We start from the raw sequence: 144179 nt of genomic DNA on the forward strand, positions 1-144179 counted from the left end.
TATTGTTGACCAGGCAGGTGAGTCTTAATAAAGTATTGGAAGGATCATTTTTGTGCAGAGCAGTTTCTTTAATTTTAGAGACACATTCTGATTGTAAATTAGAGGTTGTATGACTATTATTGCTGTGTTTGCTTTGTCTATAATGCTGTTGACGTGATCATTCCAGGCAAGTTTGCTGTTTATGATTAGTCCAAGGTAATTAGCTTTTTTAACTATTGGTATTTGGATATTAAGCATTTTTGGTTGGCATTGTGGAAATATATTTAATCTTCTCTTCAGTATAATTAGATTTTGTGATTTTCCAGCATTAACTGCTGTTTCCCACTTTACGCACCAGTCTTATATTTCATATATTTGTTCCTGTAATTTTTGAAGGCTAAGGTTTGGATATCTGAATTAAGATAATTGTATGAAAGCTGCTTTTCATGTCATGTTTTGAACTTTAGATATGTAGTGGTGGAAAAATTATTTAAAATTAAAATTACTAAACTAAAAATAACTTAAGTTACTTTACCACTAGAAAATAGTTAAGCAGAGCTAATATGAAATTTTTAGAGCTGTGACTACTACTTAATTTCAAGCTTATACAACTGAAATTCCCATCTGGTGTCGTCAAAATTATACAGGCCTACTTACATAATAGAACCTTTCAGGTTAATTTTAAAAACATGAAATCAACAAACAGAAAAATAACAGCAGGAGTGCCTCAAGGAAGCATCCCTGGGCCCATACTATTCATATTATTTACCTACGACTTTCCCATCGACAGACAAGACTTTAATAGCATCACAGCACTTTTCGCAGATGATACAGGAATTGTCGTGAAGTCCAAAAATCCCAACATTGCCCTACAGAAACTCCACGAAAAGATTACGGAAATAGAAATCTGGTGTCTAGACTGGAAGTTTAAAGTCAACGGCCAAAAATCGAAACTACTAATCATCCAACATAAAAGAAAAACTATCCTCCCCAAAAATCAAGTTGTTCTCTTCAACGAAATTATACCTATAGTCAAAAGCGCAAACTATCTTGGTCTGGTCATAAACAGCAAATTTAATTGGAAAGATCACGTCAAAACAGTTATCAACAAAGCATAAGCAGCCTGTCACAGATTACAAATCCTTCTTCAGAACTCCAAAATGGAACTCAGACTTAAACGCTTACTCTTCATCTCGATGATCCGTCCCATCCTAACTTATGCTCCTCCAGCTTGGTGCAACATCTCCACATCACTCCTTAAAAAACTCAAAATATGCCAGAATAAAATCCTCAGGAAAATAACAAAAGCAAGATGGTTTATCCGCAATAAAAACATACATCGCGACCTCAACATAGATTTTTTAGATCACCATATTGCAAAGTTAAATTTCAGCTTTTTCGAAAAGACCATAAATTGTGACACCGCAGGATTCAACGAAATTTTTACTTTTGAAAACTTAAGAGAAGACATACACCTCAGACCGATGGCAGCTCACTTTTGTAATGACGTAATTTTAACTAAAATACAAATATTTAATTTCCTTTAATTCCAATTACCAGAACGAACCACCTTAAAGACCACAATACAAGACGAATGGGAAAAAGGCCGCTACTATATTATAATGAGTGATTCAATAGAAATTACGATATTAAAAAGGTGACATTACATTATAAGACAAAGATGAGAAATAAGAGATATAAACATTATTTACGAAGAATTTCATTTAATTTTTTATTTATTTATTGAAATCGGTAGAATTAATAAGATTAATCTGCACTGTATTGATAATCAAAAAGAATAATTTCATCGCACACTTCAGGCATATTTAAAAAATCAATTAATTTTTCATACCAATTAGAGAAAAGACAGAATATTTAAATCCTATTTCAAAGGGAATAAATTATTAACGGAGACAAAATTGACAAAATCTTGAAAATATATTATTTGCCTCGTCCTAATAAGCTTCCATAACCTCATCTGTATTTCTTTAATTACTCCTTAAACGGAATATTATTAAAAAATACTAACTATTTTCTTAAATTAAAACATTGTATTGAAAGGGATACAGTAATGGGGTAGATAATAAAAATACTTTTACCTTTAAGCTAATTTAGATGCAAGAGTGTTTAGCTTTTAGTCTGAAAATTTATTATATTTCAATTGTAAGGGAAGCATAACTAATTACACGAACTATTCATCTTTAATTTATACAATTTGTGGCCTTCCAGTGCTGAATTTAATAATATTTATAGTAAAAGAAAACAGAGATTAAACTAAGAGATAGCATTATTTTGAGGAATTGTGAAAATATAAAAAGGATAAGGAGGAATAAAAGCTACTTTTCTAATAACCTTAATATATTTAGCAAAAAAATATAAATGTATATGCTTAACATTAAAAATTTAACAGGTACAGAAAATTTAACAGGGACAGAGATAACAGTGACATTTCATCTGTCACATTCAAAATGGGCTGTTGCCATCATATTTAAGAGTCATTATTTTGAAAATCAGACAAAAATCTTAAATTTTGATAGCTGTATTTTTTAATCGGCTTGATTTTTTTCTAATATTGAAGTCGGTTATGAGAAAGGAATAGTATGATTGTTTGAGCATCTAAAAAAAAGGGTTTCTTCCCCAGTAAAATATTTTACCCAAACAGTTTATTAATGTGTGTTTTATTTTTATTTTCTATATTAATTTTCATTTTATTTATTTATTTTGATATTATTATTCTATATTTCTGTCTATGATTGTTCAAACTTTCCATAACTCTCGTGAATCTTGGCAATTCTATGTAAGTTGTTAGTTAACATTAGTTGTCATTAGTTGTATTTTTTGATTGGCTAAATTTTTTTATGTGGCAGTTGTGGTTATGAAAAATGAACATTGCATAACTTTGAGCTTCTAAGAAAATTTTCCCACCCCTGGAGAAAATTTCAAAGTTCAAGGTCATTTCTTCAAAAGGGTATAATGTTTAAAAGAGTTAATAAGTATGTTTTAAAATTATTTAATGTTTAAAAGAGTTAATAAGTATGTTTTAAATGTTAAAGGGTTAATAAGTATGTTTTAAAGAGTTCATCTTAAGAAAGCGACACTCCAAAGTTTTGTTTTGCTACGATATTAGTTTATCGCTGCCTATTTATGGGCATGCACTCTTTTTTATGCGACGTAGTTGTTTTTGTGTCAAAGTTCGTGAATTTTTTTTTTTTTTTTTTTTTTTTGCGTTTTTCTGTCCTGAAAATTTTGTTTAAACAACAGCACTCCAATAATTTCTTTACTGAAGTTTGCAAATTGAGAAACAAAAAATAAACGATCTGAAATTCTACCACTTTTTTACTTTTCAGCGCGAGTTGCATTTCTGTTAGACTGAACATAAACATAATAAGTAATAAATATGAATTACATGTTTTTTGTGAGATAAAGGCTAAAATAAGTTCGATCCCGGCTATGGCTGGTCGATACATCCGGCTTGCACTGACCACAGTGCTGACGCGAAATATCCTCAGTGGTAGACGGATCACGGGTTAGAGCCCCTTTGCCATCAGGCTAACGTTGGGAGGTTCTCGAGGTCTTCCTCTCCATGTAACGCAAATGCGGGTCAGTTCCATCAAAAAGACTTCCACGAAGGCAAATTTTCTTCCACTGCTCGATCCAGGAGTTCCTTTGTCTTCTGGATTGGATTCATCATCACAAGGGTACGGAGTTGAACATTAGTTGTCGTAAACCTATAAAACTGGGTCTGCTGTTCAACAACGGTTATAAAATAAAATAAAATATTAAAATAAAATGATTCTTCCTCCGACTTCTATTTCTATGAAACAAAAAGGACACATATATCATTCAAAATGATATTCAAAACGACTTTACGTGAATAATAAAACTGAAATATTGAAAATTTAAATTTAACTCATCGTCTTCATAGAATACAATTTCTCCTTAAATAAAAACATTTTCCAATTTTTTCTAAGTAAAGTAAGAAAATATAAATATCTATTCCCTAGAACAATTTTACATTGATCCTAGTTGAGCTCAAAATTGGCTAACATACGTCCTACAAGAACATGCCAGGGAGGAGCGGTATTAGGATGTCTAAATTTTTTAGTATTGGACCACGATTTATTTTTTGTTTAGGACCAATGTTACAAAATGGAGACTCCCTAATATTGGTCCTACACTGAAAAATACACCTAATTGTGAGCGATCATTGAAAGCCGTTATAAGAGCAAAATCGCAAATACAGATACCCAAATGTTGGCCCTATATTATAAGTTCATAAGAAACCTAGATAGAAATAAATCGTGGGCCATAATTGAGAGCCGTTATAAGAGCAAAATAGCAAATACAGATACCCCAATATTGACCCTGTAGTATAAGCTCATAAGAAACCTAGATAGAAATAAATCGTGGGTCATAATTGAAAGCCGTTATAAGAGCAAAATAGCAAATACAGATACCCCAATATTGACCCTGTAGTATAAGCTCATAAGAAACCTAGATAGAAATAAATCGTGGGCCATAATTGAGAGCCGTTATAAGAGCAAAATAGCAAATACAGATACCCCAATATTGACCCTGTAGTATAAGCTCATAAGAAACCTAGATAGAAATAAATCGTGGGCCATAATTGAAAGCCGTTATTAGAGCAAAATAGCAAATACCATACCTGCCAACTTTTAATCCCTTCCATTATTATTTTTCCCAGTGGTATTAAAATGGAATTAAAACTTCAATTTTAAGCAAACAAATACGTTGTATTTGAGAAAACTTAAGTTTACAACCATGACAGTAACGTATATTAATATATGTGCTTAATTTTTGTAAGAATAGTGGTGATCAATATCATTTAAAAATTAAGGTTATAAAAGAAAAAAAATAGTATATAATTACTACCACTTTAAATATGAAAATAATATCTTCCGGAAAATCCGGAAGAATTGGCAGGTATGAAATACAGTTGCCCCAATATTGACCCTATATTATAAGCTCTTACATGGGTGAAAGCCTAGTACGTAAAACATTTCATTCCAGCATTTTTTTCGAAAAAAATGAAATATCTGTAACTATCAAGATTTCTTTTATAATTCTGGCATATATATAAAACTGCTTCTTTTCCAAAATAAGATAAAGTAGATATTGTTGAAAAATTTAAAAAAAGAATAAATAAACTCCTCCCCAAAACTAGCTATAACTGAAATGGTTTTACTACCAGCCTTTCCTCTTTTCCGTCTCGCTTTCACCCCTGAGCTCATAAGAAACATAGATAGAAATAGATTATAAGCTCATAAGAAACCTAGATAGAAATAAATCGTGGGCCACAATTGGAAGCCATTCTAGGACCAAAATAGAAAATCTAGACATCCCATTGTTTACCTAACATTGTAATGTTTTGTTTTAGAACTCCAATGTAAGATACTATCGCCAAAATAGGCGATAAAGAAGTTTCCCAGTAGGGTTGCTCACGATCGATGGCAACAAACAGGATTCTGGGAAAATCCTGATAAATTTCCAGGGAGAGAGACGGGATTTGAATGTCATATGAAGAAAATTCAATTTAAACTTATTGTAATAAATAAGAGTTAATATGGCATTTTTCTAAGCTATAAAAAAGACTGATCGGCTAGATTGGGTGTTATTGTCCGAAATATAGCCTGTTTTGCTTCGAGAAGAAAATTTGCTTTTTCGCAGCATTTTGTTGAGTGCTCGGAAAAAGCGAAATCAATATGCTTGGCAATGATCTCATAAATAACTTCACAGAGAATTAAAAGGATTTTTTTTTCTGCGAATTTATTTTCTAGGAAAATGAAGTCATGATTTCAATTTATTTGTTTATAAATACTTACAAATAAATAGTTTAGAAATTCGTCTATAAAATTACGAATTGCCCTGTCAGTAAATATCCTAAATCTTTTAACAGCAGTATTTATGTTTTAAAAAAATCGCATTTGCTAAAAATGTTGAATTTTTTTTTTAATGAAATTATTTTATATTTAGAAACCTTGCAGAATTCTTATTAATATTTATTAAGAAACGTCTTTTAGAGAATTAATGATTTTATTATTTCTTATTAGTTGAAATAAACAATCGAACCAGAAAAGAGGAAAAAATGGGAATAAAACTATTTTATTTTACCTTCTTATCAGTAGAAATAAATTATCCTTAACTATTATTTCTTTTTCGTAACTATAACGTCTTAGTGATACCACGAATTTAAAAAAAGTTAAAGTAAAAAATTTTCTGAAAAAAATAAAACGCTAAAAAAATATTTATCAGCAGATCTGAAAATTTTTTATTTATTTTTGTACTTGTATTTTCTAACAAACATTTCAATATGCAAGGTAAAAATACCACAAAAAGAGGAAACATCACTAACACAAAAAAAAAAAATACCACAAAAGGGTATGCAAATTATGTTTGAGAATATGTGAATTTCAAGGTGACATTCAGATTTATTAGTACTCTTAAAGCATCCATCTTTATAATAAGGTATATTTGATAAAATTAACACTGTTCTAATCAATATTCATGTGATCCATGAATCTTATTGATACACGTGGATTATGTGAAATAAGGAGCATGTGAATGGCAATTAAGATTTTTTGTACTCTAAACTAGCAATAAAGTAATGTATGCTTGATTTTTGGTAAAAATTTTGATTTGCAAGTATTATCATCGGTATAGTTAAATTTGCAGTACTTGATTAAAAACTCGGGAAAAATCAAATAAATTTCGGAAAAAATCAATTAAATGTAAATGCGGTGAAATTTGAATAAAATCATAAGAATTTACATAACCAAATGAATGTAATAAATTCGAAAAAGATTTATATATTACGTAAGTTTGGCCAACTATGATAGTAGTGTTGTACGAACCCAGATGTCCTTGCTCCCTACAATATTTAATTCCTTAAGACAGTGTTTCCCAAACTTATGACTTTTGTGTACCCTTTCTAAATGTTTCGTAACGCTGTGTACCAATAATAAAAAAATGAATGTATTTTTTACTGTAAAAAAAATTGCACGAAAGTTAAAAATCGCAACTGGCTGTTGACACCACTAATTATTAACTGTTTACTCTGCAAAAAATTGCCAATAGAAAAATATTTAATTGTAAATTTTCATGGCTAGCTTTGTTTTTAAATATAAGTTTTTGAAATTTTCGTTAGTTGTAAGATATTTCCCATAAAAACGTGTACCCTTGGGGCAGGGGTGAAAGCGAGACGGAAAAGAGGAAAGGCTGGTAGTAAAACCATTTCAGTTATAGCTAGTTTTGGGGAGGAGTTTACTTATTCTTTCTTTAAATTTTTCAACAATATCTACTTTATCTTGTTGTTGTTCATTTACGTCGCACTAGAGCTGCACAATGGGCTATTGGCGAAGGTCTGGGAAACATCCCTGAGGATGATCCGAAGACATGCCATCACAATTTTGATCCTATACAGAGGGGATGGCACCCCCACTTCGGTAGCCCGACGACCTGCACGTGAAGTCAAGCACTTTACGGTAGCACAGTTTAACGAGGACCAATACCGCACACCCTCGGTCCCTACGCAGACTGATCCAAGTGGTCACCCACCCGCACACTGACCGCAGCCAGTGAACCGTGTCTTAAGGATCAGTCCACTGCGGGACTACTACTTTATCTTGGAAAAGAAGCAGTTTTATATATATGCCAGAATTATAAAAGAAATCTTGATAGTTACAGATATTTCATTTTTTTCGAAAAAAATGCTGGAATGAAATGTTTTACGTACCAGGTTTTTCTCTTTTCCGTCTTGCTATATAAAGGCTTTCACCCATGCGTTTGGGGTACGCGTACCAAACTTTGGGAAACACTGCCTTAGCGGAACGGGCGATCCATGAAACCATTCAAATTAAGCAAGAATCAATAACGGTAACTTAAATGTGGACAGTGCTACTTTGACTGATTTATTTTGCATTCTTAACATCGTCAGATAAAAAATGTATTTATGTAATTTTTTTTTTTGGAACTAAATAGTGGTACATTAAATAAATCAAATTATTGTAACCCTGTCTGCAAATGAATTGCTAAGGAACTAATTACCAGCTTATGCATCATGTGATCTACTTGCCTTAAGTAATTAATTCCCTCAGGCAATTGAAATTTTTCCACAGGAGATAAGTACTTAGGTGCAGGAACTCTAAAACATCCATTCCAGTTACCAGTTTTTTAAAATTAGTTACCAAGTACCAATTTGTCTATCGGTTTTGACTTTTTATTCTGATTGATAATGTTTCATGTTGGCACATATTTGTGATATTCGACGTAAAAAGATCGAATTGGTAGGGAAATATCAAAAAAAGTTAAGCCCAAATTTTTGAAATTTTGCTCGCACTTAAAGTTTCATAACACGAGTATCAGATTTTAGAGATTTCTTTAAACTGCTTTTAAGTCGTGATGGTCAAACTCATTGCTAATCAAAGTCATTTAATGAAAACTTAACTGGTTAAATTATGTGTGTTAAATTGCAAATATAAATTATTAAACTTACTTTTATGCGTACAAACTGCAAAAAAAAAGAAAATAAATAATTATTTCTCTTATTCGGGTTTATCTTCGTTTTGAAACTATTTTTTTCCCAATGCCCACCAAGATAATGACCTACGTCATACAGGCATCGGAAGAGCAGATTTGATGGCCACTCTTCTTGGGGCACCATATTAGGTGGGACAACGTTGCTCCAACAGTAAGGAAAAATAGTGCAGAGAATGAAAGAACATCCATGCCTTGCCCAGTTTCGAACCCAGAACCTTTCTGATGCAAGGTCAGTTCCTTGACACCAGCACAGATCGGTCGGCACTTTGAAGCTATCAAATGTATCAAAACTACTTGATAGAAAGTTCAAATTGGATTTTGTATAATATATATATATATATATATATATATATATATATATATATATATATATATATATATATATATATATATATATATATATATATATATATATATATATATATATATATATATATATATATATATATATATATATATATATATATATATACATGTTTACACTGAAAATAATCAAATCGTTAACTAATTAGGAAATAATATTATTTTACCACACCATCTTTAAACTTTATGAGTGAGAAGTGATGGAGTACTTACAGGATTACAAACTGATATTTTTAGGGATTTTTCTATTATATTGAGAAGGTGAGTTAAATATTTAGATTAACATAATATGAGGTTGTGAGGCGAAAAGCTTGAGAATAGTTAATGAATTTGAGGTAGACAAAGTATTATATAAAGTTATTTTCGTTATCTTTCAATAAAAAAAGGGTTTATGTTTTATTCAGTTTGTGTGCTAAGTAAACAGGTAGCTTATTCTTTGGGGGGAAGTAGCACGCAAATGAATAGAAGTGTGCCACACCCTTCATGAGAACATTTTAAGCTAACGAATTCTTTCTAGGAATAATACCGAGTTACAATTACACCGAATTTTTGTTTTAAACAAAATGTACGTATTGTAACTAAATAAATAAGTATTAAGAAAAACAAAGGAATTTGTTCTTAAGAAAAGCAACTTGGGAATATGTCATGTATTTACCATATATCATCTGGGATTCAAAATTGAGGTGAATTTTGAAGGAAAAAAAAGAAAAACACTAGAAATATTAGCTTAGAAAAAAAGTAACTCAATAAAAAGAAAAAGAAATAGAAGTATTCGAATTTTCATTTTTATTACATATTTCATCCCACACAAGCGCAACTTAACACATTTTTTTTTCTTTTTTCCAACTTCATAAATCCAAAAACCAATTATTTTAAAATGAATTTTCAGTATACCAATTTTTTTTCTTCATCATTGTATTTTCGTTTAGTGTCATCGCCTCGAACTAGTGTTTAATTTTTTTCTTCCAGATTCGATTATTTTAATTCAAACTTTCATTATATAAACTTCATTTAGTTATTATCTAACTTTTAAGGCTTAAGATAATAAATAAAACAACATTTTTTTCAATTTAATATAATTTTGACTGTTCAATAAATAAAACGCATAAAATTTATCAGAAATAAAAATAAACACATATTTGCATTTAAAAGGGAGGAATTATCTTAGAGCAATGGTATAAGAGAGGACTGAGACAAATAAAACCAATAATGGAATAATTTTGCTACCACCTTTTTTCTTTTAAATCTGTTTGCACTGTTTACATCGCTTTAGTGTGGGAAATGTTGTCATCCATTCGAAGATTTTCTGTTCAAACAGCACTTAAAAATTACCAAGTGAATGTTAATTTTTTATGTATGAGCTTGATTTATTAACGTTCGAATTGCTAGAATGCTTCATTTGAAACTTTTCATCTGAAGAAAAAAAAATGCTAAATTATGACTTTCACTAAAAGTCAAGGTATGTTGATGGATTTCTGGCAGCTTTGTTATTTGAACCATGATTAGGCATTTTTGAAAATCATGCGACGAGAAAATTTATTCATTTTACTTTCTCATTCTAATTGTACACCTCATTGTGTCTTCAGTTCATCAACGAAAACTCAACAAGCTTAATTTTTCTTCCGACGAAACGTGTCAAAATGTTGAAGATGAAAACTTACAAACGACAATCGAACAACCACATATGTCACTCATTGTTGATGACAGAAGGCTTTCCTTAATATGCCCTAATTATAGAGAAAAAAAATTTTTAGAAGCAGGAGTGTTATAATGAGAATTCTATTAGTATTCGACTAGCGTTCAAAGATCGAGGTGCCAGTGAACCATAGAGAACTTCACTTCACTTCGTGTCGTTGGTCTTCAATTATCGTTTTTGCTATTATTTAGAGATTGAAAGCGAAATATTTCAGCTTTTAGCTCGAGTCGAGAACATCATGCATCATACGCAAATGAACCAAAATTGAACCCATTTACAAACGGACGAGTGTTAAAGGGCATGTTAAAGAGATTAATGTAGGAGATAAAAAGTTGATGGCGGGGACCAAATAATTACTAAAACGTGTTCTAGATCAATGATATCTTAAACGTGATCCAAAGATTAAAAGTTAGAATCCCGTCTCAGTCGACTGAGCTTGGTTACGTACTTCTTTATTTTTTCACTTTTTCTCATGATCTAACGATCTTAAATGAAGAAATTACTTTTCACTAACATTTTACGATCTTGTTCGGTTGTGTTACAACCAAATGGTGATGTTATGAAGCCAAATGTTATTGACACTTACTGTTTTTACGGCATACTCAGCCTATTGTGCGTATTTTCAGGGGTCCGAGCCCGAAAAGTCGTAACCCGTGTTCGAGATCCATAATAGTTCTTAATATCCATATCCTCCATCGTTTGAAGCCTGAATGAATAATTTTCACAGTGCGATTGAACGAAAGCAGAAAGTTTTAAAACAATTTTAATCCTGATAAAAAATTTTATTGCAATTTAAGAACATCAACTTTCTACGCTTCTAAGGAAACTTTCTTCTAGTGGTAGCTAAGTTTTTCTTTCGATGTTATTTTCCTTTACACTACAGGTAAAGGGTTAAAAAGATCACATAAAAAGTTCAATCCGGAATTCTTGTGGTGACCCGCTTTAAGTTTTTTTATAAACTCTTTACCACTGCGTGAAATATTTTGCAGAAAGCGTTCTAATTAGCAACCAGGTATCATAAAATTTTGCTAACAATTTAATCCTAAATTGCATATTTAAATTAATAATTAAATTAATTATCTGCAATATATAGTGGTGGAAAAATTCCTTTATAATTGAAATTTTAAAGAGATAATATTTAAGTACTTTAAAAACATAAATGGCATGTCTCAAATAAAGTCAATATTTATTTTATGAGGATTTTTATTTTATTCTTCAAAAAAATTGCAGGCCACACAAGTTAGTTCTTACAAAAAAAAATGTCAACAATGTGTCAAGGATCAGGTTCTTAAGAGATTCAAAAGAAAAGTTTTTGGGCTTATGAACATTGTTTAGACAAATATTTATAATAATGAAAGCAAAAATATTACTCATTGCTCGAATGACTATCATGAAAGAAAATGATTTAAATTATAACCTATTACAAACTCAAATTATCACATTAGAACGATGTTGTGCCTTCGTTTGACTGAACTACAGAGAAGAACACAAGACATCAGTGATATTATTAAAAAATCGACGGTAACAAATAAATTATTAATAAGCTATTTAAAATTTATTAATTTCAAAAACAAATTTATAGAATTATGTTGTTTAGTTTGCATGTGAATAAATTTAATGTATTATTTGTGATAGTTTTCTAGTTCGTGAATATTCACTATACAATTTTTTGTATTAAGAAGTTTATATATGTATAAGGTATTGATATCTAGCTCTTTTTTTATAATGGTTTTACACAGTTTGAATGTTCTGTATAGTTATATTTTTTAAAATTAAATTATTCAGCAGCTATGTTTTAATATAAAATTTTATTTAAAATAAATTACCTTTTATTTTAATTGTAGATAAAAAAAAATGAGATATGTGATTTGAAATTAAAATTTACCCAATAATAGTATTTCCTGGGTTTCGGTGAAATTTTAATGGAGTATAGTAATATTCGAAGTTGGAGTCGAACATTTTAACTACCAACTCCACAAATCTGAGCAGAACTTATACTACTCAAACGAAATTTCTTGTGTTTGTTCGAATTCAGCAGCTCTGTAATTATTATAATTTTATTCTTCGTTTAGTAAGTTAGATGTAAAAGAACTTGACTACAATTATCGATTAATAATTTACATAGAAATGTTCGATTAGTACTGCTTTTAAGTGGAAGCAATTTAAAAAAAAAATCTTATTTTAAAAATTTTTTTCTTTAGCCCTTTCCGGTGCTATGTAGCCAGTCTGGCAGCACTAAATCAACAAATACTACAAACTTCTTGAAATGTAAAACTTATTGCATTTAAACATTTAACAAACACTATTCTTAAAACAACAAAAAGCTTCACTCATAATGTATCAAGTTCGCTTTTGCTAATGCTCTGTTTGACTGAAATTTTCAAGCGAAATTTGCTCTACCGGAAAAGGTTAACTACTAATACAAAAAAAAAATCTCAAAGGTGTTGGTAATACGGTAATCGAACGTATTCCTTACAAGTAAAATTTCTAAACTGCTGTTTGTAGAAAATGCAACACCATGAAGGAATCATCAGAATCAAATGAAATTCGCAGCAAATGTCAATTATAGGATATTATGCAAATTAATAAAGTTTCAGAGCCATCGCGCGTGCGTGGCGCGCGCAGCGCCCTCTGAATTGATGCTGAAAGCGTATAAATAAAGTGCTGTAGCGGGACGTTGAAAATAGTCTATGATTATTTGTTAGTGGCAAACGTTTAGTGAGACCTGAGTATGCCTCCACGACGGAAGAATAAGAAATTCAAGCAACTTACGGAGTTTGAACGAGGGAGGATAATCGGCCTTCGAGAAGGAGGATTTTCCTATCGCGCAATAGCAGCTCGTATGCAGCGGAACAGTTCCACAGTGATGCGAGTTTGGAAGCAGTGGACCGACGAGCACCGAACAACTCGAAAAACAGGCACTGGACGACAGAAGGTGACGTCAGAGCGCGATGATCGACACCTGCTCCGCATGGCGGTGAATGATCGCACAGCTTCCTCCAGGCAGCTGGCAGCACATTGGTCTACTGCTACAGGTGTACAATTGTCGGCTTCGTCAATTCGTCGTCGTCTGCTGCGCCGTGGATTGCGTGCAAGGGTGCCATTATACAGGATTCCCCTCACGGCGGATCATCGACGGCTGCGTCGGCAGTGGGCTCTTGAGCACAGAGACTGGCGAGCTGATTGGCACCAAGTTGTCTTTTCAGATGAATCACGCTTCAATTTGTGGACCCATGATGGCCGTGTTCGTGTTAGACGTTATGCCGGTCAACGCTGCCTTCCTGAGTGTATTATTGAACGACATAGTGGTCGAACACCCGGAGTTATGGTCTGGGGTGCGATTTCGTATCATGGACGATCCAATTTGATACGAATTGAGGGTAATCTCAATAGCAACAGATACGTCCGTGAAGTGCTACAGCCCGAAGTCGTTCCTTTCCTTCAAGGCATCCCTGGAGCTATCTTTCAGCAGGATAATGCATGCCCACATGTTGCGCGGACTGTTAGAGACTTCTGTTCAGCACAACGCATGCAACTTCTTCCTTGGCCTGCTTATTCGCCGGATATGTCGCCTATTGAGCACGTGTGGGATATGGTTGGTCGGCGTCTCACTCGTGATCCGCGTCCTGCAGTTTCCAAAGACGAACTTTGGTTGCGCATACAAGCGATATGGAATTCTCTTCCTCAAGCAGATATTCAACATCTGTTTGACTCCATGCCACGTCGTATAGCAGCACTTATTGCAGCGCGTGGTGGCTGCACCAAATACTGATTTCGGACGCTTAATTTGTTTCTTTTGTTTTGAAAATTTCATCATTTATTTGTATCAGTACAAGTCGTTTCTGCATTAAATTTCATTTGATTCTGATGATTCTTTCATGGTGTTGCATTTTCTACAAACAGCAGTTTATATTTGCCAACTTGTAGGGTCGTTGAGAAAAATTTTACAGAGTGGTAGTGAAACGTCAATTATGTTTGGAAGAATTTTCCAATACTATTAAGATACCTATAAGCAAAATTAACCTTTAGAATTGACTTGATAGGCAGTAAACTTCAGTACCTGCGATTTAGATATGTGGTTGGGACTGTTCCTGTTTGATTAGATGTTATTAACATATTTATTTAAATTATTGATTCATCGTGGTAGTTTAAAATTTTTTTTAAACTTTAAACTTAAAGATTTAATACGCCAAAACACTAAAGTTGCTACCATTAAGAAAATTATTTCTAAAAGGCCATACAAGATGCAGCTATAATTATGCTAATGAGTTAAAACTAAAAACAAGTAAATAAAGTCTAAAATTTGCAGAAATTTTCCTTTTTATTTCTTTTAGCTTCTTATTAAAAATGAATGGCTTAAAGATTTTAATTTCAAACAGACACTATTCTGAGCTCTCTTTGCACTATAAAATATATATATATATATATATATATATATATATATATATATATATATATATATATATATATATATATATATATATATATATATATATATATATATTAGCATAAATGTGGGTAAAATTTTATAAAACTATAATTTACATCCCAAGTGATAAGTAGAAAACTTATATTTTAAATGATAAGTCAATACACATTTTATGTTAAAATTAATTCATTTTGAATGATCTAATAACGAAACTGATGTTCTAGCATCAGTATCTCAAACAAATTTTGGGTTAAACACTACAAATTTTTCTCATAGAGGTTAAATATGTAACATATATATTTTATAAAATGCAATTTCACAGTAGAGGACACAATAAATATAATGGTTATTGATAAATAACGAATGCATTGTTAAAGCATCAAAATCAGTTTCATTGCCGGAGGAAACAGAGAGGAGTAGAAAAGAGATTATTGCTAATACCTTATAATCAAACTGGTTTTGGCATTTTCGGTTTATCTAATTGTGATTTCTTAAATTTCGATTGCTTGTTTTTCTTTCTCATCTAAAAATCAATATGCAATCCCTTACGTGTATACTTTCTTAACTTCAGTTTTAAAAAGAATATAAATTTTAGGGGATAATTATGAGACATTCTGAATATTAATATAATGTAAGAAATTAAATGTATGTAAATCATGTTTATTAATATTGAATATGCACAGTGAATTCATGCATTATATTCATTATGCATGTATCTAACGTAAACAAAATTTAGTTTAAGTCTATTTTGAGCCTAACTCTCTAGTTTGAACGAAAATAAAACAAAGAACAGTTGTTAGATTTTCAGTAATTTCAGCAGCAGATACAGATTCACATTGGTAACTTTCAGTACACTTTGACTAAATTTCTCAGGAAGACAAAACGGTAGTTAATCCAACTCAATGCCCAATTCCTTTTAGCTGAATTTTTCAGAAACGTTGTATTAGAAAACAAACTTCCGATTCTCATACTCATATGTGGTGGTTATCTTAGCATCAGCCCCGCCAGGGGCTCTAACTAATTCATCTGAGTAGGAATAAATAATAAATCGCCGAAGCGCAAATGAATGGTGAAAATTGGGGTTCAGTAACATTTAGTGAGTGAAAAATAAAATTAAGTAGCGAGATTAAACAAACAAATTTAAGAGAGAGAAGTGGTTTTTGTGGCAGACTGCCTCGCCTCCCCTCGTATTCAAGTGTTCATCAAAAAAAAAATAAAAAAAAATACTAGGGATCAGTGTTTAAAAGGATATATTTTTAAAATTCACTTTGTAACGACAAAATTGACAGTAAGTTTCAAATTGATTATGACTTATTCAATTCAATGATCGCAGAAAAATTTATGCATTTTATACAACACATTCATCTCATTGTGTTTTTAGGAAATATTTTATATGCACGAGTTTATATTCTTGACATTTGCCTTGAAATGCATTTTATTCAAATATCACGTTCGTAAATAAAACTAAACATGCTTTTATTTACGAACGTGATTCAGTTTTATATTTACTTTTAACGATTTCACGGGTGTTGAACGATAATATCAAGTGATCAAGAAAAGTATAGCTTGCGATACAAATTTTTCACAATTTAAATGACGTGATTACGAAAAATTTATTAATATTAAGGAAATTTGCAGTTTCTATTTACAAAATTTCAATCCATCTGGGAAAATATTTTCTCATATCCCGAAAGATCAACTTTCATATTAATTATGTTTTGTGTGGAGAATCTATGAGCTTAAAAAATATATTCCGTTAATCTCTCAATCTGCCAGCAGTGAGTTGAGGGTTAAAAAGTAAAACCCTTAAAAATGTCTTAAAGGGACTATTACTGTAAAAATTTCCGCTCACCAGGGGATGGATTATATAATTTTACATATTCAAATAAGTTGCATTTCATATAAACGCCAAATGTCATTAGCCGCGCATGCTCATGGAATAAACTTTGATAAATTTTTAACTTAATTTTATTTAATTCCGGTACTCACACATTCAAAGAATAGATTTTTATTTCTATTTAAATCAAAAGCTTGCACATTTTCGTAGAAATGAAACTGAACATAAAGCGCAGAATGAGTTGACGGGTGAATAAAATAGAAATAAGACATAGATAAAATCTTTACAATTAAAAAAAATGAAAATATAAATGAGTGTTTGCAGATCTTGCCCAAATAGGAAATAGTATTTTCTAGATTCCATGGGCCCGATAACGTTGTCATTTTTTCATTTGATTTGCTTAAATTTTAATACCCTGCTTAGAGATGTAATTATTTAAAGAAATTTCCGGCCTAATATTATTTTAAATAAAGATCTGCTAACCGAGTCAAAATTACCGTGCATTCATGAGGAAATTTTGAAGAGAAGATAGGCTGAACATACAGTTAGTTTAAAACGGGATAGCCCTACTAACATCGCACTTACAAGACGGTAAACGTTAGAAAGGAAGACCAAGACTTAATTTGCAAAGAAACCAGCACCAAGATCAAGATTCTATGCATTACGGGGACATCGATCTGCAACAGAAAAGTGTGCTGGTGTGGATTGGAAATTTCGAAACTACTGGAGGAGTGTGTGCATGAAGTGGAGGTGGTAGACGGCCATTCTGCTTTCTCTTCGTGTTTCACACTCATTCAGCCGTTTCGGAACTACTCGGTTCATTCGTGCAAGTTTCTGCTGTGGAACAATATCCTCGTACTGTGTCGAAAGTTTAAAGTTAAATTCCAGTGGTTTCAGCATTTTTAGATCTTAGAATGTAAATTTATAAGCTTACTCATTAATACACACTGCGCGGTAATTTAGTATGACAAAAATGAAATTATGGCAACACATGTACCTGTAACTAAGCACAGATTTAGCGGAACTTCAACATTTGCGTTCGATTAACATAAAGTTTTAATAAGTAAAAGCTAATTTATAAAATCTATTTAATTTTAATTAAAAATGTAAAAATCAACGATTTTAAATAACTAAAATAAAGTAATATTTTGTTAATATTAGTGTGGGAAAAACTGCTTTGTATTCCAGAACTTACTCACACATTTGCTTAAAGGTAAAACTTGTAAATGAAAGTTTATTTAACTCGGATCTATTCTTTTGTAAAAAATTACATTCTGCTGGATATAGAAAATAATTTTTTCTTTTCAAATTAAAGCGTCGATTGTGTAAATTAAACATATATTAAAAACATTCTCTTTGAATGTTTAATTTAGTACAATTATTCGTACATCTTTTGAAATAAAGTTGTTGCAATTGTTTTTAAATAATATCTACGTAGTTGTACTAGAAACAAAACTTTTAATATTGAAGTTCTTAAGTGGCTCTGATACAAAATCTGTTAACGGCTATTAAGTTGAAACAATTAGAACAAACAAAGTAACAAAAAAGTTAGGGATAAAATTTTCGAGTAAAAATTTTCTAATAACATTTTCTTGGAAATAGAATGTTCATATTGAAGCTGTGAAAAAGCTTCATACAATCTATTTTACTAATTTCTTTTCGAAAACTTCAGTTGGCAATTTTGCGTCCTTTTCTTTATTGAAATAAGACTGAAGATGCTGTATAGTACTGTTGTATTTCGATGTTATAGCATTAAGTGTACTAATACATTTAGTTTAAACGAAAAAATTATTGTGTATATTATGAATAAATGTATATAATATATATGTATATTATATACATATATATTATGTATATTATATGTATATTATATACATATATATGTAATATGTATATAATTTAATAAAATTTATATTTTTAAAGCGTAAAGTTATTTTTAGTGCTTATTACTAAGAAATTTCTTTAAATATTGTTCCAACTTATTTTCTTTTGCCTAAGTCGTGATGACTATATGGTACCATGTAACTTTAATATTTTCAGAGATCGAACGTTACAATTTAGCACTTAGACTTACTTCAATAAATTTAAGTGCACTTCTCATAAGCCACGTTGATATTTTGACATTAGAGGAGAAATAAAAATATTTTTTATTTTGTAGACCTAGTCTAATAATTAACAGATGTAAGTTATCTAGGGCTAAGTTATCTTGTCTACGGTACTATTTTGAATGTTATTCAGCTATGCATTACCTAGACACGCAAAAGTTTAAATTTTTTTTTCTCATGAAGTTGATGATTCTATTTTTAATTTATTTTAAGAAGTAAACTTCTAAGTTTTAAAGTAAAATTTTCTTTGCTGAAAAACAATTCAGTGTTTTAGGAAGTGGTATGACTTATTCATTCTCTTAAGCATGGCATAAATGAGTTAATTTTTAAAAGCAAAGAAACTTCAATGAACAGTCAAATAAATATTCTTTTAATCAACTCTAAAAGATTTTGATTCAAAATTAGGAGGATATTTATGGTTTAAGGCAAAATTTTTAGGTGAAGAAATATTAAAAGAAAATACACTCATTTGAAAGGGAGTGTATTAATTCATAGTTAAACTAAGTTACATAACTTTCTAAATAAGGAAATTTAAAATTTGAGGTCAGATTATAAACTATATTATTGGGAATCGTGTGAGTAGCATCTTGAGGTCAGATTATAAACTATATTATTGGGAATCGTGTGAGTAGCATCTTGAGGTCAGATTATAAACTATATTACTGGGAATCGTGTGAGTAGCATCTTGAGGTCAGATTATAAACTATATTATTGGGAATCGTGTGAGCAGCATCTTGAAACTTAAAAATTTCAGAAGGTAAAACATCGGAAAACATGGTTAGTTAAAAACAGCTTTATTTACAAATTTATTGGTCCGGTGATAGTCTCGTGATTGATCTCATTTAGTTCACCGTGTAAGATTCCTCGGAGAATATATTTTGTTTATTAAGGTAGTTTCTTGACTGCAATGTAAATGGTATCCAGAAGTGCATGTCGGAAGTCGTACTTTTATACATAACTCTTGCATCTTTTGAACTATTAGGTCATTTGATGTTTGAGTCTCATTCAATACATCATAGGAAGTTGTACAGAAACAAAGCATCACTTGTTTAGGTAGCTATATCGGATGTATAGTTATAAGCTTTTTTATATACAAAAATGCACTATAACTTCTAAACTATTAATATGATAGTCTTGATATTGATTTCATTCTTTTCAGTGAGAAAAAAAATACAAAGAAAATTATGTCTCACTTGATTGTCCCAAAGAAACTCTTTCTCCCCCTCAAATCTCTCTCATTTTCTCTTTCTTTTTTCAAATAATAAGTTATTAGATTTCGTTCATAAAAACGTGAGGCTTTTCTTTTTAATTTTTTTCCAAATAATTTTTTATAATTTTAATTTTTTAAAAAATACAAAGAAAATTATGTATCATTTGATTGTCCCAAAGAAACTCTTTCTCCCCCTCAAATTTCTCTCATTTTCTCTTTCTTTTTTCAAATAATAAGTTATTAGATTTGGTTCATAAAAACGTGAGGCTTTTCTTTTAATTTTTTTCCAAATAATTTTTTATAATTTTAATTTTTTTAAAAATACAAAGAAAATTATGTATCATTTGATTGTCCCAAAGAAACTCTTTCTCCCCCTCAAATTTCTCTCATTTTCTCTTTCTTTTTTCAAATAATAAGTTATTAGATTTGGTTCATAAAAACGTGAGGCTTTTCTTTTAATTTTTTTCCAAATAATTTTTTATAATTTTAATTTTTTTAAAAATACAAAGAAAATTATGTATCATTTGATTGTCCCAAAGAAACTCTTTCTCCCCCTCAAATTTCTCTCATTTTCTCTTTCTTTTTTCAAATAATAAGTTATTAGATTTGGTTCATAAAAACGTGAGGCTTTTCTTTTAATTTTTTTCCAAATAATTTTTTATAATTTTAATTTTTTAAAAAATACAAAGAAAATTATGTATCATTTGATTGTCCCAAAGAAACTCTTTCTCCCCCTCAAATTTCTCTCATTTTCTCTTTCTTTTTTCAAATAATAAGTTATTAGATTTGGTTCATAAAAACGTGAGGCTTTTCTTTTAATTTTTTTCCAAATAATTTTTTATAATTTTAATTTTTTTAAAAATACAAAGAAAATTATGTATCATTTGATTGTCCCAAAGAAACTCTTTCTCCCCCTCAAATTTCTCTCATTTTCTCTTTCTTTTTTCAAATAATAAGTTATTAGATTTGGTTCATAAAAACGTGAGGCTTTTCTTTTAATTTTTTTCCAAATAATTTTTTATAATTTTAATTTTTTAAAAAATACAAAGAAAATTATGTATCATTTGATTGTCCCAAAGAAACTCTTTCTCCCCCTCAAATTTCTCTCATTTTCTCTTTCTTTTTTCAAATAATAAGTTATTAGATTTGGTTCATAAAAACGTGAGGCTTTTCTTTTAACTTTTTTCCAAATAATTTTTTATAATTTTAATTTTTTAAAAAATACAAAGAAAATTATGTATCATTTGATTGTCCCAAAGAAACTCTTTCTCCCCCTCAAATTTCTCTCATTTTCTCTTTCTTTTTTCAAATAATAAGTTATTAGATTTGGTTCATAAAAACGTGAGGCTTTTCTTTTAATTTTTTTCCAAATAATTTTTTATAATTTTAATTTTTTAAAAAATACAAAGAAAATTATGTATCATTTGATTGTCGCAAAGAAACTCTTTCTCCCCCTCAAATTTCTCTCATTTTCTCTTTCTTTTTTCAAATAATAAGTTATTAGATTTGGTTCATAAAAACGTGAGGCTTTTCTTTTAATTTTTTTCCAAATAATTTTTTATAATTTTAATTTTTTAAAAAATACAAAGAAAATTATGTATCATTTGATTGTCCCAAAGAAACTCTTTCTCCCCCTCAAATTTCTCTCATTTTCTCTTTCTTTTTTCAAATAATAAGTTATTAGATTTGGTTCATAAAAACGTGAGGCTTTTCTTTTAATTTTTTTCCAAATAATTTTTTATAATTTTAATTTTTTAAAAAATACAAAGAAAATTATGTATCATTTGATTGTCCCAAAGAAACTCTTTCTCCCCCTCAAATTTCTCTCATTTTCTCTTTCTTTTTTCAAATAATAAGTTATTAGATTTGGTTCATAAAAACGTGAGGCTTTTCTTTTAATTTTTTTCCAAATAATTTTTTATAATTTTAATTTTTTAAAAAATACAAAGAAAATTATGTATCATTTGATTGTCCCAAAGAAACTCTTTCTCCCCCTCAAATTTCTCTCATTTTCTCTTTCTTTTTTCAAATAATAAGTTATTAGATTTGGTTCATAAAAACGTGAGGCTTTTCTTTTAATTTTTTTCCAAATAATTTTTTATAATTTTAATTTTTTTAAAAATACAAAGAAAATTATGTATCATTTGATTGTCCCAAAGAAACTCTTTCTCCCCCTCAAATTTCTCTCATTTTCTCTTTCTTTTTTCAAATAATAAGTTATTAGATTTGGTTCATAAAAACGTGAGGCTTTTCTTTTAATTTTTTTCCAAATAATTTTTTATAATTTTAATTTTTTAAAAAATACAAAGAAAATTATGTATCATTTGATTGTCCCAAAGAAACTCTTTCTCCCCCTCAAATTTCTCTCATTTTCTCTTTCTTTTTTCAAATAATAAGTTATTAGATTTGGTTCATAAAAACGGGCTTTTCTTTTAATTTTTTTCCAAATAATTTTTTATAATTTTAATTTTTTTAAAAATACAAAGAAAATTATGTATCATTTGATTGTCCCAAAGAAACTCTTTCTCCCCCTCAAATTTCTCTCATTTTCTCTTTCTTTTTTCAAATAATAAGTTATTAGATTTGGTTCATAAAAACGTGAGGCTTTTCTTTTAATTTTTTCCAAATAATTTTTTATAATTTTAATTTTTTAAAAAATACAAAGAAAATTATGTATCATTTGATTGTCCCAAAGAAACTCTTTCTCCCCCTCAAATTTCTCTCATTTTCTCTTTCTTTTTTCAAATAATAAGTTATTAGATTTGGTTCATAAAAACGTGAGGCTTTTCTTTTAATTTTTTTCCAAATAATTTTTTATAATTTTAATTTTTTAAAAAATACAAAGAAAATTATGTATCATTTGATTGTCCCAAAGAAACTCTTTCTCCCCCTCAAATTTCTCTCATTTTCTCTTTCTTTTTTCAAATAATAAGTTATTAGATTTGGTTCATAAAAACGTGAGGCTTTTCTTTTAATTTTTTTCCAAATAATTTTTTATAATTTTAATTTTTTAAAAAATACAAAGAAAATTATGTATCATTTGATTGTCCCAAAGAAACTCTTTCTCCCCCTCAAATTTCTCTCATTTTCTCTTTATTTTTTCAAATAATAAGTTATTAGATTTGGTTCATAAAAACGTGAGGCTTTTCTTTTAATTTTTTTCCAAATAATTTTTCATAATTTTAATTTTTTAAAAAATACAAAGAAAATTATGTATCATTTGATTGTCCCAAAGAAACTCTTTCTCCCCCTCAAATTTCTCTCATTTTCTTTTTCTTTTTTCAAATAATAAGTTATTAGATTTGGTTCATAAAAACGTGAGGCTTTTCTTTTAATTTTTTTCCAAATAATTTTTTATAATTTTAATTTTTTAAAAAATACAAAGAAAATTATGTATCATTTGATTGTCCCAAAGAAACTCTTTCTCCCCCTCAAATTTCTCTCATTTTCTCTTTCTTTTTTCAAATAATAAGTTATTAGATTTGGTTCATAAAAACGTGAGGCTTTTCTTTTAATTTTTTTCCAAATAATTTTTTATAATTTTAATTTTTTTAAAAATACAAAGAAAATTATGTATCATTTGATTGTCCCAAAGAAACTCTTTCTCCCCCTCAAATTTCTCTCATTTTCTCTTTCTTTTTTCAAATAATAAGTTATTAGATTTGGTTCATAAAAACGTGAGGCTTTTCTTTTAATTTTTTTCCAAATAATTTTTTATAATTTTAATTTTTTAAAAAATACAAAGAAAATTATGTATCATTTGATTGTCCCAAAGAAACTCTTTCTTCCCCTCAAATTTCTCTCATTTTCTCTTTCTTTTTTCAAATAATAAGTTATTAGATTTGGTTCATAAAAACGTGAGGCTTTTCTTTTAATTTTTTTCCAAATAATTTTTTATAATTTTAATTTTTTTAAAAATACAAAGAAAATTATGTATCATTTGATTGTCCCAAAGAAACTCTTTCTCCCCCTCAAATTTCTCTCATTTTCTCTTTCTTTTTTCAAATAATAAGTTATTAGATTTGGTTCATAAAAACGTGAGGCTTTTCTTTTAATTTTTTTCCAAATAATTTTTTATAATTTTAATTTTTTAAAAAATACAAAGAAAATTATGTATCATTTGATTGTCCCAAAGAAACTCTTTCTCCCCCTCAAATTTCTCTCATTTTCTCTTTCTTTTTTCAAATAATAAGTTATTAGATTTGGTTCATAAAAACGTGAGGCTTTTCTTTTAATTTTTTTCCAAATAATTTTTTATAATTTTAATTTTTTTAAAAATACAAAGAAAATTATGTATCATTTGATTGTCCCAAAGAAACTCTTTCTCCCCCTCAAATCTCTCTCATTTTCTCTTTCTTTTTTCAAATAATAAGTTATTAGATTTCGTTCATAAAAACGTGAGGCTTTTCTTTTTAATTTTTTTCCGAATAATTTTTTATAATTTTAATTTTTTTAAAAATACAAAGAAAATTATGTATCATTTGATTGTCCTAAAGAAATTCTTTCTCCCCCTCAAATCACTCTCATTTTCTCTTTAAAAAAAAAAATAGGTTATTAGATTTCGTTCATAAAAACGTGAAGCTTTTCTTTTTAATTTTTTTCCAAATAATTTTGAATAATTTTAATTTTTTTAAGAAATACAAAGAAAATTATGTCTTACTTGATTGTCCCAAAGAAACTCTTTCTCCCCCTCAAATCTCTCTCATTTTCTCTTTCTTTTTTCAAATAATAAGTTATTAGATTTCGTTCATAAAAACGTGAGGCTTTTCTTTTTAATTTTTTTCCAAATAATTTTTAACAATTTTAATTTTTTGAAAAATACAAAGAAAATTATGTCTTACTTGATTGTCCTAAAGAGATTCTTTCTCCCCCTCAAATCACTCTCATTTTCTCTTTTTTTTTCTTTAAAACAAATAATAATTATTAGATTTCGTTCATAAAAACATGATGCTTTTCTTTTTAATTTTTTTCCAAGAAACAAATTTGTAACATTAAATTTTGAGTCTCAGATTTTGCGGACTGAATGACTGAAGGAAATACGTTATGTGCCAATGAATATTTCAAATGAATGAGTCGAAGTGGTATTTCAAATTCCTATGATAATTTCAATTGCATTTAGCATCATAAACTTCAACGAGTAACATTAGAAATACTTTTTTTTTTTCGACAAAAAATTCAAACTCCGAGACCGCTATGGCGTGAACAAGATACAAGAATATTTTGATGTTACCAATTCTGAATTTCGCTTGCGAATTGAAATTACACGCAAAGCCTAATCTATATTACCTCCTGTCAACTCATAAACTTTAAAGCTAATTTACTTAAATTCACTAAGAAGTCAATTAAGACATTCCTGTTTTTATCTCTTAAATTATGGAAAAAATTACGTCAAAACATTATTAAAAATAGCAGCAAGGCAAAATATTTTTTTATTATCAATTAACTGGAATATTCCTTCAAACCTTCATCCACTCACCGACTGGCCTGTGTAGGGGTCAGGGAACTAGCCCTGCATCGGTAAGGTTCTGAGTTCTAATTCAGGATAAGGTATGAATGTTCTTTCATTATCTGTACTGTCTGTCCTTACTGTGGGAGCAATGTTGGTCCACCTAATATGCTGCCCCTGAAAGAGTGGCCAACAAATCTGCCCTTCAGGTGCCTGTATGACAAAAGGTCATTCTCCAGGTGGGCATTGGAAAAAAAATCCACTCAGCTACTCAGTTATGGCAAAAATAAATAAAAAGAATAAGAAATAAAGGCAGAACAAAATTTTTACTTTCAATTGTCAAGTCACAAAAATATCACTTAAAATCTTCAGTCACTCCGATCTTCAATTATGAAAAAATTAAAGGCAAAATATAATAAGAAATCGAGTCAATACAAAATCTTGTTTTCAACTGTCAATTCACTACAAATTCTCTTTGAACTTTTATCCCCACAGCTCTTCAAAGACGTTCGAATGAAAACTAAATGTCAATTTTTTTTCTAATTAATAAAATAATTTTGAGCTAATCAACCAAATTGTAGTTTTACTATTGAAATAGGTTTATTCATTACTATCTGATTAACACCCTGCAATTACTAAAAAATTTCCAGTTTCAGAAAATATTTTTCCTAGTCCCAGCAAAGATAGTGTATTAAAAATTTTTTAGAAGCAGTCCACGACCATAATTTTGACAAATATATAAATGCTGATATTGGCAATTAGTCATGTTCATGGCAATTCGACAAGCTGCCTCAGCTGCCCATTTCAGGCTCAGGAATTAGTAATATTCTTGAACGCTCAGAAAACTGTTTCATAAAAATTCTTTTAGTTTCCAGAATTCTGTTCTAGACCACTAAAAATAAACATTTTATAGAAATTTCAAATGTTGGAGAATATTCAAATTGGTTTTTAATTATCAAAAAAGTAATGAATTTCATATTCCTTAACTTCCGCAAGAGGCAAAAAAAATTTGAATACATAAGCAGCTTCTGCAAGGTAAAACAATTTCGCTAATATATTCTGTCTAATTGGTTAAGGTGAAAGTTAACTTCCTTACTTCAGTATCGAAGTGTGAAATCTCGAAACGGGTGAATTGACGCATTTAAGCATAACGGGCATCTTAACACCCGCTATTAATAATGCCGTTAGCATTCTTTTAGAGACTAATTTTCTAAAGTGAGATTCGATTAGCACGTCATTATAAATAAGAAAAACCTAAATGAAGAAACATGAACTCGGTTTCACGTTCTTTAATAATTGTCACGTGCCACTGAATTTAAGATGAATTCGTCTGCAACTGCATTTCGTGAGCAACTTGCAAGTTTGCGTGTTCTTTTTAATAGTGATAATACAGGATTTGCACACATTGACATTTTAAATATATTTTCGAAAGTATTACAGATAATGCAATAAGTTATATACAAAATTAAATAAAAATGTAATTAAATTTATGTAATACTTTTGCAAGTATTTATGTATATAGTAAGTATTATATAATATAAGTATTAATATAATACATTATTAATATATATAGTGAATATTATATAATTAGTAATTATTAAAATAATATATTATTATTATAATATATTATTAATATATAGTTAATATTTAGTTTTAGTTTTGCTGGGCAAAAGTTGAATGTCATGAAGAAGTTACATTGAAAATTGGAGGACATTTTCTTTTATTCAAACTTAGTATCCTGTAGTGTAGGGTTTTTTTTACAAAAATTTTTTCCTTCAAGTTTTTAGCAATAATGTATTATATTAATAATATATTATATTAATAATATATTATATTAATAATATATTATTAATATAATATATTATTAATATGTAGTAAATATTTAGTTTTCATTTTGCAGTACAAAAGTTGAATGCCATGAAGAAGTGTCATTTAAAATAGGAGGACATTTTCTTTTATTCAAACTTAGTATCCTGTAATGTAGGGTTTTTTTCACGAAAAAAAAAATCTTCTGCAAGTTTTCAGCAATAATATATTATATTAATTATATATTATATTAATAATATATTATTAATATAATATATTAAAAATATTTTATTAATATAGAGTAAATATTTAGTTTTCATTTTGCAGTGCAAAAGTTGAATGTCATGAAGAAGAAGTGACATTGAAAATAGGAGGACATTTTCTTTTATTCAAACTTAGTATCCTGTAATGTAGGATTTTTGTTACGAAAGAAATTCTTGTGCAAGTTTTACTCGGGCAAAAGACAGTAATTCCATTGCACCTGGAGATTATGTATGGTTCTATAAATGGAGCACTATACATTTTCCAGGTAGACATTCATTTGCCCTTTTTTCAACTTAGGCACACAAAAATAGCCATTCAAAAAAGTTTTTTTTGTACTTTATACCAGTTGAAATCAAAGTAATGTGTCTTGAATGTCTTACAATAGATTGTCATCATTATTTACATGACAATAACTATTCCCCAAAAATTCTATATTGTCCAGGGTTACAACAAATATAATCAGCATGTACGTGGTTTCTATTAGAAGCAATAACAAAATTATAATTCGATAGGTACGAAGTAGCTTAGTAAACTAAGATACTTCGGTAATCGAATCTAAGATTCGATATACTTTCACGAAAACTGTCGTGAGTGACATTTCTTAGACTCCAATTTCTGTAATACAATTCATCACAAATACAAAAGCCAAAAGAGTCACAAAACATAAGAAATAAATGTTTTTCTTATAGGATCAAATGGACCCTTTTTGCCTGCTTTAGGTATTTTCATGTTGACAGTGATAACCTGGTTGGCAGGGCGCTAGACTCACGTTCGTGAGAACAGGGGTTCAAATCCAGCCGGCTAAAAACTCCGCGTGTAATAAATGGTGACTGGTGCACGTTAAATCTGTGGGATCAAAAAGTCCACCTTGTTCCCATAACAAGTTATACCGCTGGGGTACTGAATTAGAGATTGATCGTTCTCTGTTTCGGGTCAAAATTACTCTGTAGATGAATGAATGGGTGTATGAATGGGTCCGCTCAATAAATAATGAGTGTGACGTATGGATGTGGAAGAAGTCGAATTCTTGGCCATAGATGGCAGCACTGGAAAAAGAAACAATCGCACTTCCTGCCTACAATGGCCCACGACAACAGCAGGTATTTTCATAATTATTTATATTACTAACCAATAGAAAAGCATGAAATTGAGATGTAGTATACTTAGAAACAATTTAGGAAATGTCCAAACGTATGTGTTTTGAAACTAATGTGTCTTCAAACATAACATATGAAATTGCCGAAAATGATCAAAGTGACCCCAACAGCGCTTCTAGTCTTAAACTATTAGGCTGTTATTAAACAAAAAAAACATATTTGGAAATTGAGATACGAACCCAGAACCATTCTGATGCAAGGCCAGTTCACTGACTCCTACACAGTCTGATCGGCGTAACTAATAAAATTTAAATATTAAATTTTTAAGGAAAATATAGTTTGAAAGTGTTGTCAAAATTCACAACAGAGCTTTAAACTCTTAATTTTAACAAACTTGGAAGGAAAAAAATTTCATCAGTTTTAACAAAAACTTTTCTTTTTTCCCGTTTTACCACGTTGATGCTTCCGAAATTATCAATGATATGTAATGTGTTTTCATGTTTATAGTTCGGTGCTATGCAAGTTTTACGATTTGAACTGTATAACAATTGTAAAATAAAACATTATTTGTCATTTCTTAGTTCTGAGGTGTACATTAATCCTACACTAGAAAGTAGAAATTATTATAGGTAACGCTTTTCATTTTCTCCGTTTAACAACAAAACAAAAAACGCGTGTTCGAATTTTTTTTTTTTTTTGATTGCTAAGGAACTAATGTTTGCCGTTTTCAGGAGAAATTTATTTGAGAAAACAATAAACTTCATAATTTCTCTCGGTATAAACGTAAAAAATATGCAAATTCCAAATATTTACATTCGGTGAATGGTTTTATTTGCATATATTAATATTGAAACTTTGCTTCATCCTACAATTTAGTAGCTTTTTGTTTACACATTTATTCGAATCACACAAATTCCAGCCTTGTTTTGATTATTTTAAAAAAATAAGTAAAACCACTATCATTTAATGATGAAATAAAATATTATTTATAAAAATAACGGGAAAAAATCACAGAAAAACGCAAAAAAAATTGAGCAAAATGAAATAATAGAAATCAAAAGTTTCGATAAGAATACTGATATAGGCATAAGTTTTATGACTAGTAACGTAATAAAACGTATGAAATCCGAAAAATAATTACCGAATTTTTTTTTAAGTTTGAAAAATAAATAAATACATTTCCTTTTTTAAAGTGATAGGGTAGAAGAAGTGAGTGACTCACCCCGAAAGTGGATATGGAACTCAATTCTCCTTTACTTAAGTGGTAATAAAATTCATGCATTCTTATTAAATTTGTATTAAATAAAAATATTTACAGTTATTTTATTCACAACTGCTTTTAATCTAATTGTATTAGTCTAAGTGTCTTAGTTGTATTAATCTAAGCATTTATATAAATTATTTTAACATATTTAATATAGCACGGTGCATTAAAGTTTAGGCCAAACATAAGAAAAAAAGGTTGTAATTTCACAGTTTACACAGTCTAAAACACAGTCTAAAACTAGAAAGTTTTAGATCAAATTGTCTTTTTACTACCTCTAGAAATAATCTGTATCACAGTGTGTAAAAGCTGGTGGTATGCGATCCAAAACTAATTTAATAGAATTCGACGACTTAGCTTACAATTAAACAGTTGTCTAACAACAGTTATCTTGCAACTAAACAGTTTCCTTACAGCTAAACAGCTACCTTATGACTAAACTGTGAAATTACAACTAAACAGTGACCTTACAAATAAGCAGTCATCTTACAAGTAAAAAGTTATCTTAAAACTAAACAGTTATTTTACAACTAAACTGTTGTCTTATAACTAAACAGTAGCCTTATAACTAAACAACTCTCTTACTACGAATCAATTATCTCACAAAAGAGTGATCTTACAACTAAACAATTATCTTATAAATATGCATTGACCTTATGACTAAACAGGTATCTTACAACTAAACAATGACCTTATAAGTAAACATCTTACATCTAAACAGTTATCTTACAACTAAACAGTGATCTTACTATTGAACAGTTATCCAAGAACTGAACAATGACCTTGTAACTAAACAGCTATCTAACAGCTACACAGTTATCTTACAACTAAACAGTTATCTTTTAACTAAACCATTATCTTTTAAGTAAACAGTGACCCTACGAAACAGCAATAACTAAACTAAGATTTTACAACTACAGTGATCTTACAACTGAACAACTATCTTATAAATATACATTGACCTTATAACTAAACAGGTATCTTACAACTAAACAATGACCTTATAAGTAAACATCTTACAACTAAACAGTTATTTTACAACTAAACAGTGATCTTAGAATTAAACAGTTATCTTAGAACTGAGCAATGATCTTGTAACTAAACAGCTATCTTGCAACTAAACAGTTATCTTTTAACTAACCAATAATCTTTTAACTAAACAGTGACCTTACTAAACAGCAATAACTAAACTGTGATCTTACAACTAAACAGTTATATTACAAAGTTAAATTACAACTTTATAGTTATCACAACTTTATAGTTAAATTACAACTTTATAGTTTTTAGTTAAGGTTAATACTGCATTTGGCAAATGTTTCTTCACTGAAATACTGAAATATATGGTTTCTTTTTAAATAGTTTTCAATGCTCACTTTTCAAACCAGAAAACAACTAAGAACTTTTAATCTTGTATGAAACTCTATTTAGTTTTTTATTTCAACAAAATAAAGTCTTAGAAGTAATACAAAATCACAGAGGCACGCAAAAGCGTGAGGATGCCAAAGGCAAACTTCTTAATGGGAATTGAAAGAACTGCAATCACTGAAGGGAATAAAAAAAACTTATTTTATTAAGAAGAGAAATACTATAAATAAAATTTTAAATCCATACTTTAAATTCACTTTCTTATATTAATGTATGCAGAGATTATTCTATGATTAAAAAATATATATATTTTCAACAAAATATTCCTTTCTTTTGATTCTTCCTTTTTTTTTTTAGTAGTGTAGTTAATATTTTTAAAATTTTATAGGTTACCATTATTTTTAATATTTTAAAGCCTTAAAACTTCCTTAAAGTCGCAATTTTCTTCATAATTTATTTTTCTAAAGCCAAATCTGTTAAAAAATCTCTTAATTGACTCAATTATTAAAATTGCATAATCAATAAGTGAAAAAAATCTCTGGCGAAATATATTATTTATTAAAATATATATTCTTACTTTTAATTTATTTTTCACACGAAAGTGTCCGGATACTATTCTACGATAAAGAAATTAATTATTCTCAAAAAAATATTCCTAATTTTTAATGTAAATAAGTGTATTTAATTTTATTGGGGATCGTACTTTTTAGAAATATAGAGCTATAAATTTTACGAAAATCGTATCATTATTTTTCGTAAAATATTATCCAAAACCCTAATAATCTGTTAAGTAGTTTAATTTCATGATAAAAAAAATCATTTAAGTATTTTAATTCAAAAACGTCGGCGTGTTAAATCATTTATAAGAATCTAAATCAATACTTTAGTTTTTATGTAAATGCATGCGGTATAAAAATATTTTCAAGTAAAATATTCCTATTTTTTTATGCTAAATAACATTTTGAAATTTTATTAACCTTTCCTTTCAGAATTCTAAAAAAGCCATAAAACATTTCTAAAGAATCACATTATTTTTTTTTAAATATTTTCCACAAGCCTAATAGTTATCTGTTAAGAAGTTAAATTTCATAATAAAATAGCTGCAATCAATTTAGAGTTTTAATATCCTTAGTTACTCTGCTCCCTAAACTCCCTCTTTTTAGCCCACTGTGCACTTATTAAAGCATTACGAATGTCTTAAAAATGTTCTACATTTACTTGCATTTTAATATACTTATTAAATGGGAAAATACCCATTTAATCATAAGTATATTGAAATACAAGTAAATATTATTCAAATATTTACTTCTACTTGTGAAATTGCATAACTTATTTGCAATAAATTACAATTAAAATGAAAATCGTATCCTGCATTTAAGTCCACTCCAACTTCTGATCAACCCACGCACCAATTACGATGGGCCACCCTCAAGGAATTCCACTTCATTTGTTGTTCATGTTTCGCGAAACCTAGTAGAGCTTGACCCCCTTTTCTGAAAGTATTTATCTAAACGGTTTTTTCGGTTTGTTTCTTTGAAATTAAAAAGCTGCTTTTATTCTTTATGTTTCGAGAATAATCATAAATCAATGTCCAAACTTCTAAGTACCATTTAGTTTGAATTGAAATGAAATATTCTGCTTTTTCTTTTCTTTATTTTTTGAAAAATTTAGACAGAATTTAAAGTGGTTGTTCTGTTACAAGGAAATAATGTAGTTTATAGTGCTGAGTTGATGAAATCAAATAAAAATAATCAATTTGATTTTTTACGGAAGGAAAAAATATTTAAAAAGAAATATATGCAAGCTGAAAGCTAATGTACCAGGGTGAGTCTAACCCAGACGGCAAATTGTCTAGGGCAGATTGGGCAGATCATTTTTTTTCCCCAATGCCCACCTGGATAATGACCTAGGTCATACAGGCACCTGAAGGGCAGATTTGTTGGCCACTCTTTCAGGGGCACCATATTAGGTGGGCCAACGTTGCTCCCACAGTAAGGATAGATAGTACAGAGAAGAAAAGAACATCCATGTCTTGCCCGGGATTCGAATCCAGAACCTTTCTGATGAAAGGGCAGTTCCTTAACCCCTACACAGACCGGGCAAATCATAAGGTTTAAGAATTGAATAGGGGAGCGGTCCCCAATTTTTTTCGACCGCGGAACCCTAAATGAACGACCCACTTTCAGCGGAACCCCCCGACTTAGAAATTTCATTGTCCCCCAGTGGATTGATCGTTAAGACACGGTTCCCAGCAGATCACCGAAGTCAAGCATCACTGGCTGCAGTCAGTGTGCGGGTGGGTGATCACTCGGATCAGTCTGCGTATGGGCCGGGGTGTGCGGTATGGGTCCTCATTAAACTGTTCTACCGTAAAGTGCTCGACTTCGCGTGCAGGTTGTTGGGCTACCGAAGCGGGGGTGCCATCCCCTCTGCAGAGGCTCAAAATTGTGATGGCATGTCTTCGGATCATCCTCAGGGATGCTTCCCAGATAGTCGTCAATAGCCCATTGTGCAGCTCCAATGAGACGTAAATGAACTGCAAGAACTAAAAGAACTAGAAATTTCATTAGGAAATGTGAAAAGTATTAATTATTTATTTTAAAATATTTAATAAATTATAATTTTATCAATTATTTTAAAAATATTTAATGAATGATTGAAAAATGCCATTTATCATCTCGTAGTTTCAACAATATTAGTCTTAAAATTGGGTTTAATGTCAGACAGTTGATCTAATCTCATTCGTAATTTCATTTTATTATGCGCATCAACTGAATATAAATGATCTGAAATGCGGTTCTCGTTTAAATAATCATGAAAATGGACGAAAATTAACTTTAAGAATCAATATTAAATAATCAGATCAATATTAAACAACTAGTGGAAAATTAATTAGATATAAATTTCACCATAGTTTTTTTTTTCTTTTTTTCATAGCCGTCGTTGAACAGCCGGACTAATTTTTGGGATTTACTATTGTTCTACTCCATAGCTTTGTAATCTTGAACCCAATCCAGAAGACTCCTGAATCAAGTATTGGGAGAAATTTTAGAACTTTTTGATGGAACTAACCCGCATTTGCGTTACTTGGAGAGGAAAATCACGAAAACGTCAAACAGTTAATGCAACGGCAAGGAGACTCTTCGAAGGCGGTAAATGTTGGAGCCAGGTGCGAAATTCGTATCGACGAGCAATCGCTGGGATTCGAACCCGATTCACGTCATTGGGAATCACTGGTATAGGAACTCATGACTGGAAATGTTATCGTACTCCGCTATGTGCGCTTTCCTATTATAATTTTTTTTTTCTTGTGTCTTTGTACAGGTACTTTTATTTATATAAACTATCATAATTTCATATTTTTAATAATTAATGTCGAAAATGGCATTTAAATTAATTCAGTATTAGATTTTTAATCAATATTTAAAGATTTGGCAACTAATTTGGCAAGCTATATGAAATTCGAAACTTATCCCTTTGTACTCCAATGGCCTTTCTGAGGGAACGTCCAATGTCACGACTCTCAGAAATGCCACAGGAGACTAAAAATATAAAAAGTGGTGAATAATAGAAATCTATTTAGAGATATTGAAATTAGCAGCTTTTTGTAACATACTTTTTTCCGTTTACAATTGAAAGTGATGTCTAAGATTTTTTTTTTTTCCTTTGAAATACGAATAACTTACGATGCATGTCAAGGTGGTAATTACGATTGGATAGTTAAATTAATTCAATAAATAAAAAATGAATTGCGTTTTTATAACTTGTTAAATTTTTATTCGCCAGCACTCTGGAATTTAAATTTTTTAAACTTAATATTTAAAACTAAACTCACCGGCACGACAGCCCATAGAGGGCCAAGACCTACTGCGCCCATCTCAGTTTTCTTGACCTTAATATTTACTGATCACAATATTTTATAGATGTTATTTATAATATGTCGTTGTTGTCATCTGCCATTAAGGCATGGGGTGTTATATATGGCCAAGATTTTGACTTCTGCTACACTAATACGTCACACCCGTTTATTGGGCGGATCCATTCATTCATGCACAGATCGTAATTTTGACTTGAACCTGTGAACGATCAATCTCCAATTCACTACCCCCAGAGGTATTGATTTGTTATGAGAACATGGAGAACTTGTGACCCGACAGATTAAACGTGCACCAGTCACCATTTACTACACAGGGAGACTTTGGTCGGCTAGATTCGAACTCCCGTTCTCACAGACGTGAGTCCAGCACCCTACCAACCAGGCTATCCCGAGAGGCTGGCTCAGGGGATGGAGAGTTCGCCCTCCAATGATCCGGGGTTCGATCACGGCGATAGCTGGTCGATACGAATTCCGCATCCAGCTTGCACTGACCGCAGTGCTGACGTGAAATATCCTTAGTGGTAGACAGATCATAGGTTAGAGTCCCCTTGCCGTCAGGCTTATCATGGGAGGTCCTCGTGGTCTTCCTCTCCATGTGACGCAAATGCAGGTTAGTTCCATCAAGAAGTCCTCCACGAAGGTAAATTTCTCCCAATACTTGATCCAGGAGTTCCCTTGTCTTCTGGATTGGGTTCAAAATTACAAAGCTACGGAGTTGAACATTAGTAGTCGTAAACCCAAAAATTGGGTCGGCTGTTCAACGACGGTTGTAATATAAAATATTTAAAAAAAACAGGCTATCCCGGCCAGTTATAATATGAAAATATTAAGTGAATTTTAAGTTATTTTGTGCTTAAAATAGTTCATATAGCATTTTCATGGCTGCCAACTCTTCCGATTTTGTAGGAAGATTTTCATATTTAAAGCAGTGGCGAAACTCATGTTATACCATTCAACTTTTTGAATTATAATAATTTTATATGAGTTTGACCACCCCTACATGTAAATAATTACAACAAATGTATAAAAGCATACTAGTATATACGATAGCGAATTTCAACTTGGTCAAAATTTAAATATATTTTTGAGTTGGTTTTTGGTAACTGTTTTACTACCATTTAGAAAATCCAATATCGGAAAAAGTGTTAAAGTTCTCGGAGTCACAGATGGTACAAAATTATTTCATTACAGTGAAATTCATCTAAAAATAGCTAAAGATATATGATACTGATTATTTAAAATTCTATATGCATAATTATAAACTAGTATTTTTTAACCTATTGCTGAGTTTTCATCCTCTTAATAAATAACCTTTATTAGGAATTTTATAGCTGTCAACTTGCACGGCGATTAAGAAAAAATTTCTTAGTGGTAGCAACATTATAGCGTTTTGACGTATTAAATCTTCAATTTAAAGTTTTAAAAATATTTTTAAATTTTTAACGAAAAATCAATAGTTAAAAAATATGTGGACATTATATATTTGATCGATTAATTAGCTCTTACATGTTTCGGTAGTTTACTTTTTATAAAATATTTCTAACTTTAATTGTTGTTTTACTACCACATCGTAAAATCTTTTTCAGCTACTATACAAGTTGGCAGGTATGGAATTTGTTCGACGTTACGCAAGAATAACTTAAATATTTACATAACTGGCTAATAATCATTTTCTTAGGTTTTAATAATAAAAGTATAAAAAAATTATTTTGTTTTATTTAAGCATCAGTTCATTACATTCTCAAACATTTTTTCGACGCTACGGAATAATGACTTAAATATTTATATAATTGGCTAATAATCATTTTCTTAGGTTTTAATAATAAAAGTATTAAAAAATTATTTTGTTTTATTTAAGCATCAGTTCATTACATTCTCAAACATTTTTTCGACGCTACGGAATAATGACTTAAATATTTATATAATTGGCTAATAATCATTTTCTTAGGTTTTAATAATAAAAGTATTAAAAAATTATTTTGTTTTATTTAAGCATCAGTTCATTACATTCTCAAACATTTTTTCGACGCTACGGAATAATGACTTAAATATTTATATAATTGGCTAATAGTCATTTTCTTAGGTTTTAATAATAAAAGTATAAAAAAATTATTTTGTTTTATTTATGCATCAGTTCATTACATTCTCAAACATTTTTTCGATGCTACGGAATAATGACTTAAATATTTACATAACTGGCTAATAATCATTTTCTTAGGTTTTATAATAAAAGTATTAAAAAATTATTTTGTTTTATTTAAGCATCAGTTTATTACATTCTCAAACATTTTTTCGACGCTACGGAATAATGACTTAAATATTTATATAATTGGCTAATAGTCATTTTCTTAGGTTTTAATAATAAAAGTATAAAAAAATTATTTTGTTTTATTTAAGCATCAGTTCATTACATTCTCAAACATTTTTTCGACGCTACGGAATAATGACTTAAATATTTACATAACTGGCTAATAATCATTTTCTTAGGTTTTAATAATAAAAGTATAAAAAAATTATTTTGTTTTATTTAAGCATCAGTTCATTACATTCTCAAACATTTTTTCGATGCTACGGAATAATGACTTAAATATTTATATAATTGGCTAATAATCATTTTCTTAGGTTTTAATAATAAAAGAATAAAAAAATTATTTTGTTTTATTTAAGCATCAGTTCATTACATTCTCAAACATTTTTTCGACGTTACGGAATAATGACTTAAATATTTATATAATTGGCTGATAATCATTTTCTTAGGTTTTATAATAAAAGAATAAAAAAATTATTTTGTTTTATTTAAGCATTAGTTCATTACATTCTCAAACATTTTTTCGACGTTACGCAAGAATAACTTAAATATTTACATAACTGGCTGATAATCATTTTCTTAGGTTTTAATAATAAAAGTATAAAAAAATTACTTTGTTTTATTTAAGCATCAGTTCATTACATTCTCAAACACCTCAAATGGAGGAAAATATGTCTGCTGGGTTTTTTTTAGAATCTAATCAATCGTTTTTATTAATTTATTTGTGGATCAGTAATTTTTATTAGATTTTATTGTCACACAATAACCTTTAGTTTTAATATACTTGATTTAGTTTAAATATACTAGAAAAAAAGAAAAGCGATTCTATAAATTTTTACTTTTGTATGAATCGCTAGAATGACCACATATTTTACATGGGTTAAAAAGTTTTCACTTATGTTAACACCTGAAGATGATTAAATTCTAATTCGGTATGGATTACACGCTCCATCATTAATAAACTGCTTTCGATTTTAATCCTACTGATCTTTTTTATGATATAATCCCAGCACGAGCGCATTATTTTACTATCCATCATCACAAAACCGGTTTATTCATCACTTGTTGACGAGATTCTGGCTCGGATGATTCCTAGATTAACCGAGCTGAAAGTTTTTCTCGTCTGCTGAAATTTGCATTTGAAATCGGAACTCGCTTGGCTACAGTTGGTCGAAAAATCAGCTGGTTGGCAAAGAGGAGAAGGGAAGAAAAACACGCGCCCACTTTTGAAGTGACACCGATTTATTTGGAAGAGTTTTCTTTTTCTCATCTTTGCATTTCACATCATTGTTTGCGTTAGAACAATGTGGTTCTCATCTTCATTTGTTTCATTCAAAAATTGTGCATTTTGTCTTTGTGTCGGAATGTAAAAGTGTCATCATCCGATTTGCGCTACTTTTTTGAACAAAAGATGAAATCGTCTGCTTTTTATTTAGATTTTAGAGGAAAAGTTCTATTTTTGGAAGTTCGGCCTGAAACTGATATTACTTATTAAGAAAGGAATATTCGATATGCTATTCTATAGTTTTATTCTCAAGAAGGCGTAAGTGTTAAATAGTTTCTTTTTTTGATTTACACTTTGAAATTGGAATCGTCTGCTTTTTATTTCAGTTTTAGAGAAAAAGTTTTACTTTTGGATTCTTTGGTCAGAAACTGATATTTTTTATTCCTTAAATGTGTGTAGAGTCAATTAGTTGAAAATCAAATAAAATTTATAAACTATAAAGAAAACGGACTACTCCAGACGATATTTTACTTTTTCAAACGATAAGTTATGTCCATATTAATTTTAAGAAGAATAACAAATATACTTAATGAGTACATTTTCTAATTATTTGTGACTATATTTTTTCACGAGCATAAAACCTAAAGAACAGTAATCAGATGCTGATGATTTTTAAATCAGTATAAAGTAAGGAAAGTTGAAAAATTAAAAAGAAAATTGTAAACATGTTTCCAGCATATTTTCCTATGGACACGACAAAGAGATGCCTTGTGTGCATCGTGTTTCTTGTTAACTGTGCCACATTTGCTCTAATATGTAGTGCAATGCTGTCTCAAGAGTGGGTTGTAGTGAAACCCGTGCGAACTGGGCTTAACATCAGCATAAGGAATGTTGAGTACTTAGATTCAGAAACCAATAGGTTTCAAGGTGTGATTTATTTTGGACTTTTTGAAGGCAAGAAAATATTGAACTATGGATTTGGAAATCGAGCATTCGATCTGAAAAGTAAGTGTTCTTTTTTTTAAATCTTTGTTCTCCCGATTTTATTTTATTTCATAAACATCGTTTAACAGCCGACCCGATTTTGGGTTTATGACTACTAATGTTCAACTCCGTAGCCTTGTAATTTTGAACCCAATCCAGAAGACAAAGGAACTCCTGGATCAAGTATTAGAAGGTAATTTTACCTTCGTGGAGAACTTTTTGGCGAAACTAACCCGCATTTGTGTTCCATGGAGAGGAAAGCACCGAAACCTCCCGCGGTTAGCCTGACGGCAAGGGGACTCTAACATCACCTCCTACATGAGAAAGCCTCAACACGGTTTCTTATAAGTAGTCTGCGCAGATTATTTAAAAAGCGAACCACTTGTGCGCATGAACCCAAATTCTATTTTTAAAGTACTTGAAAGAAATTTATCATATATATTTGAGAATTGAATCTGTAGTGGTTGACAAGTAAGTAAAACAAACCAATTATATTCATAAATTGAACCAATTTTTAAACATATATTTGCTACCATTTTCTAATTTTTAATAGATTTCATATTAAATGGTTCTTTTACTAATTGGTTTATCTTCATAGTGGTCTGATCAGACTACCAACAAAAAACCGTGTGGAGGCTTTCAGTTAAAGGAGACGTTGACTCTAGCCCATGATCTGTCTACCACTGAGACCACTTTTACGTTTGCACGGTGGTCAGTTCGAGCCATCGCTGGGATTCGAACCCGATTCACCTCATTAAAAGGCTATCACTCTATCCCCTTAGCCACCACGCCACTTCTTCCCCTGCTTGTAAGAAAAAATTCAGTTTTTGAAAATGTTTATTCAACATCAATGGATTTGGTTTTTAAAATAATATTTTAGGAAATTTAAAACACTAAGCTTAGATATTTATACATAAGGAAATTTATACATAAGGAATATTAAGGAATATTATACGTAAGGAGTATTATACATAATATGAGAAATAAATTCTTTAATCCTTAAAACTATAGTTTTAAAAACAACTATGATTTCAATGCTATTAATATTTTGTCAATCTGATGTGGATATCGAATTTTCCACAAAAATAAGACAATAACATACCTGCCAACTTTTACCCTTTCCGATAATGATTTTTCTTGCAGTAGTTAAATGAATAATGAATGTAGACAGAAAATATTTTCTTGGACACCAATATATGATATGCATAAGCTCTATAAAACTAAGAGAAAATAAAAATAAAAATTTTTACCACTTTAAATATAAAAGTAAAATATACACTATTAACTTTAAAATCTATCTCATTTGATAATTGCTAAAATTCAATTTTAAAAGTTCATGAAAGCATTCATGAAACTATACGAATATAAATGGAAAGATTTATAAGGTCAAGCTACTGCTTTATTTTCTGTAATTAAAATAAGTGCGGAATTAAAAAAATTTTCCTAGTCGTATCTGATTAACAATTTCATTGATGATTGTGAATAGATTTTTTAAATACCATCACAAGGCTCCCGGTGGCTTACTAAAATAATTTAAATGGTAGCAAATCTGCATCATGAAATATGTTTCTTCGCCCATTTGTGCTTAACGTTCATTTTAAAGGGTGCTTCCTTCTTTCAGAAATTAAAGAATGGTAGCACAAGTGTTTCATTATTAGCATTTGTTTTGCAAAAAAAGAGATACAGGGGATGGACAAAATAAATGGAGACACTTCTGTTCTAACTCAACTTAAACTTTCTTTTAGCAGCAAATGTGTTGGTAGATTTTGGATGGCAAAATTGTTGGCACAATTTGAAAGATCATGCTTGAGGCTTTTAGAAATGGTCTGGTATAGTGCCTTGACTTCAAATCCAAATTGAAACATTTGTATTTATTATAAACTTTCTATGGTTGACAGAAATGTGTTAGTTTTGCATAAGTTTTAGTCCAAACAATTAAACATTTATGCTACTGTATTTTTATTTCGTCTTTTTAAAGGGACATGAAGCATAAATGGGATAAAATGTTTATGATAATAAAGCATTACATGCATTTAAAATATGATTGCATTTTTCAAAATGGGAAATAGTTAATCAGATTCTTTTTGTTATTAGCATTTCTATAAGAAAAAATACATTTGCCTCTCACACTTATTTTAACACGTTGAATACCACACTGTAAATAACTACAAACTAACAGTGTTTTCATCATAGAAAAAAAATGGGTGAGAATTTCTCACCCTTTCTCAAAAACAGGGTGAGATTTCTAAAAACTAAAAAAAACACAAACACTCTTGAAAAAAAATCATTTCTTTAATTATAATACATTTTTAACGTCTTCTATTTTTAAAAGCATTGAATATTTTTGGTGCATCATCATAGAAGATTTTGCCTTTGCAAGGTATTTGTCCATCTTACATTAGCACATAAAAAATTTGAATGTCTTATATGAAGAAACCTTACCTACGGTAAACACGTGGTTACAGAGAAATGCGTTCTGAAAGGGGTTCCGTGGTTGTGTTCTGTTGTTCGAAAAGGTTCTGAACAATACTGGTAAATAGGGAAGCTAGAAAACGGGGCAGATGTTGAAAATAATGAAAGATCCAGGAAGAAAAGTGAAACGGATTTTATTCTAAATGGCGTAATTCGAAGCTTTTTCCAAAGTGTGAGAAATTCGCGAATTTTGACATTTATTTATAGAATGCGCGAATTTCTCGCGGTAATCATTTTTTAATGTGAGAAAAGAAAAAAATATGCGAGATTCTCGCGTTCTCGCGCTGTAGTGAAAACACTGAATTACTAAATTTGCAAATAATAGACAGATTTTGCTGGTTTTATTGAAAAAGTGGTGATTTATATAAACCTACGAATTGTTTAGAAATAGTGGTGGATAAAAATTTACTAAATTGAATTTATTAAACCAAGAATCACAATTAATAAGCTACCACTTGAAAATATTTATTCACAGTTCGGAGCAAGTTGGCATCTCTGTGTATATAAATAAAACAATTTTTGTGTGTTCTATATTGCGTTAATTTCTTTAACACGTTCACGCCGGGGTGACCCACCGGTGGGTCACGCTAGAGTGTCTCATCTTGGCAGCGCACCGGAGTAAAAACTGGTAACAAATAAATTTAATTTTTTAGTTTTTTTCCGGGAACAATAAAAATCCATAACTACCAATTGTTTTTAACGGATGCAATTTTTATATTGAATTGCTTCTTCGCCGTGATAAATTTCCTTACAGTGAATTGTTATTGTTGAAAATAGATTAACTCCTCCCGAATATTATCTAATATTGTAATAGTTCTTCTACCAGTATTTTCTAGTCCTGCTTTCAGGCGCAACACCCGGCGTGAACGTGTTAAACCATTTTAGTAACGATAATAATATTAAAAAAAATTAAAAACTTACTCGAGTTATGTGTTTCTAATAATCTTGTTTTCGCCAGTCACCCCCATGTCATTCAACGTGTTATAATGTAAATAAATCATGAAGCACTGAAAAAAATGGCTTGGTAGATAACTGAAGAAATTATTCAGTTAATACCAGAGAATTAATACCACTATTTATACAAAAAAAATCTCTATTGATATTAGTATTATACAAAAATATTGGTGTAATCTAAATTAGTAATCTAAGGAATACAAGTGCTTTAACCCCTTGGGGACGGGTGATTCAGAAAAGCATCCGTACAAAATCAGAATCAAGTTGCAATTAAATAAAAAACGGTAACTTAAATGTAGTCGTTACTAATTTGACAGACTTACTTTGCTTTTATTTTAATTATTGTAAGTTTAATCATATATGTAATCAATGTTAATTCAAAGTATAACTAAATAGTTTTATTTTGAACAAAGTAATGGTGAATTAAATAAATCAAAAAATTATAACTCCGCCTACAAATAAACTGCTAAAGAAATACTTTGATTACCAGTTTTATTTTCTTACCCTGATTGATACGGTTTTTTGCTGTCACGTATTTGTGACAGTCGGCGCTAAAGGGTTAATTGTTAACCAAATTTGTACATTTATCTGCATACATTACATATTCTTTTCGATTTAACCTAAGATTTCTATTGAATATTTAAAGTAGTAGTTAATTTTATATTTTAACATCATTTTATTTGATTTACAACGCCACAATATGCAAGCAAATTTAGCACAATAATACGACTTGTTATTCGTGCAGAGAAGTTATTGAATGTTAGCAAGTTATGTTTATCTTAATAGTTATGTCGTTGTCTTTTTAAATAGATGCGAATTTTGGTTTTCCGGTAGGTATATAAGATATTGTTTTTTATAGTATAATATTATGTTTTTTCGTTAAATGGGAAATAAACAACATTTAGTGGATAATTTTTTGTAATTGAAATATCTGAAAGAATTTAAAATTCGATGTTTACATAAGAAATATACAAAATTTAATTAGAAAATAACTATATTTTGGAATAACTATAGTTAAAAAATGACAATTAAATTTATAAAAAAAAAAATTTAGTGTCTAGAATTATTATTATTATGTTTATCACAAAATTAGCTTGTAGAATTTAAAATCCATACAATACCACGTCGAACCAAAAATTTTACTATAGAAACCCGATCTTGGAGAGTTCTTTTATTTTTCTAGTGAAATTCAAAAACAAAAAGAAATATTATATAAATATAACGGTCAGCAATCTTTTCCGGGTCTGCAAAAGGCTATTAGTGGTAATAAAACGAATAACATTGTAAGATAATATAAATCTCGTTACAATTGTTTTAAAATCTTCAACCTTTTCCGTGTTTACAAGCAAGCTACAACATTCGATAACGATGAAAAGTGTGTCATTTACCATGCAAAAATCGTCTGCAAATGTCTGATGACTTCTGGTTAGGTTACTCGAATTGCGTGACTTTGTTCTAAGCGCAAAAGGCTAAATAAAAACTATTTTATTATAAGGAGTACACACTTAAAATAAGCTTGGCCTTCAAGAAAAATAGCCAGCAAAATGTTTCGGATCACGGATTATTAGAAAGAAAAAAAGATTTGTAGGGACCTTCTTTCTCTTTTAAGAAACTCTCAGTGATTATGTCCTTTATTTGGTTGAGTTGTTTAGAATTGTTCTGAAACAAAACGGAATCGTTGAGGCGCTGCCTCAGAACTGAATGTGCACAGACATTCTAAAAATTAAACTTTTTTCTTTAACCAATTATGCAATTCATTTTATGCTTGTTAAAACAATTACTTACGGACACGCCATAATAATTAAAAAAACGGTAAATAACTAACAAGTAAATTTTGCTTGCTTTTTAAAAGGTATAGCATTACATAAGTATTATAAAGTGTAGAATTATATAAGCCTAAGAATTATTTAGAAATAGTGATGGATAAAAATCTACTTAATTGAATTTATTAAACCATGAATCACAATTGATAAACTACCATTTTAAGATATATATTTGCTGTCCGGAGCAAGTTGGCATCGCTTACTTTTACGGTCGCTGAAGGAAATTTTTCTATGTAATACGGGGCTTTGGAATTGGAGACGGAAAATATTTACAGGAGTGTGAGTTGAAATATGGTTTTTATTGAAATAAAAACGAAAAATATTGAATATTATTAATAAATATTTTAAACATTGGAATCCGGGTATTCATAAGATGCAGGGTTTATTTCGGTCCATCGAAAATTTTAAAAAAAAAATTTTGGTTGAGATTATAAATCCATTGGTGACAAGCGGAGGTCGACTCATTTTTCGTATAGAAAAATAAAGAGAAAAAAAAAAAGAAGGAGGGAAAAATTAAAAAAGAAAGCTATAGCACAATGTGTTTTATTATTAAGATTTATTCAGCCAATACAAAATCATTGATTAAAAACATCATTCGCTTCAAAAGTATACAAATTGAAAATGAAAGTCGACATGTTTCAAGTGCTCAAAAACAGGTGCCCATTTTCAAAACTTGCCCGATTTGCCCCTCTCGGTCACTTTGGTTTTTCTTGTTCTGTTTTTCACATTTTTTGCTTTCTCGGCTACTGTGGTTTTTCTAGCTTTGTTTCTCTCCTTTATTTCCAAATTATTTGTTGGCAACTTAACGTTTTATATTTCAAATCACTTTTGTTTTTTCTCTTTCCCGTATGCCAAAGTCGTGAAAACGGGTGCCTAATTTTGAGCGCTTGAAATATGTTGAGTGTTGCTTCCAATTTTTGATGCGAATGAAGTTTTTATTCAAGTATTATCTTACCGTTTCAGTTTCTTGGGATTATTTATTTAATGTTCTCTCTATTGTAACAGACAAATATATATTTGAATCAGAAGTTAATCAATGTGTACAATTTACTATTACTAAAGTAGTATGTAATAGTAAAAATATCCATTCTATATAAGCCAATATGAACTGCCAGTTTCATATAATAGGCCAATTTTTTGTGATTGGACATTAATATGTTAATAATAAATTCTTTTGGAGCGTAACTACTAACGTAAAGTTTTACTCTTTTCGATAGTGGTTTTCCAAGCAATGAAATGATGCTTGCAATAACCACTGATATGCCGACTTGCTCCGGACAGCGAATAAATATTTTCGGCTTGGTAGTCTTTTAATGTATGATTCTTAGTTTCGAGTATTTAATTTTTAAGATTTTTACTCACCACTGCTATTCAAATAATTCAAAGGCTTGTGTGATACTCCCCTTTGTTGCAGTTAAATCATGTTGAGCATTTTAAAAAATTGGCAAAATTAATCGAAGATCTGCATATTTTAATTTGTTGTTCTCTACCAATTAATTATTTTGTCGAATTCGTATCTGTTGGCATATTTGTTACAATATCCTCTTCTAACTACTTCGGAATCTCCGTAGTTTCAGAAAATATTTTTCCGATTGGTAGCCAAGGTCATGTATTCATATTTTGAGAAATTAGAATTAAAAGAATTTTGTCCTCCACTTCTTATAAATAGTTTAGTTTGATAGATTAAAGTCAACAACATCCTATGAAAAAAAAAAGTCCATCGAACATCCTATGGTCATTTTGGTCCAGGCAAATTTTGCAAGCGGAAAAAAATAATAATTTCTTAAAACTTTCAAACTGTACCCACAGTTTTTCCATGCAAAATCTTCTAAAACATTTGCTTTGCTTAAAAAAATATTGCTTTCTTAGAGTTTGCATAAAAGTGCTTCCTTAATTTTGTCCTGCTCATGTAAATCAACTGCCTCCTTATAACGTCAATTTCATTTGCATTTCTATACCACTATAAAAAAAAAACATAATTGAAAACGATAAAAATTAGTAAGAATATTGTTATCAAAATATCAATCATTTAGATTTCCAAAAAAGAGTTTTGCTTGTGGTAGTCTCATTGACATATAGTCGAAAAATTCATCCTATACTTTCTAGAGATAAGACGGGCTCAGATTCATGATAATATTATCATAAACTTTTTTTATTATTCTTAAACGTACATTTATTTTAGTTATTCAGTTTTAGAAAATTTATAACGTATAAAAATTTACAGCGATATGCTACTTCTGTTCTGTGCCTTTACTTTGTGAGACTAGCTCTAATTGTCAAATGACTTTAATTTAGCTTAAGATTTTGATTTTCTATTGTAATTTTTGTTTTAGTCATCTTGGAGTTTCAATTGGGTTCAGCTCTTCTCTTCGTTCTTTCTTTCACAGGTGTCAGCAGAAAAGGTTTTAATTTGCTAATTCCTTTGTTTAGACATCAAAGGCCAATTAACCAGACTGCAAAGTTTGGCCTTTATCTGACGTATAGCTCGGACTCTAAGTAATCCTATGTATTTCGGACCTTTAAAAACGAGCCCAAGCTTATCCAACGCCTCCTATAACTGAAAGCCTCCACACGGTTTTTTATAGGTAGTCCGATCAGACCACTGTGAAGGATATCCATTTACCGAACGAGTCACTAAATACGAAATCTAGTTAAAATAAGAAAATGGTAACAAACATATGACTAAAAATTTGTTTTATTCATGAATATTATTGGTTTGCCTTATTCACTTGTCAACCACTACAGATTCAATTCTCAAATATATATGATGAATTTCTCGCAGTTACTTTTACAAAAATACCGGAGGGAGGCGAGAGAGTGCACAGGGAGTCTGCCCCCTTTTGTAAATAGTGTAAATATTCTTTCTTTATCTTCAATTTGTTCTCGTTATTATGTATCAACTTGCGATTTATTTTTATGTATGACTCAGACTTGATTTTATCAATTATTATTCATTCTGAGATTTAACTTAATGTTAACGCAGTACCTCCCTTCCCTTCCACCACATATTCTTCAATTTAGATGAAAGAGCAGATATCCATACATGGATAAGTACTCTGAAAAACTTGATTAGTTAGTTAGTTACTTTTACAAAAGGTTTGGGGTTCATGCGCACAACTGGTTCACTTTTTAAATAGTCTGCGCGGACTACTTATAAGAGACCATGTGGAGGCTTATCTCTAATACTGGCATCGTGGAGACTTTACCTATCTCCATCTCCTGGACTACAAAATGCTGTCTTGGGAATGCTTTTTCTTTTTTCTTAAAGGAAAAATTAAATATTTTTACCTGCCGCAATTTCTTAGAAACACAAGTATTTATCATTATACCTTAAACTTTTGAAAATAAAATAAAATCTAAGAAATGAAAACATCCACTTAGTTTAAATGTAAACACAATACTACTTTTCACAAAAGGCATCTTTCAAATCACTCCAATATTAAAAAGTTAGGATAAAACGATAAATGAGTCTATTTTTATACTTTGTTCTAAACTTCCTTGATAAAACATCTATGAATTTAAAATATTGATAAGGTAAAATTTTATACTAATGCTACAATCCTACATAATTGGGTATTATATTCAGAATACAGCCCCGTATCAAATTAACTCAACCACCCCAGTTAAATGTGTTGGAACCTAGAAATGATGGGTGTTCCGCACATCCGCTTTTACCTGATTAAAAAGAACGGAAGTGTGGTTGACATCTTTTAACGGTGACACCTACGCGACGTGGGAGTATGTTATCTGTGCCATACCCTGTAATTTGTATTCTTTACTTTGAATAAAAAGATAATTACGATTTTAATTCATGTTGCATTAGGTTTTTGTATGATTATTAGAATAAATACATTTTAATCCATTTTTTAGAAGAAAAAAAAAAAAGCTATGTTTATTGTTTTTTTCTTGTGTACTTATTGAATATTATTTTAAAAGGGAATTGAAGATTTAGAATAATTGCATGAATTTGAATAATCGCATTTAATTTAATTAAGTTTTATATAACAAAGCTTTGTTGTGGATGACGCTAGAAAAAAATAATCGATGAATATAGTTGCAAGCTTATATATAAGCTAAATATAATAAATGAATGCGATTGCAAGCTTGGAAAATTGCTAGAAAAATAATAAATGAATTGGGTTGCAAGCTTGATGGTAAACTGAAAAAATAATAAATAAATGTGGTTGTAAGCTTTAAAATAAGCTAAAAAAATAATAAATGGATGTGGTTGCTAGCTTGTGAGTTATGTAGTAAATTGTAACGTTCCTCACTTTATTTAACACTTTAATTTGAAAAAGAAAAATTAACTTCAGAAATCGAACAGATATTTTTTAGAGAATGATTGACTACATAATAGAACATAATTTTTCCCTTATTGAAGCCTAGTGTGTTTACATCTGTAGAAAGAATCCTTTAAGGGAAAATTTTACTATTATTATTTTTATGAACATAAAACTATACTCTAAAATCATTCTAAGATTGTTTCACTTCAGAAAATGGAATTTTGCTGATCATTCGGCCAATATAGAGTAAAAGACTAATAAACAAATACTGTAAATGTATATACATTATTAGAAGAGCTAGGTAGAAGAAGCAGGTAAGTAAAATTTTCAGGGGTGTTTATGAATCAGGGAAAATAACATAAAGTAGTCGTTTAATGTAGAAAAATTGTTTTTGCTTTCAATTTAATTTTAAGATAACTAATCCACATTAATTTCGAGTATGCTTGCGTGATTTTTCAATTACTTTACATTCAAATTCTATAACACTATTGAATTCATGAATTATTATGTCAATAACTCAGACTTTCTCAGGGATTAAGAATCTTACGTTAATCACTCTTATAAGAGATATCAATATAATACCTCTTACTAGGAATAATAATATGAGATTCATTATCAAACTTTGCATTGTCAAACTTCATATCATTATCATCTAAACACTGCCATCCTTCAATTTTAACAAACCGTGTTCAAAAAATTATGTTATCATCTAAAAATTTCCCAATTCTAGAAAATTCCTTTCAAATGCTAACTAGCTTTAAAAAATTAACAGTGAAGACGAACTATCTCGTCTTCCAGGAATTATTTTCGTGCATTAATTTTTACGTAATATTTGTACCCATTTTTGCAGTAGATAGCTCCCAGTATGTTTTAGAGCTTCATATTATTGCAAAAATAATTAAAATCCTCCGATACTCTTCTTAGCACTTAACAAGTAATTACGAATCTCTTAAATACACCTGTAAGGAGAGCCTAACCCTATCTTCAAATTCTATAACACTATTGAATTCGTGAATTATTTATTTAATAACTGAGACTTTCTCAGGTGTTAAAAATCTTACGTTAATCACTCTTATAAGAGATATCAATAAAATATCTCTTACTGGAAATAATAATATGAGATTCATTATCAAACTTTGCATTGTCGAACTTCATATCATTTTCATCTAAACACTGCCATCCTTCAATTTTAACAAACCGTGTTCAACAAATTATCTTATCTTCTAAAAATATCCCAATTCTAAAAAATTCCTTTCAAATGTTAACTAGCTTTAAAAAATTAACAGTGAAGACGAACTATCTCGTCTTCCAGGAATTATTTTCGTGCATTAATTTATATGTAATATTTTAACCCATTTTTGCAGTAGATAGCTCCCAGTATGTTTTAGAGCTTCATATTATTGCAAAAATAATTAAAATCCTCCGATACTCTTCTTAGCACTTAACAAGTAATTACGAATCTCTTAAATACACCTGTAAGGAGAGCCTAACCCTATCTTCAAATTCTATAACACTATTGAATTCGTGAATTATTTATTTAATAACTGAGACTTTCTCAGGTGTTAAAAATCTTACGTTAATCACTCTTATGAGAGATATCAATAAAATATCTCTTACTAGGAATAATAATATGAGATTCATTATCAAACTTTGCATTGTCGAACTTCATATCATTTTCATCTAAACACAGCCATCCTTCAATATTAACAAACCGTGTTCAACAAATTATCTTATCTTCTAAAAATTTCCCAATTCTAGAAAATTCCTTTCAAATGTTAACTAGCTTTAAAACATTAACAGTGAAGACGAACTATCTCGTCTTCCAGGAATTAATTTTGTGCATTAATTTTTACGTAATATTTTTACCCATTTTTTGCAACTCCTTGTATGTTTTAGAGCTTCATATCAAAGCAAAAATAATTAAAATCCTCCGATACTCTTCTCAGCACTTAACAAATAATTACAACTCGAATCTCTTAAATACACCTGTAAAGAGAGCATTACCCTATCTTCAAATTTTATGACACTATTGAATTCATGAATTATTTATTCAATAACTCAGACTTCCTCACGGATTAAGAACCTTATGTTAATCACTCTTACAAGAAGAAGAAGGGAAAAAAAAATCCTTCGAAATAATAATTGCTTATTATCATCAAATCGAAAGGGTATTTGACACGACTTTTTCCAGAGATCCATTCATATCTGCATCCCCCAAATTACTATCTTTTCTTAAAAGCCTTTTATAGTTTTCTCCAAAATTACTTATAATTGTATAACCAGTAATAAAAAACGATAAGCATTAATTGAAATATCTCCACGTGGAAACGGTTGCTTTGGGATGGCCGCCGGTTATGTGTGAGCTAATAGCATCGCCCTTTAAATTCATTGTCATTCATGACCCCTGCATTATAGTACAAACCCGCTGAACCAGTTTCTAAATCATTTTATTTAGAGACATCTGGTCTCTTGGAAGAAAAAAAGATAATTATCCTGATTTCAATTAGGTCTTTGACTTTCCTTTGATTCCTATTTTTAATGGTAGAGAAAGTAGTTAAAAATGACCTAAGAAATGTATTATGTTTTTTTTTTATTATATTTTCCACGAATAGAATTTTTTAATTAAATATGTTATTTTATAAGTAATGAAAAGTAGAGTTATTAAAATGAAAGTTCAAAGATATTTTTAAAAGGAAAATAAAATATGAAATTATGTCTTGATTTTTCAATTTCAATCATTTTCTGATAGAAGATGTACGTTGTTATGGTTAGATGTTTTAATTGAAATACCCTTTCTTTCCTTATTATTTTATTATTTATTTATTATTTTATTATTTATTTATTATTTTATTATTTATTTATTATTTTATTATTTATTTATTATTTTATTATTTATTTATTATTCTTTTATTTCCTAAATAGTTCGAAATTATAAGTTAAAAATGATCAAAAAAAATTTTTTTTTTATTGTATTTTCCACGAATAGAATTTTTTAATTAAATATGTTATTTTATAAGTAATGAAAAGTAGAGTTATTAAAATGAAAGTTCAAAGATATTTTTAAAAGGAAAATAAAATATGAAATTATGTCTTGATTTTTCAATTTCAATCATTTTCTGATAGAAGATGTACGTTGTTATGGTTAGATGTTTTCATTGAAATACCCTTTCTTTCCTTATTATTTTATTTTTTCTTTATTATTTTATTATTGATTTATTATTTTATTATTTATTTATTATTTATTTATTATTTATTTATTATTTATTTATTATTTTATTATTTATTTATTATTTTATTATTTATTTATTATTTTATTATTTATTTATTATTTTATTATTTATTTATTATTCTTTTATTTCCTAAATAGTTCGAAATTATAAGTTAAAATGATCAAAAAAATGTTTTTTTTTATTGTATTTTCCACGAATAGAATTTTTTAATTAAATATGTTATTTTATAAGTAATGAAAAGTAGAGTTATTAAAATGAAAGTTCAAAGATATTTTTAAAAGGAAAATAAAATATGAAATTATGTCTTGATTTTTCAATTTCAATCATTTTCTGATAGAAGATGTACGTTGTTATGGTTAGATGTTTTAATTGAAATACCCTTTCTTTCCTTATTATTTTATTTTTTCTTTATTATTTTATTATTGATTTATTATTTTATTATTTATTTATTATTTATTTATTATTTATTTATTATTTTATTATTTATTTATTATTTTATTATTTATTTATTATTTTATTATTTTATTATTTATTTATTATTTTATTATTTATTTATTGTTCTTTTATTTCCTAAATAGTTCGAAATTATAAGTTAAAAATGATCAAAAAAATGTTTTTTTTTATTGTATTTTCCACGAATAGAATTTTTTTAATTAAATATGTTATTTTATACGAAATGAAAAGTAGAGTTATTATAAAGAAAGTTCAAGGATAATTTTGAAAATATAATAAAGTATGAAATTATGCCTTGAATTTTCAATTTCAGTCATTTTCTGATAGATGTACGTTGTTATAGTTTGATGTTTTCATTGAAATACCCTTTCTTACTTTTAAATTCCTAAATAGTTTGAAATTATAAGTTAAAAATGATCAAAGAAATGTATTATTTTTTTATTGTATTTTCCACGAATAGAATTTTATAATTAAATATGTTATTTTATAAGAAATGAAAAGTAGAGTTATTAAAATGAAAGTTCAAAGATATTTTTAAAAGGAAAATAAAATATGAAATTATGCCTTGATTTTTCAATTTCAATCATTTTCTGATAGAAGATGTACGTTGTTATTATTGGATGTTTTCATTGAAATGCCCTTTCTTTCTTTTAATTTCCTAAATAGTCTGAAACTATAATAATATAATCAGGCATTAAAGTATTTAAAAAATTTCCAGAGTTAATTACTCTATCTGTAATAAATTGTCAAAAATAATTATAATTATTTGGTTGTTCTTACTTTAAAGTTACAGAAATAAATTAAAAAAAGATGCCGCGAATCTACGAATAAATTTATGTTTTTTTTTCTTATATTTTACACGAGGATTTTTCAATTAGATGTGTTGCTTTAATGTTCATTTCTTATATAATAAATAATTTATTATGTTATATTAAATTTGAAAAATAAAAGAAACTAAAATTTTAAATAGTTTGATTTTTCTATCTAAATAAATTTTAGAAAAGAACCGCATTTCATAAAGAAGTGAAATTTTAATTATAAAATAGTGTCAGTTTTTTTTTTTTAGTTCTTAAGCTAGTTCTCAATTTAAGTCCTATTAAAACGATATAAAACACGAAAAATAGTTAGTTAAATTTATGAGTTCAATTATCTTCTTGAAATAATTATTAAAAATATAATGTTCGAACATTTTCAGTGATTAAAGTAGAATACCATTTTTTTAATCAACAAAGCGATAATAATATTTTACCGATTATTTAACGATATAATTTTACCCTAACTAGTTTTGATATAAAACTAAATATTTTTAATGTTTTTTTTAAAAGAATGAATATTTTTATTTTCTACAACAGTGAAAGTAAATAGAAGGTGCATTAATAATATGAACTGTTTTCACATATTATTTAGCATATTTTTTATTGCTCAAAAATGGCATTCATAATGAAAAACATTTTCTCAAGTTGTTCAGCATATGTTTATTGTGTAATAAATGACACTGGAGAACGAATCTTCTTGTTTTTTGTTACATGAGATTTTTAAACAGAACTTAGATATTTTCGCGTCGATTATTTTAAATCTGCAATCTGTTACTCTATTTAATATGAAGCTATAAGTTACAGTTCTTATGCAATTTAATAATATAATCCAAACCAGATTATTTTTAAGATTCACTCGAGTAAACACTTAGTACCCCAACTTCTCTGCTACGTAGTGAGTGGTGGAAAGAAGGCAATAATTCATTTCAGCTTATGGTGCGATACGTGAAGGTCATATTTTTTTTTTGTCTTCAGAGTTATTTTCAAAGGAAAAGACAAGTTTATATGTAGGTTTATAAACCTATTAAAACCTTATACTATTTAAAAATTAAATAGCATAAGTCATCAAAATATTGTTTTATCTAAAATAGCATAACTTATCAAAAGTGCATTTTTTATATTGGATAGCATAACTTGCAAGAAATATTTTTCTCATATTTATTTTTCATATATATGATATTGAATAGCATATCTAATCTGAAATATTTCTCGCTAATTATGTAGTGTAACATATTAAAATATTTTCATATTAAATAGCATAACTTGTCAAAAAATTTTTTTTTATATTGAATAGCAAAATTTACAAAAGTATTTTCTCATTTTTATTTCTAATATATGATGATGAATAACATAACTAATCAAAAATATTTCTCGCAAATTATATAGAATAACTTGTCAAAATATTGTTTTCATATTGTAAAGCATAATTTTACCGAAATATTTTATATCAAAATCTTTATTTTTCTTCATTTTGAACACTTCATCTTATCAGAAATATTTTTCTCATATTAAATAACTTAACTTATCAAAAATATTTTTTTGATACATTAAAGAATATATCAAAATCTTTATTTTTCTTCATTTTAAACACCAAATCTTATCAGAAATATTTTTCTCAAATTAAATAATAGTATAACTTAGCAAACTAATATTTTTCCTCATTTTAATTAATAAATTTCATCGAAAATTAATATTTTTTAAAAAACAGAAATTAGGTCTATCAATAAATTTCATAAATTGTAAATAATACGTCTATAAATTAAAATGTTTTATTGAACAAATGATAAGCTTTTAAACGGGAAACCAATCATTTTTATTCTTTCCTTCGGCAATTTTCAAAAATATTGTCATGTCCCAACACAACATTTGAACAGCAAAAAGAACTCTTTTTTTATTTATTTCTGAACTATTGAACTCTAGCAAAGGCTGTAATCCAATTCCTGTTCGCTCTATTTGATAAAATAATATTCAATCCGAAAATCACTCGATTATTTCCAGTTAAAATCGTTCACAATACATTATGTCCACTATTTGTTTTATTTTTTTATTCTTCTGTTCGTGAAACGATTCATTTAATCTCTGCTTGTATCTGCCCAATGTAATCGCCTTTCAAATTTCTGCTTTAAACAGTTTTATTCAACAATGGTTAGTAAAACGTATCATTATAAATAATGGTTTCAATTAACAACCTCAAATGAAAATAATTAGAGTTTTTAATTTATTTTAACGAATGTTAAACGATGTGTATTATTGTGTAAAAACATTTATACTTTGGACAGCCTTCCTTCATTATTTTTTTTTAAAAAAAACGTGTGTTTTTATATGCCATAATAAGAAATCGAAATAAGTTTAGCAGATTGTTTATACAATCCTTCGCGGCAGTTATTTCAAAAATGTTAACACGTTGCTGACCGGTCACGAGTTAACTCGTGTTCTCGTGGCCAAGCGTTGGTGACTGGTCACGAGTTAACTAGTGCTTTCGTTAGCAGTGATCTCGTGGTGACTATTTTAAAAAGTGGGCGTAATTTTCCGTACTTTTCAAGTTTTTACTATTAAATTCTCTACCAGTTTATTATAACTTTACAAAATGTGATATACTTGCAAAACTTTTAGTTTCAGTCGCCCTAGGGCATAACACAGATCAAAGGTTAATAATTATAAATATAACTTTTTTAAAGGGGTAATAACTTTCATTACTTTAAATTGCATTAGGACTATTGAAAAGTTCTATCCGTGACCATACAATGCTGAAGTTATCATTATAAAAAGAAAGAAGTGGTAGGAAATTTACTTTTAAATGTCAAAGATTTACCGGTTAGATATGTCTGAAACTTTTGTTGAAAGTTTGAATATGTAGTACGTACTTGCTCTTTTGCGCTGTATTTACTAAGTCTCCTTAATCTAGAGCAGGGGTTTACCACTTACACGAGGCCTGGGGCCGCAATTAAAAACACCAGTCAAATGGCGGGCCGCAACTTTATCAAAATTTTATACAGGACTCTTTTATGTTTGAAGGAACATTAACAAATACTGTCAGATTTCTATCAAGTTGTACAAAACAAAAGTATTGAATTACAAATTAAAATAAGAAGTAGATATTTATCTGAGAAATAAATTTTTTTTGCACCGTTGGTATGTTGAATTGCACCGTGGAAGAATTGAAGGGGTTCTGAGAGTTACGATTTTTTTAGCAGTTTTTTTTTTTAACAATTTCTATTTATATATTTAGAATTAGAACAAATCAGTAATTACTTACTTATTATTTAGAAGTTCCTTATGAAATTATATTTACAGTAAAATGCCAAAGCGGGTGAAATAAAACTTTTTATTAAAAAAAGTAATAATAATAATTTTTAACAACATTTATGAAAAATACATGACTTTATAAGGAATTGCTATAGTATCTCGTTTTTCATTTTTTAAATCAAAATAAAATAACTGAATTCTTTAATAAAGAAGTATGTTTCCCTACTAGCCATTTTCAAGGTTCTTTTTTTATAGCAATATAAAAACAACTTTTTAGCTAGACTAAATTCATCTGCTGTGAATTCTGTTGTATGTAAAACCTGACTTAATATTATTAATGATAAGACTATGAAAAGCTTCCTACATCATCTTATCAAATATAAAAAAAAGTCCGAAAGACAAAATAAAGCAGTCTTTCAATGGTTAATACCAACACAATTGTCTTCATTTACTTTAATTAGGAAGTTGGGATTCCGCCAGAGGAGGCTTGATTGCTAAAAGATTCCGTAGTCGAAAAACATTTAAAACCACTGATCTAGATCACTACCAGTGAGTTAAAGGACCCTAGAAAGACCCATAAAGGTTAGTTATAAAAGAAAATGTTGCATTGCTGTAAAATGAGGCGTGTACTTTCGTAGACAAAACTTTCCAGTAGATCTAATATTTTCTTTAATTAACCTCATTTTCGATAATTTTGACCATCAAATATAAACAAATCTATAAGTCGTGTGAATCGGGTTGTAAAGTTTTTTGAGTTCGGGTAGAACAAAACTAATTCAAATTAATCTTTTTTTCACTACCTCATTAAACATTTTGGACTATTAAGCTTACACGCAAACATCCTTTCTATATACTACTGAAATTCTAATATTTTTATATCCTAAGTAACGAGGCTTTAAAGGGCCTCCATGGTGGTAAGGTTGCGCTGGTCCACCCAGCTCTCTGAGGCGTGAAGACAGCGGGTTGGAATCTTGTCCAGGATGTATCTCTGTGATGTCATTCTCTAATGCCTTAATATACACTAAGTTGTGCTAGCTGTTCCTCAATTTGACAAGCTGTTTTATAAGCCATATATTTATATGAGCCTACAAGCTTGCATATGATGAACAGGGGTAGGACAAAATTAGGGAAAAACTTTTATGTTAACTTTATGCAAACAATCTTTATTTTAGCAGCAAAAGTTTTGAAAGGCACATTGCACATTTGTTACCCTTGTGCCAAAGGGTAACAACTTACCCAATGCGCCGTGGTTACCCTTTGGCACAGTTTGAAAAATCATGCGTGCACCTTTCAAAAATAAAGTCAATTTTACCCATAAGAAATTTGGATCGCCCAAAACGGGAAGAGGAAGTTTTATTTTTAGCTTTAATATAAGCAATTTTGAAATATTTTGTATAAAAAGTTGCAGTACTTATATTAAAATATTTTTTTTCTTCTAATGCCCACTTGGGTTGACATTCGTCAATTCAGGCGTATTAGGGCAGATTTGTCGGCCACTCTTTCAAGGGCACCATATTAGGTGGACCAAAGTTGCTCCCACAGTAGGGACAGCAGATAGTACAGAGAATGAAAGAACATCCATGCCTTGTCCGGGATTTGAACCCAGAACCATTATATAAGGATATTGATGCAAGGTCGGTTCCCTGACCCCTACACAATCCGGTCTGTGTCTTCTTTGATTATAGTGATATTGGAAAAGGACTAAAGCTTTTAACTTTATACGCTTATATTGTTTAGTGCAAATTTTGATGGTTAAAAAGGACATCATTTTTAAAAGCTTCAAGCATGGTCTTTCAAGTTGTGCCTAAAACCCCAAATACGTAGGTATATGGGTCCTAGGTATCCAAGGCTTTAGAAGTGCCAACGGTTTTGCCATGAAAAATCTTTCAAAAAATTTGACGTTTAAAGAATATTGTTTACATAGAGTTATTTAATATAAAAGTGTTTTTTTTTATTGTTTTTTCCAACTCCTGCATGAGAAATAAAATCAGCCGCTCTCTATGCAAACATGTGTCTTCTTTTCAGCAGCAAATGTTTTGTAAGATTTCTCGTAGAACAACTGTTGGCACAGTTTGAAAGATCGTGCTTGCAGCTTTTAGAAATGGGGTCTTAAGAAATTCTTTATATAATTCATTAACTTGCATAGGTCGGTCCAAACTTTGACTCACGCAAAATTTGTATCGACCAAAATAAGCCTATGACGTTAAAAGCTCTTTATACCACAAAAATTTACAAAGCATCCTGATATAAATATTGCGTTCCTCTTGTAATAAATCAAAATTCAACTTCAAATGTAGGCGTGGCTTTGGGCGCTGCAGTCGCGCACATCTAATATTAAACTAATATTACATTAGTTTCCTTCTTTTCTCTCTCTCTCTCCTTCTCTTTTATCACAGATACAACCAAGTCAGATCTCACTAGTACCAGATGGAAAGGTAAAAGGCCCCTACCGGGCCTAAAGCATCACCTCCTATATCAAAAAGCCTCCACACGATCTTTTATAAGTAGTCCGCGCAGAACTGTTTAGAAAGTGAACCAGTTGTGCGCATGAACCCAAAACCTTTTAAAAAATTAATTGAGAGAAATTTATCTTATATATTTGAGAATTGGATCTGTAGTGGTTGACGAGTTAATAAGGCAAACCAATAATATTCATAAATAAAATTAATTTTTAGTCACATATTTGCTACCACTTTCTTATTTTAACTATATTCTGTATTAAATGACTCGTTCGGTAAATGGATATCCTTCACAGTGGTCTGATCGGACTACCTATAAAAAACCGTGTGGAGGCTTTCAGTTATAGGAGGCGTTGCCTAAAGGCCCTGAGCAATCCCAAATGATGATGATGATGAATAAATCAAAATTGCTTAACCCGTTTTGTCCCGACTTTAAATATTGAAATGATACAAGAAGTGGTTTTATGGAAAAGGTGGTATATTATATTATCGAAATTAATTGGTTTTTCTACTGTTAGGGCATTCTAAAAGTCTTTGATAGATCAAAAAGTACTTGCTCCTTTTAATTCCAGATCTAGTCGGAGATTTTTTATAAATTATGGTATCTGAGAATCTTTTAATTCACCCAGATAAATGAAAATTTTGAAAAAAGTTTCCCATCACAATGAATGTCTTTGAAAAAAGGAACTGTCCTAAATATATGACGCTGGGCGTTAACCGGTTAAAATAAAAAAAAAGAAAGTTAATATCTCCTCACAACATTTTGCTCAATCCGAATTTTGCATCAGTAAGATTGACATCATTTCTAAAAGCTTCAAGCATTATCTTTTAAATTTGGCCAGGTTAAAATTTTCCCAAAACATTTGTTGCTAGAAGAAAAGTTTTTCACATAGAATTTGAAAGAAGTATTTCGATAATTTTGTTCAGCTCTATATCTTGAATACTTAATATTTGTGGCTTACACTAAGCATTTTTAAACTGAAAAGCAATATGGTTCAAAGGTTTTTTATTTATTTCTAACGTATGAAGCATTTTAATGTGACACAAAACTAACCACTTAAAAGAAAAATTTTAAAAATACGTAAAAAAAAATTATGAATAAATGTATAGCTTGCTGCTTTATCATTTCCATTTTTAAAAAAAAAACATAAACATACCACTTAAGGTTTAAAATTTCGTTTGAAAAAAAAACAATTAAATTTGATAGAAATATACATAACATCAATTTTATATGATTAAAAATATTTTTTTATTAAAAGTCAAAGTTTCGAAAAGTTTCAGACATCTTGAAATACAACATTTAGAAGATTTTCCATTTTTGCACGTTAAAAATTTTGATAGTTTTTTGTGTTGAGGTCATTATTATAGATTTATTAGAGGCTTATTCATTATTATAGATTTTTTTTTATTCATTTCTTGTTTGCTTGTTTACCGACAACGCATATTTTCAAGCGCAATTCATAGCTTCATTGCAAAAATATTTCGCTTAAAAAACAAGAAGTGGCAGTAAATGTTAAGGTTTCGTAATGATTCTTAATGCAGTAAATTTGATTAAAAGCTATTTTGTCCACTACTCCATATAAATAATACAGAATTTCAAATAAAACGCCAATTTGTTGCTTATATCTCGAAGGAAACAGTTCTGAAACATTACCGAATTCTTCAAGTGTCAGTTTCAAATTTTCTACAGTTTTATAAACTAGTTTGCAAAAAGCACAGCAATTGGTTTCCCAACTTCAATGTTCCACATCACGTTTTTTCTACTAATAAAAAAAACTCTATAAAATAAAGTTGTTTTTTTTCAAACGAAAATCACGTCTAAGAGTTTCGGAAATGTGCTTTTAAATGCGGTAATTTTGAATCCAAACGATTTGTTACAAAAGCGTTAACCTCTACATCGTTAAGAATATTGCTTTCTGTTTCTGTACTTGAGAATAAAAACTGGGGATTTTTTTTTTTTACGCATCTTAACTTAAAATAAGAAAATTGAAAAAATCTCAAACTACTTTCAACTTTTTTTATTGTTATATATATTTTTAATGTGGATTTTTTACAAATTAAAATTAGTTCTTAATCACTTAATACAAACTTTTATTACTCTACTTTTCCTGATTGTGAAAAATTACTCTTAAAAATTCCTTTTTTTTTAAATTTTATTTTATAACAGTCCTTGAACAGCCGGCCCAATTTTTGGGGTTTACGACTACTAATATTCAACTTTGTAGTCTAGTAATTTTGAACCCAGTCCAGACGACAAAGGAACTTTTGGATCAGAAGAAATTTGTATTGAGAGAAATTTGCCTTCGTGGAGGACTTTTTGATGGCGTTATATGGAAAGGAAAGCCACTAAAACCTCACATGGTTAGCCCGAAGTCACGGGGACTCTTAACCCATGATCCGTCTACCACAGAGGATATTATGTAAGCAATAAAAATACTCGAATGGGAAAATAATACATTAAAATAATACTTTACATACTCGAGAAATGAAAATAATACCTTAAAATGCAAATGACCCGTTTTGTTCGATGATTTATCATCTAATGATCCATGAGTGTTCTAATTTTTAGGCATTTTTTGTTTCCAAAAACTAATTCACAGCATATTATCGCTTTTTAATGCAAAATTTAATTAATAAATACCAGTATGAGTTAATATTTCAGGAATTTTGATCCTGAAAATCGCTATGTTTCGAAAGGTTGTTGTTACGTGTTGGCCTGCTCTTGAAAAAGTAGAATCAATACATTGGCCATAAGTGTCCGGCCATTTTGAAAAAATTTTCTTGGTACGAATAACAATTATATTGTTAAGTGGGTTATCTTAGTTATTAAAGTTCCCAAAAAATTGTTTTACCTTTCCTAGCAAATTCATGCATCAAACATGGTATAAGACTAATATGTAGTTATGTTTTAAGTGTTGCTGAAGTTGATCATTCCTGAAAAATGAATAAATCCAATCCTGAATAATCCTCATTGCCCCTACTCATATAGTGGTCTGTATGTGAATACATCCATTGGAAGGAAGTGGTAATTGCTCGTGTCAAGTAGAGGGTTGCCAACTGCTCTGATTTCTGCAAAAGTTTTAACAAAATGGTATCGAATTAAATAGTTACACTTGTAGAATAAGAATAATTATCCCTACTCTTATAAGAGTAACTTCGAGATAAGAACTATAAAGATCATCGAAATTTATCTGGGAGCTAGAGGTCGTTAACGGCCCTTTTCCCATTCATCTTGAATTTTAAGGTGGCTCTTCCTGGTAACTGGAATGCAAGGTGGAGTACGTGACACTTTCTAGTCCAGTGGTGCAATTTATCTGGGCACCTAGGCTGAGAAGAGGCCCCTATCCCATTCCTCGTGAATTTAAGTTGAGTCTTTACGGTCAGCAGTATATAAACTTCAAGTACTTGCTTGAGTAACTAAGAACAAATAGTAATGATAACGGCAACTCGCTCTAAACTAGGTTTGCTTCAAAAATTTACGCGTAGCACTCTAGCTTTGTAGAACCAGATATAAATATTTATGTTCCAAATAAATTGTGGTAGAACGAAATACTTTGTTTCTACAAAATAAATCTTAAGAATAACATTCCTATACTACCACTTTTTTCTTCCTTGAAGAAGGGAACAGTGCTTTTAAGAGAACATTCACAAATGGGTTAAAAAGAAAATTAATCCTACTTGTATTGATATTTTACTACCATTTTATAGAATCTATATATATATATATATATATATATATATATATATATATATATATATATATATATATATATATATATATATATATATATATATATATATATATATATATATATATATATATATATATATATATATATATATATATATATATATATATATATATATATATATATATATATAACACGGCTACCCTCCATTCATTTGTGAAAATTCAGCAAGATTTCATTCGCACCAACCCCTCTATTTACGACTTTGCCTTTAAAGCCTTTAAAAATAATAAAAAAATAAGCATATTTTTTATGCCAATATGTCCTCCTAGCATATTGAACAGATGATTACAAAACAATTTCATACCTCTCGCCTGGTTAACTGACCGATATTTCTACGAAACCAGCTTCATGATACCGTGAAGTCAATGGTTATTTCTCGATTATCGAAAAAAGCTCTTCGGGCTATTGCAACCTGGAGTTTATTGACAGCTGCGAAAGGAAACCGCCAATCGCTTTTATTTTTCACACTTATTATTTTCCTGAACTTTTCCCAAGGCCATTTCTGGTCGGTAATAACATTCAAAATGCTTTTAAATTGTTGCCAGTGTGTCTTCATCCCATTCTGTAAAGGAAAACGATGGAGAAGAAAAAAACATCTCAGCACACCCCGAACTTTTCCTTTCCATCATTATAAAGATTTTTTTTTCTTACTGGCAACAGAGAGAAAGTGTCTGAAATCTACATCTGTTAAACGATTAAAGAAAACGATACTGAAAAAAAAAAAAGTTCCAAACATAGCCGAGTTCGAAGTTTGATGACCTGTAAAAAATGGCGGTTTATAATCGTTTTCAGGGTCATGGCAACAGAAATATGGTGCAGTGGTATTTCCACTCAGAAAAGAATGGAATTCATAAATGAAAAATTTATTCCACTGCTCTATACACTTTTTAACCCACTTAAATGTGTGTTTACTGCAATACTTAAAACGGAATATTTCTTGCAATGTTTTTAAAAGACGGTTAGCATTACTAAATTATTTTTGAATTCTAAAATTAATTTTTTTTTAACTTCAAAATTTTAAACATTTTTTTTTAAATTGAAATTGTCACTCATTAACATCTTGATTAAAGAATATAGTTCTGAAGAAGAAAAAAAACGGAAGTTTCAATCATAGCGAGTTTGAAGTTGGACGACCCGTAAAAAATGGCGGTCTATCGTCGTTTTCAGGGTCATGGCTGCAGAAATATGATGCAGTAGTATTTCCACACAGAGATAAAAATGGAATTACAAATGAAAGATATATTCCACTGCTCTATACACCTTTTAACCCACTTTAATGTGTGTTTACAGCAATGCTTAAAACGGTATATTTCCTTCAGTGTTTTTAATACACAGGAAGCACGACCAAATAAATTTAGAATTCAAAACATTGCTTTTTTCCGGAATTATTCAGTGTGTCCACTCTTCCATAAAATCCGGTTAATATATAAAATTATGTCAGTAGTTAATCCTTTTTACAACAAAAGACCTTTAAAAGTCTCACTCTTCAATAATATATATAAATCAGAGTTTCGGAATCAGAAATAATCCGATAATAATCCTTTTGTGATATTTCTAAAATGCATCCCTTATCTAATCATTTTAAACTCTATTTCCGATAAAGGAGTTTTTGTAGCAATTTTCAATCTACCTAAATAATTTAACTTAAATATTGTAATAACGTATTTTCACATGAACTTATGATGAATGTTATTACTAGAGCCCGGATTTTGATGACCTAAAAAATCCCAATTAATGTCCTTAAAAAGTGCAAAAAATGCCCTTAAAAAGTGCTAAAAATGCCCTTAAAAATGCGGAAATTGCGCTAAAAATGCCCTATGACATGACTTAAATAAAGTAAAAATATATAACTAAGGCAATGTTTTACTCTTTAAAATTATTATGAGTCATTTCAAAAAATATAAAGAAATACAATACTTGTTCTACATTCATTAAAGTTTGAAAAATATGTTTTATATCCTTAAATAACAAAAAAAAAAGGAAAATATATTGACTCCAAAACATTTTCATTTTGTATAGAAACTTTAATGAATATAACAACTTCCATCTCATAATATTACTAAATATCAGAATTACATAGGATTATTAAATTTTTTTGATATTTTGAAATGTAAACGAGCGTCTCTTGTCTGAAAGTAAATTTTTATACCTGGAGAAGCTTCTTTCAACGTTTACTGATGTTACTGGTGCGTACTTGAAAAAGACGGTCTCACTTACTGACAATTTTTCTTCAATTTGAAAAGATGTTACTTCACCTGTTAATATCCTAGAGATTTTCTTCACTGTTTGGAAGCCAGTGTAATAATAAAAAATGATAAAAAAATAAAAAAAATTAACAAAAAATTTAAAAAAATATTTTAAAATGCAAAAAAAGCCAACAAATTTAATGAAAAATGCCCTATAACTCTAAAAAAATGCTCTAAAGAGCAAAAAATGTCCAAAAATGCATTAAAATCCGGGCCTTAGTTATTACTAACTTCTAAGTCAGTGATCCTCAACCTTTTTTTTGCGGCGGCACACTTTTAACGATTTTGAAATTTGACGGCACACAATGAAAAAAATTAGTTTTAAAATTGTTTACCTACCTATAATACATTGCGTTAAATAATTTGTGATAATAATTTTGAATGCGAAATAAAATAATATGTACTACAAGAGCACATTTATTAAGGGATTAATTATTTCTTTCGACTAATTTTTTATTAGTTAGTAACAGTTATTTATTTTTTTGCTAGTTATCAATTGTTAGCTTGTTTTCTATTGTTATTAACTGTTAGTTTTTTACATTAATTGTTATTTTTTTGTGATTTCTTGTTAATTAGTTTTATTGCTAATTATTAATTGTTAGCTTATTTTTTGTCATTTATCCTTTGTTAATTTGTGCTTTAGAATTATAAATTGCATAGCTTACTTTAATGATTAGCTTTTATTTCCGTTTGAAAGTTAATATTTAGCTTTCTTTCTTTTGTTAATTAATAATTTTAATAGTCATTAAGTTTTCTATTTATTTCAACATTTTTTGTCAAAGACAATTTAAACTCTTTCTTCTTGTTTTAAGATTGTCAGAGACAAGACAATTGCCGACAAAGATGTTCACGCGGTTAAAACGTGGAAAAATTATAAAAAGTATATTATATAATATTATATGTATATAATATTATGCATATGCGCTTTTCTTTAATTTAAACTTTACTCGTAATAAAAAAAAAGCATTATAATTTTTATTGTATCATTTCTAATATTTGGCGGCACATTTTAAGAATTTGGCGGCACACAAAAGTGCCGCGGCACAGTGGTTGAGAATCACTGTTCTAAGTCAATGAATCTAAAGGTTCTTTTGCAAAAAAGTTTTTATCCTATTAACAGCCTACATGCGGGCAACTTTTGAAATAATGTCTTATACAACATAAATTCCAACTTGTACGGCCATTGAGAATTTTTTTCTTAGTGTTAGTTATAAGTATAATTTAGCGTAAAAATTTAAGTTCTATAAATTAAATATTGAATTGTTTTATCAACTACGTCAAATTAATTATTCAAACAGATGTTTATAATATAGATTGTGCAAGCAATCATCCTTACGAGTGTTGGAAATATAGCCTGATTTTCAGAAAATCTTATTACCATAAATATTATAAAACAACCATTTTTTAAAATCTTTCTTAGTAACCATACAAATTGACAGCTATGTGTGCCCCATAATTCGGCAGTTTTAAATTGAAATTTAAAGAATTTAAAAACAAAATATCATTCAAAATATTATCGCAAACATGCGTCGCTATAGCTACAACTTCAATTAATTTATTTATTATTATTATTACGTATCTTGAATAAGCATAAAGGCATTCATTTAATATATGTGCACATATTATTTTTAAGGGGAAGCATAGCCTGTAACCTACCCATAAGACTATTAGGTCCTCTATATAAGACATAAAGTTTTTAAAAGACCTAGCCATGCACCTGGTATACGCCATACTTGCTTTATCGCCACATTATTCTCATTTTGTAATGAAGAGATAGATGTCCATTAAAAACAGGAATTTTCATGTCAATTTAACATAGGGATATACATAGGGAATATGTTCCGGTGTTATTTTCTCTTCTTTTGTTATTTTTTATTTGTGCATCGCTTAGCCTGTTACTTACTTTATTTGCGTTTACGCAACACTTAGTAATAGAGTAAAAAGTATTTCTGTAAAAGACAGTGATAAAAAAAGATCAGTTCCTAAATTAATCTAATAACTTTTAATGTGTCTACCACTTTAATTTTTAAAAAAAAATTATAATTGAATAATTTTAGTTGCATAATTATTTATTAATATTTCTAAAATATACTGATATTCATATTTTTAATATACAGAATTAAAGTTATAAAAATATAAGCTTAGAATTTTTTTATTATATTTATCTAAATACAGTAGAGAGTTTCAGGAGTCGCGTTGCACACTATAAAACAATTACTTTTTTCAGAAACATAAATTGTAGTAAGTAAATTTTTTCAGATTTGTCAAGAAGAATTAAAGGATTTTTTTTTACTGTAATCTGTAAATAATTTAAGTTTCCGTAATTAATTCTAGCATTATAAGGAGTAGAAATGTTTTTAAATGAAATGGTGGCTAACATTACAGAATAACCGCTTTTCTTTTAATATGTTTTGTAATACCACTTTTTTTCTTAAATCCATTTAATTTATTACTTTAATTTAAAAAGTAGAGGAAGTTCCGGATAAAGAGTTAATTATTACTAGATATTTAAAAAAGATAAAAACTGGTAATCAATTTTTTGATGCCAACTGAATACTCCGAAGTAATTTAAAATTGTTAATAAAAATGTGCATTGACTAAAATAATATTTAAAAAGTAGACTTAGGCCGATTAACTAAAGACAAATTTTATTTTCTACAGCGAAAGTTCATTGTTAGTTGCGCCTACACCCTTGAGTGACATTAATTTCTAACCTTTCTTTTTGTCGTAACATTTTAAGGTTAACGAACATCTTATTCAACAAAAAAACAATTAATCAAAGCCATCGTTCTGTTTTCAAAAAGAGTAAGACCTCAAAGCGAGATATTGCAAATCATATCACATATAGGTATTGCAATTTTGATTTTTATTGCCTTCAAAGAACGTATTTCTAATTTGCATTTAGAGAAAGGAGGTTTCGAGGTGCAGCCTTTGGGTCAAAGATCCGCTCACCAAGTGATAAACACTGATTCTTCATTGTCTAACCTCAGACCTACTTAACCCTCATAAACATCTCATCTTAACTCTTTCCTCCAATTTTCTTTACTAAGCAAGCTTCAAGCTAAACAAATGCACTTTTTCTGGAAGATATTTATCGCGATGATAAGAGATTTCCAAATAATTGCGACACTGAATGCTTTGACCCCGTCTGTGCAAGACAAAGAAATAATGTCACATCTTTTAAAATATAGAGCAGAAATCTAGTACTAATGTTATGTAATTTACTTCAAATACTTTGCTAAAAATTTATGACACCGTTTTAGTATTCTCCCCGTTGGCAACACATGAATAGTTCTTTTTATTGGCAAACAAACTAAAAGGCAGATGTTTGGATGTTTGAAAAGGTAGTGATTAAATCGGAAACTTATTGCCTAAAGCTTATTTATAAAACAATATTCTCTAAGTATATATTTACATCACTAACAGACTTGATATATAGAACTAATACTTTATAAAAACAGTCCAAATAAAAATGAAGAACATTGTAAATTCTGACTGACTACTATGAAAAGAATTTGTTGAAGGTTATTCCCATAAAAGTAGTCTGGGTAAATTATCATTATAAAAATTTGCGATCGACTTATATCGATTAAACTTTTGGATCCGGTTTATTTAAATTCCAAACTGAGGGGAAGCAACAAAATTAAAAACCTGGTAGTAGGTTTTCGATTAAAAAAGTTTTTTTGTTAAATAGTTACCAAATATAACCTGACACCTTCACTAAATACTTTGTAATTTATAAGATGTGGTAGTTATCAATGCATTATTTATTTCTGAAATAGACTGGCAGCAAAATATTTTGATACCACTTTTTATTTATTGGTAATAAATGATTGACGAGCTTCACTCGTCAAATGTACCCAAAGGGTTAAATGTATGTGTGTCTCTTTAATATATAATTTATCACTATTTAAGACATTTAGAGAATGTGCTACTTAATTATAAAAATAAGTTATCGCACAACAAAACATTTCATCTAAGAATGGATTGAATTACTGATTAGGGAGGCATTGTGAAATTTGTGATTGTCTCATAATCATCAAATATGCGTGTGTCTTGCAATTTACACGTTATCAATACCCAATTTATGATATACTGCAGCTTAATTTAGAAAATTGTCTATTTAGTAGTAACTTCAAGTTATCCAATAACAAAATATTTGATCGAAGAATGGTTTGAATTAATGATTATAGAAATTACAGAATTATTAAATCCAGAAAGCTGTGATTGTCTTATATGTGTGCCTTTGCAATTTAGAATTTATCATTATCTAATTTAAGACATTAAAAAAAAACACTTTAGACTTATTTATAATTATCTACTATCAATGTCGAACAAAGTAACATTTAATTGAAGAATAGATTGAAATACTGATCTGTAGAGCTGCCAACTTTCTTCACCTTTTGTAAAAATTTATTCTAGTGGTAGCTAATATTATGTATTAATGGGTTTTTTTTTTAAATTAATTTAAACTTACTTTCCACACCACTACATGTATTTAAAAGTTCACATGCAACACCACTTTGTTGCAGCTCGTGGTGAGGCATTTAAAATGTTGGCCAAGTGGAAGTACCAGAAATTCTGAAAGCTTTGTTTTGTAATGCCTACCATTCTATGAAATATTTGCTAAACGCGTAGTAGTTGACAGGCAAAGATTAGGAAGCAGTACGAAATTTGTGATCACGAGTTTATCAATACCTTTGGGTCGTGGGGGCTCAGAGGGTAGAGAGCTAGCTTCCCAATAAGGTGAGCTGGGTTCGAGTACCAATCGATTCGACAGGTCGGCAGGTCGATTCGAATTCCGCACCCGGCACACACTGACCACAGTGCTGACGTAAAATATCCTCAGTGGTACACGGATCATGGCTTAGAGTCCCCTAACCACCTGGCTAACCGTAGAAGGTTTTCGCGCTTTTCCTCTTCATGTTATGCAAATGCAGGTTAGTTGGATAAAAAGATGCTTGATCCTGAAGTCCTCTTGTCTTCTGGTTCGGATTCAAAATCACAAGGCTACGGAGTTGGTCATCGTTAGTCATAAACTCAGAATTGGGTCAGCTGTTCAACGCCGGTTATAAAATGTAAAATAAAGAATGGGCAACTGTCTGCTTGCAGTATGAGTTGACCATTTAATGAATTCAGTTCGGTTCAGGATTAATTAGACAAGTGTGTAAATATGGAGTTTACGACCTGTAAGTTTTAAATTGTTTTTTTTTCCCCTTTTTTTTTTAAATCATCGAAGTGAACTTTGAGACCTAAGTATAATTATTTCGATCGTCAACATACTACGAAGCACTTGACTATGCTGCTATTGCTAAAGAATGTCAATAAAGCAATTGCTTTACGGCTTTTTACTTTTTTGAAAAAGGAAACCGACCAATTAAAACCGCCGATGCGTTAAATGGGAAATTATTTTTGGCAGTCAGAACTGCGAATTTTTTTTTATTTGGCTAATAGTTTTGGAAGAGGGTGATTTTAAAGTTCATTAAGTACGATACCTCAGAAATGCAAAGTTAAAATTTTTTGAGCCTTTCTCTATCATTAAAGAGAATAACATTGTTCCTACAGTTCTCAGTAATCTGCAAAAAAAAAAAAAAAAAAAAAAATTTCAAACAGCCGATTAAATAATAATTGCGGCAAGAAGTCTAACACCCAGTGCATATTAAGTTATTTCAACAAAATAAAGCTTTGAAAACTCATCCGGTACTCATCCGGAAGTCTTTACACTGTGCAATTTCTAATGGGGCAGCGAAAGAACTATTACGTTTTTTACGTTTTTACTTTACCTTTTCGGAACGGGCGAGTAAAAATGTATTCATACGGAACCAGAATCAAATAAAAAGCGGTAGCTTAAGTTTGGTCAAGGCTTATTTTTCTATAATTTAACTGTCTTATTTTTGTTTTCACTTTAATTCTAACTTATCTAATTAATGTTAGTTCAAAGCGTTACTATATAATTTCGAATAAAGTAGTGATATATTAAGTGAATTAAACTATTATTACTCCAACCCCAATTAAACTGCAATAGAAATATTTTTCCTACCAGTTTTATTTATTTTTACCCTCATTGTCGCCAACCTGAGAATGTATATCATCGCCCACTCGTCCGTCTCGACGAGGTCAAAAACATCACCGCGCGACTATCAGCTCCGCTGCAAAAGTAGTTGGACATATTGCTGGGATGCCACAGGTGACTAAAAAGGTAAGAAATAGTGATTAATAAAAAACAAAAACATATTAAAAAATATTAAAATTAGCAAATTTTTCTGGCATAATTTTTTTTTTTATAATTACTATTGAAGGTTATTGTAATAAATCTTTTCGCTTAAGATATGAATAATTTACAATGTTTGTTATGGTATTAGTTACGACTGAATAATTAAATCAGGGATAAAACGGGAAATTAAAAATATAAGAAATAGTTGAAACTTAATTCATCTTTATTTATTTAATCTATTTCATTATTCAATTGTAACTACCACTATGAATTACATTGCAGATTATTCATATGGAAAATTAAAACTTTCGCTCATCATAAATGCCAACAGCTCCGGACACGCCAAAGTAATTTAAAAACGGTAAATAGTAACTACAAACTAAAATTTGAAAATATTTGAATAATTTTGCTAATTTTTTAAAAGGTTTAACATAACTTTTTTCTTTATTTAAAATAAATTGGGTGCCTGGGCCGGCCCCTAACCCATACATCATGAAATAATTTACAGTGTATTTTGTGTTATGCTACATTATGGTGGCATATAAATAACATCACTACAAATAAAGTGGTGAATGTATAAGCATACGATTTATTTAGAAATAGTAGTGGATAAAAATCTAATAAATTGAATTTATTAAACAAAGAATCACAATTAATAATTTACCACTTGAAAATATTTATTCGCTGTCCGGAACAAGTTGGCAACTCTGCATTCTATAACTATGTCATTAGTCACAGTTGCCCTAGGGCAAATTATAGATTTAAAGGTTTACAGAGATGCCAATTTGCTCTGGACAGCAAATAAGCATTTTAAAGTGGTAGTTTATCAATTGTGATTCCAGGTTTAATAAATTCAATTAAGTAGATTTTTATCCACCACTATTTCTAAATAATTCGTAGGCTTATAAAATGCACCACTTTGTAGTACTTATTTTGTGCAAAAAAAACAAGCAAAAATAGTCAAATATTTGAAAAATTTAGTTTGTAGTTAGTTACCGGTTTTTTTAAAAATTATTTTGGCATGTCCGGAGCAGTTGATATCTCTAGCATACCTGCCAACCTTTACGCATTTGGCGTAAAATTTAATTTTATATTTAAAGTGGTAGTAAATATATACTATTTTTAATTTTATAAACTTATTTTTTAAATGATTTTGATCACCACTATTCTTAAAAAAATTAAGCATGTATATTAATATGTGCTATCAACATTATTTTCAGCTGAAGCTTTTTCATATGCAACGTATTTTTTTTGCTTACAATTGAAATTTTAATTCTATTTTACTACCACTGGGAATAATCATAATGCAAGAGATCAAAAATTAGCAGGTAAGCAAGTGGGAGGTTTTCGTGATTTTCCACTCCATGTAACACAAATAAGGGTAAGTTCCATTAAAAAGTCTTCCACGAAGGCAAATTTCTTCTAATACTGGATCCAGGAGCTTCCTTGTCTTCTGGGATTGGGTTCGATATTATAAGGCTGCGGAATTGAATATTAGTAGTCGTGAATCCAAAATCGGGTTGGCTGTTTAACAACGGTTATAAAATAAAATGAAGCCTTTATATATAAAAAAATTCGATTGGATATTTACCCTTAAATGTAATACCACGTAGCCCTGTCGGATACCTTTATCACATGTTTGAATATGTAAGCACGTGCTCTTTTTCCTAGTATATTCTGTATTTCTTTAAGCTAGAACATTACCATTAAATTAAAGGGTAAATACTCGACCGCTTTCTTTTATACAAGAAACTTTTGCGTTACTGCGTAAAAGGGTAGTGAACAGACAGTGTACTTCCATGAACAGATTTTTCAGTTAGACCCACTATTTATAAAAACTTTTTTTTAATAATTGCGTAAACAGTTTTTATATATTTTTTATAATGACATGCTTTCGATATAGAAGATTTTTCAGTATAATGACTTGAATTTCTTTATCGCAACTACAAAATGGCGCAACTGTTTCGGTACATTAATTCGATTGTACACAAACTGCATCCGATAGTTCCTTCCTTTTTTTCCCCCAATAGATTTTCTCTTTTTCATTCACTTTTAAAACCAATTTAACCCAATAGCGCGTGAAAAGTGTTGGGTTCAAAATAATCTTAGGCGGAAAAGAAAAAAGAAAAAAAAAAACCGAGAAAGAAAATGTAAACAATTTTGTGAGAAATGCACTGACTTTCCACATTTCAGAGCTCATCTAAGTTTCACTCACTGAAAAAATTAAGCACTTTTTTTCTATTTTATTTAATTAATTGTCAATTACCTCTTCATTTTATGCGTACCTCAAATTGCTCGTTATTCCATGAATTCCCAGCCGTTAAAACGTGCACTTTATATGAAAAACACAAATAATTGGTTGTGTGTTTCTGCTATTAAAGCCCCGGATACGGAGATTTTCCTAGGGCTCTATTTGCCATAAGTGGTGAATTTACTGACATCATTAAAATTTTCTTAGTACCGTGAGAGTCCTAATATCATCTTCAGACCTGATATGGCATACCCCTAGCACGGGCTGGCATTTGTCTTAAAGTGGTAGCTAAATTTTAAATAGTATATACACTTTGCAGTAGGTATTCATATCTGCTAAAAAATAGTTTCATTTCGTTTATCGGGGTGTGAAAACTTCATAACTGATTTTATTAAAATATTCGGAAGTAAATTTTATAAATTTTTAATCACTCTTGAGAAAAGCACGATATCACTCTTTAATTTTTGCAGATTTGGGGGGGGGGCGTGCATTTGGCGAGGTATCCTTAACACGTTCACGCCGGGAAAAGTGAAAATACTGGTACGGGAAAAGAGAAAACTAAACTAAAAAATGAAATTTATTGTTACCAGTTTTTACTCCGGTGCGCTGCCAAGATGAGACAATCTAGCGTGACCCACCGGTGGGTCACCCCGGCGTGAACGTGTTAAGGATGCCTCGGGTCTGAAGAGGGCATTATTGACCTCGTACACACTAATGTGATCACTAAGTGTTCATTGTAGTCATTTGTTCATGTGAGCTCATTATTCGTTGATTAAATAATGATATATCAAAGTTGACTAATAAAATATGTAATAAGCATAGTAATCATTCATAGCACAGTATCACTTACTATTAAAAACGATTAACAAAAATAGCCCAAAATTAATATTAAAACAAAAATACAAAGTCACTTTTCCTATAGAAAAACCTGGGTTTTTTTTTATTTGCAATTTAACATTCTATTGTTTTGTGTTTTAACTATATGCCTGTTAACTTTTACGTTCTTCGGGAAAGATTTTTCCCACCGGTTGCTAAAAAAACTTATAGAAGGATATTGTATTCAATTACTGGGATGCCAACTGTTTCGTTTCCTACAGTAGTTTTAATAAATTGGTAGTGGATTAAATTGTAAAATAAGGATAATTACGCCTGCTCTTTAATAGAGTCGCCGCGAGGTAGCTGCAGGGATGCTGGGAATGGTTATTATCTCTGGATTTGGAGCAAAGTACCACTAGGCGATTCATCTTAACTTATTGGTCATAATTTGGTTAGGCATATAATATGATAAAGTGATGTATTGCGAGGTAGCTGCAATAAAGTTATATTTCATTTGATACTTTGAATTATTGATATGTAGTGGTGGAAAATTTATTTAACACGTTGAATGCCAAGAAAATTCTACATGGCTTGGCCGTCTAGCCAAACGGTAAAAAACTACAAACTAAATTTGCAAATATTAGACAGATTTTGCTGGTTTTTTAGAAGGATTAGCATAACGTATCTGTTCTGTTCTGTTTGGTTTAGCTGGGCTCCTGAGGCCAAATAATGCCCCTTTTCCCATTCATCATAAAATACCTATAATGGACATACATAGTACTGATGTACAACTGGTTCAGATGAACCTGAAAATTAAAAGAAAGCCTATCATGGTTGATATGTAAGGTTGATGGGTTGATACGGAGTAATAATTATTTGATTTATTTAATTCACCAATCCTTTGTTCAAAATAAAACTATTTAGTTATACTTTGAATTAACATTGATTATATATATGTTTAAACTAACAATAATTAAATTAAAAGCAAAGTAAGTCTGTCAAATTAGCAACGACTACATTTAAGTTACCGTTTTCTATTTAATTACAACTTGATTCTGATTTTGTACGAATGCTTTTCTGAATCACCCGTCCCCAAAGGGTTAAAAAAGAAGTGAATACAGCCATGATTAGGTCGATATACATGAGATACAAGCTTTATCTGTGATATTACATAAATTGCAGCTGAAATTTGAAATTGAGCATAAAAAATTGATGATAACATATATACACATGATCGGGAAAATTATGAAGATTATAAATAATAATTATGAAAATTATAATTTATGAAGATTCTACATAAATTTTTCTAAGCCGTAGTGACGCCATCTAGCGTGATAAGCATTCAAGAATATAAATATGCATAGTACTAGAGATATTATCAAAAGTTCGAAAAAGAGTTCAGGTTTAGTCAAAGTGGCTTTAATCTGGAGTGGACTCACGCATGATTGCTTGAAGTAGTTGTAGGACTTCTCTGTTTTTAATAGTTCTTTTAATTCTTTGATGATTGAGACAAGTCTATGGGTTTGACCTGCCGATGTTGGTGGAGTTATAGTTGGAGTTGCTCGAGAGCCCTTCCTGGGGGGACGGATGCTGCTGCTGCATCCCGTGAAGTTGGCGGTGTGTGCCTCACCACAGTTGCAGCATTTGGGTGGTGTAGTTTTGTCTTTATGGCACTGAAAGGAACGGTGGTCGGCGGCACATTTAAGACATCTTGGTTGAGATTTGCACGTTCGCTGAGTGTGGCCGAAATTCTGGCAGTTGTAACATTGGATTGGGCTATTCCCTCCACGGAATCTTTCAATTTTCACGGGAAGGTCACAAATGTTCGTAACTGAGTAGATTTGCTGATTTTGGTCTGTTTTGATCAATATTGTGGAAAAAAAAGTGGGAGGAGCCGATAGGCCTCGCCCACTTTTCTCTTAAACTATATGACTTTTTGTGTTATAATGTCTGTCTTGGCCAATTCAAGGGAGATATGTTCTGCATTGGTGCCAACTGGAAGTCCACGGACTAGAGCTTTAATGTGCATGATTGGTAGATCTATTTCTGGAGTTGTGGGTGGAGCTGCAGTTGCATGGTAATCCTCCTGGCTAAGTCAGGATCTACATTGGTCTCAGAAAGTTGCAAGGAAGTGGCGACATCTAGTAGTAATGGAGTGCTGCTATTTGTAGTCATGAAGGAATTTTCTTCAGATTTTTCAACGTTATTTTACTTTTTCTTTTTCCGCTTTTTTGGAGGGGGCTCTGCATTATTTTTAGCAGTATTTTCTGTATCGGTGGTCATTTCGCTTTTCTGTTCTAAATTTTGGCCTGCATCTTGAGTTTCCATAAGTTGAGTTTTGAGTTGCGAGCAATTCTGGAGCACTTTCGCTGTTGTTTCAATTGGTTCGTTGGTCATCCTTATCATTTCCATCCATTCTTCATATAACATTCGTTCACCTGGATTCATGCTTTCCACATTTACCGTTGGTTCTCGTGATGTCTTTTCGGTTTGCCGTTATCCGCCACGTGGATGATTTTGATATGTAGTCATATTGCGTGATTTGATTTTGTTGTCGAATTCTGTGGGTTCCTCATCCGTCGTAGAGTCACTGAGGTTTTGACGCCCGGTAGGCGTGCTTGTCTTTCCATCACGTCCGCAACGTCGAAGACTTATTTTGCAGTACTTTATTTTTAATTTTTGTACTTTACTTTTTGTACTTTACTTTAAACTACGAGCTTCAAACTTTGCCACACCAAAATTTTCGAAATATCAAATGACCACTGCATAACCGATTACGTGTCTGAAAAAAATGGTGAATTATATAAGTCTACGAATTGTTTAGAAATAGTGGTGGATAAAAGTCTACTAAACTGAATTTATTAAACCAAGAATCGCAATTAATAAACTACCACTTAAAAACATTTATTCGCTGACCGGAGCAAGTTGGCATTTCTGTGCATGTAAATAAAACTATTTTTGTGTGTTCTATATTGCATTAAATACTTTACCGTTTTAGTAACGATAATAATATAAAAAAATTAAAAAATTTACTCGAATTATGTGTTTCTAATAATCTTGGCTTCGTCGGTCACCGGTGACCCCCGTGGCGCTACGAACAAACTCTGTGCCGGTCACCGGTAACCCACATGCCATTCAACGTGTTAACTAAAACATACCTGCTAAAAAATAACTTATATATCTTTTTTTTTTAAATAAGTGGAGTTAGTTGGCGCTTCTGCAACTACTTGAATTAACTTATACCATCACTTACAACATAATAGCATACCTGCCAACTTTTAATCCCTTCTATTATAATTGTTCCCAGTGGTACTAAAATGAAATTAAAATTTCAATTTCAAGCAAAAAATGCGTTGTATTTGAAAGAGCTTAAGTTGACAACAATGATAGTAGTACATATTATTATATATTCTTAATTTTTTTTAAGAATAGTGGTGATCAAAAGCATTTAAAAATTAAATTTATAAAAGAAAAAAATAGCATATATTTACTACTACTTCAAATATAAAAATAAAATTTTACGCCAAATGCGTAAAAGTTGGCAGGTATGTAATAGGTTAAAACTAAGTGGTCCTCTTTACGTATGTTTAAACTTTCTAAATGTAGTGGTAGCTAAAAACAGATTAAATCAAATTTGTTAAAATAAAAATAAGTATTAATACAAAAATTTTGTTTCTACATTAAATATAAAAATAAAATCTTCCGTAAAAGTAAGATAAGTAACTATATATGAAAGTAAACCACAGTTTTTCTAATTTACCAAAATTTTTTGTGAGTTTTTAGGTGCAAAATAATCTAAATATTCCATTCGTCTGCCCAAGCCTCATGTTTACACCTAGCCTTCTCATTCTACATTAAATATTCGCATGCAGGTCGTCGGGCTAACGAAGCGGGGGTGCCATCCCCTCTGCAGAGGATCAAAATTGTGGTGGCAAATGGCATGTCTTCGGATCATCCTCAGGGATGTTTCCCAGACCGTCGCCAATAGCCCATTGTACAGTTCTAGTGCGACGTAAATGAACAACAACAACAACTACATTAAATAAATAAAGTGTAATATTTTTTTTAATTGAAAAAAGAATGGCAATGATTTTGACTATGACGATTTATAAGTAAATTAAATTTTGTATAAGTCTTAATGCTCAGTTTTTTTCTAAAATCCTGACGAAAGTAAGCAAATTCTGCTTATTTTATTCATTCATTTGCTTCTGCACATCATTTTTTTTTTCATATATTTTGTCATCTATGCCTCCAAAATTAATTCAGTTGACATTCTACTGTCAATTGACAAAATCAATTTCGGAAAGAGTACAAGCTAGTAGACATATAAAAAAATATATATCTCGTCATAATAAAAATTTTGCTACAACATTATTTGTTACTTGATTACTACCGCATTATTTTTAACATAGTATGAACCTACTACAGACAATACTCTAACACTAGGTTTACGGGACGCGTCATTTTGACGCATTTCGAATTTTATAAGGAAAATTACAAAACCCGTTTGCATTTTTATTTTATCTCTTGTAATGACTTTTATCTATTGATCGAGGTAAATATATATTGAAGTCAATTTTCTTCAAAAGCATTGAAATATTGAAATTCCCTTTCATTGAAATTCCCTTTCTGGTATACCTATTTCTACGGATGCGCGTCAATTTGACGCGATCGTAATTTAGACAAAATTTTGAGTAAACATGCAAGCATCAGATCAATAATAAATAGAAATGTACCGACAATACTTCCATCCGTTATCGTTATCTCAAATGATACAAGCGATAAACAACTGTTGCCGATAAGCAACAATAGAAAGGCCAAAGCAGAATGTCAATTGATGTCAGATTTTGAAGGTTTCAGTTGCTTAGTTCGAGTATTGAAAATAAAATACAAGAATATTTCATAAATATATATCTCATATTTTAATTTTTTTTTCTTATAGTATATAATTACATTGCTTTCTAAGTGCAGAGATGCCAACTGCTCCGGACAAGACAAAATAATTTTAATGAAACGGTAAATAACTACTAAGTAAATTTTGGAAACATAAAGTGGTGAATTATATAAGCCTAAGAATTATTTAGATATAGTGGTGGATAAAAATCTACTAAATTGAATTTATTAAACCAAGAATCACAATTGATAAACTACCACTTTAAAATATATATTTGCTGTCCGAAGCAAGTTGGCATCTCTGTAAGTGCTGTTACATGTATTCGTTCATGCGTCAAATTGACACGTGTTCTTAGAGATAGGTATGTAAGAAACGTCCGCAAACCTAGTGATAAGGAATGTTAAAGAATGTAACCTGATAAAGAATGCTAATTAAAAACACGATTTCATTAAAAAAAAAGGAAGAGAAATGCACCTCAAATGACTGCACTAATTAAATTTTTAAAGAACATAAATCGAATGATATCATTTACTATTTTGATACAATTTCACAACTAATTTAATCTTTTTTTTATTTTTCAAGTATTTGTGTAAGAATTATTATCTCTCTTCAACAACAATTACCTACTTGTAGAAAGAAGAAGTACGTGAAACGTAAATGACCGAATCTTTCTGAGATTAAAATGAATAATAATAATAATAAACTTAGTAATGAGGCCTTAATTATAGTCTAGAGTTGCTTCATTTACCTAAATAGCATGCAGCGTTACTAAAAAGTTAAATAAAAAAAGAGTTTAAAAAAAAGAACTTATGGAATTTATAAATTAAAACTACAAGTTAGTTGATAGTGTTAAGTTATTCATAAAATTTGATGATATTCTTTTTTATAAGTATATTTGCTCAACAAAATGTCTAAAAAGTAAATAGCACTATTATTATTTTTTGAGAATTGAATACAATAAGAAAATTTCAATTTGTTTTTTGTGTATGTATTTTGCATGCAAATTTTGTTTGTATATTGCTATGCATTTTTCGTATTAGGACTTATTTTTAATATGTAATAATTTTTAAAAGTACGCTAAATTAAAAATAAAGTGAATGCGGTTTAATCAAATCGTAATCACGCATTTTTCATTCATTCTTATTTTCAATCTATCCATTTAATCATTCATTTATTCTTCAGTCCGCCATTTGAAATATGAAATTCTAAATAGCCTAGAAGTAGAATATGTTGCAAAATTATTTTTGGTTTTTACTTATGGTCTAAAGATATTGGCAATGCGGTCGACATTGCGCACAAACCACCTTTACTTTTCAGGCAAGCTGGTACTAATTATTCGAAGTTCTTAGGATTTCAAGCCTCGATTGATGATTAACCCTTTAATAGGCCATTTATTTCTAGCAAAGGTAAATTAAAGTATTTTTGGAATTGAAATACTAGTTATGAGAATAGTAACTGATATAGAAAAAAAAACTCATTCTGTTTATAAAAATGCCATTTTTTTGGTGGTAAGTATATTTAACACGACTTATTAGGAACTTATTGACTTTTATTTGTTTATAAAATAAAATTTATAAATGCGACAATCTTCAAAAGGAATAATGCATTTCATAACTTTTATACGTTTTGTTAAACTAACAAATGGTTTTTATTTATTCAAACGCACTCCAAGAAAGCTGAAGTTATTGACAAATGGAAACCTAAATTTAAAGTGGTAAAAAAGTTCACCATAGACTTTAAAAATTGGTGGTAAGTATACTTACCACGGCTTTAGAAAGGGTTAACCATACCTGCCAACTTTTAATCCCTTCCATTATCATTTTTCCCAGTGGTATTAAAATGGAATTAAAACTTCAATTTTATGCAAACAAATACGTTGCATTTGAGAAAACTGAAAATGACAACCATGATAGTAACGCATATTTATATATGTGCTTAATTTTTGTAAGAATAGTGGTGATCAAAATCATTTAAAAATTAAGTTTATAAAAGAAAAAAATAGTATATTTTAACTACCACTTTAAATATGAAAATAAAATCTTCCGGAAAATCCGGAAGAGTTGGCAGGTATGGTCAACCCCTTGGGGACGGGTGATTCAGAAAAGCATTCGTACAAAATCAGAATCAAGTTGTAATTAAATAAAAAACGGTAACTTAAATGTAGTCGTTGCTGATTTGACAGACTTACTTTGCTTTTACTTTAATTATTGTTAGTTTAATCATATATATAATCACTGTTAATTCAAAGCATAACTAAATAGTTTTATTTTGAACAAAGTAATGGTGAGTTAAATAAATCAAAAAATTATAACTCCGCCTACAAATAAACTGCTAAAGAAATACTTTGATTACCAGTTTTATCTTTTTACCCTGATTGATACGGTTTTATGCTGGCACGTATTTGTGACAGTCGGTGCGAAAGGGTTAAACCCCAATCTTTCGAAGGGTCTCAGTCATCTAATCACTGAAACTTCGCGCTTAATTACTTTTGGTTTTTTACGACAACAGTATTTGAATGAAATATACATTTCAAGAATGAGACTAATAGTTATGGTTTGTGGTAAATAACATGAAAAGAAATAAATTAAGTAATCTATTTTATAAAAATTACGAGAAGATTGCAAACCAAATGAATATGAAAAATCCTTAAGTCGACTGTAACGTATAAACTTTTTTTAAAAATTAATTTACAAGTCGTGTTATTTAAATTTATTTAGCTCAAAACAGCACAAATCAAATCTATATTCGTTTTTAATGACGCAAATCCTGTATTCCATTTTATTTTAAGAATGAAACAAGAAAATTTCTTCCAATGGAAGAAAGCCTCAATTTCAATACAGACAATTAAGGCCAACAAAAGGTGATTTTTTTTTTCTACTGTTAATGTGAACATATTTTGAATTGGTAATCTCGTATCTTGTTTTCTATTTATCTGGCCTCTTTATGTCGCAGACAACAAATTGTGAACTTGCTTTTTCTCTTAAGTTCAATAACCGAACATTAAAAAAAAAAATCCTAAGAATCACGTTTTTCTAAAATAAATGGAAATAAATACATTAACCAATTTTTATTTATTTTTTTCAATGCAAAAATTAAAGTAATATTACAGTCTACTTCGTTAAGTATAAAAAGAAAAAGTTTCCAGCTCTAAAGAAATAAAACAATTTCGAGAAAATGAAATCTCACGATCGTTTTTATTTGTTTGTTATGTACATAAAGGAACACTTAAGAAAATGGACATAAAAAGAAATTTCCTTTGAAAAAACAGACAAGTCACATAAAGTGATAAAGGAAATGGACTATTCCAACGAAACATATTTTCCAGCGGTTAGAAGAAATTTTTGAAGCAAATACAATTTTTAAACCTTTTCCGGTGCTGTCTAGTCAGTCTGGCGACACTAATTCAACAAAACCTCTAAAAATGTAAAATTAATTTATTTTAAGCGTTCAACAACTACTATTCGTTAAACAAAGAGCTTAATTATGTCACTTAAGTTTAGTTGACACGTGTGCTGCCTGGCTAAAATTATTAATCGAAATTTGCTGCTCCAGAAAGTATTAATAATTAAAAACTTTATAAATTATCTATTTGACCTTTTACGTGCTTGCTTAGATGGATGATTGGTTTAAATTCGATTACATACCTGACAACGTTCACTCTTTCTGAGAATGTATTTTCCAAGTGTAAATTTGTTACCGATAGTAATATAATTACCAGAAAAACAATTTTACTAAAAAAAATATTTATTTAAGTTATGTTTGGGATGAAATTCGCTGTAATAGTGAATATTACGCTTTTATATATTTGTTGTAATTATATGTATATAGTGGTAGTCAAACTCATTTATAATTATTATTATAATTCAGAAAGTGTGATGGAATAACACGAATTGCGCTATTACTTTAAGAAAATGAAATCTTCCAGGAAAACCGGAAGAGTTGGCACCTATGCTATTTCTAATTAATAATGTATAAATGCAAATCGTTTGCTACCACTAAAAAATTATTTTTTGAAAGTACGAAATTTTTATTGTTGATTTCTCTCAAATTTAGTCCTTGCAAATAACTAATAGAAAAGTTTTTCTATTTACTTTATGTTGTACATACTTAATCGATTTCAAATTATCTTGACTTGTAGTGCTTTCGATTAATGTTTTGACTCTTAACCTTCGCTAAACAATTTAAATCCTGAGTTCTCTAACCTCTTTTACTACAACTTAAACTTTTGATCTCATAACTTACTATTTATATGTCTTCTTAGAATTTCTTTCGATGAATCACTAAGTGGCACTTTGCGACAAATGACGAGATCTATATCTAGCATCCAGAGATGGCACATGCTATTATATATGTAAAAAGTGGTAGAAACTCAATAATTTTTTTTTATTTATTATTTCTTTAATTAATCAATCGTAACTATCACTATGATTTACACTTCAAATTATTCTTATTTTAACACAATCATTTATTGCATGCACTTTTAATTATAAATTGAGAAAAAATGTGTTAGAAAAAATCGCTAATATCGCTATCTTTAACCCCTTGGGGACGGGTGATTCAGAAAAGCATTCGTACAAAATCAGAATCAAGTTGCAATTAAATAAAAAACGGTAACTTAAATGTAGTCGTTACTAATTTGACTGACCTACTTTGCTTTTATTTTAATTATTGTTAGTTTAATCATATATATAATCAATGTTAATTCAAAGTATAACTAAATAGTTTTATTTTGAATAAAGTAATGGTGAATTAAATAAATCAAAAAATTATAACTCCGCCCACAAATAAACTGCTAAAGAAATACTTTGATTACCAGTTTTATCTTCTTACCCTGATTGATACGGTTTTTTGCTGTCACGTATTTGTGACAGTCGGCGCGAAAGGGTTAATAAAAGTTTGAATTTTATTAGTCACCCCTTTTTGAGTTTTTTAGTCTCCCGTGGCAACCCTGTAATAAGATAACGAGGCTTAGATTATTTCTACTAGTCTAGACTAGGGGTGCAATGTATCTGGGCACCTGGGACGTATCCCATTCATCTTGAATCTAAGTTCAGTTTGTGTTGAATCTTTACGGTCAACAGGCAGTGAGGTTGCTGTATATTCGAGAGATAAATAACAGAAACGTTCCATTTGTCTACTCTAGCCCCCTCTTTCCATTCATACATGAAAATCAGATTATTAAATTAAAAGTCACTAACGAGTTCTCTGTCTTTTTTTTTTTTCTTCTTTTTTTGAGAACGTTCTTTTTTTCGTTCTTCTACTTCACGTGATATTATGACCATGAGTGAACAGGGTAAAAGCTGAATAGAAAATGTAGTAAAAGCTCGTTATAACGGCACTTATCTATAGCAGATGGAATTGTCGGTAGAGCAAGCTTATAGCTATACGCAATACTGATAAAGTTAAAGTAGCAGCAAGAAAAAATACTCAAATTTAGTAGTCCGCAATAGCTTAAGATGTCTATATTTACACTAAATATTGATTTCAGTAGTTAGCAGTCAGAAAGGGAAGTATGATATATAGATAAGTGACCAACAAAGGGAGCATTTGTAAGTGTATTGCAGGACTCCTTAAATAACTGAATACTTTTTCTTTAGTAAGGCGGAAAATTGCATGGCCGGTGGTCGCCTATAGTCCGGCTTTGAGAACTCCTCCAGGCGAAAAGTCAGGGACTGTCTGCTGCTATGGTAACAGGCGAGAGCACATTTCTAATGGAAAGAAATGGAGAAATGATGGTATTGATTGGTTTATTCACGCTGACCTATGCGAAGATCACGACAAAACTATTCATCCCACACCCCTATTCGAAGTGACTTTCCCTCGTAACCATGGTACCAGCCACGACGCGAGACTGGTGTCATGAGGAGTTCTCCTGAAAGCCGCACTATACACATGTTTGCTATAAGTTAGGATTGTAAGAAGGAAATAAAGTGAAATAATATTCTATTATCCTTTTTCTATATTTATACAAGAAATAGGTAAAAATGACTTTGCCTACTTTTGCATAATTTGGTTGGCTTAACGGTCTCTTTTCCTAAAAAAGGGGGGGGGAAGTGATAACACAAGTTGCTATATTAAAAGGTTTGTTTTGTAGAAACAATATAGTTAATACTAGTCTATCATAACAGTTGAATGAAGTCAAATTTCACTACTTTTTAAGGGTAAAGTGACAGATAACAGAAGAAAAAAAATTTATTAATTTAGCATTAGCAAATAAGTGTTTTCATTTTGGTGTTTTTGATACGTAGTTCCCTTTTGTTGTGGCTGGGCTTTAACGGGTTAAACTGAAAGCCTTCTTAAAACATATGCTTGAAAATTCTTAAACATGACAACCAAATTTCGGCATATTTAATCAGTTCTTGTGAGAAATACAGATATCGCAAGCTAATTGAAGAATGCAGCTCTTTGCTAATGGAATAAAACATACGTTGTTTTACGATGCTTCAGATTTATAGGAAAAGTTAAATGTTTCTCATAATAAAACTAAACTAAACTCAGTGACGCGACAGCCCATAGAGGGCCAAGGCCTACTGTGCCTATCTCAGTTTTCTTGACCTTGGGCTCTGGGGTGCAAGAGCAGATGTTCTGGTTAGGTGGTCAGCCGAACGCGGAAACCTCAGTGTTTATTTCCCAAGCATGCTTGATACTCATTTATCGACCCACTGATGGGATGAAAGGCTGAGTCAAATCTGAGTCTGAGGTCCGAATTTAGCGTGTGTAAATATGGCTCCATTTTTTTAAAAAGGTTCAAGCATGATTTTTCAATTGTGCGAGGAGTTTTGCCATGCAATGCCTTTCAAAACATTTGCTGCTGTAACAAAGATAGTTTACATAGTGTAGGTAAAGAAGTGCTTTTACATTTTTGTCCAATCCCTGCAGTAAGAGCCGGGGTGACTTGGGGGAAGGGGATAGAGCACCAAATAGATAGACAATAAAAAAGATAGACGAATTATGTACACGTCGGCTGGTTGTTTCAAATTCCGTCCGAGGTTTGCACCGACCACAGTGCTGACGTAAAATATCCTCAGTGGTAGGCGGATCATGGGTTAGAATCCCTTTGTCGTCAGGCTAACCGTGGGAGGTTCTCGTGGCCTTCTTCTCCATGTAACGCAAATGCGGGTTAATTCCACCAGAAAGACAAATTTCTCAAAATACTTGATCCAGGAGTCCCCTTGTTTTCTGGATTGGGTTCAAAATTACAAGGCTACGGTGTTAGGCACTAGAAGTCATAAACCCAAGAATTGGGTCGGCAGTTCAACGACCATTATAAAATAAAATAAAATCCTTCAGTAAATAGAGGGAATTAAACAATATAAAAATAAGACAAATAAACTAACCTAAAAATGTCTGTGCTCCCCAGAATATACAAAAAGAAAAATGGGCTATACTTTGTGCTGTTATGTAGACTAAAGAATTGATTATTTTATTTATCATTATAATTTACTAATTTTCATTTTTTACAATCTTTTCAGTTGTGTGTGTATCAAAATTGAAGACGTGTATGTATAGTTCCAAAGAAAACTCAACAGAACGAGTTAAAGATCTTCATGATAACTTTAACATCTATACTAAGCGAGGAGACAAAAATTTCACAGGTAAATATTTAATCAATCAAAAACTTTTAAGAACAGTATTGATTTCATGTGTTCGAGAAATTCAGGACTGCATTCTACACTTTGGAGGAAAATTTTCTTCTTTTGATAGTTAAGTTTAATGCAGGACTGCCAACTAGTACTCTTTTTTCAAAATATTTCATAGAGCAAATTGGCAATTAAAAACTGAAACTTCAGATATTTTGCCAACATTTTAAAAGCCACACCACGAGGGAGCTGGAACAAAGTGGCATTTCGTATGAACTTTTGAATCATTTGCAAGTGGGGTGAAAAATAACATTGAATCAAATTAACATAACAAAAAACATAGATTGAAACATAAACGTAGAAGACTTTTTTTTCATTTCTTAAAGCGTAGAGAGATGGCAGCCCTGTTTAATGTATGATTCTTTGTTTTCTGAATACGATTTAAAGTGATTCTCCACTACACTTCGATAAAATTATTCACGAGTTCATTTGAAACGCCATTTTATTCGAGCTCTCTCGTGGTCAAGTCAAAGAATAACTTGTATATTCTTTGGTCCAGCTTTCAAAAGGTTGACAAAGTTAGCAAAATTTTTGAAAGCTTTAGTTTTTAATTGTCTACTACTCTATAAAATATTTTGTAATAAGTGGTGTAGTTGGCAATTCTGCGTGTTTTTTTTTTCTTTTTTAATTTTTTTTTATTGTCTATCACTCTATAAAATATTTTGCAATAAGCGGTGTGGTTGGCAATTCTGCGTTTTTTTATTGTCTATCACTCGATAAAATATTTTGCAATAAGCTGTGTAGTTGGCAGTTCTGTGTTTTTTTTTATTGTCTATCACTCGATAAAATATTTTGCAATAAGCTGTGTAGTTGGCAGTTCTGTGTTTTTTTTATTGTCTATCACTCGATAAAATATTTTGCAATAAGCTGCGTAGTTGGCAGTTCTGTGTGTGTGTGTGTGTTTTTTCTTTTTTTTTTTCATTGTCTACCACTCTACAAAATATTTTGCAATAAGCTGTGTAGTTGGCAGTTCTGTGTTGTTGTTTTTTTTGTCTATCACTCGATAAAATATTCTGCAATAACCGGTGTAGTTAGCAGTTTTGCGTGTTTTTCTTATTATTATTAATATTATTGTCTACCACTCTATAAAATATTTTACAATAAGCTGGGTAGTTGACAGTTCTGTGTGTGTGTGTTTTTTTTTATTATTGTCTATCACTCGATAAAATATTCTGCAATAAGCTGCGTAGTTGGCAGTTCTGCGTTGTTGTTTTTTTTTATATTGTCTACCACTCTATAAAATATTCTGCAATAAGCGGTGTAGTTGGCAGTTCTGCGTTTTTGTTTGTTTTTTTACTGCCTACCACTCCATAAAATAATTTACAATAAGCGATGTAGTTGGCAGTTCTGTGTTTTTTTTTTTTTTTTTTTTTTGGACTTGTTTATGATAAGACCGTTCTGATAAAACGTGACACAGGCTCTTAACCCCTTAGGGACGGGTGATTCAGAAAAGCATTCGTACAAAATCAGAATCAGGACGCAATTAAATAAAAAACGGTAACTTAAATGTAGTCGTTTCTGATTTGATAGACTTACTTTGCTTTTACTTTAATTATTGTTAGTTTAATCATATATATATCTAACCAATGTTTATTCAAAGCATGACTAAATAGTTTTATTTTGAACAAAGTAATGGTGAATTAAATAAATCAAACAATTATAACTCCGCCCACAAATAAACTGCTAAAGAATCATTTTCATTACCAGTTTTATCTTTTTACCCTGGTTGATACGGTTTTATAGCTGGCACATATTTGCGACAGTCGGCGCGAAAGGGTTAAACTCGTACGCTTCATCGAGGACCAATAGTGTAAGATCTGTTTCTATATTTAAAAGGAAACATTATTTTCTAATGAAATGCTTTGATTTATTATCAATAAATTACGAGTGCAATCTGTTCTTCTGGAGAGAAGACATTGCAGTCATGGGCAGGAGCAATGCCTCCTATAACTGAAAGCCTCCACACGGTTTTTTATAGGTAGTCCGATCAGACCACTGGGAAGGAGATCCCCTTTTCGAACGAGTCAATTAATACAAAATCTAGTTAAAATAAGAAAATGGTAACAAATATATGACTAAAAATTTGTTTAATTTATGAATATAATCGGTTTGCCTTATTCACTTGTCAACCACTACAGATTCAATTCTCAAATATACATGATAAATTTCTCTCAATTACTTTTATAAAAGGTTTTGGGTTCATGCGCACAACTGGTTCACTTTTTAAATAGTCTGCGCGGACTACTTAGAAAAGACCGTGTGGAGGCTTTTTGATGCAGGAGGTTATTGCAGGAGCGATTTTTATCAGTAACAACTACAATCAAATCGTTAATAATTCTAGCGGCACTTAAATGAAATTCTTGCAAGATTCTTGCATTCTAATATCATAATAGAAATTAATATTATTAAAGAATATTATTATATATCTTTATTATTAAAGAACCAAAATATGAAAGAATTTAAATTATAGTAAAAAATTAAAGAATCAGAAAATTTTATTTATGTTAAAATGGTTTAAGGATGCTTGAAAAGCCTTACTTGCCAGTCTCTTTTCGGCCTCTCTGGACACAGCTTAACCCCTTAACTTGTGCGCTCGAGTTAAATCGAGTACGCTGAACGGGCTAAACTGTGCACACTAGGGATAATTCGAGCGGCGTTGTATTTCATGCTGCCATAATTTTTCACAGTCGAATATAATCGAGAGTTGAAAATAACAATGTGAAAGCTACGAAAAAAAATCGTTTTATTGATATTAATCATTTACATAGGATTGTAAGCTATAACACTTATTTATTCAAGAATAAAATATAGCCCTTTTCCAAGGAACAAAACGCTATATTTGCAGGCTATACAAGGTTATATTTCTATTCTTTCCAGGCTATATTTCTAGACTATATAAGGCTATATTTCTGGGCTATATTCCAGACTATAAAGGTTATATAAAAGGGTATATCAAAAATTTTCCACCAAAAGAAAAGTTGAACCAGAAGCGGCAACAAATGGAAACCTTGTTCTAAAGTGTGTTTTTTTACATTAAAAAAAAAAATTTTTCTTTTGGCCGGTTTTTTTCAAAAAATCTGTGCGTTAAGGGGTTAATTTTTCTTAGCCAATGTTTCATTTCTCTTTACATGGTTTTTCGATGAGTTGTCGCCAAGGCAAATAAAAAAAAAGCCATAGTTTATATGCCTTACACTTGAAGCAAAACAATGATTTTAAACAAAGTGCATCATCTTGCTGTGAAGAGTTATCTGGGATTTAGAACAGACGAATGAATTAAATATTTTAAAAATTATTAAACTTTATTTAAAAAATCGCCATTTTGGCGATTTTTTACACCTAGAAGACATTTTTCCACCTAGAAGAAAATTATTAAAACCACTGCCTTACTCTTAGTTTCTGCAAATTTTATAGAATTTTTATTTTATCATTTATTTTCCTGAAGTTATTCCTTTAAGTTCCCTTTAAGTTATTTATAAGAAGTGTTACACTTAGTTTAAAAAAATCTAAATCTAAGTCTAATTAAGTTATTTAAAAAAATTGATCCACTAGTTTTGCTACCTCTAGGAAAAGTATTTTCTGAAACTACGAAAATTCCGTAGTAGTTAGAGGTTGTACATATGAAACTAAAATTTTCTGACTTTGTTTTACAGACGATGAAGAAGCGTTTAAAGAGAGCCTACCTGATTTTAACAGCTGGGTTGTTACAATCTCCAGTCTTTCCTTAGCTGCTATGTTCGCTATAACAGGAGGTGTGTTTGCTATAGTCAACGCTATTCGTAATTCTGCAGAATTAGTATTCGGGTTCTTAGGCATCGGTATTTGGAACACGTTTGGAGGTAACATTACTTATTTGTTTTTTAACTAGATTTTTTCGCTTTTAAAATATGTAGCTTTAAAAGTTTGGTAACTCTTAAATGAAGGATCCAATCAATCTTTCATATATGTTCGTCCAAACAAAAGAAGTACCACGATCAACAAGAAAAAGTCATCTGTTTTATTCTGGGAAAAAAATTGACACTTGGAATCTAGTACAGTGCGGCTTTGAGGAGAACTCCTCCAGACTGAAAGTTTGGGGCTGTTTGCTGCTATGGTAACAAGCGAGAGCACATTTCTAATGGGGATGAAATGGAAGAAAAAAGGTGTCGATTGGTTTACTTACGACGACCTACGCTAAGATTAAGACAAAACTATTCACCTCACACCCCTATTCGAAGTGACCTTTCCTCGTAACCATGGTACCCGCCACGGCGCGAGACGGGTGTCTGGAGGAGTTCTCCTGAAATCCATACTATACAAAAATGAGACAATGAAAAAAATATGACAACCAAAGCTGACGTCTTCAGGGGGTACCAGCTGCGGAAGCAAAACCTTTTCTATCGAGAGAGCAAGACAAAAGTCTAAAATTGCTGCCCTCTCTGTACCCCAAATGTTTTGCCAGAGTCCAGGAAAAGAATAGAATCCATAATATACAATATAAAATACAGAAGAATACAATATAAAATACAGTAACAAATACGGAAGAATAAAAACAAGAAAAATACATAAGAGTGGTACGAACGAAAGCTTACTTGAAGTAAAAATTCAATAACTAGAGATAACAGCCAATAGATAACACAACTGACTGCGAGACACAACTAAAATAAAATAAACATAAAAACAACGCCCTTTAACCTGCGCAGTTTAAGGGAAAAAGTGAAAAAGGGACAAAGGGAAAAGGACAGAAGTTAAGGAAGTAGTGACCGTACTATACACTTTTCACTGATATTTTCAAAGACTATATCAAAGCTTAAATTGTTATCATATTAATTTTAAAAAAACTTTTGATTTATTATATTTTATTCCAAAATTATATAGACAGATAATTTAGTAGAGCACTATGGTCCATTCGCTGTATTTTTGAAATTCATCCTGATATTCATTCCTGGAGTAAAGCAATGCAGGACTGGGAGATTCGGTTTGAAAAGTACCCAGTTAGAAATTACTAGAACCCATTGGCCAATTAGAATTTAGTAGAATAAATTGAACAAAATTGCAAAATATAGATTGTTTAGGGGATAACAAGAAAATGATAAATAGGAACTTGAGAAAGAAATGTTCTGATCAAGTTAATGAGAAGCGAAAAATACAATACATTTACGTCGCACTAGAGCTGCACAATGGGCTATTGGCGACGGTCTAGGAAACATTCCTAAGGATGATCCGAAGACATGCCATCACAATTTTGATCCTCTACAGAGGGGATGGCACCCCCGCTTAGGTAGCCCAACGACCTGCACGCGAAGTCGAGCACTTTAAGGTAGAACAGTTTAACGAGGACCAGTACCGCACATCCTGGGGATAAACAAGGAAAGTCAATCTCTTGAGAAAATTATAATAACCTCAACTTCCATTTTTTGAAGGGAAATGGGAGTAATTTGTTGTTGTTGTTATTGTTGTTGTTAATTTACGTCGCACTAGAGCTGCACAATGGGCTATTGGCGACGGTCTGGGAAACATCCCGGAGGATGATCCGAAGACATGCCATCACAATTTTGATCCTCTGCGGAGGGGATGGCACCCCCGCTTCGGTAGCCCGACGACCTGCACGCGAAGTCGAGCACTTTACGGTAGCACAGTTTAACGAGGACCAATACCGCACACCCTCGGTTCCTACGCAGACTGATCCAAGTGGTCACCCACCCGCACACTGACCGTAGCCAGTGATGCTTGACTTCGGTGATCTGCTGGGAACCGTGTCTTAACGATCAGTCCACTGCGGGACGGAGTAATTTGAGAGGGAGAAGTGCATTCCTTCTAGACGGGAAAATGAGACATCGTTTTTGATGTATTTTTCATGAATAATAATCACATGACGATCGGAAAAATAGTTTAGAAGTTATATATATATACTCTGAATATATATATCTAATCTGAATATATATTCACCGAATATATATATCTAAACAGGCGAAATATTGTTTACTGTGTATTTTTTATGATGATGAGGAAACTATACATGAATATGTATAGTTTCATTCTCAGCATAAATTATACATGAAATGCATATTCATGTATAAAAAAGCATAAAAATGGATATCCATAAGACTATACTTGAATAGTATGAGAATGGAACTATACAAAAAACTGCAAAACTGCTCGCAACCTTTGAACGAAGAACTCAAAAGTTACGAGCAGTTCTGATATGAAAAAAATATTATATATATATAATATTAGTTCAAACGGCATATTAAAGGACTCCCCCCGGAGTGCAAAGGGTTAATTATTTCGATCTCTATTTTGTTTTTAACTTTGATATATTTAAATGAACAATGGTTCATAAAAATATCATTTGTTAGAAATATTGAAAGGGGCGTTTAAAGATTTCTAGTTATTGAGGAGGATATACATTCCCAGGCAACCACGCTTATGGTCATAATAAAGCTTTCCGTGAAAGAAATCTTGGATATCATTTTTTTTTTTTTTTTTACTATAATCACTGAACTAGTTGGCAATAAGATGTTTGTGTATTATGCTGTTTTGTTGTGAAATTCGGTAAATTTTAATACCTATCTAAGCAATATTTTGATGTAAAAATGTCACCTTTAGAAAAAGCGTGACTTATAACTTAATTGGGCCAAGCGCTTCAGTTATTAATAGAACTAAATTAAATTGCATTTAATGTGTTGCATTATCTTATTTTTCATTTAATATGCTTAGTAATGACTGACAAAAACATTTTTTTAAACATTTCAGCTATCTGCTCAATGGTATCTTTTTTGAGTTGGATTCTTTTATACCTACAAAAATTTCGAAAGAACGTAATGACCAGAGAAGAATTGGATCAACACTGGGTCTCTGAATACAGGGCTTGTGTTGGGTACAGCTTCTATCTTGTGGTTGTCTCCATGTTCCTGTTCTTGCTGAATGTTGCTCTTATATCTACCATCATAAAACAACCCTGGGTGGACAGAAAACTACGATCGGAACTGAGAAAAAAGTTATCATCTGGTAAATACGTGGCACATTCACCAGCGTCCAGTTTGGCGAAGAAATCGAAAGATATCATAGCAGTTTGAACAAATTGCCTCATTATGAATAATTTCAAAACAAGATACTATATAAAAGTCGCCAAATTAGAGGTTATTTTAAAGGAAACTTTGTGATTCTATGAAATATTCAGTGGCGAAACTCTCAATTGAACGTCAGTCTGATTGAGTAGAGTAAGAGGATGGAAAGTAGAATAAATTACATCATGGACTATGAGATGTATGAATACGATTTGTTCTTAAATGTAAATATTTGCGTTCGTTTTCTTTAAAAGACAAGAAAAATGATTTTACTCGTTTTAAATGAATATGCAACAACTAGAACCGGGTTCTATCCCTGATGGTGGCTTGAAGCCTACCCACTTTAAGATCTTCAGATACCAGCTTGTCTAAGAAATAAAGACAGCTGGCTCTTAATGCAGACCACCATCATGAAGTTGGTCATGAAATTAAGGATCCTCTTAGTTGTTGTGAGGGTACTTAACTTTAAATAAAGGAAATTTTTTTAATAAGGATGAGAAGTAAAGCGAAAGTCAATACAGATGGTTTCATGACAAACTGTCAGCTTCCAATAAAAAGTTTAACAAATTACTTCAATAAAAAAAACTCTATTCATCGAGTAGTTTATAAACTCCTATATGAAGGAGAATCCTATATAGGCCCTTAATGCACAAAGGAATACAATACTATAAAAAATTTAATATGTTTCAATATTTTCCTTCTTATAATAAAAACTATTTTCTAATTCAGTATCATTAAATAAGTTGCAAGGACTGATTTACAGAACTCAGAGATTTGGGTGGCCACTACATGGCACTCTACTGGTCAAGTTTCAGTTAACATGCATGAATTTCTATCACGATATCAAAAGATAATTTTTCAAACAGCAGCAAATTCTAAACAACCTAAATCCTTTAGAAATACATCATACAGAAATTCATAATTTAATTTAGTAATTATTTAATGGAGTAAAAGTTGTTGGTAAAATTGATTAGTTAGATTGATTAATAATTACTAGGAAACAAGATATTTGTATTAAGTACCTAGCAAAGCATCCCTAGCATTCTAATAAGTCATTTGTGTGGCTTATTTACTTCAAAAAGCACTATTTATTAAATTTTAGTTAACTCTTTCGAAGGCCGTGGGAAGTATACTTCCCACCACTATTAATTTAGGTTTCCATTTGTAATAACTTCAGCTTTCTTGAAGTGAGTTTGAATAAAATTGGTAACCATTTGTTAGTTTAAAAAAACATATAAAAGTTATAAAATACATCATTCTTTCTGAAGTTAGTAGCATTTATAAAATTTATTTTATAAATAAAGAAAAATGTAAGTCAATAAGTAATATATGGTCGTGTTAAATATATTTAAAACCAAAAAAATTGCCATTTTATAAACTAAATGGGTTTTTTCTTTCTTATATGAATCACTATTCTTAAAACAATTTCAATTCAAAAAATACTTTAATTTACCTTTCCTAGAAATAAATGGCCCATGAAAGGGTTAAGGTAATAATTTTATGAAATGTTAATTCACATGAAATATATTTCACAGTTTAAAATACTGGCATGAACGCTAATAGTTAAATTTAATACTTAATAGCATAATCATAAATCGATTAAATATTTTTAAAAATTGCTTTGTCAAAAAAATGCAATGTTAGTTGCGTTACTTTTCACTATGTATGATAAAAATATACATACCTATGTGTGACACTTTCACAACTTTAACATACATGACAACTCTAAATATCTTATGCCAAGTCTTTTGAAAAAATAGATTTTTACAGTTTTTTTTTCATCAAAAAACAACTTTGGGGCCCTTGCAAATCAAAGGCCAAATTAGTAAAAATAATAAAATTTATTTCTTTAACGAGTAATTCTGTGTGGGGTCACCTATTCCAAATACTTTCCTGTAAATTAGTCCTAATAAGTTATATACTGATTTTAGTTTTTACATTTACTATCTGATTATAAGAGTTTAAGTGACAATTAAACTACTTAGAGCGTTAAGGGATAGAATATACAAATTATATTATTAAATAGTTTAGATAATTCTCTGCTACGAGTTTATATCGTATTGGTTTACTTTCTTTAGAAATGGGTTTTGTGCAATGAGCAAAAGAAATGTGTTATCGGTATTAGAATCATGTCTTGGTAACAAGGGAATTTGGTGTTCAACCTGTGATCCTGATCTTATGTATTGAATCCTTCTATTTCCGACTGGCCATTATGTTTTGTAAATGATGAGGTTATGTAAGGGTATTTTGATTGTAGAATAAATTTGTCTTTTGTCCTCGATTGTATATTTCACTTTATCTCATCCATCATTCCAATATTTTACTAAATTAACTCAATTTGATTTAAAAAAATTAACTCCAATTACTTTATAGCTTAATGTGATTAAATTAACTTTGACTTCCATTGGCACTGTCATAGCTGCCAACATGAATAAGAAAAAATAAAAAGGAGATTTTGCAAAATAATATAAATTTCATGTTAATTGTTTCATAATGCACAAGGTAAATATTTTATGCATAGGGAATTTTAGAGTCATCAAAATAGAAAGACTGCAAACTTTTCCTGTTATGATTGACAATAAATGAACTTGAAATGTTATGCATTATGTTTACTCTTAATTTTAAATAGTAATCAGTATTTAATTCATCTAAGAAAGGGGTGCACAACCTGCGGCCCGCGGGCCAAATGCGGCCCTTCGACTACTGAAGTGCGGCCCGCGAAAGCTTCTAAACACAATAAAAAAAATTTAAAAAATGGCAATTTTTAATCATCCCTTTTAAGTCATCACGTTTTGACACAATCAATTTTAACAGATTCTTTAGTAAATGTACGTTTAACGCGCTTCATTTAAGCCGATTTTATAGTAAATATAAATTATTTTTTTTAAACAGTTATTTCCGCTTTCCTACGTGATTTCGAAAATCCCGAATTTTTATTACGACGCGAGTTTTAGATCGCAAATTTAAATAATCACTTTTCGTGTACTTTATTTGTGACGATTTCATCTTAAATATAAGTGATTTTTTATCGTTTTTTTTTTTTTTTTTTTTGCAATTCTTTCTTTTTTTCAAAAATTTTTTTCGGCAGTTATTGCTATGCATTCTCACGTATTATAAAAAATTCCAATTAATTTATTACGACATGCAAATTTTAAATCATGCATTTGACACGCTTTATTCGTGCTGAGTTCAGCATAAATATATTTTTTCCCAATTATTTCTATACTTTTCCACATGATTTTGACGATCCTGTTATTTAACTATGATGTTATTACGACACGTGATTGTTAATCGCGCAATTAAATAATCACTTTTTGATACGGTATTTCGGTACAGTTTTATCGTAAATCCTAGTTATTTTTCTTTCGTTTTTATTTCCGCAACGAATATGATTTGGTGGAATGTGGTAATGAATTGTGATTTGGTCAAAAACAAAATATTCGGCAAAAAAAAGTAAGAAAAATCGACTGAACGCCGTACACTTGGGGCCAAATAGCAAAATCTTTTAGCAGCATAGTAACACTGAAACTAAAATTTTAATGCTCAGAATAATATTTCCTGGAAAAACGTATTCATAAATTAACTCTAAAAAGAACGTTTTTGTCAATCAAGACGAACGTCAATCAAGAACGTTTTTGAAAATGTCGAAAAGCGAAACAGAGAACATAAAAATCAATCTTAATTTTTGAAAAAAAATTTTAAAGCTGAACATCTCAGTTTTTCAATTACCAGAAAAAGCCAAGAAAAAAGAATTAAGTCATCAGAAATGCTATTAAAAATTACTGCGTTATAATGAAAACGTCTTTAAAAAAAGTGCGTGGTTTCCCTCCGAGCGGAAGAAGTTAAACTTCGTAACCTGCGACGTTAATTGTAGAAGAATCAGCAGTCGTAGAATGATCACTAGTTCTATTCAACGACTCTTTTTCCTGCTCCCTATTAAATTTTATGTGTATCAAAACAAACTGAAAAAATATTTATAGAAAAACAATACTTTTATGAATTTTTTAATTTTTATGCTTGTGAGAACCAAACAATATGGAAATGAATGAGGGAAAAACTTGATCCTACCACTTGATTTCCCGGTCAATAAAAATGTAGCGTTAAACGTTTAACGCAACCTTGTTGGAAGTCGCATAAGAAGTATAATTTCAAAAGTTTTTTTTTTATTTAAAGAAAATAAAAAGATAGAAAAAACGTTCTTAACTTTTAAAATGAAAAACTTATGCCGAAAATCTCAATTTAAATTTTTCTCATTGCCATAATTTTAGAAGAAAAAAAATTGCTATAAAATAAACTTTATTAGTAACTTTATTTTTAAAAAAAATGCTGAGTCATAATAAAAATGCCTAAAAAAAGAAAAACAGAAAAAACAAATTTTTCTTAGTTCCTGAAACAAAACTTTAATACCGAAAATCACACTTTTCTATGTATGAGACGTTCTGTTAAAATGCTGGGTTATAATAAAAGTAACAAAAAATGGAAAAAATCCTTCTCAATTCTCAAAGTATCGAAAAAATGACAAAATTGACTTGTCTGATTATAATTTAAAAGAAAAAAAAGTAATATCTATAAAAATTCAAAAATAAAAAAAAACTTAGAAAAATACATTTCTAAAAAATATTCTGCCGAATTTGGACTGATCATTCAAGCAACTGAATTTTTCTCAGAATGGCCAAATACTCGTTACATCCCTCCCTAATTTAAATGCAATATTATTGCAACTTGAGAAATTCATAAAATGGCGGAAAACGTGAATTTTTAAAGTGCTCACTGTTTGTAATTTAGATTTCAATTTTTTATTGCTTAAGTGATCTTTTTCGATAAAAAAAAGGAAAATGTTTACGATATAAAAAAAATCTAATAATTAATAAAATAAAATAATAAAGTACATTACAAAATAAGCATTGAATTTTATTTTGAACTATCACAGTTTTTTTATTTTAGGCTTTTGTTTAAAACCTATAAATTTTCTTCAATTAAAATATTTAATTTGAATTTATAATACTTAAATATGACTAAACTTTTTCCTACTTTCATTCTGTGGGCATTGCAGTTTTTTTTTTATTTATTAGAATTTAATTCTAAAATGAATTTTCGTATTACATGATATGATAAAAAAAAAAACAATTCTTTTCTTCAATGTTTATTTATTTTGAAAAATCTATTGTTCATATGATAAAAATAGGAAGTTTTTTTTTTTTTTGTAAAAAAGAAGTATAAGTTTATTTTATTTTTGAATGAATTCTAATAATGGAACACTACTAAGTTATTGATATTACTAAGTTTATTGATAAAAAAAAAATGGAACGCTAATGTTTAAATAAACAATACTACATTTGTCATTAACATGTCTAAATACATGTGCGGCCCTTTGTGAGCCAACCTTCTGTATAAGTGGCCCTTCACTCAAAAAGGTTGTGCACCCCTAATCTAAGATAATTAAAAGATTTATTAATTAATTTAAAAAGTTTTGAATAAAAATAAACTGAACATTTTAGAACAAAATGAAAGGTTTTAAACTAATTTTTATAAATGAGGCTTGATTCATTATGTAATAGTATTTAAGTACTAATACTTATTTAATTATTCAAGTACTCTTATTAAGTATTATCAAGTATTCTTATTACTTATTTAAGTATTCAAGCAAGCAATAATAATCGGTCCAAAAAATCTATTTCAAAAGGGATTTTTTTCGGAAACTTACTCACAATTTTAAGGAATTTTCTAAAATTTACAAAAACCAGGAGAATTTTTATTAAACCAGTAGAAACTGGAAAATCCAGTAGAGTTGGCAGCTATGCACTGTGTTAGTGCAACACTCTGGTGAAATGTAACCTTTAGAGAAAAAAAAAAAGTAAGTAGAAACTGGTGCTTCGATTAAATTGATCATTTCGAATACGACTACAATATGACTTTAAAAAAAAATTGAAAATGGATAAATTCAAATCAAAATATAACTATTTGTAACATTAATTTTTCTTCGTGGGCAAGAAAGTCTGTTTTGCTAAGATAAATTTAAAATAATGAAATAATTGAATTTTTAACTTTTTGAAAAAGTTACACGAGTTTTTCATGAGTATGAGTCTTGGAGTCAATAGATTAACAAATAAGTTCAACAAAAGCAATCTAATTTCGGAATTTTAAATTCACAAGGTTCCAGATACTTATGATTATTATTATTTGACGTTAAATTTTTGAAAGATATTCAATTTTCATAATTCTGATAAAGTATGTTGTAAGACAATATAATCACAACTCTAACAATCTTAATATATTCATTATCAAATTTTCACAAGTTTTTGCTTTAGGGTGCGTAACCAAATCTTTCAACAAAAAATAAGCACCTTTTAAGTACTAAAAAAAAAACATTTTTAAGCACTATATACATTAACAAAAAGCAAAATAATTTTCAAAGACTTTATATGATCATGATAATATAACTAGTTTCTGACAAAGAACTCTCTTCTTGATTATATTAGCCATTATAAAATTATTAAGATTTTTTGGTTCAAAATCAGACAGTGGAAAATGAAGCCTGAAATTGAGAATATCTTGCAAAATGCAGCGGAGTTGCACATGCGAGTGCACACCGACCCTAACTCAGTAGACACACCACGCACCTGCAGAATCCAAAATATTTTATCAAATTATTAGCAATTTTACACTAAGGATCGATTGTAAGCCAAAATGGACTGTGGTCAAAGGAATTGTTAAAATGCTGAATAGAACAATGTGAAAAGCACGCTTTTGCATAATACGAGGCAAAAATCGACATAGTAAAGAAAAAATTCTCATTTTCAAAAATGGGAAAATTAAGCACTTTTTAAAAACTCCCAATAAAATAAAGCACCTTTAAGGGTTTTTAAAAAATGAAAATAAGTACCTTTAAGCACTTTATAAAAACACTACACACCATGTGCTTGGTTTTGGTAACCATTAAAATGTCATCGATTGTTAAGGTTCAATAAAGTTGAAATCAGTTTTATTTTCTCCTGAGCTAATAGAGACAAGTAAATCAGACTGCACAATCTATAATCAGTCAACCAAAGGTAAGTGCAAAATTTTATTTTCTTGGCCATGTCTAATACTATGTTATATTCTATATAACTCTTAGTTTTTAACTATATTTCAGAAGAACATGCAAGACTTATTTGCGGTAACACACTGGCATTTATTGTTACCTGAATTTCAAGATTCCGGGTTAGTGGCAGTTTTTTTTTAAATCAAATACAGTAGAAAACCGATTATCCGGAACGATCGGGACCATCGCGATTCCGGATAACTGATTTTTCCGGTTTTCTGAATCGCTACAAAATGCCGTTTTTTTAATGTTTATAAAACGAAACTAAAAAATTTTTTTGAAATAGTTTTAGAAATAATAAATAATAATACACTTAAGTTTAAATAAGGAAAGAAATTATGAAATGAAAATTATATACAGGCTTATATATGTTATTATTAACATTAATAACATATATAAGCTATTTGTGCTTATGTGAGATTCGTCTACAAACGGCTTCTGATCCATCCTCTAAATCAGTTTTTTCGTCAACTCGATACGCCGTATGCTCTAAATAACAAAATGGACTCAAAATCTTGCAAGAAAAAAACATTTTTTTTAATGGAAGAAAATTAATTTCCGGTTTCGAATTTCATTCCGGTTATCTGGTTTTCCGATTTCCGGATAAGAGGTTCTATAGGTATATAACATTAAAAATACAATATCCCTATACAATTCAATGACTTTTTAGCTAAATTCAAATTCAATGATCCCATCACAACTCTAATTATAATCATTACAAAATGAAGAATTTCTCAAAAATGACCTAGGGTGAATAAATATATTAAATAACCAATATTTGGTACAGAGCATTTTATGTACTTTTTTATCCATTCAAGATGTAAATTTGTACGAAAAATAAAAAATTAATGCTGCCTTACAATGTCTACAGTTTAGTAATAGCACTACTTTATGTTATGATAGTCTAACGCTAAAAAAGATACCCAAATCTGCTAACCTCAGAAATTCAAAAAGCCTGAGACTGTGACATGGCAAAACAGTAACAACACAGCACACTCAGACTACAAAATTGCTATCGGGAGGATAGTTCTGGCAGCTGCATGCAACGTGTACGAGGGTAAGCCGATTCAAACAGTTATAACAGGATTCCCGCTTAATTTCAGAAAGAAAGAAAAAATTCCCGGACTTTTCCAGGTATATTAGGAAAATTTCAGTGAAAATCCAGACCATATTTTATCTAAACCTTGCAAATTTTCATCAGTAATGTTTTTTTTTCTTTCATTTGTAGTGTAAAATATTAGACTTTGTGAGCAAAAAAATATATAATTCATGAATGACGATGGAAAAAGGCAAATTTGACTAAAAAGTGAAATTTAAAAAAAAAAATTTTTAATAGATGTCAGAATTATTTAAGTTCAATCCTAATAACTGATTACTGTTACTGAAAATTTTAAGACTTGATTTTCCAGGTATGATGAAGGGATTTTTTAGGTTTTTGAACAAAAAAAATATTGCAACTTTTCCTGACTTGTTCTTTAGGGTCAAAATAAAACTCCCTGACAATTCTAGGTTTTTTCTGTTCTTCCAGAGCTGTAGGAGTCCCGTTATAACGGGGGGGGGGGACCCTAGGAAAACAATTTGTTGGCCTCAAGTCCTGAAATCGTTCACTAAAGCCAGAGACAAAAACTTGAGAATTAGCTCATCCTGGGTACCTGATAAAGCTTTATCAGGTAATAGATTATAGATATAGCATTTCTAGAAATTATATATATGAGATACATATTGCATATACTAGGAAAAGGTAACTTATAACTAAAAAAAAGTACTTAGGTATATTACGAAAACAAAATTTTTATTATCAAAAAAACATAAATGGCAGTGTAAATTGATAACATGATTGACATGATGAAATGCAAAAATAACTTATGCAAAAATTCCTCACAATAAGATGATAATTTATATTCAAATTCATAAATAATTGCACAATCAGTGTGATTCTATTTACAATATATGAGACTATGTACAACAGATCAAAGTGACCAAACTACCTTCATTTGAAAAATTAAAACTGCCTTAGTCATGCACTACAAATTTAAATCCACCAAGTTATTAACAAGCGTTCATGTTTAAAATAAAATGAAATGTATAACAACTGATGTATATTTCAACAATATTTTCTATAACATTAAAAGATTAAAATTCATCATCCATCCCTAAAAGTCTTAACCTCTACAATTCATACATTCAAAAAATAATTTAAGTTTAAAACTCATAACAATTGGATGATGAGTGATTGATTTATTCAATAAAAACAATTTAATTGATATAAAACAGTTCCAAATGATATTTGGTAGAATTGTTCACGCTTCATGAAAGATGCTGGCAAACTATTGGCAATGGCATGTAAGCAAACACCTCTAAACATCAAGATATAAGCACTCTCACAATTCAGTAAAATGACTCATAAATACAATACATTCAATCCACCAAAGAATAATGACTACAATGAAATATATAAGTTTAAACAATGTGTTAAATGAGGATGAAATTGGCACAAACAGTTTTCCTCTTATGCATCCACAGTAGATGTCTTGGCTCTTCTACGCTTGTTCTTTGAGCTGTAATTCTTGCAATAGGTGCGATAATGAGACATCTGTTCCGAATAATCCTCATGCAACATTGGCTTGTAGCTTTGAGGCTCACAGAGATCCTAAAATTAAAGTATAAATACATTACAAAAAAATTAAAATAAAATAAATGAAAAACTGGTAAGTCATGGCAAATCTTTTTCAAAACAGAAATTAAATTTTAGTAGTTTTTTTAGAATGAGTTTTTTGGCGGTTTGGCCACTTAAGAAGGTTAACACGCCCTATATAAGTAACCTTCTCCCTGATTTTTATTACATATGACTTGGCTTATAATAGCATTTGATGGCTAACTTAAAGCATAAACTACAGGTTTTGTTTACAGGGTTTGAAAGAAGGAAAATTAAGCACTTTCAAAAAACACCCAATAAAAAAGCACCTTTAAGCACTTTTTAAAAACACTACCCCTGGTTTAGTATAGCATAGCAAATTCTTATTCTAGCGCCATCAAACCTTGATTACTTTTTGATTAAAATATTTTGACCCTTAATCTACTGTTAAACCTTTAATTGCTGTTAAAACAGAGATCCCACTCTTTTAACAAAACAAAAATTAAGCACTTTTAAGGACTTTTTTTTAAAAAAATTAAGGATTTTAAAAACAGTATGATTGTTTATCATCGAATATACACATATCACCAGGGACAGTGCCAATTATTTACCTTTCTAAAAAAATCAATAAATAAAATTTTATTGTAATGTAAGCACGGATATAATTGTATTAATAAACAGGGCTCGCCAAAGAAGTACCAGGCAATTTTTACAAATCTGGGTAGTTTTTTTTTTAAAAAAAAAAAACATTTTCAGATTGTTAAAGGTTAACATCATTTATAAAACTAATCCGTATTCCATTTTTAATGATTTCATTCAAATTGAATGGTAAAATTAAGATTTGCAATTTCTTTATGTATGTTTAAAAAAAAAAAAGATTAAATAAGGAAATTTGGCAAAAACATTGAAAAAATTATTACAAGTTTTTATATTTTGCTATTAGACCTGCATCACATATTCAGTTGCGAGCCAATCTTGCTAAATATTCAGTTACACCAAAAAAAATTCTTTCTTTTCTATTAATAAAATGTTTCATTTATAAGGGAATATATTAAAAGAACTAACACTAAAAAGTTGAAATAAGAGTCATGCATGAGAATAGTTTTCTGAACTATGTCATTGTTAAATTAGGTCCTATTTCAAAGAAAAACAGGCCACACTAATCACCTTAAATCATTCCACTTTTTTTTTCATTAGGCTTAATTAAGTATATTGTTTTAAATTCATTGCAATAAATATTTTCATGAAAGTTTTTATGGAATAAAAATACAATTATGTTTGAAAAGATTTATAATTTTCAAACCAATATGTTTTTTATTAGTTCTCGGTGAAACAAATAAATAAAAGGGTTTAAAACAATTTTTCAAAGGTATCAACACATTCCTATAGCCAGAAAATAAGGTTCTTAATTAACAAATACTAATAAAAAAAATTTTCATCGTTTATAGATATTTATTAGTATTATTTCTTTATCATCCTCTATCGTTCTTAATATTATTTTCTACTGTTATTTGCCAAAATATTAAGCAGTTTTTAAGGACCATGAGACTCTGTAATTCTTTAAAGCGACTGTTAAGATAAACAGTTTTAATCGACTGTTATGATAACAGTTTAACATGTTCCAATTTTCCCTATAGCTGGACACCCCTGCTATCAGTAATTACTACTGTTTTTGTAATATAATGCTTAAATTTTTCTATGATAAAACAATCCACACTAAACAACACTAAATACAAGCAAATTGCACAAATACAAGAATAATAAACATTACTGCAAGCTCAAAAGAGGACTTATAAAAAATTTTAAAAAAAGACTCGAAGCATATACTGCAGTTTTTGTTTGGTGTAGTATAGCAAATTTTTACTCTTGCCGTATTAAACCTTTAATTTTGATGAGATTTAAACATTTTTACCTTTAATCAGCTAAACCTTTAAATGCTATTTATATATTTAATAAGGTGTTATTAGTAGTTGCTATTGTTATAGTAATATAATGCTTAAATTTTTCTATGAAAAAACAATCCACACAAGACAACACTAAATACAAGCAAATTGCACAAATACAAGAACAAACATAACTGTAACCTCAAAAGAATTTATAAAAAAAATCATGGTATAAAATACACAATATTTTCCTTGTAAAGGATTCTGAGAAATTTTTAGAACCATTATAGGGAAAAAAATATAAGTAAATTACACTAATAACTACAAATTTAAATTGAACATAAATACTTAAATGGGCTAGAACATAAAAACATTCAGCTTATTATATTCCTAAGTTGACAACATATAAAAGATATTTAAGTCATTTTAGATAATTGTAACAAGAATAATTTTGTACAAGAACTGGAAACACCTAAACTGGCTTTGTAAAAGTTATGTTAGTCAAAAAGAAATCAGATTCATAATATCAAACTAGTGAATAAATACAAAAATCTATTTATGCAGAAATCATAATAATTAAAATAAATTATTTCTAACCTAGTGAATAGCACTGTTGAACTGCAAATATGGTTATTTTCAAAAATTGAAGAAATTGTTTAACAAAAAGTATTTCACAATTTTTTTTAATCTTAATAAATATATGAACATTTAACCATGTTGGCATGAAATTTTTATGATTGTGATTTTGATTTACTCTGAACCTTTATTGCCTATATATTGTTACCATGAGTTTAAAACTTTCCATTTCTTTTCCACAATCCCCCCCCCTAAAAAAAAACAATATTCCTGGATACAATTTTAGGCTTTAGATTTCCCTGAACTTGGGGAAGCAATAGTATTAATACTCCTATCAATTCTCAAATAAATAATAAGCCAAGTAAAAATATTGATAGGTGTTTCTCTATGTGCTTGATAAGGGTTTAAATTATTTTCTAAAATGCCTAATCGGGGTGCGTAGCCAAATCTTTCAATAAAAAATAAGCACCTCTTAAGTACTTTTTAAGCACTGAAAAAATATTTTTAGAAACTGCATGCAGTGACAAATTGCAAAATAATTTTTAAAGACTTTATATGATCATAATAAAATAACTAGTTTCTGACAAAGAACTCTTTTTCTTGATTATACTAGCCATTTCAAAATGATCAAGAGATTTTTCGGTTTGATATCAGAGTGTGGAAAATAAAAGCTTGAAATTGAGAATAACTTGCAAAATGCAGCAGAGTTGCACACGAGAGTGCAATAAACTCCCTGAACCTTGCTCAGTAGACGCACACGCGGGCTCGCAAGTATTTCATCAAACATGTAAAATGACAGGCTCTTTCATAAGTTACGGACCGATGGATTGTGGTTGAATAAATTGCGAAAACATTGAGTAGAACAGTCGGAAAAGCACGCTTTTGCTTAATATGAGGCGGAAATCGACAGGGTAAAGAAAAAAATATCATATTTAAAAAGGGAAAATTAAGCAATTTTTAAAATCACCCAATAAAAAAGGCACCTTTAAGGGCTTTTAAAAAACCAAAATCAAAAATCAGGGTTCATACAGAGATCAGAAGAAGAAATCCAAGGAGTCCAAAACTTTAAGGACTTATCAAAAATTTAAAAACTTTTTTTTAAATTAAAAAGTAGTTATTATAAAGAACTTTCAAAAATGTATCAATTTTGCATAAGATATTTTTTCCTAGCCCTCCTGAAATAATTTTTGACTTTGTTAAACTTCATCAAGAAAAATAAAGTTATCACTTTCACACATAAATACATTTTCCAGCTTCAAATATTTCAATAAATCTTGTTAAAGTGCATAGTACAGATGTTATTAAGATTAACATAAAAACCTACCAATCTTATATTTTGAAATTTGAATACATAAGAAAATCTAAGGCATTTCATACAAAAAAACAAAACAAAAAAAATCACAGTAAATTATTAAGTTTGCTTGTAACATTTAAAATTTAATTATTTGCTGTTATTCTTTTCTTCTAATTCTTGCAGTTCATTTTTTTTTTTTGAAGTTTTTCTGAAACTATTAGACTTTGACAGCTAACTCATATCATTTAGTTTCCCTGTTTGGACAGCAAATTCATCCGCAGACTTAGTAAATTAATATATGCAACCCAATAATCTAAGGAGTTTCTAAGGACTTATTTGGAAATCTAAGTAGTTCTAAGCACTCCTCGGAGACTTTTTTATTTCCAAGGAGTATAAGGAGTCTGCACGCACCCTGTCTAAAATAAGCACTGTTAAAAATGTTATGCACGGTGCTAATAATGAAAATTCTTAATTAAACAAAGATAAACTGGCAAAAGGTTGTCTATTTAAATGTCTTCTAGAGTTGGCAGTCATAAACATGCATGCATGACAACCCATAAAAATATAAAATTAGTTTCCAAATGTATAATGTTACCTCGAAGCTAGAATAGAAAGCCTTATAACCACCCTCCATGACATATAATTCAGGATAAAAAAGATGAGGATAATGATCTCTATTTAGATTCCTGTCTGTGCTTCTTAAGAATCGCATCCTGTAAAAATAAATACAATTTCAATTTTCACAAAATCCCACTATTTAAAATAGATATACATACAACCAAATTGTACATAAATATATTTATAAATACAAGTAATGCTGGCATGCATAATATATTTAAAATACATATATTATATATCGCTCAAATTCCATTACACTTGAAACTAACATTTACCTATAATAAGGTAAAAAGGAAAAACAATTTCTGAAAAAATCTTCTATATTCTTTGTTGTATTGCTAATTGCATCGTCAGCTGTTAAATGAAAGAAATTAATTTAACCACCCCGGTATTCTAATTTAAAAGTAAAGAAGCATGCTTCTCAAAAAATCCTTATTTAGATGCTTACAAAAAATACTCTATAAAATGCTTACAATGTATTTAATCAAAATGGTCCTCAAAGCTTATTTTTAAGAAACTAATTTCTCGATTTACCTATTAAAACTAAAATTATGCAAAATGACTTGCAAAAAGCACTGATCTCTAGACATTTTCTGTATTATTCACATCATAAAGTATAGAAATTATAAATGTTTTTTAAGTCCAATCTCCAATATCAAGAAATTTTCAACATCCCACCCCACACATTTACTATTTTAATTTATATAAAGGGAAAAATATTTAAATAATTTTCTGTTGGCCCTTGTTTTCTTAAAATACTCTTGATTACCAAACCCCCCACCTTTTTTTTAGTACTTAGAATGCTTTCTTGAACTCCAATTTTTAAAAATATCTTTAAAATAGAATGGCAACTGCAAGAACTGAGATTGTGAATGAAGAGTGTGTGCATGAAATAACTAAGTAGCATATAACCAGCTAATGTGTACACATCTGTTCCTTAAACAAACACTGAAGACATGTATGCACAAGTATGAAGATTCAATCTATAAAAATGAGAAGAATTTGCTAATAAGAAGAAACTAACACTTATAGGGAATTAGTTACTGTAGACAATAATATTGCCATTAATGATGAGTAGAAAGAATCTGAAATATTAAAAAACTGTACAGCAGATTCCATAAGATGTATGAAATGAAGCAACGATTATGGTAAAAATAAAAAAATTTTGAACTTAATCTGGCATAAATCTGGAAACATAACTAAACTCATAAATTTTAAAATGCCAGTGCAATTAATAGTTTGATTAAATTGTACAAATCTTCTGACTTTTGATATTATCAAAGAGTCTTTTTCTGTTCGGGACATAAGTAATAAAATGAATTTACTGTAATAGCAATAAAAAGAACAAAATGTCTGAATAAACTAATAATTTCTAAAACAGTAAGGATCTTCTTTTAATTAACTTATTATGTTTTTGTACCCTACTTAGCATTAACTAAACCAATATTGGACCTTATGACAAGATAAGCTTTGCATTCTCTTTAATGTTATTATTGTGACCCAGGGTCAGTCACTTTTTACATAAAATAACTGCAACCCTACAAAAAAAATTTTTTTAAAAACTTCTCAAAACAAAAATTTTTATTACCTAACCACAAAGGTGCCAATTAACTCCTATGAAATTACGGATAAATTGTAATAGCTAGCATCTTCGCACAAGCGAAGTTACCACATTGCATTAAAAAATAATGATGAAGTAACAATGTGTGACTGAAATGAACCATGACTTACATGCTAGGGGCACGTTCAGATGAAAACTCACAATAGAATATCAATATAGGGTAATCAGTCTTCTTTTTTTGTGAGAAAAACCGAGCTTCAGCATCTCCTTTGTAGTAAATGTTGAGTGCATTCTATCAAAACATATTTTAAAAAAATTTATAAATAAATTTAATAAAAGGAAAATTGCATAAGTTTTATCTTATCTATAACTAGAAAAAAAGAGCTTAATTTAATTAAACTAAATTAAATATACAGTTCACATCATTAAATATATCACAAAAAAGAAAAATTGTTCACCATTGGAGGAATTTTGTTTTGAATACAATTTCATTAAACAATACATCATTAGAATCAAATACAGGGTGCGTAGCCAAATCTTTGAATCAAAAATAAGCACTTTTTAAAAACTTTTCAAGCACTTTACAAAAATTTCCAAGCACTCAAAAATTTCATATTGAATCAATGATATTATTGAAAAACAAAACCTTTTTATGAACAGTTTTAGCATTAAAAAAAAACACAAAAAGAAACGGACGTAAATCGAAACAATCAGTACTTTCCCACATCACCGAGTGAATTCAACTTGACTCTGTACTCAGAACAAAAGTATCCTTACCCCCTACATCAAAAAAGTGTTAGAAGTAAAATAAAATAAAGAAGAATAAAATTATAAATTAAAAAGAATAAGGATCTGACTCTATCCGAATTGGAGCACTCGGGTTTCAGTTTCGAGTGTGCGCGCATGCGCAACTCATAACGTGGGTGCGACATGAAGTCCGTGTGAATGATTACGTAGCAAACACCCCATTTTTCGTGAAATGCAGGGAAGGAAAAAAAATTATTCGTGAAAACAAAGCACTTTTTAAAAACGCCAGCTGAAAAAAGGACCTTTAAAAGCTTTTAAAAACGAAATCTCCCAAAAAGCACCTTTAAGTACTTTTTACAAACGCTACGCACCCTGAAATAGCTTAATGCTTTAATTTACAAGTTCAGAAAATAATAGTTCTGGGAAAAAACAAGGTTCAGTTTTTAAATAATCTAGCAAATATATGTATATCACTATAATTTTGAAGCTGCTTTTTTATTCTCCAAAACAGTAAATAATGAAACAGAGATGAAGATATAAACTTACTTTAATATGACCACCAGCATATTCATATGGGTATCGACAGTCAATGATTGTAAACTCAAAAGAATCACTTCCTTGAAGCAGATTTGCAACCTAAAGAGAACAACAAATTAAACCTTTCTAATAAAACTGAAAAATGCAAACATAAAATAAATACTTTCTGAAAATTAATTATTGAGTTTAACTGTTGAGGAAATAAGTGTGAATTATTACAATAAGGTGGAAAATACTTTCAGAATGCAAACAGGTGATTGACTAATAAGTGCTGCCCAATAATAAATACATGAACTTATGCTTGGCAACATCTTTTACTTCATAATTAAAATATTGCTAGTCAATTCTCTGATATTTAAAACTGTGTTTAACATCTTCCTTCTCGTTCCTGTGAAAACGACGAGGTGAGGTTTCGCCCTCTATTTCTCGACCCCATGATATTGACGAGCTGGAGTGTGCAGTAGAATCGCACCAATAAGAATCAAACTAATTCATTTCTTTTGCCCGGAAAACATTTTATTTCTCATTTTATACACTAGGTGGCAGTACTAGGATATTTTTAAGGTGATTGTAGAAGAGATTAAAACAATAAGAGATGTAGGAAGGAAACTCGGAACTACAATCCAGATTGTGACGTTGGCCTCTGTATCTCATGCTTTGAAATTTATCACACAAGAAAAAATTACTAATCTTTATTTATATTATATATAAGTTTAAAAAATTCTTTTTTAATGTTTAAAAGGCATATTTTTTAAAATTTTCCTTGCTTGTTGGAAAACCACCATTAAGTCATAGTAACCCTGAATGTTGGCTCTTCCTAAGAATTTAATTTTTTAAAATTTCAAACTAAAAACAAGTCAAAAATTAAAATTGAATATATATATTGTTCATACATACATTGTTATATAATTTTCAGGGATAAAAAAATGGGCACTTTTATTACTCTTTTCTTGAAAATTAACTGATCGTTAAGGGGTTAACCCTCTAAGTACAAAAACTGCCAATAAAAATTTTAATATAATCTTTCTGAAAACTTTTTGACTATATAAGGAGAAAGAAAAAAATAATTATTATAAAGTTTACATTAATAAATCTTGCAAATAAATAACACCCAAAAAATTTCCTGCCATATCAATCATTTTAAATAAACAAATTTATTAATTTCTTCAGCAAATTTCTCAAACTAATTTATTAACTTAAATTTCTGTTGTTTTATAAAGTTTTCAGCAAAAAATAAGCATCTTCTAAAAATATTTTTAGCACTCTAAAACTATTTAAAAGAAATCTCTATATAAAAGAAATCATTGGGATATGCACAATAATAACTTTCCTCGCCACACCTTCCTCAGGGTGAGTTCCTTTATATACAGACATAAAAAACAAAATGCAAAACCATTTTCAGAAATTTTTTTTATAATCATGATTAAATAACTAGTTTTTGGCAAAGAACACTATTGATGGCTTATTTTAACTGCATTTAAATAATATTATGCACTTACAGGGGTCTGTTTAGAAGAAATTTGGGTCCGTTAACAGGACCCTTCACAAAATATCTTTTCATAAAAACGGACCCTTCACAAAACATTTTAACTTTAAAACGGACCCTTCACAAAATATTTTAACTTAAAAACGGACCCTTCACAAAATAATTTATCTTTTAATCGGACCCTTCACAAATTTGTTTATCTTCATTATTGTTTTGTTAATCGAATAAACCTTTCCCTGGTAGGGGTGAGGGAATAAAGGCAGATATAAACGAACTAAATTTTGTCCTCGGCATTCAGCAGTATAGGCTAAATACCAAATATTTGTATGTTGAATCGCTAATTTAATAGATGCATTTGCTGTTTATTTTTTAAAATTTAATTTTTTTAATTATAACTTTACAGTGTTGAGCATAATCTTGTATGTCTTTACAATTTAAAAACTCCTTGAAAAAGTTTTTTTGCGATAACGGACCCTATTTTCACTAATTCACAAAAGTGGACCCTGGTTGAAAGAATGTGACTTAACGTTTATTTTATATTCACAAATTACGAGTAATTTTTTCACAATTTTACCAAAAACGGACCTTTCACAAAATGTCTGGACAGACCCCTGACTTATAAACTTTAAATATATTCAATACAGCTCTTTTTTTCAAAATTAATAATTACTTTATTATGTATAATTGGTTCCCAAAAGATTATCGCCTCAATTTCAGAGGGTGAGATATAAAGCTTGAAATCAAAAAATTTTTGCAAAATTCATCAGAGTGAGTACGAGAATCCTTCTCACTGAATTCAGCTCAGTGTGCATACATGCGGTATAGCATATATGAACATTAAAGGCGAATGTCGTTCACAAAACTTTTTTCATTATTACTAAAAAAAAAATCACAATTCCTTCCTTAATGTTCATAGATCTTTAATGCTGTTCAATCTGGTAGAAATAGTTATGAGAATCTTTTTTTCTCTGCCCAGCACAACTGCACTTCTCCAACAATTACATATAATAAAAATTCAAAATAAAAATAAATAAAATAACGACAATTTCGTAGCGATCATGTAAAACTCTGACTTCTGATTCGCTGTCCATCATTCATCGTTATGAAACAAACATTGTCTATGTAGCAAAGCAAAATCAGCGTCATTTTCTCAGCTAGACAAAATCAAAATCGTTTTAGTCTGTTTGGTAACAGCATTAGCATAGCCAAGGATCCCTGCATGTCAAATCACTATATCCTGAGCATCTTCTTATGCAGGCAGCTTAAATAAAATTCTACTGCTTAGCCAGAAACAAAAGTCATTATACCGGCATGAGGATGCATGCATTAAATCGATAATTCACAACATATCACCTAGCCCTAATAGTTAGTAGAGTTGGAAGCTATGTATGATTTAAAATAAATACCACAAAAAGGGCAATATTTTCTATTATTATGGGCAAAATAAAATTAAAAATTAAAAGGAAACACGAATCTACACAGACAGTTAGTATTTAAATTTGTAGATAAATAAAAAGGTAAAGTAAAAGGGCAAAAAGCAAAATGTTGCAAAATTAAAAATTTCGTCTCCAAAAGAAATAATAATAGATAAATGATTCGATGAAATGAAAGATGTGCAAAATATAGACACATGAAAGATATGTAAAAACTTCCTGCGAGCACAAACCTCATTTAAAAATGCTCGTCTATTAATTTATAATCACTTGTAACGAGTTTCAGCCTTTTCGTTACCGTCCAACTTTGACTAAATTTGTTTGAAAAATCATAGATACTTCACAGAACTTCTGAAGCATTTTAATGTATATAAAACTCTATAAATACTTTATATACTACTCTATAAATACTTATAATACTTTATAAATACTTTACTTAAAAATAAGTGATTTAAAATTCTTTTAAGAGTTGAAGAAATAATTATAAAATCTCAGTTACTAGAAAAATTAAGTAATTTATACATTAAAAAACTTTGAAACTACTTTTTACTTCTGATAATAAAAAAAAAAAAGATGCAAAAAAATCTTACTGTGTCTGGAGAGATTGTCTTTAAATCTGGATGTTTTCCATCAATCACAGGTAAAACACAAGGCTATGAGGGAAAAGAAGTTATTAGCATTCTCATATTAAAAAATCCTGAATGGGAGAAATAATGTAACAAATAAAATAGGATGCTTTACCTTGGAAAAGTCTCCTATCAAATCAGGATTTTGAATAGCTGTAAGAGTACAGGTATAGTTAGAACAAACACATTGTCTTACATTGATAGACACATTTACAGTATATTGGTCAAAAAAGAAAGGAAACGAATTATGATCGATGCATTGCAAAACAATTCTCACAACAACATTTAAAATAATTCCTAGCTCTCCTCAATTGTTTTATATATAACTACTTGATCCTATAATAATTTAGGAACAAAGAAGGCCAAAAGCATTAATTCTCTCGAGAAAAAAAAAATCAGATTTTTTTATTTTACTTCTGTTGTATTTTAAAGTCAAAGTATCTCATAAAATGTGTCACTAATATTCAATATTATTTCAAAACAATAATATAGCTGAACTTCCAAATTAAAAATGTTGAACAATAAGAATAATAGATTGCCTTAAACTGATAGACACATTTATAGTACATTGGGGTTTTTTTAAAAAAAGGGGGGGGGGGCAGGAAACTAATTATGATCTATGCATTGAAAAAAAAATTTATAGAAATATTAAAAAAATTCCTTGCTCTCTCTCTCAAATTGTTTTACATATTCAACTACTTAAGAATTGCTCTTAAATTATTATTCTTTTAGGAAGAAAAAAAAAACAATATCATTTATTCTCTTGGAAAAAAAATCATATTTTTATTAATTTTTTCTTATTTAAAGACAAATTATATGTGGTTTTGTTAAGAGCAAAACAGAATTATAATTATGGGTATTTACAGTTAAAAAATGAAAGTTACAATTAAAATTACATTTAATAATTTTAATAAATAAAAACACTGATTAACCACTAATGAATTTTTGCTTTAATAATAATTGCATTTAATAACAAATCTTATTGAAAAAATGATTTAAGAATTACTCACATTTTTGCACAGCAAGCTTTATAGAATTTTCAGGACTCGCAGTTGTCAGTGAAGCAGTGTCTTCCTGTAAAATTAATCAAGCATGAATATTTAAAGAATTCTTCCTTCAAAACATTGAAAGCGAAAATAAATAATGCACCAAAGGAAATATATTAAATCACTCTGAAACTTAAATCAGTTAGAGCACTTAAAAGAAATTAAATTATCAATGAACTACATTACTTATCTAATATGTAACATAAATATAAAACCTAATTGTTTAATCATTAATGTAAAGTAAAATGAGAAATATAGTCTGAGTAATCATCTGTTGTTCACTAGGCACCTTACCAATATTCATTTTCAAGTTGGCAAGAATTTGAAAAAAAATTTTTCACTTTGAAATAGTGCCAATTTCGGAGAAAAATTTACAAATAAAAAAATGCCCAAGACTGAACAAATGAACTTTTTTTTAATAAAAAAATAATAAATACCAATAAATTTTTCAATAAAATCTAACAATTTTATAAAAGAAAAAAATTTTACATTTCTAGATAAAAAATTATTTAAGGTATTTATTTTTATTATAGTAAACAACACAAGCGAGTAAGCCAATAATCTTTTTTTTTTTTTTTTTTTTTTGATTTCTTCAGAATTTAGGTTGTCATTTCACAAATATTAAACCTAAAATCCTAACACTGTTCCAAGTCTTGTACAGTATTGCACATTTGGCCTCTTAGTATGATGTTGAGAAAAAATTTCTAGGAGTGTTTGTTGATTCTTAAAACAACCAGAGTACTTTTAATCAATTATTACCTTTATCTATTGAAATCGTCAAAATTAAAAAACTTAGTAAAATAAATATATGTTCTATTATCATTAACGAATGAGAGAGTTGGTCATGAAAGTTCCAAAATTACGAACTCTCAGAAACAATTCATTAAAAAAGAACCTTTGTTTTAATTACATGAATCATTTTTAAAACAGTACATCATAGCTTACATAAAAATGTTGCGGCACATCAACTATAGTATTAGGGTCTTAAAATTGAATTTAAATAAAAAATGCAACTTGGCCTTAAATGAAGCTTAGATTTTTTTTTCATTCTATGAAATTGAGAGTTGAATATCATTTAAGAATCTTATGTTGTCTAAAATTGTTGCCTCCAAAACTCTGTAAAGAAATTTTTTTTCAATTTTTTTTTCTCCCTATTTAATTCTACTTTCACATTTGAAATTTTCCACAAATTAAATTTCTTGTTATGATTTTTATTTTATTCTTTAAGAAAATTTAAGGGGGGAAAAGTGTTTTTAACGTCTAGCACAAGCATTACTAAAATTCCAATCTTAAAGAATTAAATTTGTGTATACAAAAACTATATGAACTAAGAGCAAATAAAAATACATACCACCAGGTTTCTTATTAAAATGGAGCTTCTCTTTAAGGGTGTTGTGCAACTATCCATTCTATTTGGCGTACTTCTGTTCCAGTCATTCTTGGCAGATACTTCCATGCGTCTTTTTCTTACATTGAACTGAGAAAATGGGCTATCATCACAAACCATAAAGTTTGGCGACGGGGTTTGTTTTGCAAATAGAGACATAGGTACAACAGGTGAACTATTATGCTCTGGGTTTGATTGTGGAGATTTGAATTCAGACTGAAAATATATAAAAGTAATGTTAAACTATTATTCATTGCATATTTATAGTTGGTATTATATACAGTGAACTCCCGATTATCCGGGTTAATCACCGGGACAGGTTGCATGGACAATCGAAAAACACGGATAATCCGAAAACTCCCTTTATTAAAGAAAAATTCAATATCAGTACAAAAAATATAAAAATTACTGACATTTGAATGCATAACATCAAACTAGGAATTTTTCTTATTAAAAAATGCGTAATGCGTCTTCGCCATATATACATATTTTACGAACAGCAGTAATGTCACTGTAATCAAATCCTCCCATATAATCTAATAAAGTTTCCACAAAGCAGCAGAATGAGAAATTGTATTTCCCTCATTTACTACATCTTCTGCATCAGTTACTATCATCACTATTTGATTTAACAACATAACGATGTCTTCATCAGTCAAATACTGGAAGCCAGGCTCACATGCATCACTTTGAAACCAATCTTCTAAATTTTCTTCATCAAGAATTTCGAAACCTTCGATTTCTTTTGCTAGTTCGAGAATACAGTTATCATATTTTTCTTGAACATCTGAAGAGGATTGTTCTTTCTCCAAGATCGTGATAACGTAGACGATTTTACCTTTGACCATGCTGCTGATATTCCATATACTGCAATCCAATAACGAATATTGCTTCCAAAAATTTGGTAGTGTTATAACTTCATGAATCAAATATTTTTAATATTGAAAATGCTTCTATTTATAATTTTTGTGTGACTACGGAATGAGCACGGATAATCCGCAAACCCGATAATCCGCGCACGGATAATCGAGAGTGTACTGTACATATATATATCATAAAAATTTTAATTCAATTCAAATTATGTTCTCCCAAACTGTGATAAGCAGGACCCGGGCTAAGGATTTTAAATTATTAGCTAGTAAATTAGCCAAATATTAAAAGTGTTGGCCAATTTTCAAAAGTCTTCGCCAAATGCAAATGTTAAAAAAATTTTTAAAAAATTCTGATATAGAAAACTATGTTATGGTAGTTGGTTTAAGGCTTATATTATTTGGACCTAATTCTTATTGGTTATGTGGCGAACCTACCAAAAGTTACTCTAATCAAATAAAAAAAATACTGATTTGTTTAGAAAAATTCATTTTGATGTAATTTTGAGGATCAAGTTAAATATATTTTTTTCTTTCCAGTCAAAAAAAAATCTTTCACCAAAACACAATTTTCTTCGCCAAAGCTTTGATTTATTGCATTTGGCGAAATGGCGAATGCTTGGTGCGGGCCTGCAAAAGTAGAGAAAACCATTTGCAGGGGTCTGTCTAGGTTTTTCTGAGAGGTACCTATTTTGTGAAAATTTAGACATAATTTGTGAAAAATTAAAAATTATACTAAAAAATCAACACAAAAATTTGGATTTATCGTTTCGTAAGGGATACAAAAATGAAAATTTAAGAGAAAGTATTTTGTGAAACTACCGTTTTTCCTAAAATTGAATTTGTGAAACTACCGTTTTTCCTAAAGTTGAATTTGTGAAGGTACCGCTAAACGGTAGTAAATTCGGCCTGGACAGACCCCTGATTTGTTAGTGAAAAAATTATCCTAAACACGCTATTTGATACCAAATTAAGAATAAATTCCTTTAAATCAGGAGACATAAAAAAATATATTCTCGGTTACTTTCAGTAGAAGTTTTTTCTAATTCTTAATTATTTTAAAAAGTGCTCCTAATTAAATAAACATAAAACTAAATGGGTTTAATTGAAATATGTTCATTAAACATTAAATTATTTAACATGCAATATTATTTAATTGAAATATGTTTATTAAATGTCAAACTATTTAACATGTAACTAATGAAAAATTTTACTTTGATTTTATCGACATTCAGTTTTTTGTCTTTATTGTTCACTAACTTTGAACATCGAATTATAATTTATTTACAATGCCCTCTCATTATTAGTCTGGATAAAACCTTCAATTAGACTTTTAAAAAAAACGAAGCAAAAAAATTCTTATAAATATATATTACACTTAATAACTGATATATATATATATATATATAGTAAATATAGTTATAAACCTATTTTTCAGATAAATCAAGTACAAAAATATGTGTAAACCTTTTCATTTGCTAAGATTGTAATTTAGGTTTAAAAAAATAAGGCATTACCTAATAAAACAAATAGAAGTGTAAATGCTGATTCTAAATGGCTGCAATAAGTGCTCTGTACTTTTAAAATCATGCTAAAAATTACCGTTCCTATGTTAGATTTGCTTTAACATCATGATAAATTTTAATTTTTAGTTCTATATAACAAATCTGAGCTCTATGTATAGATTTTTTTAAACTGAACATTACATTGAAGTGTCTTTTAACCAAATATCTACACTGTATTTCATGCCAAAAAAATAGTTATAATTGTTCTGTTACCATGTGACATTAAATAATCTAATATAAAAAAAAATTATTAAAAGAAACCAAGCTTAAATATCAAATAGCATAATAAAATTTAAAAATATCCATAAAAAGAAATTATAATCTTCTAAGTATAATAATATTACCCACATTCAATAGAACTTACAAGAAATCCTCTATTTCTACATCAAAAAGTAGCAATAAAATGTACAAAATAAAAGCTTAACCAAGTGCAGAGCAACTATTTCGTGCTTTAACCATGTGCAAGAGTAACAATTTCAGGCTAAAAACATTTTAATAAGAAAACGACAACAGTAATTTTTCGAAAATTACAGTGTTACACACAATTACACAATCAAAAATAGTATAATTTTGAAGATGTGGCCAAGCAGCTTGGTGAACCTTCAGCAGCTGCAGATTTTTATACTAAGTTAATAAATTCATAAGAAAAAATTTTAATATTTAATTACAAATTTTCACCTAACACATGTATAAGCTATAATGCCAAATGGCACATGTATAAGCCATAAATGATGGTTAAAAAGTATGTAAGGTATAGATATAATTGACTTTATCATGCTCTACAATAGGGAACATTTTGACATTCAATTCACCATGCAATAAGCAAAGCAGGTGATACAGCATCAGTTTGTACACTAATCATATTTCTAAACATAGTTCTAACTCTATACAAGAAAATAATAAGCAATCATTAAAAAACACTAACGCTTTTAAAACTTATGGCAAAACTAAAAAAAAAAAATATATTTAAGTAAACAGTAACTTACATTAGAATCAAACAAGCACTTCTTAACTTTAAATACTGATGTGATCTTCATATTTCTGCTACCAGCATTCCGATTTTCTTTATTCCCTCTTTTATCCTGATAAAATAAAAGCAACAGATTAAATTAGTGACTTTCACTATCTTTACTTACGCTGTAACATCGACACGCATGGTAGCTATGAGAACTAAATGCTGCCTTTCTAATGGTAATCATGAAATGAAATAAATAAAGGACTAGTTTTGATAGTCATTATTAATTCAATAGTTCTGTCGAAATCTTTATGAAATGAGAATCAAATGTATTACATGAATTACCTAGATTGAAGACACACAAATGTTTAGACAACAAAACATTCAGGTAATAGTAAAGATGTAAATACATACCATAATTGACGAAATCAGAAAGGATTAAAATCTTGTAAGTGAGCTAAAATCTTGTTAACTATTGTGAGCACGTGAGGAAAAGTAGACGGAAAATTTCTGGTAGCACAAATGAATAATTATAATAAAATCCAAAAGTTTTTCAAGACGCGGTCAAATATCCCGGCACCACACCATTCTAGTCTTTTGCCCCCAAGCTATTAACTAGCCAATCAAAGAGCAGAACAGATTTGGCCTATCACAGCGCCGCTATGTGGATTAAAAAAGGGAAATGAAACTCAGTTCGTAAATAGAGCATTTTTAAAACTAGGGATCATTTTTTTTATCATTGTTTTCATTTTCTTATTTCTTTTTTTATGTTTATTTTTTCTTCAATTGTTTTAAGATAATCATAACAACTTCCAATTTGTGCATACTTTTTTACAACGATTTCTAATTTTTGCAATAGAAATGAAAAGAATCTTAATTCGCTACCAATTAAAAAGATTATTATCAAATCACTGCGATTTTTATATTATTCGATCATTGAGTAAAATACAAACACGGTAAACCCCAATTATCCGGCGCTTTGTCATCCGACACCCCTTCCGAAGAGCATTAAAAGCATTTTGATACACCCCTAGCAACAATTTTACCTTGTCCTCAAAATTAGCTCAATTTGGGTCCTATTAGAACATGCACAGAAGAACCAATATTGGGATGTCTAGATTTTTTAATATTGGTTCTAGAATGGCCTATATAAAGCCTACATTGGCCAATATAGAACCTATATTGGCTAAATAATGGATATAAAACAACTGGTGAATCTGACAATCCATATAGAACTGATATTGGTTGTAAAGTGGCTGTAAAATAACGAGTGAATCGGAAAATTCTACAATGGGTCAATATCGGAAAAATGGTGTTCCTTTGAAATATTATTGAGCCAAAATTTATGAATATTGGCCCAATTAGGTCCCAAGTTATTTGGCTGCTAGGGATAATTTATTACAATTACAGCTGATGTTTCCTAATTACAGTCGTGGCGATAGTTTCAAAATTTGACTATTAGAAAATGATAAATAAAAGGAAAAATAAATCTAGCTATCTTTTTCTTTAACGCTATCTCATCGTTATTTATTATAAATAAAAATCACATTTATTACGATAAATTTTACTCAATTTTTTGTTAGCATCATTTTTTTAAAAATACACTTAAATCTTCTGATTGTCTGTTGATTTTGATTTTTCAAATATCTACAAAATAAGTAAAACAATTTTATAACAATTTTTTATTACAATATTTTTTTCCTTTTATGAGAATTGTTGTTTATCTTAATTTTGCTTACCTGGTATTTTTCGAATTCAATTGACTTGAAAATAATTCTTTAATCAATTAGATTCTAAAAAAGTTCTTTAAATCTCAGATTTTTAAATCGGTGTCTTAAAATTAAATGCATTGTTTAATCAAAAATGACAGTCTTCCAACCAGTTCTTAATCTTTCTCTATCCTTTTCAATTACTTTTTATTTTATATGCAACTTAGGATGCTATAATTTTTAATTTAAAACTTCTTTTAAAATTTAGTTAGGTAAACTAATGTAATTAATATATTTAAAAATAATATGACTAGATTTTACTACAACTGATTAAAAATTTTACGATAACAATTTTGTATCTAGGACCTGCAAAAACCAAAGTTCGTCGCCATTATTTTATTTTGATCGCTGAATTTTGTTCATAGTGTTATAAAGACAAATATTTATTTTTTTTCCACAGTTGCATAGTATTGAAATAATAGATTGTCTCACTTAATTTCAAAGTAACAGTGGCCGCTTCAAAGTAACAGCTTTTTTTTCTTGTCTCTTGGTCTTCTTAATATTTTGAAGTTCTCCTTAATTTTTTTCTCTTCTATATTGCGACTGTTTTCGATTTTTTTTCTTTGGCAGAAATGGCAAGCTTTAGCCATTTTGTAAGGGGATTCCAAAAACACATTAAAATGGAAATAGTAAAGCAATACAATATTGTTAGAATTTTTTGCTCATGAAAAATTGCTTACCATCATCAAGGCTCGAAATTAACGGTGGTCTTTTGATCAAAGATCACTAAAAATTAATTCGGACTATCATAAAATAAAAAGCAGTGTTCCCACGTAGCAGCAATCCATGTAAAACAATGAAATGCTGCTTTTTTTAAATTTTATTTAAGGATTTTTTTAATTTTATTTTCGGTTTCACGTTTCATTTGACATTCCCGTGTTGTAATTTTTCATATTAATTTAGCTTTAAAAAAATCTAATAGCAACGTGCAAATGTTTCTATAGAAATATGTACGGATTAGCATTTTCCTGTATTCCATCAGATTCAAAAAAAATTTTAAGTGTAATAAGAGTCCCACTTTTTTTTTATCTCTTATAATAACGGAACAAAAAAAAATTCACTTGCAAATAGTTGATAAACAATCCCTAGCAGCAAAATAACTCGGGCCCTCATTGGACCAATATTCACGAATCTTGACTCAATAAGGGTTCAAAGAGCCATTATTTTCCCGACATTTGCCCTCAATAGAATTGTCCAATTTACCCGATATTTTACAATCACTTTTCAGCCAATATCGCTCCATACAGAATTATCAGATTAATCCTATATTTAATATTCATTAACCAGCCAATATAGGCCATATATTGCCCCCATAAAAGCTGATATTGACCCAAGATAGAACCAAGCCCGAGGGTCCCTGTCCGGGGCCCTTGAGTGTCTCAGTTTTTATAAATTGTCTAAAAAAAACTGAGACTAAACAAAATTGCCTTATATATTTTTTAAAATAAATATATTATATTATATAAAGTGTGTATTTTGCTTTTGTTTCTACAAATAGTGATTGATTGTCTTGCAAACAACAATAATTTGAATAGTTTATCACCAGGGAAACTTATAAAGGCAACTGAAATCTATTTTTCGACGTTCCAATGAAATTTTTATGTGAATTCAGTTTTTTCGGGTCTACTAAAAACAAATTTAAATACATTTAATTCAAACTGTATTTAAATTTGTTCAAATTATTGCATATGTTAAAAATGCCTTATTTTGTGTATGTGAAGTTTTTTAGTTCGATTTTAAGCAGTATGACATGTTATAAGGGTCAAAAACATTTCTTTGATCATGGGCCCTGAATGCTATTAAGACGGCCCTGCCCAACTGTTGCAGCGATAAAATTGTTGCTAGGGACCTGGTGTTCATCAGTCAAATAAATGTTTAAATTTTTAAAGAAAAAGTAAGGATGATCAAACTTCCTGTATGGCCAGACCTCCCAGCATGTTTCAGGAACTTTGTCAAAGAATAGATCATGACTTTCCCTGCCTGAGTGACATTTTATTATTTGATCTCTTATCAACTCTCCATTCATTGCAGGTAGATAAGAAACTCTAGCAACCCTAGAACGAAACTACATGCATGAATTACACTTTGAATGATTGAAATGTTACAATAAAGGAAAGAAAAGGATTCTCTTCTTATTCAATGTCATAAATCAGTATTTCCCAAAGTGTGGTACGCGTACCCCCAGGGGTACGGGAATAGTTTAGCGGGGGTACGCGTTCTTATGCAAAAAATCTTGGAACAAACGCAAATTTCAAAAATTTTTATTTGAAAACCAAGCTTGCCATGAAAATTTACGATTATGTATTTTTCTAATAGCTATTTCTTGCAGACTTAACAGTTAATAATTAGTGGTGTCAACAACCAGTTGTGATTTTTAACTTTTGTGCAATTTTTTATGGTAAAAAATACATTCATTTTTTTTATTAGTGGTACACAGCGTTACTAAAAATTTAGAAAGGGTACACAAAAGTCATAAATTTGGGAAACACTGTAACAAATCATAGGACAGAGTCCTTCTATTTTGAACTTTCAGTTAGACATTTATCATAAAACAAAATAAATAATTGTTTAAGCTCTATCAAAATATGCTCTATAAATTTATTTGATCCATTATCTAAAGGATTCCAATTAATCAGCAAAATAATTTGTATTAATGGACAGCATTGACAAAATGCACATAACATATTCGATTACAAAAATTAATAGCCACTTTTTCTTTACAAGATGCAGGCTCACTTATGATTTTTTTTTTTTTTAAGTATGTTGTTTTATAGGTCATTTGGGTTTTGTTAATTTTATTTTTGAATCAGATTTTTAGTTTTTAATTTCTTAAAGAATCATTTTATATTTTTGAAATCAATAATAATAGTAATAAATAAATAAATATATGAATAAATAAATTAATTAATAAATAAAGTAAATGAAAAGTTTTAATGTTTCCTATTAGTTGATATATTTGTTAGCATTATAAAAAAATTATATACCTTGCAAATTATTCACAAAATGTAAACAAATTAATTCATTTCAAAATTTTAAACGAGAGGGAATGATGTTTCAATTTAATTTCTTGACGATAAATTATTGATGTTTTAATTGATAATATTTTTGATGAATTAAAATAATGATGATTTGAGTCTCACCCCTGAAAAAGTATGGGGTAGTTGGCCTTGCCATCCGCCTTGGGCATTACCACCCCCTCCCCAGTATTTTAATTTGAAGGTCAAGAATCCAAATTCGTCAAAAAAATTTATATGTATTAGGAGAAAGTCTAATTTCATAACTTAAGACGCCTGCTTTAAAAGCATTGATCTTGAATTCTAGTATGCGAAAATCCAATTGTTAGATCTAAATTTATTCACGGTGTTAGCTTTATTAACAGCTTTTGCATTTTATATATTTATTTTATTATGCTGTTTTTATTTCACATTTTTATATTTCATTTTATTAGTAATTTTCATTATGAACTAATTAACTACAATTTTTTAACATTTAAATACCGTAAACCGGGGCGATTCTACCCATCCAGGGGCGAGTCTACCCATTTTAGTTTTATTTAATTTTCACTATTTTAAATTGCAAATAAAAAAATTTTTACCGACGGAGGACTTAGTTCAGACTCTAAGGAAGATGGCGATGTAGTAGTTTGATCCGTTTTTATTTATTTGGTGTCTTTTTAACCGACCTGTTCAAACGTCTTTTGAGAGATTTGTATTGAAAATCAGCAAACTTTTAGTTGGTGCTCCGTAAGTATATTATTATTATTACTATTTTCACTTTGGTTAAGTGATAAACTTATCTAAGACTAAGATTACATTAATTTTATATGAAAAAAAAACAAAAAGAATGTAAGTTTTGGTGTTGTAAACAAAAAGCCAGAATTCGCGGGGCGAGTCTACCCATTCGTATTTAGTTTTAATAAAGCATAATAATATAATTTAGAACTTTGTTTGTATTAAAATTAAGTCATTTTAAATGAATTTGAGTATATTATTTCAATCCTGCATTCATAAATTTATCATTAATAAGAAAATGTATAGGTTAAATATAAATGTAAATATAAAATATGTTTATTTTACCTATTTTTTCAATTTTTATATTACAAAATTTACTTTTTTTATTTAATGCAAGTTAAATAAATTATTATTTATAAATTATTTTTACCTCCCAAAAGAATGGGAAAAGGATTTTTCATGATTCCCAATGTTTGAATTTCGATTTTTTTAACAATCTTTAATTATTATTATTTATTAATTATTTAATTGTAAATTTATATTAATTTTAATTTATTTTTATCAACAATAATCAGAAATGTTATTGATTATAATGTTAATGATTATAAAAACAAAACTGTGATCAAAATGTGATAATCGATCAAATACTCAATTTGTGTTATTTTATGAATAAAAAAATGGAATATATAATAAAGTTATGAATTTTACTTCATAAATATCCTATATAGTAACTAAAATAACAATTTAATAGTAAAATTTTATTATTTACAATGTTAATAATAATAAGAAGAAGTAATTTAGTAGAATGGGTAGACTCGCCCCATACGAGAGATTTGTCAGCAGTTCTATAAAAATATACAGTAACAGCGTAACTGTTAATATTTTCTAAAAATCGATTTCACAGCTTTAAAGAGGGATAAATAGCGATTCCGAAACACCTATTAAAAGCCTTTTTTCTTTAATATTTACAAAAGTTTGACCACTTGAAAGTTGACAAACTGAAAAAATGGGTAGACTCGCCCCGGTTTACGGTAATGTAAGAACTTTCGTTATTAATGAACAGTTTATAAACTAAACTTTGAATTACAAATTTTGGAATATAAAATTTGTTATGCATACTGATATAATTTTAGATTTAGTCAACTCTCAGTTTAAAGAAACGTTTGAAAAAAAATCTTGTTTTATTGCCGAGGATGGATAATTTGGGTCTTTTAAATTTATTACAACAGTAGTCGATTAGAGAATAGATGTCTTTCACCTGCATATTTGAAAAAGCCTCCATTTAGGGTTTTTATATTCAATGAATTCAGGTCCTAACCTTTAAGGGGTCCCTAAATTACAGTTAATTATTTTTAATTAAATAAAAAAAATTTAACAAATAAAATTTAATGCAATTTTTTAATAAAATATTCAAACAAGTAATTTAAATTTTTTTATTTAAATTTATATTTTTTGCCACGTGTGCAAAAAGGACCCCAAAGTAAGGCTTATGCTCTGGGCCTCCAGTTCTGCAAATAGGGCTCTCCATCTATTGTAGTCTTAAATTCGTTCTTAGTCACACACGAATATAAATTTAACTGAGTATATTAAGAATATTTCTGTTTACTTTCATTTTAATATTATTTTAAAAATAAATTGCAAAAAGAAAAGAAAAAAAATTTAGTTGAACCAAACCGAACTGACTTGATTAACTTTTGATCTAATGCTCGGATCTTCATGTACTGGGAATCAATCTTAATGATTTGTGGGGTACACTTCATATATGCTAATTGAATAGCACATACGATAATTTAAGTTACGCAATCAGACACAAAGACAGTATTTTCTCTAAAGATCCAAACTTTATTAAATAAATTTTTTGTATTTTTGACTTTTAAAATATAGAGAACATATCTCAGGATTTTTTTAAACGAATTCACATTCATCATTTTCTTTGCTGTCAGCATTCAGACAGTAGTATGTATGCTGTACAAAAATGTGCAACAATGAATCAGCCTTCACCTACACGTAAATAGTTAGATTGATTGAGAGATATTGTAATTAGACAACACTTTGAAAAATGGTTGAAGCCAGTTTTTGAAATGATGGCATATGAATTCCGAATTGTCATGCTATTATCTGTTTACTTTTGTTGCTTTTGTGAAACTCAGAAGATATACGTACCACCTACATTTCTATGGAAACATCAACGCTGATAAGCAGAGTTATATGGTTGAAGATCTTTTCAGAGTTGTCCCTCCTAAATCGTGGTTAGGATCTTTTTCATTATACTTTTTTTTTTGTAAAGACACATTATTAAATTTGTTTTGACATTTTATATTCTTTAGATTTTTTTTCCTTCAATTTTTGATAACTTTTTATGCATAGAAAATGTTTATTTTTACCTTTTATGTCACCGTTGTGCACAACTGCAATAAACACAAAAAGCATATGTCGGAATATGAAAGGATGCTTTTTTTGCAAATAATTTGCTATTTTTATAACTGCTGTGAGTTTGAAACTGTTACTCATAACTAAGGCCCGGATTTTGATGACATTTGCATTTTTTTGCATTTTTGGACATTTTTTGTCTTTTAAAGCATTTTTTTAGATTTATAGGGCATTTTTCCTTAAATTTTGGGGCGTATTTTGCATTTTAATGCATTTTTTAAAGTTTTTTGCTAATTTTTTCCAATTTTTACTATTTTTTATCAATTTTCATTATTACACTGGCTTCCAAACAATGAAGAAAATCTATAGAATATTAACAGGTGAAGCACAATTTTTTCAAATTGAAGAAGAATTGTAAGTAAGTGAGACCGTCTTTTTCAGGTACGCACCTATAGCATCAGTAGACGTTGAAAGAAGCTTCTGCAGGAATGAAAATTTACTTTCAGACAAGAGACGCTCGTTTACATTTAAAATTATCAAAAAACATTTAATAATCCAATGTAATTCTGATATTTAGTAATATTATGAGATGGAAGTTGTTATATCCATTAAAGTTTCTATACAAAATAAAAATATTTTGGTGTCAATATATTTAGGACATAAAACATATTTTTCAAACTTTAATGAACTTAGAACAAGTATTGCATTGCTTTATATTTTTTAAATGACTCATAATAATTTTAAAAACCAAAATATTTCTTTGATTCAATATTTTTACTTTATTTAAGGCATTTTTTGCGCAATTTTTGCATTTTTAAGGGCATTTTTGGCCCTTTTTAAGGGCATTTTTCGCACTTTTTAAGGGCATTAGTTTAGATTTTTTAGGTCATCAAAATCCGAGCTCTACTCATAACTGTTATTAGGTAAAGTTTAGTCTATCTAAGGCCAGTGCTGTCCACGCTTAATTTGAAAATGGCGCAAAACATCAATTTGGAGAAAAACCATAGTTTTGTGTATTTAAAAACTTACTCCAATGCTGCATTACCTGGGCTCATAAAAATTTGTAAAAACTAAAAATAAGGCAGTAATTTTGATAATTTTCACCGAGGTAAGAAAATGTCGCTAAATCAGCGAGTTTAAAAAAGTTTAGTAACTTTCAAAATTTTTAAGTTTTTTTTTTGTCAGCCTTAAAGCCTAGATAATTCTTCACTGCAAGATTATATACATAGTTCAAAATCATAGCATTGCTTCAAGTGTTAGTCACTTAAACTATGGCTTTTTTTAAAATTTTTTTTAATTTTCTTTGGTGACAGAGCTTCGAAAACGCTGTTTAAGGGCGATTTCGACAATTATTTTTCATTCCGAAACATTACTCTTAATACATATTGTTCAATTTATTATTTTTTTTCTATAATGTTGAGGTAATTTTTAGAATTGAATTTTAATTTGTTGGTTTCAAAGTTGCGCACCTTTGTCTCAGGAAGATTACTAAAATTTAAATTTTTGAATTGAATTGAATGAATTGTATTGAAATTTTTGAATATTTGAATCTTTATGTCATTTTTTACAATGTCGCATAAATTAATTTTCTTCTTTACAAATTAGCATAAGTTTTGCATTGAATCTTGTTAAATTAAGTATCCTCTAATAACAGGTATCGACACCGAACATAGTTATGTAAGATTAAAAGAATTTGCTTATGGACAAATAACAAATGTTAAAAATATATTAACAAAATATATACCAAATATATTACAGTAGCAATATTTGGGCAATGTAAAAAAAAAAAAAAAAAATTGATAATACAATGCAATTCTGATGTTCCTGATGATTGAAATAAAAACTGATAAATTCCAGTTAATCTTTATCCATTTACATTTTATAATATTTATAGATTATATAGTTATTTTAACTATTATCTTATTTTTTTGCCAAATTTATAAATACAAATTACGATTTATAATTTGCTAATACAAAAGGCGTAATTATGTCTCTATACTTCATTCATTTTAAAACAAATATCAGTCAGATTGAAACATAATAATAGCGAGTTATTCTTCAATCAGCTGATAATCGCAGCTATAATTAATTAAACGGAAGCATTTTTTTCTTCGTTTGAACAGGATGCACTGTATTTTTCAGGAAATTAAGCGGTTTCTATGCACAGCTAAAATAAAACAAACATTCTTTATCATTAAATTCGCTTTTATAATTCTGCTATGCGTCTAAAATATATATAACAAACATCAGTAAAGAGTATTTAATGGTCAAACGAGTTATCTACACTATTTAGCTGCAAAAATGTTGAGGCATAAGTTACCTTAGAGAATCCATTAATTTTGTATAAGAAATTTTGTTGACTTAATTAGATATTTGAGGAAATTCTACATTTGTATTTTCAATGATTTAAGAGCATGTGTTGAAATTATCTGACATATTATCCTTGTTTTATTATTTTACTTATTTATTTTTACATTGTCTTATTTACTGTCTTGACATTATAAGATACAAAAAAGTAACCACAAACTAGGTTTTCGATTGAAATTTTTAAAAAAAAAGCCTGAAATGGAATTTAAAAACAGTAAGAGTTTAGAAGAGACTTTCATCTTGCAAAGGAATGATAATGATGGAAGATGATATGCGTCGTTATTTTTAAAAGTAAAATAAATTTTAAAAAATGGGAGAAAAAAAAGAATGAATTGATAGCAATTTTAGCAAGATATAGCTACTTTTTTCTTAATATTTATAAGCAAACATTAAAAGGAATATCATTTGTGGTTAAAATAATCAAATGAATTTAAGCAAAAATATGTTATAGCAAAAACACATTTTTTTGAAAGTGCAATAATTTCTAATGACCAAAGATTAACTTTTTGACGCAAATGGGATACAGTTATCCTTTTATGTATATTTTTTTCTGCGGCTTTAATTAAAAGAAAAAATATATTTGGATTTTCTAATTTTATAAAACACTCTAATAATTGCGAAAAAACTATGTTAGATTATCGGAATCATATTTGTACTTAAATATAAAATCCAAAAAAAGTAGCTCGAAAAAAAAATTTTTTTTTCATTCATATATTCAAAATCTTTTTTAATTTATTTTGTAAATTAGAGAACATTCAGAGATGAATAACTCTTTCTCTTCCATCTACATAACTGTAAGTAAGTGCAAATTGGAAACATTTTTGTTTCGAAGCGAGCCGTGTTTGATCTTTGGAAGATTTTACCTTTAACGAAGAAAAAGAGATCGGTGTTTCAGGCTGTATTTCCTAACCATAAATTATTAAAATCTTATATTTCTTACTGATTCTGAAAATAAATTAATACAAAATAAAAAAAAAAGTATGAAAAATATATTTTATATAAATTCCGTCAAAGGGTTAAACAACTTTTTATTTATTTTCCAAAATAATCTTTATTTTCCAATATAGGTCCTTTATGAACATGCTCCGAGGTAAGGCTCCTATACTATCAGAGCTGACCTATCAAGAAACATTGGAGCAAACAAGTTCGCAAGTTAACGTTATTTTAGTATTCGTTATGTTATTACAGAGATGCCAACTGCTGCGGACACGCCAAAATAATTAAAAAAAACTGTAAATAACTACAAAGTAAATTTTGCAAATAGTTGACAATATTTGCTTGCTTTTAAAAATGTGAAACATGTAATAAGTACTGTAAAGTGGTGAATTATATAAGCCTACGCAATGTTTAGAAATAGTGGTGGATTAAAATCTACTAAATCGAACTTATGAAACCAAGAATTACAATTAATAAACTACCACTTGAAAATATTTATTCGCTGTGCTCATGTTAGCTCTTTGCTCCAACAATGAATGATAAGTCGGCCTGTCTAATTCAGGGGCTCTACTCCGAGGGACTAATATTGGGATGTCTTGATTTTTTAATAATGGTCCTAAGCAGCGTCAATATCGGCCTATATAGGACTTATATTGGTTGAATAATGATTACAAAATATTGGGTAAATCGGACAATTCTATATAGGGTCCATATTGGAAAAATATCTGCCCTTTGAACCGTATGGTGCTAAGATTCGTGAATACTGGTGCAATGCAGGTCCAAGTTATTTTGCTACTAGGGTATCTGAGAATTGCACCAATGAGAACATACATACACTTCGCGAATTAGCCATTTTTCACGCCAATTCTATGCCAATCATTGGCATCACGCATAATATTCAAAAATGCAACAGAATTGTTATCAAAGCTAATATTCAAAATATGTAAAGATTATACAAAAGATTATACTTGGCAAGATTAATATGTTGTCACCGTATGAAACGTTAAGACCTAAAACAAGAGTGAAAGTATAGCAGAATGATTTTACTGCCATGAATACTAATATTATTAATAAAATAAATTATTCGTATTTTTACATGTCTGCATTTAATTGTTACTTTTTACTTTAAAAAATTCATTTCAGTGACGCCAATGCGTACAAAAATATGGAATTAATTTTTTGTTCGATTATTTCTCATGAAATATTATTAAAGGTGAAATAAGTCCATTCGGAGCTAATTTTTAAAAATTTTTTTTTTATTTTTTAATGATTTTAAGCATCACAGTTGCATATTAAAATTTAATCATATTATACTATTAAGAACATCACCCAGAACGAATAAATTTTGCCCAAATTTTTAAATTCATTCAATCACTAAACCTCTAATTAATCTCGATCTTTGAAAAGATGAACTTGTTCCGCTTTCAAACATAACGTATAATATTGTGTTTTATAGCATTTAAAATTTTTAAGAATTAATTTCCATGCGAAATTTTAGAATTTTTCGCGTGATATTTAACGTTTAACTGCCTGCATCGATTATGGGCTCCCGGAATGGCAGATCGCCGTGACCTCCCAAAAATATTTCACTATTTGGGAAATTTTGCCCGGCCAATCGGCACTTTTAGGACACACACACACACTTTTTCTTCTCAGAGTGGTGTTTTTTACATAATCCAGAATGAATCTTATTTTTTTACTTCGTTCAGACACAACGATGCTAAATGCTCATCTTTCAATTTCAAAAAAAAAAAAAAAAAAAGCAATTATTGCGGGACACAAAACCTAGAATATCCTGCTTCTTATTCGGTATACAACGATATCACCATATTATTTGTTATTCGGTTTATGAGATAGTAATAAAAATACCTAAGTCTTCATATTATCTGCGAATAAATTCATTAATTTATTTTTTTTTTAGATTCATTTATAAAATGGTTCATTAATAGTTCTATGAATTTATTAGAATATAACTAAGCATAAAATCATTAAAGCAATATTGTAGGGAAAATTAACATAATGTGAAAATAGTAGCAACAAGTTTTTCACTAAAGCAAATGAATTACATCGTTTATAAATACTTTATTCTCCAAAGATTACGGCTTTTTAGGCAATAAAATTTTTTTCAAATTTGGCAAATAAATGTATTTTAAAAAATTTCAATTCAATATGCATTTGCTGAATTGAATATCTCATTGTTCATTTTTCGAATGGTAAATAAATTAAACTGTTGTAAGTTCTGTTTATTTTTTATACAAAATTATTCCACTTCGGTTAGGTTATAGCAAATCCTTAGCAGTTACTAAATTTAATTAAAAGATTAGTCATATGCTTGTTAGTTGAAACTATATTAAAAAAATCATACTAATTTTAAGCTGCCACCACATTTTTTTATCAAGTTTTTTTTCTAGTGGTAGAGAAATAAAAATTGCATCGATAACTGTAAGCTTTTATTTCGTCAAAACCACGATGTATAATAGTATTTAGTAGTACAGTTTTTTGTGTGTTGAAATTAATTAGGTATTTATGATCATTTAAATCGGAAATCGTTATGAAGAAATCTTCACAAGAAGGCATTGGCCCACTCTGGGCTGTCTGACCAACTATGACGATGATGATCAAGAATATTTTAAATCAAGTTTATTAAATGAAGTTTAATAAGAATTATGGCTTTTTTTATGATTCGGTCCAAATAGGAATTTCATTCTGCAAAATCTCAACTACTCCCCTAACAAAAATCGAAGTTCGCGGCGCTGCCTGGTAGCGATATAACTAAATTACAGTAATATTATAAAGATTTTTAAGCATTTAAAAATTATAAAAATAAAAACCATTAATGATAATATTACATAAGGAGAATGAATCACAGTCATACTACTTAAATAACAGTTATAATATATAGTGAACATTTCGTTCACTATATGCGGGAGTTCACTATAAACCATGTTCACTATAACGGGGTTTGACTGTACAAGTAAGCGTTTCCCAAATGGAGTTCCTCAGGATCTTCACAGAGATTCCGAGAATTAACCATTTATGATTTCCGAGGCCTGGAATTAAATTTATATCTGATTAATAATGCAGCTCTTATTTAACATTTATGAGAAGAAGAAAAAAAAAACATTAGTATTTTGTATCGAATAAAAATAAGCAAATTCAACAGTGGAGTATGTTTCTTTTATAGTCAGTCACAAATTTTTTCCCGTCCTCTTTCGTTCTTATTTTAAAGGAAACCGTACTTCAGCTTATTTATTTTTCAGCTTATGCATGCAGTAAAATCAACTTAAGAACGAAATCAGATGTCGCCCTAGACCTGTTAATTCAACTGTCTGACATACAACCTAATTTTTAAGACTATTTTTTATAAATTGATATGTTGATAATTTTTTTTATTCCTCATTCATACACTTAAGATTTTGATGATAATTAATAAAATTTAGATCATTAATTATTTTCAAAACAATTAATAGTCTTTCGTAATTGCTTATGAAATATATATATAAAATCTCAGATTTCCGTTCCGCCAAAATAAACTTTTAATCATTTAAAGTTCCGCAGCCAAAAAAAAAAGTGCCAACCGCTAATATATGCAACATAAGAATCCATAGGTAGAATATGTAATTTCTCTGGTTGGATAAGTATTGAAATTTAAATTCGTATAACCTGTTTAAAAAAAATCTAGAACTTAAAAAAAAATTATTACACAGAACATCAGGTGTACATCCGGTTTTAACAATAACCGTTTCCAAATGCCACGGCTCTACCGGAAGTAGATCTACTATCCTGCTTACACTTTCCCATCTGCTTATAAATGTCTGGGCTGATATTGTACCACCTGTACTACTCACCTCTCTCTCTTTCATATTTTCTATCGGTCACCTGGCACAAGAATTTATGAACTGTGCGTCTTTCGAGAAAATGTTAACTTCAGTATATTAATCTGATATATGTCTTATCAAAGTACACTACTCTACAATAATGGAATCATTTTTGTTATATTTCTCAAGAAATAATCAGAGGTTTATTTTGTAACTTTAGAGTTGTTTAGTTCATACGATTTTTCATACTTTGCTATAATCAGTTGTTCTTGCTGTTTGGTTATAAGTTATAAGGTAGTGTAGTTTGCAAAACTGGAAAATAAAATTTGTGGAAAATCCCTGTTAATTTTGAGCTTTATTTTAAAAAATATAAAACTACGCAGAACTTTTCTCGAAACTTTTTAAGTTTTTAAGATATTTAAATAATATTTTTTTTATTAGTTGCCAAATATGATTTACCACAAAATTATAAAAAAAAATTATTTAAATATTTTTTCACTCACGTGTAGTACCAAAAAAAAAAAAAACTACTTTAAATATCCATATCTTGCGTAGTTTTAAGCGAACTTTTTTCAAATTTTAAATCCACAAGTCCACAATATTATAAAAAATTAATTTAGGCTTTCAAAATGTTATGCTGTTAATGCAAGTAAAAAAACCAAAGTAATCAATACAAGTTTCAAGCTTATTGTTTAATTTTCTGAATAATATACTAGTTTTCATTCAGAATTCATTGCCAGCCCCTCAAACATCAGAAAGCTTTAAAGTTTAAACCTTACAGCAAAGTATGAAAAATCCCACGAACTCTCCAAGTAACAAAGTAACCCTCTAAGTATTTTTTGAGAAATTTAAAAAAGTGAAAGTTTCTCTTCCATTATTATAGGGTAGTATATTTCTTAAATATCGAACTGAAGGACATTTGATGGATGTTTATTGCTCTTTCTGAATATTACTTTTAATAAATTCGCATATATTTTTATTTATTCATTAATTTAAAAAAAGAAAACAATTGTTGCATTTTATTTTAATTGTCTACTTCTCAAAGCAAAATTTTTTCCAAAAAATGAAAAAATTTTCGAATTAAAGAAAAAATTTTTTTTTTTTTAATGTAGTGCTTTATATTTTTAAAAATCGGTTTTGCAAACTCATCTTTAAAAATGTCCTGTTTAAAAATCTGTTAAATTGTCACTTTAACAGATTTAAGATATTCGTGTTAAATAAATTCACATTAAAATAAGTTAATGTCATTTAGTTTTAACTACTTATGGCTTTAATCAAAATATTTACGAAGAGTTGTAAGACTCAGTCATTTCCAGGTAATTTTGTTAAAATATGGATTTTGTAAAAGGTTATAAATCTTTGTTTTTCACTAAAATGCTGATATTTTTCACGAAAAGCCAATAAATTTTGCTATGTAGAGGAATTTTGTTCACAAAAAATATTTATAAAGAAAGATTGCTCATCATATTGCTCATAAAAATTATTTTTATATGCTTCTAATTGCAATATTCATTTTAAGTAAGTCATGTTTTTTATGAATAATCCTTTATGCAATTCAATTATAAAGACAAATATTAAGACTAATTCATTTTTGGTGATAACATTCGAGTAATCAAGTATTATCTTTTCGTTGCGAGGAGTGGCAAACTATAAAAATTGAAAACTTTCCAACCAAAGGGCAACGAATGAACTATCCCTGAGGATATAGTAGTATGTATATATATATATATATATATATATATATATATATATATATATATATATATATATATATATATATATATATATATATATATATATATATATATATATATATATATATATATATATATATATATATATATATATATATATATATATATATATATATATATATATATATATATATATATATATATATATAATAATAATATTTCATGTAATAATTCATGATCTTATTTGAAGAAAACGCACGTCATTCTCTTTTCAAAACAACAAAGAACAGAGGTCGAAAATAACATTTGAATTCGAGGAGAGAAATATAAAGGTTTTATATTTCTCTTCTCGTAAAACTATGTAGTCAAGAATAAACCAAACGTCACCAGATAGCAGCACCATGCATTTCCAAGAAGAAAGACGCGTATTCAACATCTGTTCATCATACTCCATGTCATATACGAACAACAACAATGTTCAACCTATACGAACACATATAGAATATTTTGATTAATCAGCCAGCTGTAGCTGTTTTCCAATTTTTCATTTTATTATTCTTTTTTGATAATTTTACAGTAATTGTTAAATGAACTGAATTAAAAATCTGAATAATTGAATTCTAGATAGTAACACCGTAGAAGTTTTAAAAAAATTGCCAGTTTTCAGTTAAAATTTTATTATTCTCTAACAATGTTTTATTGCAGTACAAAATTTTTAAAATTGAATCAATGGTATAATATGCAAGATCTTTTAAATCCCCCCCCCCCCATTAAATTTAACTCTTATCCTTAGTAGTTCTCTTTCGCATGTTTTTCATTTAAATATACATTTGAAAATTTATCTCTGATATCAACTCAATTAAGACTTTAAAGAACTCACTTTTGCTACTCATTTTCTAAATTACATAGTGCTGGTATTCAGCAGACTTTACGTTTAAAAAATAAATTCTTCGTTTATATATACGCACGAAACTCCACTAGATAGCAGCACCATATATTTTAAAAAAAGCGAAAGAAGTAAATTAACGAAAAAGAAGTAGAAAAAGATAAAATTGACATGTCACCTTTAGACATGCCTTTTAACACCTATTAATTCTACTACCCTTGAAACAATATTTTATTATTATCATTAAAATTTTTTATATTAACCTTTGATTGGTATTTGTAAATACGACTTATAACATTTTGTTTAGTTAACACTTTTTATTACGATGGTCTTTTTTTTTTATAATTTAATCAGTTGTTATTGAATAATCTGCATGAATTTTAAATCATATTAATTTTATGATCTCTGTTATTACAGTTATTGGCTTCGCTTTTGTGACAGAAAAATCTCGCAACACATCGTAGCTCAAAAATTACTAAACTAAAAAATAAATAAATATATACGAAATTTCCCTATTTTTAAACAAATGTTCAAAGATATGTAATGCTTATTAATGCGGATCTTAGTTAAGTTCTTTATGGCAAAGAATATTTTTTTACTTGATTCTATCTGATTTTTTTTCTACCTGATTTGATCTTAAAATATAAGAAGTAGGCTTAACTTTTTTGAAAAAATTTCGAATTAGTATTTGAGCCATTATTATTTTTGTTTTTGTTTCCTTTGCCGCCCACGCAAATGCCATCCCCCCTTTTCTCTGTGTGTGTGTGTGTTTTTTTTTTTTGTTTTTTTTAAACGAAAATAATTAATTGCAGTAGACTTCAAAATTTTTTTTATTTCTTATTTTTAGTTTGCTACCGAAGAAACATACGAAGGAGATGAGAGATGAGTATTAGTTTAAAAATAATACTCATTTTCTGAAGTGCATAGTGCTGCTATCTAGTGGGTTTACATTTGCAAAATAAACCCGTCATTTATATATACGCACGAAACTCCACTAGATAGCAGCACCATATATTTCAAATAAAAGCAAAAGAAGGAAAATGGGTAAAGGAGGTAGGATTGCATTCCCTTTTTACAACCAATTATTTTACTACTCTTAAAACAATATTTTTTTTATTACTATTAAAAGTTTTTATATTAATCTTTGACTGTTATTTGTCAATGCGACTTTATTATAACGTCTACTCTCGTTCCTAAATATTTGAAGGAACTTGGCAGTTCAAAAATAATTGAATTAATTTTCATTCAATTAGGCAAAAAAAAAAATTTCGCTTTTTTTTTTCTTCCATGAAATATATTTTAATAATATGAAAACGGGGGCAAATATCTTCGTTTATTTTTTGGAAGATAACAAAGCTCCATAGTCAGCCTTAATTCATTTTTAAAATGTTTTTCGCTATTATAATTATAATCTCATTATCTGCGAATCATTAACGAAATTCTACCGCAACGTTCACAATCAAACTAATGAATTTAGTTGCATATTTAAAACAATTTTAAGAATAAATTATTCGAAAACATTTCATTTATTTGCTTAAAATATTATTATTAAATAAATAGGGTTTTTTAAAAAAAATACTTCATTACATCATTTGTTTAGGTTTCCCATTAGCATTGAAATAAAAATAAATATAAAGTTAAAAATTAGTACAAATTTTTATATTTCAAGTAAAGTTATCAGACATCCAAGATAAATAAATTTCTCCGAAGTCAATCTTATGATAATGGTTACAAGACAAATAGAACAAATGAATTAAAATTTAACAGAGTTACATAAATAACAAAAACAGTGAGAAAATTTTAACCATTAGTGCTTCAGCTTGTCTAAATATTCGAATTCTTTCAGAAACCTACCTATGAAGAACATCACATACCCCCTCATACAACCTATCGAACCTATACTACCTATATACAACCTATATAAACCTTGATAAATAGTTTTACTATATTACCAGCTAAAAAAAGGGGGTATTGGTTAGTTTTTACTACACTTTTCACAATTTCAGTGAAATTTTAATTCATAGCTGCAAAGAAAATCTCCTGAAAGATTTTTTTTCCTGGGCAAAGGAAAAAGGATCTTGTAGAATAGAATAATAACATTCCTAAACGAATTTGACCTATTTTAATGGTAAACACATTAGATAGACAGGAGGTCAAGTTAAAGAAGTTTTCATTCCTTTTATTACATAGGATCAATTTGGGCAATTTATTTCTTACTAGTAGAAGTCTCCTTAATATGCTAATCCTATTCTGTTTGCTTTTACTTTATAATTTGACAACTAGATGGCGATAAGAGATAATGTTTTGTTCTCATAATATTTTCTGGTTTTTTATAATATAAACCTGCATTTTATGTGAGGTTGAAATTTATTTGTATATTTTTATAATATTTACGTCGTTATTTGTAATAAAATGTATAAATATTTTAGAAAGAATAATTGTAAGCATAATTTTATCTTATCTAATCTAAATATAAAACTCTATTTTCAAAACTGTATCATTTATTTTATTGGTTATATTTTATTATGTATTGCAATTATAAAAAAATTGAAAAAAATTAACAGTCATATTTTTAGGCTTGTGCGATATGACAAAGTATGCTCAGCTCTAAAATTAAAGCATGCAAAATTTTTCCACAGTAGTTAACTGCGATAGAAAAAATATACATGCAGGCATAAACTATATAAATCCATTTTATCAAAATCAAATTTTGTCCTGATATTTTGAACTTTTTCGCTCTTCAGATTTAATTTGCTGAATTATTATAATGATATAAGTACCTAAATTAAAAAAAAAATACTGTGGAATCAATACTAATGTCTAATAAAAAATATTAATTTATCATTTAACAGAATTCGAATACTTTAGCTTCAAATATATTTAGGGACCATGTCTGAAAGCCCTTATATAGCAAGACGAAAAAGAGCAAAAATTGGTATGAATGACATTTCATTTTAGCATTTTTTTTTTTCGAGAAAAATGAAATATTTGTAACTGTCAAAATTTCTTTCATAATTTATATATAAAACTGCTTCATTTCAAGACAAAGTAGATTTGAATAGTTTGAAAAAAAGAATAAGTAAACTCCTTCCGAAAACTAGCTATAAATGTTCTTACTAACAGCCTTTCTCCTTTTCCGTCAATCTTTCACCCCTGTTTGGAACCTCTGCTCTGAGAAATTTAAAAGTCTTTGCGTACTGATTATGAAATATTTTTTAAATCCTTTCTAATCTTATATTTGTCTGTACGTAAATTTGAATATTAGAATATTTAAAGAGAAATTCTTAAGTCTTTTCGCTTTGGTAATTTTGAAGTAAAACTGCATTTCGAAAAAAATTAACTAAATAAATATGCTTTAAATATGGGATTTAATTTTACATGAAGATGCTTGAATAACTTTTACTTTTAAAATTTAATAATAGGTAGCAGCACTATGACGTTTTCCCCCTTTCTCGTCGGAATACTGTTTTCAATGTGATAACGACCCTTGAAATGTGTATCATAGCGTTTTTTTATTCAGAAACTTTTGCTTACCTATTCCATACCTATTGCTTACCTATTCTGTAATCTTTAGAGCACTATTAATAAAATTGGGAATTCGATTTTATAGTGCTGTAAATCAATCGATTGATTTTCGGCATACTCTTCATTTCATTGTGAAATATGAATATTAGTAGAAATTTTTTTCCCGTTATACTAAAACAGAAATTTAAAAAAAAAAAAAAAAAAATCATTGCATTTTTATAAACATACTAATATTGCTATTTAGTAATAAATGTCTGTCTCCAGTTTCTTAAAACTGTACACCTTCTCTAATTTCGCAGACCCCTATTGGCGACTATTAGAGGGGAAAAAACAGATAAAAAGTTATAGCATAAAAGTGTATATGACTAATGTTACAGACTTGTTTTGTTTTAATTTTAAGATGCCTCATCTGTATTATTTTTCAATAATTACAATTTTTGTAAAAATTAATGGTGAATAAATGCGTGAAAGCCTCTTTATCCGATTAGAAAATAAATCATAAACGAAATAGTGCAGTTACCGAATTTTACTTTAATTGTCATCACCATGTAAGGGGTGAATTAATTGAGGGGGACTGCTTGACCTACAACCTCAAGTGGCCACATTTTTTTAGAGTTCTACGAAAGGCCTCTAAAATTTCAGGGAATAAAACTGATTTTTGTAATTATTTTGAAATTTATATCAGTATTATATTTTAAATTTAAATCCTCTTCCTTCGCCTTTGATGTTAACCTATGGAGATTTACATGAATGCAATTACTAAGTTTGGAACATTTTATAGCATGTGTTCATTAAAATGGACTTTATTTATCTTAGTTACAAAACTTTTAATAACTTTTTATTTGCTTGATTAAGTTTGTTAGTAACTTTTTCAAACTTTAACTTCACAAAAATTTATTTAAAAAAAATTACATAATATAAAAGAACATAATGCAAGAAAATTTTAAAAAATAAATGCAGGCAAAGAATTATTAGCTTAAACATGAAATTATCCATACTTTATACTTACACATTCATTTCCTAACACCATTTTATAATGGTCTTTTAAAAGGTTCCCCGTTGGCAAAAATATTGAGTTTGCTACATGTTTTTGCCTTATAATTTTATCTTACAGTGTATCTAGTTTCTCAAAAATTGCACTTTAATTCAAGTATTTTTTATTTAAAAAATTTATTTCATACCTAAAATAGTTTCAGAATTAATTTATAATAATTCCTAAATTGATGATGCCTAATAATTCCTAAAATAATGCTTTTGATTAATGAAAGGAAATGTAAGTTTTTTTACAAAAGGAAAGCTTAGACTAAATTGTTTAAGAATTAATTTATAATAATTCCTTAATTAAAAACAAAATGACGCTTTTGATTAGTGAAAGGAAATGTAAGTTTATTTACGAAAGGAAAGCTTATACCAAATATACTAAATTGTTTAAGAATTAATTTATAATAATTTCTAAATTAAAAATAAAATGATGTTTTTGATCAGCGAAAGGAAATGTAAGTGTATTTACGAAAGGAAAGCTTATACCAAATTGTTTAAGAATTAATTTATAATAATTCCTTAATTAAAAACAAAATGGTGCTTTTGATTAATGAAAGGAAATGTAAGTTTATTTACGAAGGGAAAGCTTATACCAAATGTACCAAATTGTTTAAGAATTAATTTATAATAATTCCTTAATTAAAAACGAAATGGCGTTTTTGTTTAGTGAAAGGAAATGTAAGTTAATTTACGAAAGGAAAGCTTATACCAAATTGTTTCAGAATTAATTTATAATAATTCCTAAATTAAAAATAAAATGACACTTTTGATTAGCGGAAGGAAATATAAGTTAACTTACTGCAGGAAAACTTAAAATACTAAACGACAAATTTGTATGTTTATTTATCTTATTTTATTATTTTACGTGTGAACAGAATGTATTGTTGCTATAGTTTTTGAGACTCAAAACTAGCTTTGAAAATTACGAATTAGATGACGCGTGTTGTACATGCATCCCAATTTATTTTTCCACCGTTCCACATGATGGTTCATTCAAACAACTTTCTGAGCGGACTCCCCATGGTGCGCAACATCAATTATATGCCCGTTTAACCGTGCAATATCGAAAGAGAAAGTCAATTCATTTTTCACTTTTTCGGCAAGACTCTCTTTGCCCCAAACCCCATGCTTTTGTCTTCTCCGCACGTGTTTAAGTAAAAAGAAGGCTGGACAAGCTTCGCTATCAGGTTTTATAATTTTTTTTTTGTTAGTCGTCCCACTTTTCCTTGCACCCAAAGACCGTATTTTAAATGATTGTGATGTCACGTACTTGGTAATTATGAGTATAAAAGCGAAACAACTAATGACGATTTAACAGATCTGGATTTAGGAATATAA

At 29.2% G+C, this 144179-nt stretch overlaps 2 protein-coding genes across 3 annotated transcripts; one reads left to right on the forward strand and one right to left on the reverse strand.

The window, feature by feature from the left end:
- The first annotated feature begins 38737 nt into the window (after positions 1 to 38737).
- On the forward strand, positions 38738 to 96686 carry LOC107447234 (uncharacterized). Of its 2 annotated transcripts, XR_015433688.1 has the most exons (5): positions 38738 to 39832; positions 87192 to 87314; positions 91010 to 91195; positions 94092 to 95506; positions 95888 to 96686. XR_015433688.1 is itself a non-coding variant. In XM_016062100.5 (4 exons), exons 1-4 carry the CDS (start codon positions 39553 to 39555, stop codon positions 94412 to 94414), a joined length of 912 nt encoding a protein of 303 aa, XP_015917586.1. In that variant the 5' UTR covers positions 38741 to 39552; the 3' UTR covers positions 94415 to 96686. The 2 variants fall into 2 exon arrangements, 1 of the variants encoding a protein (XP_015917586.1); XM_016062100.5 differs by having other exon boundaries at positions 38741 to 39832; positions 94092 to 96686.
- A 6573-nt stretch (positions 96687 to 103259) lies between these two features.
- LOC107447241 (M-phase inducer phosphatase 1-B) lies at positions 103260 to 121341 on the reverse strand. The gene is made up of 10 exons (XM_043051506.3): positions 121119 to 121341; positions 120736 to 120831; positions 117280 to 117531; positions 115893 to 115956; positions 114998 to 115035; positions 114847 to 114909; positions 111347 to 111436; positions 110224 to 110345; positions 108470 to 108587; positions 103260 to 104136 (listed from the first exon to the last, which is right to left on the reverse strand). Exons 1-10 carry the CDS (start codon positions 121119 to 121121, stop codon positions 103996 to 103998), a joined length of 987 nt encoding a protein of 328 aa, XP_042907440.2. The 5' UTR covers positions 121122 to 121341; the 3' UTR covers positions 103260 to 103995.
- Positions 121342 to 144179: the final 22838 nt, after the last annotated feature.

Source organism: Parasteatoda tepidariorum, chromosome 5 (assembly GCF_982258835.1).
Source record: "Parasteatoda tepidariorum strain Cologne lab strain chromosome 5, Ptep-v5.0, whole genome shotgun sequence".
Taxonomy (NCBI): Eukaryota; Metazoa; Arthropoda; class Arachnida; order Araneae; family Theridiidae; genus Parasteatoda; species Parasteatoda tepidariorum.

Excerpts from the sequence above, each read along its gene's own strand:
- LOC107447234 (XM_016062100.5), top strand. The coding sequence starts at position 39,553 with ATGTTTCCAGCATATTTTCCTATGGACACGACAAAGAGATGCCTTGTG. Across the intron at positions 39,833-87,191 it reads TCGAGCATTCGATCTGAAAA|TTGTGTGTGTATCAAAATTG; the intron begins GTAAGTGTTCTT and ends CAATCTTTTCAG. Across the intron at positions 87,315-91,009 it reads AGGAGACAAAAATTTCACAG|ACGATGAAGAAGCGTTTAAA; the intron begins GTAAATATTTAA and ends TTTGTTTTACAG.
- LOC107447241 (XM_043051506.3), bottom strand. Across the intron at positions 115,036-115,892 it reads AAAGCTTGCTGTGCAAAAAT|CTATTCAAAATCCTGATTTG; the intron begins GTGAGTAATTCT and ends GTACTCTTACAG. Across the intron at positions 111,437-114,846 it reads AGACAATCTCTCCAGACACA|GTTGCAAATCTGCTTCAAGG; the intron begins GTAAGATTTTTT and ends TGTTCTCTTTAG.